At 42.8% G+C, this 144179-nt stretch overlaps 1 long non-coding RNA gene across 1 annotated transcript; it reads right to left on the bottom strand.

The window, feature by feature from the left end:
• Positions 1–62599: 62599 nt before the first annotated feature.
• On the bottom strand, positions 62600–127010 carry LOC148684833 (uncharacterized). Its single transcript, XR_015951462.1, has 3 exons — positions 126860–127010; positions 77223–77327; positions 62600–63219 (listed from the first exon to the last, which is right to left on the bottom strand). It is a non-coding gene; the product is annotated as an uncharacterized LOC148684833 (long non-coding RNA).
• Positions 127011–144179: the final 17169 nt, after the last annotated feature.

Here is a 144179-nt window from a genome sequence, read left to right as displayed (position 1 = left end):
AAGATTTTTTGGCATCTCTCTCTTTCTGTCTGAAATGTTCCAGATGTAGTACAGGAAATTCCAGACAACTGCACCTTAAGAGGAGACTTGTGACTCGTGAAATAGAAATCCATCTATGTCAATGAACAAGACTAATCTCATCCATATTTAAATGATGATATCAACACAACTTTCCTGTTTGGGTGACAAGAGGATCCATCCCCTGAAACACGGACTATTAACCACATCCCATTGGTGAACACACCTGCTGCTTCTGTTTCGATTCCTCGTCTCTCAGACAGATGGTCAGTTTGTCCTTATAGGATAAATAGCCCAAGGAAACTTTGCCAGGATGGAGAGGGGCTGCCTATGAGAAACAATCACAGCTCTTACCAATTCACCCAAGGGCCACAGTCTATTGAACTAGCCAGAAAAATGCAACCAACACATTCCCAAAACATTTAGTTCTTGAAGGAAAATTAAAAGTCTCTTGATGAATGTGCCTACATGTGTAGGGCCCTGTCCTGATGCTGGGCACACTCTCAACTCTATCATTCACATAATGAGGGCAGAGGACTTCAAAGGGGAGACAGTGTTCTAAATATGCCTTACTCTATGTATGTAGGTAGGTGTGTAAGGACCCCTTTTCAGCCATCTGCACTTAATATGCTGACACCAGGAGTGGGGATGTGTGATGCTGGGCACAGGAAACAGAGTTCTGATTAAACCTATGTGTGGAGGCAAAATGAAGGGAAAGGGTTTATGACAACTGTAACTTTGATTCCTAAGTGATCATCTATTGCAGTGACTCCTATATGCTGTGTATGAGAAAACCAGTTGTTTCAGAATCCTTGTCTGTATTCTCACACGCAAGACTAATTTTCAAGAGTTTATACCAATTTGGGGGTTATTTAGAATGAGAAACAACCCTATGTACAGTATTTCCTTGGTGCACACAACCCAAAATGTGGTGACTATTTGGGGTGAATGAACTGTAGGACTGGAACACTGTAAGAAAGCATTCACCTCCATTTTCCTGGTCCATTCCAAATGGAGAAGCCATCTTAGCAATTTTTCAGAAGGGGGGGGGTAATTAAACTGAAATGTTTCAGCGGGGGGCTTTCCTTTAATTGATGAATGTCACCTGTCTCTTTTAATGGTTTGTCTCCCTTTGGGGCAAAGAGAGGTCCTCTCTTGGGACAGCTGTGTGCCTCCCTGGAATGATGTTATGTGGTATCATTCCTGGAAGACATTCTGGGTGCAAAAATGAAAAACAAAAGGTTAAGAGCAGCCAGATGTCCAGGGAGAACTCTCTCTCTCCCCCCCTCTTGTTGCAACAGAGGGAGAGAGATGGGGGTTTGTTTGGGTTTCTTAACACAGCCATAATACATTGGGTAAAAGTAAGCATCCCACCCAAAATTTCAGTTTCATAGTCTACCCACTGAAATAACTAGCATCACCACACAAGCACTATCAGTTTGGGCCAGCTTGGCTAGGCTGAACTGATTCAGCCCACCTCAGCTGGACATAGGCCAAGGTCATCACATGATGGAGGAATCTTCTTGCTTCATCAGGTTCTCAGTTCACAAGTCAACACACTATGCAGGGACAAACGGCAATCCACTTTGCGGTTGGCAGGGTGTTGGACCAAGGAAAATTCACCTAAGCAAGAGGTAAGAAACAGCACCAACACCAGTCACATGTCAGAGAGCAAGATCTGGATGGCTCAGATGAGGCATTCGAGAGGATGTCATGGTATAAAAACACCAGCAGAGCCAATCTGACCACTTCTTGTGAATGGGAGATGCACTGCTTTATTATGAGATAAGGGAAAGGGAAGGTTTAAAACACAGCTAGGTTTTTCTTTCTTTCAACTTGGATCAAAGCTCGTTGGAGGGCAAATGTATCAAAATGCAGCATTTCATAAGAAATGACAGGATAGATATGGTTTGCGACTAACATTGTGTGTGCATAGCTTTCCAAACCAGTTGTGGGAGTGCACTGGATGCAGAATAAATGGGAATGTGTACACAGCCAATTAAATCTTATTTACTATGAACTGTTATCTGTAGCATGCAGTACCAGATCAGCAGTGGTCTAAGATGTCAAAGGAAGTTCAGAATCTCTTTGAACTTTTCAAGGGGGGAAAAAATCACAAAGACATCTAATGCAGATGATTTAGATCAGTGGTGGGAAACTTCTGGCCCATGGGTCTAACGAGGCCTTCCAGGCCTCTGGATTTGACCCACGAGGCCATTTTGCAAACTAGCTAGTTCATATTGAATGGTTTTGAGTATCAAAATAGAAAGGAAATGAGTCCAGTGGGCAATCGAGTCCAAAAAGTACCTATTAGATGAGGATATGACTTGGACTATATTGCCCACATGAGCCATTTCCTTTCTGTTCCTGATACTCAAAATCATCCAACATGAACTAGCTGATATGCTTGAACCACTTCTTTTCTTCTTACCCATTTGGTAAGTAAAGACTGGTGGAAAGGTCATTAAGTTAAAGTGAATGGAGCAAAGTTTTCAGGTGCTGTACCTGGCTGGCTTCAGCATTGAGAATATGCAGGAAATGACATTTGTTATGGGCAGAAGAGTGCAAGCTCTTGCACATTTACTTTGTGATTGTACTGTTCTAACATATGAAATAAAAAGTAAAACACTAAACACATACTGGCAAACCAGCTCTTCCCATAAACATTCCTGTCTGTTCTGTCCAGCTATACTGCATCTGGCAAATCAGACTGGAAATTTCACAAGAATGTCTGTTTCTACTCATTCAAAGAGAACTTTAAAGCAGACTTTGAAGCAACATCTTGGCATTTTGTTATAGGATGTTCCTAAATGTGAGTCAAGTATCACACTCCATCTTATGGCTCTGGCATGGCTTTGTTTTTCTTGCCCTTTCCAGCACAAAGAGTGAGTTCCGTCCTGATTGAGATGTTTTGGGTTTTCACCTCTCTTGGGATTTTTTAATTATTATTTCTGCAAACTTTAGGGTTTTCAGGTGCTGTACACAACAACACATACAAAAATCTCTAAAACCATACACCATACCAACTACCCACACTACAAATACACCACAACACACAAACATACCACACCCACATCTTAAACCCTACCCACTTCTGACCCACAAACGAAAAACACCCTACAAAACTAAACAAAACAACACCTTAATAAACAAACCTCTAAAAAAACCGCCATAAAAAACCCATTAAGCCACATCTATCTATCTATCATCTATCTATCATCTATCTATCTATCTATCTAATGTAACAACTGCATGCGGGAGAGGGGGAATCACAGGGATAAACCGAGGGTGGGGAGAAGACAGTAAAAATCACAGGGATAAGCCGGTGGTGGGGGGAGGAAGAGACAGGAAACGTCATGAATCAGAACAGGGTGGGGAAAATCACACTTCTTAAAATTAAAAACATAAATAAAACTACCAAAACAAACAAATGAAAATGTACAATCATAAGAAGAACAAAAATAAAAATAAAAACCATAAATACAAGCACAAAGTTGAAACATCCGGAAAAGCATATTACATCAAAACACTAACCAAAAACAAGTTATGCAACCATTACCATTCAAAACACAAATGACATCAATACCCCCCCCAAAAAAAAATCCACAGCAAAGTGTGGCCAGGTCAGCTAGTAATGAATAAAATGCTGAATCCACATCATACATAGAGATAGACATGGAGATAGAAATAGAGATAGGTATTGATGTGTGTGTGCATGCCACACATGGGATACATTTCACTGTAGAAATCATATTTTACTTATTATTACATCAGTCCATCTAGTTCAGTATAGTCTGCACTGACTGGCAGCAGTTTTCCAGGGTTACTTGGAGATGCCAGGAATTGAACCTGAGGTGTTCCACATGCAAAACAAATGGTCTACTAAGTTGCAGCCCTTCCCTCTCATTTCATTACACTTTTTCACAATGAAAAGCAGGGCATTGTCTGCAAATTCAGTGTTAGCAACAAAACTCTTTTCAACTGCCACACAGCCGAAACTTTACATAAACTGCATATAGCTCTCTAAGCTCACACATTTAGAAAATTGTGTTCAGCTTCCAAAATAGCAGCACTGATCAGACAAATCCCCTGGTTTCCCATCCACCCTCCTCACCCTTTCTAAAGTATAATTTTCCCCCATGGCTAATTTCTCCTCCGTGGCACATAATGATAATAACTCACAATCTTAATAAAGATAATAGCCTGTGGTATTAATGATGGGAAATGCAATGCATCGACTCTGGCCTTATGTTGATGCAGTCAAGTTTCTCCTCTACAGACAAGGGATAGTAATAGTCATAAAGGGGCCCTCAGATTAAAGATTCCCCCTCTCTCCTTTCCCTCCGTTGTAGTTCAAGAAAGAAAGAAATCTCCAAGCCTGAAAGAAGCCTTCCCATGGTTTGTTTCCTTTCTGGGTATTTTACTGCTTGCTTATTATGAAAAGGGATTTTCTTCCCCCAGCACACGGGCAATAACTTAAAGCAGCTGCAGGAGTCTCCTGAAAACATGACCCATAAAGAGACATTAGAGGAGCCTCGCTTTTCTCCTGGCTACTCCAGTCCATTGTTGTGCCCCAATCATGTACACAAGGTGTATTATGAAGTGATGTTCTTTGGTTGTGCAATAAAAGTAAATTCCCTCAGTGGCTTTCAACACGATCGCTGGACTGGCAGCTCGCCATCTGGAAAACTGACATTTGGTCCCCATGGGACCACGGCACAGCATTGCTCTGATAGCATTAGTAGCAAAAGGAAATGGGGAAAGGGAGCAGTCTGCTTGCCAAGCACACCGAAGAAAGACACCAGGAGTTCTCATGCTCAACAATGTGGAATAGTTCGATATATTTTAACTCAGGGAAGCTCCTGAATGCAATGCAAATTGGGCCTTCGGAAAAGAGTGTTTCTCTGTGTTCCTACATGTATGAGGCTTAGTCGAATTTGGTTATGGAGTGCTTTGTAGGTTAAGAAAGGAACACAAACAGGGGGCCTGCAATTGAAAGATCATAGAATTATAGAACTGAAAGGGACCACAAGGCTTCTCCAGTCCAGCCCCCTGCAATGCAGAAATCTTTTGCCCAACGTGGGGCTTGAACCAACAACCCTGAGATTAAGAATCTCATACTCTACTGAAATGTTCAGTGTGAAGTAAGAGTTTCTGTAAAACCCAGTATCAGTGAAGCTAGTGTCTTGTAAACAAGAGTGCAGCCTGACCACGAAACTGGTAAAAATCAGTTTAGGAAGAACCAAACAGCTGAATGTCAGAGTGAAAAACAACAAAAGATAAGATACAAAGAGGGCTCCATACAAAAAGTACCTTGCAACTTACATGGGGGTGGTGTTCCTGGCCAACATGCATATAAGCAAAGTTGCAAAAAGCTGGCACCTCACTTGCCTGGCTTTGGAAAGCCAGTGAGAAGGCTCTGGGATGCTGCCAGAGCCCTCACACCACCTTCTCAAAGCTGGGTAAGGCTGTGATCGCAACTTTGCACAGGTGTGTGTGTGTGTGGGAGAGTGGGTTTCCTCTGCTCTCCATTTATTTATTTTTCCCCAACCATGTAAAGCTGTTGTAGCATAAGTTGTTGTTGTTCAGTCATTTATTCGTGTCCGACTCTTTGTGACCCCATGGACCAGAGCATGCCAGGCACTCCTGTCTTCCACTGCCTCCCGCAGTTTGGTCAAACTCATGTTCATAGCTTTGAGAACACTGTCCAACCATCTCGTCCTCTGCCGTCCCCTTTTCCTTGTGCCCTCCATCTTTCCCAACATCAGGGTCTTTTCCAGGGAGTCTTCTCATCTCATGAGGTGGCCAAAGTATTGGAGCCTCAGCTTCATGATCTGTCCTTCCAGTGAGCGCTCAGGGCTGATTTCCTTCAGAATGAATAAGTTTGATCTTCTTGCAGTCCATGGGACTCTCAAGAGTCTCCTCCAGCACCATAATTCAAAAGCATCAATTCTTCGGCGATCAGGCTTCTTTATGGTCCAGCTCTCACTTCCATACATCACTACTGGGAAAACCATAGCTTTAACTATACGGACCTTTGTCAGCAAGGTGATGTCTCTGCTTTTTAAGATGCTGTCTAGGTTTGTCATTGCTGTTCTCCCAAGAAGCAGGAGTCTTTTAATTTCGTGACTGCTGTCACCATCTGCAGTGATCATGGAACCCATGATCATGGAACCCATGATCACTGTAAGATAAGCCTAAGATAAGCATAAGTAAGATAGCCTAAGATGTGAGTTATCTGCATAGCAAATAAAAGTGTTTTTTTAAAAAAAAAATGAGTTGAGTGTTTCCAAGGACTGTGGTAGGATAAGAGATGGTGTGGTGATAGGGTGGCAGAAGGTGGTTGGGGAGAGGGTGAAACAACCAATGCAGTGTCTTTTCCCCTATACTGTATAGCATGAGTCATAATGAAAAGCTCTTACAGACTCTTTGGACTCTGTCCTGTAATTCATTATTCAATAAAGTCTGACCACATGGGAACCTGATGTGAGCTTTTATACCAAACCCCCAAGGGAATTCCCCCCCACAAGTGGAAAGTGCAAATGGGTGTACAAGTAACTTGCATGAATGATTCTATGAATGATATTTTTGCACACATTAACCTCCAGTGTGGTGAGTTGCACACAGTTCACATTGGTCTATTTTGTTGCAGCAGATACCCACAAACACCTTCTCCACATTTCACAAGCCACTTGTGCATTCGCTTTCTATAATATAATAATAATCTCTTTGGTCAGAACCCTTTGAGCAGTGCTGGGGAGGTGTGTATCTTGTGTAGTGTATGTTTATATTGTAAGCATTATTAAAATATCCCCATGAGTCAAATGAGATAAGCTGGTGGTTCAGTTTTATTTTCCTAAGATATAAACTTCTCCATAGTGCTTCTGAGGGTTACAACTCCTCCTGTAGAACTAACAAGGTTGACGGCACACTAGAGATTTCCGGTGTGTGTGTGTGTGCTTCAGTTTTCATTTAAAGGCAAACCTACTTACTCCGCACTTTCTGAAACAATATGTGAACTGAAATAGCCATCCTTCAAAATTCACACTTCTCCTAATTTTGTACTGCAGTTCTCACAGCCAAGTAATGTGTACACCAATGCATATATTAGTAAAAAAAAAAACCTACAAAGATACATTATGTCAAGGAAAATTGCTTTGTAAAAATGAATGTATTAGGCCAAATGGCATAAACATTGTATATTAGGAACAAATTGTTCTAAGAATCTGATGAATTTTTATGAGGACTTGAAGAATAATATCACAAACTGATGTGGAAATGTGAAGAACTAAACTTAAGATTGGAAAAAAGAGAGACAGTCACTAAAATTGTCAGATTCATTCCTCCCTCCTACACACATGGCCATTTTTCAGGGCTCCTGCATTTAGCCATTAAGAGAAAGATAAGATATACCCCAATTGTCAAAACATGAAAATATGTTACAAGCATGTGATAGTGTTAGTTTGTTAGTTTGAGACGTTTAACCTTGGGCTTTATCTGAATAAAGCTCCCACAGTAACAAGACATGACACAAGAGGAAAAGGGATTGGGAAGGAGGACAGAGAGAGAAAAGTCAAGCAGTAGTTCTTAGTTACAAAGTTTTTATATGCTGGAAAGGAAACAGTTCAAGGAGAACAGAAGCAGTTCTGGTGGACCCAGGTCCGGCTCTAGGGGTAGTCTCGGTGGTGCGGGGCGCCGGGCCGATCTCCACGCCACGGCGCCAGGGCGCCCGACCGGCTTGAGACGGCCCTGGGTGGACCTGCCCTATTTCCCTTTTCTCCCTTTTCTGTAGCTTGGTGGGATGGCTGCTGTGGAGGGCAGCTGTGGGAGGGAAACATCTTATGAAGCTGGCTTCTCAGTGGAGCTGATAGGGCAGGCACCCCCAAACTGTGGCCCTCCAGATGTTTTGGCCTACAACTCCCATGATCCCTAGCTAGCAGGACCAACGGTCAGGGAAGATGGGAATTGTAGTCCAAAACATCTGGAAAAGTTTGGGAGTGTCTGTGATAGGGTTTCTGCTTTTCATCTTACCCTCTCCAGCAGCCTAATGGGATGTTGAGGAGCTACGGTCATGGTTAGGGGAGCCTGATGGAATTACAAGCAACCGGGAAGAGTTCCTAAATAAGCTGTTAAATAATGTGCTTCCAATCACCCAATACTCAAATAATATGCAAACATGAACATCCCGCCTCCTTCTAGCTTTTCAAGTTATCCCTGCTTTGTAACAATGAAATGTTCGATATACCCTCTGAAGAAGAAAAAAGTAGCAATTCTAATAAGTCTGTCCATGCACTCACATATTTCCCTTTCCTTTTCCCACCTGTCTGCTTATCTGAGGAAGGAAGGATTCTTAACACTCTCAGTAGTTGTGTGAATTAACTTAGATAAAAGGTATTTGGAAGGCCAGCTGATGCTTAAGCATCTTCATTCAGAAGCAAATTCCTCTGAATCTTATATTGGATTGGATGAACAAAAATGTGGCTGCCCAGGTTTTACTATTGAATAGTCAGAACGTCTCATGGCATACCCTCAAACTTTTTCTTACAAAATCTGCCCCCCATGCTACTGCCACTGCCTGCCCAAGCCGCCTCAGCCCCACACTGCCACCCCTTATCCCCCCTCCACTTTATAGCTTTCTCTCTGGCTCCTCCACAGCCACCATGAGAAAGAGTGAAGGAAGCACTTTACCTGCCTCTTTGAAATCAGTGGGCATACACGGAATGTGCTTAACTTTGGGCAGACCATATCCTTCAAATAAAAATAAAAATGCAGTTATACAGCTGCTTGATAAAAGTTTGTTTTCAAACCTGGGTTTCTCCACATTCTTTGCAGAAGTTGAAAATCACATCAGCTTTGGACAGTCATTTCACTTAAGCAATTAGCTTTCATGAACCCATTTCTTTTGCCGGTGTGCTCATGACTTCATGACATTTCATCACTAACGCAGCTGAGGAACAACCCCACCAGAGGAGAACATCGGCACCACACTTGGGAAAGTCAGGAAGAGACATCCTAATGAACACTGCAGGCACCTCTACAACAATCCTGGCCTTCTGCTGTGTCAGTCAGCTCCTACTAACTCCACACCTGCTTTCAGAGACACAATTCTGGCACATCCGTCCTAATCAGATTCCAGATCTACGGCCTTTGCTTCAGTAAACACAAGCTCAAAAACAGGCAAAGTGACAAGGTGAAATTATTGTTACCATAGGGATGCAGCACACCAAAGGAAAAGGTGCAAAGGATGAGACTAATTATATTGGGCTTCGTGGACAGAGACTCTATTGCTATTGCCAGGAGGATAGCAAAGATACATGCTTTACAAAAGAGTGAACTAGCAGTTCTGGAAAACTAGAAAACTTTAAAAAAAAAAAAAAGCTTCCCTCCTTCCATAAAAAGGTAATAACTGGATTAGAACAAGTTGCTAACACATCTCTTCCTGCAATGCTTTTCTGTTGTGAAAACTTTGCATATAGAGGGAGCTCAGGAGCACTGATTTGTACAAGGGGCTTTCATTAGCCCTGGAAAAATAGAAGCTTAGAAGAAATACAAAATAAACAAAATCTATTTAAAGGGAAAGCCTTGAAATAGCTGTGTACTTCCAAAATTACAAGATGAACAGGGATGATGGGGTAAGCTTTCCCATGCCCAAGTTGGACTGCATTCTTAACAAGGTGAATCGCTTTGTGGACTCAGGTGCCAAAAAAATATGCTACATTTTCAAAATAACCACTGCATTTTATTTTATTTCAAAGGAAAAACAAGCTGTCTAGTAGCTTCTTCTGACACCAAGCAGGCAATACGGTTGCATTACATCAGACAGGAAAACTAGGTGTATCCCTCCTCCCAAATGCTTGCTAATTAAAAGGTATGTTTGCTTTTTTTTTTACTATGCACCTCTCAAAATTGTTCCCAAAATTGTTAACAAAAAATGAATATGCACAATTCACAAGGGCACAATTTATTTTATATGCTACTCCACGTGTTGAGTTAGATCCTGCATGATTGCCCTTTCCCCTCCATTTAACAGCAGAAACCTGGCTTAATGGTACAATGTTTCTGCTTTAGAAGCAGGTAGCCTTGTGCTTTTCTTTAATTTTTCACTGGCTTGCTCAGGGTGCCAGGGTATTGTCCATCCTAGCTCTCTATTCAAATTACTGATGGGATGGCCATTGTGCCAGACAGAAGGCTGTTGCTGCACAAGTTGTGCTCCTGCAGGTCTTTCCCTATCCTACACAAATAAGCTTCATTGAGGAATTTCTTACATGGCAGGAACTACTGTTAAAAATAATGATGATGGATCCACTGTCTGAATGACTGTGGCTATATCTTAGTGACATTTTTGCAGTTGTGACCCTGGGATTTCAGTCCCTAAAATGAACCCCATAGCTGTTCACTGCATCCCTATTGGCTTCAGGCTTATCCTTTCAGCAAGGATGAAAGGATGACCCAAGGGCCATGACAAGTTGGTTCTGTAAGAGCTCGCCCGGTTGACTCTTTCCCTCTATAAACACTCTGAAAGGCAAGCCTCTGCAGCAGCTGATTAAATCAGCCACTCATCACCCAACCCTTACAAAAGGGGTTTAGAAGAAAGCGTTTCCTGGTGCGAGATGAAAGCTCACCTCCTGGACAATCCCTGACTTAATCTTGCTTGCTTCTTGCCTTTGAGCATTTCTGTCTCCTTGAAACTTGGTCTTTTCTGAAAAGCTGCCTTCCTATTATTTGAGCACCTGAACCATCCATTATATGAGGCACAGCTCCTGATTTTGACCCTACTCCTGGACAATATAAAGGTAAAGGTAGCCCTGACCATTAGGTCCAGTTGCAGACGACTCTGGGGTTGTGGCGTTCATCTCGCTTTATTCGCCGAGGGAGCAGGCATTTGTCCACAGACAGCTTCCGAGTCATGTGGCCAGCATGACTAAGCCGCTTCTGGCGAACCAGAGCAGCGCACGGAAATGCCGTTTACCTTCCCACTGGAGCGGTACCTATTTATCTACTTGCACTTTGACGTGCTTTTGAACTGCTAGGTGGGCAGGAGCTGGGACAGAACAACAGGAGCTCACCCCGCCGCGGGCATTTGAACCACCAACCTTCAGATCGGCAAACCCTAGGCTCTGTGGTTTAGACTACAGCTCCACCCGTGTCCCTCAATACAATATAGTATGCATTAAAAAGTGGGGAAGAAGAATCTACACTTCCTTCCTAATTCATCTCCCAAAGCAAAGCCCATGCCATGTGTGTGTTGGATTCAGATGTGTCACTTTAAATTTGATCTAAAGTGCATACTTAAAGAATGCATTGAATACAACCCCCCCCCCAAAAAAAATGGAGTAGATACATTGTGCTGTTATGAAGACGTGGACGTTGTTTGAATTAGCATGCTGAGCCTGCCATGTTAATAACAGGCCCTGACCTCATTAGCAGCCACAAATCCTTTTGAATGTATTACTTAGTTGTGAGGGTCTTGTGTCTCCAAAGAAAACAACCACCCACATGAAACATCTGTTTTTAAAACCTTTATAAATAGTTGCATGGTGTGTGTTTTTCCATTTCTGCCTTAACATAAGGACCAAGTGATGTCAAGTGTCTTGGCATTCTTTCCCACCAGGCATTCCCTCCCTATGATCCCATATCTATAGTGCATATTTTAGAGCTGGTTGTCTTGGGCCCTCCTGGTTTGCTGCGTGTGTCTGCATTCTTCATGATAAAAATCAAGGGTAAATTTAGCAGCACAGCACTGTAACCTCATAACTAAACTATTACAACATGCTAGTGCTTCAATCAAATAATTGTGTTATCTTGTTGCTTCCTCCCTTCTCTTCCTTATCTCATTCCCACCCCTGTTCCTTGTAACTGTAATTCATCAGGCCTTCCTGAAATGCTGGCAGTCGGGAATGGGTCCATACCTTCATTTCTGTTCATTATGTTGGCTCGAATATATTTGGACGCAGTAAAAATAACCGTTCCAAATGGCTTCACATTCACAGATGGCATGATCAACTCTTTGGGTGTGCTGTGTGATGGGAAAGAACATGCAAAACTCATGCAAAAGTGGCTGTGATTTCCTACCCACCCTCCCTGCAAAAGAAGAAGATCAAATGGAAATAATCCATTTAGCAAGAGTCATAGAAATCTTTACAGAGGAGGAGGATTCAATTTGACCTTTCTCCGCGAGAGCACGAATTGGGTAAATTTTCCCAGAAATGCACTACATGACTGTTATCTTTGATGCTACTGCACTGGAACACATTCAAGTCAATGAGAGTTATACAAACAGTACTATCAGTTCCCAAGGAACACCATCTATCCTTCAACCTGCACTTCCTCAGCACTGATATCTATCCCACTTTCAGCAAGGATGTGCGGCGCTATTTCCAAAAGTGGCTTGTGTCCCTCCTTTGTATCTGTTGACAGATCTGCGCTCTCCTATTATCTCCAGTCACCAACAGTAGGACCTGTCACTGAAAGGGGCGGGGGTAGGAAGGTTGCAGGTATCTGATCTGCTATCGCGCAGCCCTATTATTTGTCCGATGACAGCGCCTTGTGATAAATGTTTCAGAAATGACATTTGAGATGATGGGGAAGAAAATTCTTAAGTACGAGACTCCGGCTCAAAGTGTCTCCTGAGCCATAATACTGTCAGTCAAACATGGATATTTGCAAAGAAGTTAGAATGAAAAGTACAGAATGGGGGGAGGGGGGAGGGGTGATGGAATCAAATCCATTAGCACACCATGAAAGTCGTAAAAATGCAATGCAAACTCTGTAAAAAATAGTATACTACTACTACAATTACTTCTACTACTAATAATAAATTTATACCCCACCCATCTGGCTGGGTTTTCCCAGCCACTCTAGGTGTCTTCCAGCAGAATATTAAAATACAATGATTCATCAAATATTAAAAGCTTCCCTAAACAGGGCTGCCTTCAGATATCTTCTAAAAGTCTGATAGTTGTTTATTTCTTTGACATCTGATGGAAGGGCATTCCACAGGGCAGATGCGACTACCAAGAAGGCCCACTGCCTGGTTCCCTGTAACATTGCTTCTTGCAGTGAGTAGTAACATTCATAGTTATACAGTGGTACCTCAGGTTACAGATGCTTCAGGTTACATACTCCGCTAACCCAGAAATAGTACATCAGGTTAAGAACTTTGCTTCAATATGAGAATAGAAATCGTGTGGCAGCGGCGCAGCGGCAGCAGGAGGCCCCATTAGCTAAAGTGGTGCCTCAGGTTAAGAACAGTTTCAGGTTAAGAATGGACCTCCAGAACAAATTAAGTTCTTAACCCAAGGAACCACTGTATTTCCAAATAGACCGCATCATTTCCCCAGCCCTTGGGTTTCTCACATTGTCTTTATCAGCCATAGAGGTGAACAGTAGGGGCTGGTGTTTGGAAGCAAGCTGTCAAGCCAACTCCTGCATCACTGGATAGATCATAAGAACATAAGAAAAGTCCACTAGGTCACACCAATGGTCCATCATCATGTTCTCAGAGTAGTCAAGCAGATACCTGTGGGAATCCCAGAAGCCAGAACCAGGCACAAGAAAACTCTCCCCACCTTTGGTTTCAAGCAACTGGTATTCAGAAGAACAGTTCCCTGTGACTGTTGGAGGCACAGTATCACCACCATGGCTAGTAGCCATTGATAGCCTTATCCTCCACAAATTTGTCCAACAGTTGGAGGTAGTATTGCTTCTAAATACCAGTTTCTGAAAACCACAGAATGGGAGTGTGCTCTGGTGCTCAAATCCTGCTTGTGGATTTCCCAAACTGTGAAACTATACAGCTGAATTTCTGCAAGCAAGATCAAACAAAGAGACGATGCTTCAGACTGTTTCCTTTAAAAATGGTTTCAGCTTGAGTCCCCTTTGTACCCAATACATGGTGGAGGCAAGACTGCTGGTTTTTACTGAACCACAGCAAAGGGGAATTGTGCGGCAAGAGGTAGCTCAGTTGGCTAAAGCATGGTGTTGACAACGCCAAGGTTGCATGTTTGACAGCTTAAGGGACAGCTGCATATTACTGCGTTGGAGGAGCTTGGGCTCAGGGTCCCATCCAACTCTATGATTCTGTGAGTAAGCTGTGACAACTCTATTGCTCAGTTCTATCTTTCAGAACTGCAGGAATCCAATCTAAAGAAGTCAGCAAGAAATGTCATAGGGGGCAGAAAAAATGTGGAATGGGGGCAATCCTTGCCTTTATGTAGAGAACAAAACAACAACAAGGTGATGCAGGTTCTTTAGAGAAAATGACATTTAGGGAAAGGGGCAGCATTTTCATTAGATTACAATGAAGACCTTTTTCCTCATAAAATTTCATGGAAACCCTGGATCAAAAACTCATTATGTTCCATCGTTGTTTTCATTTTGGCTTCTTCTTCTTTTTTTGTAAAATGGCTTTTAAAGACAGCCCCCAGCAGCTACAGGCTCCCTTGATGTCTAAAGCCAGCTTAGAGTAATAAAAGAAAATAATTCTCTACACACAGGAAACATAATGAAAATATTTTTTTGTAATGAATGTAGACCGTTGTATTCAAGGCTTTATTTTATCCAGGCTTCTTTTCTTGACCCTGAGGGCAAATGCTCATGACAGCTGGTCTAAAGATACCCACAGGAGCCAGGAAGTGGTTTTTATTGCAGCATTTCACACAACAGCTCTTGATTCTCAAGCTAGGCTGGAAATGGCATAGCTGCTGCTTGGCCTCCTCAAAACTTTTTCCCATTGCAAATTTAGAGTCCATCCATGTTGCAGGATCTTTTTTATCTATTTGCTGACTCCCACTTTGGTCCAAAGCAGATGAGATGTTCAACATGCAATTATCAGCTTTATGAAATGTGTGCTGTTTTTCAGTAAACAGCGGTCATGGGGGTCCCAGTCCACATCAGGAGCATGAAGTAGAGCAAAAGAGGACTTTAGCCCACACTGTGGTCCTGATCCAGATCCCCCCACTACATTATTTGCATCAGGAAGGAGGTTCTGTTGTCATCCAAGAATTGTTTGGCCACTTTAATAAATGCCGCATGATAGTTAAATCCCTTATTGAACAGAGTCCTAAGGATAAAAAGTGATGCTTAATGCAGCAATCCTGTGAAGACTTACATAGGAGTAAGCCCTACTCTCCACAGTGGAAATTACCTTTGTGTAAATGCACATGGGTTTCATAGCTGCCAAGTTATCCCTTTTTTTAAGGGATTTTCCCTAATGCTGAATAGGCTTCCTCGCGAGAAAAGGGAAAACTTGCCAGCTATGATGGGTTTCTGCTGCATTTAACTGAATGCAAAATTTACAGATGGTCACATCCTTATTTTAAAATCTAGCTATTTTTCTGGATTCTGCACTACAATTTTCACTGAGTGCTCGGAGTGAGTCCTAGAATCCTCCTGCCTTTTCTCCAAAGAGTCGTAAGTACTTGCCCTGCTTTGGGAAGAAGAAGGGAGGGCTCTAGGACCCTTTCAGAGCCCTAACACCTCATTCCCAAAGCCCAGCGCCTTAAACCCATAATCACAGTTTTGTGCAGGGGGCAGAAAATAAATTAATGGAGAATGTGTCCTTTGCTTTCCATTCGGAGGAAACTACAGAACAAAGGATAATACTCTTCTCCCTGCCAAATCCTCCCTCCTCCCAAATACAATTAAGAACAAAACAAAACAGTACCTGTGCTGTGATACAATCGCATTTGACTCTTCCCCTTTTCTTTTTTGTAGCTCAAGTTTCATAATGTGCACAATGTTGTTTACATTTTTCATGCAACATCCAGTTTTCATGAAATCAAAGTGTGTTCTTCTGCTTATCAATCTGCAGGGTGTGTGAAGAAATGCACAAAATGCAATGAGGTTATGTGACGGTGACATATCACAGTTCTAGCGATCTGTCTTAAAGGTAAAGGTAAAGGGACCCCTGACCATTAGGTCCAGTCATGACCGACTCTGGGGTTACAGCGCTCATCTCGCGTTATTGGCCGAGGGAGCCAGCGTACAGCTTCCAGGTCATGTAGCCAGCATGACAAAGCTGCTTCTGGCGAACCAGAGCAGCACACGGAAACACCATTTACCTTTCCGCTTGGAGTGGTACCTATTCATTTACTTGCACTTTGACCTGCTTTCGAACTGCTAGGTTGGCAGGAGCTGGGACTGAGCAACGGGAGCTCACCCCGTCTGCAGGGATTCGAACCGCCGACCTTCTGATCAGCAAGTCCTAGGTTCTGTGGTTTAACCCACAGCGCCACATGCGTCTTAGCCACCTGCAATTACATGAAAAACAACAACCACATGCTGTAGTTAAGTACCTGTTGTAAAGATCACACATGATAGTCAACACATACTCACATTAAGAACAAGTCAACATGTGGCTTGTTTCTACAGACTTTGGAGCACATACATTAAAGCAGGGTCAGCCATTCTATTCAAACGTTTTTAAAAGTCTGGAACGGATTAATCCATTTTGCATTACTTTCTATGGGAAAGCGCGCCTTGGTTTAGGAACGCTTTGGTTTTGGAACGGACTTCCAAGACGGATTAAGTTTGAGAACCAAGGTACCACTGCATATGGAAAGGGGCATGGTCACCATCTGATCCCAAACCCAGATGTTGTTGGACTACAACTCTCATCATCCCTGACTAATGGCTAAGATGGTTTAAGCATTGAGGTGGCAGGCCATAATCTGAATGCGTCATCAAGTGTCCACGACCTTTCAGAAAAGAGTCATAGGGGAAGAACAATGTGTTTCATGCAGAAGAATCCAGATTCATTCTCTGCTAAAAGGATTTCAGAAAGCTGTGCTAGTCCTTGGAGAGCTGCTGTCAATCAAATTTATCAGTAATGGGCTAGATGGATGGTGATCTGAATCCGTGCAAGATGGCTTCAGCAATTTAGCTAGTAGGCCACCAAAAGCACTTCAGGGGCATCATTTACAAAGGAGCACTTAACAGGGAACTGATCATTTCAGAATGAAATGCTCAGACACTCCTTCATTATCTCAATATTTGAATCTATGCTCAATAAAAAGGCACCACAGATGTAAATTAAGCCCCCCAAATATTCATGTGAATTGCCCATGAGTTATCCCATAATTAATCTTAAATTTCATCTGCATAAAATCTTTACAAATCAGCTAAACCAGGGAGAACTGATTACTTTCCATGTATGTTTAATCCCCCTGCTGAGGCTGATGCATGATAGGGATTGCTGAGGTATTTGTAACTTTTTTTAAAAAAAAAACACCTCATCTTTTACCAGTTTAAGAACAGTCATTTCTTTATAGAAATCTGCAAATGCATCCAAAAACAATGCAGATAGTAGCTATTAAATAGATGCTTTTATAAATTATCCATTTTCTTACATGCATAAAAACCTCAATTAAAGCAGCATAAATCCTATCAAATTGTATGCTGAAAGCATGCATATATTGTTGGAATTAATGTGATTTTTCTATGTTTGTACCAATAGATGGTGCTAGCAATTGCCATATTTTTCTGTCACTTTAATTTAGGCAGTAAAAGTATTCAGCAATTATTGGAGGATGGGGGGAAGGAACAATCTATTCATGTGACAATTAAAGCAGGAAATGTCATCTTATTGACACTCAACTTTTTTACAGAGTGAAAAGGGTAACAGAGCAGCCAAAAGCTGTTTTGGCTGTTCTAATTTCCCAGAGCCAATGCATAGAATTTGCAAATGAGAGAGGTATCTTTTCCTCCCCTACAACTTATCGTCAAAGATATTCAAATACTTATGCTGTGCTACGTAGTTGTCTGGGAATGAACATTTTTGTCTAGTGAAGATGAGACAGGAAGCAATAAGCAAAGAATGTTTCAAGCACTATTTAAGTTGTAAAACCTTTAAGTCAAAGGGATGGTTTGTGTTATCTATCAACACTAGGGCAGGCATTTGTATACTAAAAACTTATAGTCCAAGATTTCGCTCAGAACTACCGTACAAGTCAACTAGACTCCTAGAGTTGGATGGTCTTTTAGGCCATCCATTCTAACCGCTTGCTTGTTGCACTCCCAAGAGCACCCCCAAGATATGGTGGTCCAGCTTCTTCTTGAAGGCATCTAACAAGGGGACACCCCCCCACACACACACACCTCCTGCCACCAGGTAATCTGTTCCATGAGGTGCTACATTGCTCTCTCTCTACCAGCCTGATAAGAAGATTTCCTCCCTTCCTGTTCTGGACAGTCTCACTTCAAACTGCAGGTTGGGGAGTGACCAACTGAGTGATTCTATCATACTTAAGAACAAAGAAAAACAGTTCTGATACCAAACTATGATATCGGAAAGAAGGTGTTCTCCTAGTCTTTTCCCTGACAAGGTACCGGTAATTGTGCACAGGCAAGTTATTATTTAACTTGAAGAATTTAAGCATCTCAACCTTTTTTGGGCCACGGCACACTTGTTCCGTGAAAAAAATCACGAGGCACACCACCATTAAAAAAGTTTAAAAATTTAACTCTGTGCCGCCCTATATTGACTATAATTATGACTGTAAGAAACACTTGCCAATTGCTGTGTTGGTTGCAATCTCCTGTAATAAGGCTTCACAAGCTGTCCGGCGGGATAGTGTTGTGAATTGGCGGCCGCCAGGCTCGTTTGCACTGAGCTTTGGGAAAGAGGAGGAGAAATATTGCTTTCCGGCGGGCCAGTGGTTTGTATTGGCGGCCGCCAGGCACGTGACAATGCAAATCACCCTTCTCGTTGCCGCACGTCGCGGCACACCAGCCAGCGTGCCGCGGAACAGCGGTTGAGAAACGCTGATTTAGGCTATGTACAGTTTATGCTAGAAACATTTATGCACTTGTTATTTCTGTGCAGTCCATACATAATACAGATCTACTGTGTATTTTTTTGCACCTGAAAAGTGCTTCTTGAGAAACTGTGATCATGGTGGTGGGGGAAGCTTACTGCAGATTGAGTCTGCATTACCCCACAGTGTGTCCATGTGAAAACAGATGTCATCGGTTCTGGCAATGGGGGTGTATCTATAACCTGCCGAATGATGGATGGCCTTATACCAGGATCATAACCACCACGTCTTCATTCATCTGGGATATGTGCAGAGAAGAAAAGGCATGGATAGCTTAAGGAAAGGGAGGGTTTTCAAAAGTATATCAGATAATAATGGATTATTCCATTTTGAGGAAAGCTGTATTTTTGTGATACAAACAGCTTAGTTTGTATGCAACCTTACTCTCTTGCCAGAATAAGGGATATCATTTCATTGGATACCTTCTGTGAAGGTCAGGGAGCTAGATAACAACTTGAATTGTTCAGGAAACAAGGGAATATTTATTTATTTATCTATCTATCTAATTCTTTTAATTTATACATTGCTTGATTGTAAAAAAACAAACAAACTCTAAACAGTTTACAACAATAAAATCAAGAGAGAGAAAAAATACAACAGTACTTTAAAATGTAAAAAAGTTAAAATACTAAAACAGGTTAAAATTACCTCAACTTCCTAAGCATGCAAATAGGTTTTTCTAAATGAATTTTTTTTTTGCTGCTCCAAAAAGTGTATAGTGAAGGTGTCTGCTTGATCTCAATAGGCTGGGGGTTGGACAGAGTTCTTAAACTCCATCTCCTAACTTGCCATGCATGTTAGAACACCACTTTCTCTGCATATATTTTGCTTAGCTTGTCAACTTCAGGTGGTTCTCCAAGGTCTTTGCCCCTAATTCATATAATCATATTCAGACTACAGTGCAGTTCCACCATAGCTTTAGGGAAGACATGGAAGACATGCATATGTTCAAGATCGGGACATTGTAAAATAAATAAATGAGGACTATGTTACAAGTGAGGAGGAAATGGTGACACTCTTGAAAGCATCATTCCACTCGGCCTTCTGATACTGCAGCGACTGCAAACTTGTCCTTTCTTTCAATTGCATCACAAAGCCAAGAAACAAAGAATTAGCTGTACCTAAATTCAATAACCAAAGAAAAAGGTCAGACCAAGAACCTCCTCCTCCTCAGCCTGATGCAGACATTTGCTTCTGAATAAACTGAAGTGTGCAGCAAGTAGCTTTGGCATAATAGGGATTCTGTTTTCCTGTAATTAAAAACAAGTTTTCAGACCAGAATTTCCCCACTCTCTTATCTATTTGTATACCTCTAATTAATGTCAGATAGTTTTCTAAGAATATCAGAAAAGGAAAACAAAGCCTATTCGTGCAAGTATAAAATGAAGGGATTTCTTTAAGGGGGGAGGGATATAAAGGGCTTTCAGAAACTGTTGCTGCTGCTAACTGTAGGTACTAAATACAACTGATAATTCTCTAGAAGATGCAGACATGCTCAAGCAAAAATAGAATTAATGGAGTCATCCATCATCATGATGTTGCTTAACAAGCCATTCCTTGTTTTTCTGAATATTGCCTCTGTGAAACAGTCAGATCTTAATTCATAAACTGCCCTGGAAAAAAATGTACATATATTTTAAAAATACATAAACGTGTTGGGATAATCATAAAGCTGTAAGACTGAAGATTATTTCAAGGCCACAGATAAGAAGGATCTGCCTTAAAACAGCTACTCTCATTAATTTTCTGAATGTGCATTCTTAAGATACATGTCAGGAAGGATGGCAGGAATAAAGCCAATGTAGCTAAACTCTCAAATGTACTTGAATCACTGTCTTCTGGTGGTGTCACCAAATACATCTCATGGAAATAAATAACTCCCCTACTTTAAAGGTGAGTGTGGATCCTTCTGTGGCCATAACACAGCCCATCTACACAACATGAGGGAGGTATTAACAGGTGGTGAGCTTGCAGAAGTTAGAAAAAAACTTACTTTAAAAAAGAAAAAAATCCTGGAGGGACCACTCAGAACAGAATGTACTTAGTGCCCAGGGAATGCTGACTGACTATTGGGGTTTAGGATGAATAGCAGGTGGGGCTGGGGATGGAATGGATTTTCTTGGGGAGGGCAAAGCTGGCAGGCTGGAGCACCTATCAGGAATACTTAACCTTCGTCCTGTTTTCTGGGGTGAGACACTTAACCCAGGGGCACTTTTCATTGTGCAGTTTACACATAAGTAGACGTGGAACCTCAGTTTATGAACACCTCAGTTTACGAATTTTCGGTTTACGAATGCCGCGGACCCATCTGGAACGGATTAATTCACTTTCCATTACTTTCAACGGGAAAGTTCGCTTCAGTTTATGAACAGACTTCTGGAACCAATTACACCCATGCTTCGGGTTAAGTACGCTTCAGGTTGAGTACTCCGCAGACCCGTCTGGAACGAATTAATCCACTTTCCATTACTTTCAATGGGAAAATTCGCTTCAGTTTATGAACACTTCAGTTTATGAACAAACTTCCAGAACCAATTGTTTTCATAAACCGAGGTACCACTGTACAGGATAGTCCCTTTAGGGCATTGCCACAAATTGTCACCTGTACAACATCCTCTAATTTCAGCCAGTTATCACTTATTGTTTTCCTTCTTGAAACAAAAAGCCACCTGCAGCATATTATTTTTTATTAACTTTGCATTAATAAATTTGCATCCGTAGATCTCAGGATCTGATCCAGCAGAAATCTTCTTATCTTTTTATGGCCTGAGAGGACCCAGAGCAGGATGCCATGCTGTCAATATTCCACTTGCAGATTAGATCAGTGTGGCAAGTGCAGTAATGCGTGTGTGGAGGGGAGTTTTATACTCTTATTTACAATGCATAAGAGCATAAATGAAATATAAATGAAGTACATGTAAAGAGAGAGAGAGAGAGAGGAAATAGTGAGACTAAGAAACAAGTCATTAAATTGGGTGGTGGGAAACAATTTTGAGAAATAATTAGTTCCAGAGTTTCAGTCTTTTGCTGAATCTGCTGGTTCTATCGTTCTTTCAAAATCCCTTATCCTTTCTTATTCATGTGTTCTTATTATGACACACACACACACACACACACACACACACACACACACACACACAGGTTTCTCTTCTTATTCCTTTTATTCCTTATTTAATAAGTTGTTTATATTATCAGGTATGGTAAAATGTGAGTGGGGGACCTAATGAGGAGTAGTTGTTAAATTTCTATAGAATATTGAAAAATGTTGAAGTAAGCCACACACAAAAAAATCACATAAAGTCAGGACTTTTCGAATGACATCAAAGAGGGAGGAGTAGCTGCCTGATCTCTGCCGGTCTAAGCCACTCTAGGGAGTAAATGTCATGAAACTTACTGCTGAGCAGACCCATACATCTCAGCTATAAGACCACTAATGCCCATCTACTTTTACCTTTCCTGTGGGGTGGGGCATTGCGATCTGGGGCAGTTTAGAGAAAAGGCAAGCAAGAAAAGCAAGGCTACTGACAGGGGGTGCTTGAATGGCTGTTTGAACAAGGAGGCTGCTTTGCTGGCTTTTTTACATGGCCTGCGATTGATATTATCTTAGAACATAAGAAAAGCCTGCTGGATCACGCCAATGGCCCATCTGTTCCAGCATCCTGTTCTCACAGAAGCCACCCAGAAGCCTATAAGAAGCCCACAAACAAGACTCATGTGCAGCTTGCAGACTTCCCGTAGGTACGAGGCTTAGGACCCTCGTACCTACGGGACCGCCTCTCCCAGTATGCCCCGCAGAGGACATTAAGGTCCACAAATATTAACATACTGGAGATTCCGAGTCACAAGGTGGTTAGACTGGCCTTGACCAGGACCAGGGCCTTCTCAGTACTAGCCCCGACCTGGTGGAACGCTCTCTCTCAGGAGACTAGGGCCCAGCGGGAGTTGTTATCGTTTCGTAGGGCCTGAAAGACAGAGCTGTTCCGCTTGGTCTTTGGACTGACTCAGTCTGACCCCGGTGTTACCCTCCCCTAAGGCTTTATCCTACAGATATTTAAATGAGGTTGCACTTGTAGATTCCTAATTTTAAAATTGAATTTTAACAGTGTATTTAATCTGCATTTTAATTGAATTGTTTCTTTTATGCTTGCTTTGATATTCTTGTTGTTAGCTGCCCTGAGCCCAGTCTTGACTGGGAAGGGCGGGGTATAAATATAATAATAATAATAATAATAATAATAATAATAATAATAATAATAATAATAATAATTCCCACATGTATCAGGTCATCTTTTTATTTTATTTTTTATTAAATTTATATACTGCCCTTCATCCAAAGATCACAGGGCAGTTTGCGACATAAGTGGTTGGCTGTTGTGAGAACAGGATTCTAGCTTGGGTTGACTCGCTTTATATTCTTGAAAGCCTTGTTGTCTGAGCTATCTTGGATGTATTGAAAGATCTGCGCATCAACCTTGGGACCTGTTTGGTACCACCAATCAATGAAGTAAGGCCTCTGCCTAAGTGACCTTGTCTACCCTGTCTGGAGAGGTTTTATAGCTTCCCTGGGCAGCAGTGATTTAGTGCAAAGAAACAGAAAACATTAACTTTCAGGCTACTTTTGAAGCAGGGGCTGGATGGTCATCTGTCATGCATTGTAGGGGTTTGGACTAGCTGGCCATTGGTGTTCTTTCTGATTCTACGATTCTACGAAACTCCCTTTATTTTAAACATTCTGAAACTCTTTCTAAACTGAAATGTGTTTGTGTATGGCTCACTTGTTTCCCAGGGCTTACTTGTTGACAATAAAAGGGCACAGAAGGGAACTTTGCAAACCTTCACTCCAAGCCTCTTTGCTAATTCCACTCCAGGTAATCTGACTGTGGCTTAGAATCGAGGACAAAAATTGAGAGTGAGGGCAAATTGAGGAGCTTATTATATAGTACAAAAATAAGATGCTGTAGAGAGAAGTACAGAGTTGCTGTGATTTACTTAAGGGTATCATATTCACATTGTCATGGATATGCCAATCACAGCACACTGAGAAATCGTTCCATCTGGTAATTCTGCTCTTTATAGTGCCAAAATGAGTTCTTCAGGAGATATCTAGCACAGAAACATGCATTACCATTTCTATAGATAGCACCGGGACAACATTACTTTTTTAACAGCACAAACCTATTATACAGATATGAGATTGTTGAAAATTCAAGGAAGAACCAGGAGGCAGTGGGTTTGGAGGCAAAAGAGTCAGGGAAAAGGTGGGGGGAAATATCAGATGGAGTCCAGGGACAGTAGAAACTGTGTGTTAATGGTGCAAAACTATATGAAGATATGACAAAAACTGAATTTCCTATATTGATTCAAAATAACCAAGCAGATATTTGGCAGCAGGTTCCCCTGGTAGTTTTAAATTCATGACATGCATAGTTTTACATTTTGTTTGTACAACACACAACTAGAAAAATTTGCTATTTTTTTCTTTAACCAGAAGGTACATTCTTGGAATGTAAACATTCCAAAGTACTCTTGTGGATTTCCTGCCCTTCAGGATGAACATCAGTGACTGATAATGTTTCCAATAAAAAAAACCTGCTATTACTGTCTTTTGATCCAACTCCATTTGCCAGCCTTGTCGTGGATATATTATTCATTCCATATCTATATTGCAAGACAGTCTGGAGGACCGGGGTATGTTGAGCCAGATTCAGGTGGATCAGAAGGGAAATTGCCAAGACTGCATATTTTACTGGGAAGTTTCTTCCAAATTCAAACTCTTCTGTTCAAGGAGGGGGGATGTGGCAAATATTTGATCTGGGCATTGGTCAGTGGGAAAAATACACATGAGCAGAATAAAAAGGGCTCCATTTTAGGAGCCACAAGCTTGATTTTACACAAACCATTCAAATCCAGTTATGGGCATGTTAATTGCCTTTAGTAGCAATGATGGGTAAGTGCCAGTAGTAGCAGTAATAGTAATCCTATACTCAAAAATTAAAGAGTGTGGTTCATAACTAATTTAATACAAATTACCTTGATATGAGCTATAATTCCCCATGATAGCAGCTGTATTAATTCAGTTTCAGTCAAACTTCCTTAAACTGAAATCAGTTTGACTATTGCCTTCAAACCAAGTCCTAATAAGAATGCAGATCAATCTGGTTAGTGTGCAAATTTTTTCTACTGGTTTTACACTCTTTTTGCCACAATCCAGTGAAGCTGTTCATCACCATCCACTGTGTGCGCAGTACCTGCTTAAAACACAGCTAGGTTGCTCTTTCTCTCAAGCTGGTTTGAAGGGAAATGGATCAAGCAGCTGCATTTCATAAGAAATGATGGGATAGATATAGGATAGATGTAGATTGTAGCTGTCTTGGGTATGGCGATTCCCAAACTAGCACTGGGAGCACATTGCATGCAGGCCTGTTAAACATTTATCTCCTATATAAAGATTATAGGTAATATATATATATATATATATATATATATGGCTCCCTAAATTATAACTAAGTTATATGTTGCAAATATGATTTCTCTGTTTCACATAAGGTCAGGGATGGGGGACCTCAAGCTGAGGGACCAAATATCCTCCCTCTTTGCGCTTGGGATTCTTCCCAGGCCCCACACCTTCCCCCCAGGTCACATTCCTCACCAGCCCTGCTTCACACTCTCCTTGAGTGTTTTTACCTGCTTGGGATGTCTCCTTGAACTGTGATACTTACATGGATGAAGGAGAGAGAAGGGTATGTGGCTTGGGAGGGTATGTGACCTGGAAAGAGTCTCAAGAGTCAAACACAGAGGTCTAGAGCAGGCACCCCCAAACTTCGGCCCTCCAGATGTTTATGACTACAATTCCCCTCATCCCCGACCACTGGTCCTGTTAGCTAGGGATCATGGGAGTTGTAGGCCAAAACATCTGGAGGGCTGCAGTTTGGGGATGCCTGGTCTAGAGGGTGTGTGCGTGTGTGTGTCTGTCTGTCTCTGTCTGTCTGTCAGCCTGCCTGCCCCCCCTCTCTGTGTGTGTGTAGAAACTAGCCTGTTGGACGAAGGAAAAATTCACATCCATTGCTCCACCCAATTTTGCCTCTGGTTCCGCCCTGGCATGTGACCCTCAGAATGTTGCTGAGTAGGGAATCTGTGAACCTCAGACTGAAAAGGCTTCCCCTCTCTGATGTAGGTTCTCAGATCTGCATGTTGAGAAAAGGTGCAAGTACTAAAATACAGCTCCTTGAGCAATTCTCTCCCCTACTCCAAATTATTCAAATATGGCATGGATCTGCACCCCCCCCCTCTTTTTTACCACATGGATGAATTTTACAAAGGAAATTATACTGTCCTCTGTCCTTTAAAAACAAGATTAAAAGACCCACTATTTCATCACCAGCGACTGCCATTAATTGCTAACGCTGAAAGGGAGCTTGACATATCCCTGGATGGCACATCTGTTAACTGTATGTAGACTGCAATCAGTTAAATAGGTTTCCCAACAAATGGCTTGTCAAAGTCTTGACACAAGAATTACTTAGGTTTGTTGCCAGCCATTCACTTTTCTCTTTTTAACTGCCCATCTTGTGCCTACGCACAAGAATGTGAAATATGGGGGGAGAGAGAGAGAGAGAGAGAGATTTTGCTATTGATCAGAAAGCTTAAGTGAGCAAACGTAAGGGGGGGGGGGAGAGTTTCAGGATCAATCCAAATCGGTTTATTTTCCCCTCACCTATCCCAATCTGGTGAGCAGGGGATTCAATCCTGTGGGGCAGTGGAGGATTCAGTCCTGCTGGGGTCTACTTCTTGCAGGAAACATGCTGGCAAAGCAGACCCCCTACAGCAGTGTATCCCAAACTTACAGCAATCACATACCACTGTTGAGAGTTTCATCTTACTGGTATACCCCTTCTTGGGCAAGGATAATGTGGAGGTAGTTTTAATAATACAGTACTACTTTATCGAAACAAGAGCAAATTCCGCCATGCACCCTTTGAAACCCTTCCATGTACCCCTTAAGGATATGTGTGCCACACTTTGGGAAACATTGCCATACAGTTTTCCCACCTGACACCCCCCCAATTGTCTTGGATCGCTCTTGTCAGCCTGATCTGATCTAGGGCAAACCAAAGCTGCCCCAACCCAACTCAACTCAGCCCAAGCCCAGATTCCCCCAACTCTGTCTGATTTAGTACAGGCTTTGGCTAAATCGTTAGAGCACAAGTGGAGGCAAGTGCCACATTAGAAAGCCAGTACACAGAGAACTACTGATATAACACACACACACACACACACACACACACACACACACACACACACACAACTGCCAACAAACTCCACGTAGATGTGGTCCAGAGTGAGCCAGGAATCTGGACTAAGGAACGATCCAGATCAGAAAGCAACTCAAAAGGTAAGAATGGAAGAAGGCAAGAGTTAGAACCGGGATCAGAGGGCAAACTAGGAGTCAAGACCAAAGAGTAATACCAGGCACAGAAGTGTGTTTAGGTAGACCTTGTGGCTCAAGAAGACAGCTGTCTTATACAGTCATACCTCAGCTCCCAAACGTTCCAGCTCCCTAAAGATCAAAAATTGGAAATTATTGTTCAGGTTTTCAAACATTATTTCAGAAGCCGAACATCCAATGGGGTTTCTGCAGCTTCCTATTGGCTGCAGGAGCTTCCTGCAGCCAATCAGAAGCCGTGCTTTGGAAGTCAAACGTTTCAGAAGTTGAACGAACTTCCGGAACAGAGTCTGTTTGACTTCTGAGGTATGAGTGTTCTCCTCCCTGTTCAGGAGAAGTCAAAGGCAAACCTGAGTGGAACCAGGAACTGAGTGAGCCAATCCAAAACATTCTTCTCTATCTCTTGCATCCAAAATTAACTGGGGAAATCTGCTGGCCATTTCCCAGATCCTAGGATGAAAGCCTGAAGGTTGTGGGTTACTCTATGCCCAAGTAGCTTAAAGGTTTGCAAGCAGTGGGGTAGCAGCACTACCAAAAGGTTATAGCCATTAATGGTGTTTCACCCCCTTACACAGTGCATGTCCATGATAATTGCCTCCCAACCCTGATGTGTAGAGACAGTTCTGTAATAATTAATTCTTAAAGGAACAGTTGGCCAGATGTAATTGATCCAGATACGTATAATCCATTGATGCCACCTGATTGTGGTGTCTGAAAAACACATTATTGCTGCATTCATGATTTCCTCTTTGTACCAGTCCCCCCCCCCTTTGTTGGCGTATATATAAGCAGAGTAGCTATTGCGCAACAAAAAGCGGTTGGAGGAGACTTGCAAAGTATAAATAGGAGTGGATTTAATTAAAGAAAAATAACAACAAAAGTTACACTAATCGTAGTTACATAATTACAGAGACATGACCCATTCAACAACCAGAGGATGAGAGTATCAGAGGAAGAGAGAGAGGGATGAATACTGAGCAAGGTACGCAGACCTCCTCTTATACTGTATGTGATTGCTGACACGCCCCAATCAGTACAACTTGACATCAGCTGCTGTGCTGTCCCACAGCTGCGTAACTAGGCCACTACATCTCTTTCTTTCTTCTAAAGCGATACACAGTACTGTGGAACAATGATTAACCTAGATTGTAAAACACTCAGCACCCCCATGCAGAGGGTTTTATTATTATTATTCCAAAAAAAATTGATCCCAAAAATAGCAGGAGGGCCTGAAGCTTGCATGTACGATAAGTAGAGTGAAGTGGGAGAGAGTGTGCCTTGTGGTGTGAACAGTATGGTTGACTTGTGACCTCTAGAACCTCCTGACAGACAGCAGTGATATGTATTAGGGCCCAGCATACCTAGCTGGAGACTGGAACTATGTTCTGGTTGCCCATCTGAGAAATGAATCCAGTTTTACATCTACAGTGGTACCTCTACTTACGAATAACTCTACTTACGAATGTTTCTACTTACAAATGGAGCTTTGTCCGCCATCTTGGATGCAGTTTAGATAGGTTTTTTTCTACTTACGAATTTTTAGATAGGGTTGATTCTACTTACGAATTTTTTCTCCCAATGCATTCCTAAGGGATTCGACTTACAAATTTTTTCGACTTACGGATGTGCGTTTGGAACGCATTAAATTCGTAAGTAGAGGTACCACTGTAATTAATTTTGGAGCAGATGTGGATGGGAACTTGCAGCAGAACCTGAAAGTGCCAAGGATGCTGAATCCTAACAATGATCTCTCTTCACGCCTTCAGGTCACAGGGTCTGTTAACTATTATTGCTTTAGTTTTCTTGTCGACGTCTGCATCCCAGCTCTGAAATAAGCACAAATGCTGCAGTTTGTGGAGTTTCAGTAGGCACGACCAGGGTAGCAGAGTAGGTGTTTGACACAAACAACATGGTATGTGTTTCTCTCTCTCTTGGGAGCTGGAACAAGTGCACTTCCATCCGTAACTACCATCAAAATATTTCCTGTGATGTATGTTACATCTATTTATAACAGACTTTAGGTGAAACAAGTTTTGATTATAAATGAGGAGCCTCTGATTCCTTGGCAGCTTGGAAGGCATTCAGTCATTCACTCAACCCGTTTAGGTTAATATCATGATGTTTAAAGGATGCATTCCTGATCACTTGAGTTTTGCCACCAAGAGCGACAGAAGCAGTTGCACCCCTAAATTAGCATGGATTTAGTTATCGTAAGCCTTTTAATTTTTATATGCAATTAAACCTGGGGGGTCAGAACTAGGTCACAATTATCTATGAGCCATAAAAATGTCTCTGTGACAAACCTTTGGCTCTTTTCGAACACAAGGGAGCTTTATCATCTTTCTAGAAGGAGGAAACAATAACCCACAAGGGACCGATGGCATTTTATTACTTAGAGAAATATGGCATAAAACTGAACTGATTAAGATCAGCATCATCTACACTTGCCATGAATGCTGATACTACCAATTTTTTACATTCATCACGCCGTTCACATGAATTCTATATATGTATCCTGCTTTATAACAGCAACTGCATAGAACAGAGTAATTAAAAGAACTGCAGAAATGTACCAGTATTCTTCTGCAACATCCCCTCTCCTCCAATTATATTTCTAAGAGGCATGTTGAGGTTTCAGAATTAAAGTCTTTCAACTGCAGGGCCAAGAGGTTATAGGATTGGAATCAGTCACTATAATAGAAACTTGTGGTTAATTCTCAGTGTTATTAATGAAAGACAGACAGAAAGCGGACATCTGCGCTGAAATTCCTGTTTTGCTATAAATTTCAGTAAGCAGTCTTGGGCTCGTGACTATCTCTTAAACTAGTAGGTAGCTGTGTTGGTCTGTCATAGTTGAAACAAAATAAAAAAATTCCTTCCAGTAGCACCTTAGAGACCAACTACCGGTACATTTGTTATTGGTATGAGCTTTTGGTATCTAAAGAAGTGTACATGCACACGAAAGTTCATAGCAATAACAAACTTAGTTGGTCTTTAAGGTGCTATTGGAAGGATTTTTTTATTTTTTTTCAACTACCTCACAGGGGTATTGTGAAGACAGAATGGGTTGTGTATCTTACCTTGATCTTATTGGATAAAGGATGAGAATTATGCAAACAGCAGCAGCAACAACAACAACAACATCGTGGAATCACATACTGAAATCCTATATTTACTATTTACTTTTACTTTAGGTACATTTACACCATGCCTCTCCAGAAAATCAGGTTAAAAATGCCCCCTTATATGGTAGCTGAAAGCCAAACTATTCACTAGATCTGGTCTTTTTTCAGACTTCAAATCAGGTGCAAAGGGGGACAAACTGGATTCCGTTTGTGGTGCCAGAGGAAGTGACTAGCCTCCTCTGCACACAGTCCATTTCCCATTCAACATCTGCCCTTACCCCTTTCAACATTGCTTTCAGCAACAATGTGTCATAAACTGGCTGGACATTGGGGAGGAGGAAGAGGATCCAGGTGACTGAGAAACAGGGGCAAGCTGGGGATGAGGAAGGAGAGGTTTGTGTAGCTAGTACTCAAGGGGCAACAGAGGATGATGAGGGGATGAGGGCCAGTGCACAGGAACATGAGTAGCAGGACCCAGAGCCAGAGGGGCTCCGTCCCCATGATTACGGTCCATCCTGAGCTGTAGGGAACAGCGGTTGAGGCACTCCAGGAAGCAAAGGCAGCCCAGGGCCTGCAGCCCAATTCACTAGCTGGCCATGTGGGGAAGGAGACATGTGATCCTTCAGTTGAAGGAAGTGGAGAGTAGGTGAGGGTCACCTGACTCATCAAGCCCAGATGCTGCAATCAGCAGGTACAGTATAGGAAGGAAGCTGAGCTAAAGTTCTGTGCCTGCTCAACTGTCCATGTTGAAGGACCTTGTCTTGGATATTCCTGGACCTCCATGGGTGTAGACTTTGGGCTTGATGCTGCACTGCATCCTGACTTCAGATTTGGATTAACCCTGAACCTTGTCTCCTGACCTTTGGCCTTTCAACTTTGGATCTTGGACTGGGAACTTGGTGGATGCTGATGGACCCTCAGATTTTGGACTTTGTTCTTGGCACACTGTCTGGCTGCCAGGTAGGCCAGGGGATCAGGACACAGTGGGAGCAGCTGATCCAATTCAAGGTCTTCTTCAGTTGTTGCTTTTAAAATGTCAGTTCAGTCACAGATCTCCCCAATCACATGTAGTTTGGCTCTGAGTCATATGGATTAGCCCCTTCATATTTTTGTGCAAAAACCAGTGGCTATTCTAAGGCAGTCAATCATTCACATATGAGGCTGAGGAATGTGTGTGCTTGTTGGCCCTGCCTCTTCCATAGGCCTGCTACGTGCAGCAGGCAACCTTCTGTATGCATGCATAGTTTATAATCCTGAAAGTGCAAGGCTCTAAATTGTGCAGGGAGCCCACATCTATAGATCAGGTTCTCCGCTTTCTCCCCCAGTGCATGGAATGCAGTGAAGACATGCTACAAGGATGCAATGGAGAGGGTAGGATTTGTGAGTGTGCTCCTTCTTCCCCTCCCATGGCTTCGCATGGCATTCTCCTAAGAATAATGTATATGTTTGCTTATTAATACCCCAACACATCTCCACATGTGCTCTTCCATACCTTCCAAGTGTCCCAATTTTCCAGGGGCAGTCCTGGAATTATGAAAGCCATCCCAGCTTCTGATTTGATCCCATAATATCTCTGTTTCTACCGCTGCCAAGCTCGGGGAGGAGAAGGAGCCGATGCTTGTCCCGAGCAGTTGTGAGGGATCATCTCATGGCCTCTCCTTGGCCACCACTGCCCTCTCCCTTGGGCAGCTGGTGGCAGCAGGTGAGAAGGAGGAGAGGCTGCCACCGCCAAGGCCCAACACCACATGATGTGCCAGTCTCTCTCTCTCTCTCTCTCTCTCTCTCTCTCTCTCTCTCTCTCACACACACACACACACACACACTTTGTGCACCCGTGTCTTATCTTGCCCCTTTCCAAAATGTATTTATTGGTGTTTGTGTTTACTTTTAGTAAATCTACCAAAGAATAACAAAATAAAATCGGGATTAAGGAGTTTTGGTGTGTCCTGTTGGTGTAGTCATGGTGATACTGGCCCATCTTCTGATAGGAAATGCTCTACTGGGGGGGGGGACTCAAACAAAGAATGGGGGGTCAAGGAGTGTCAGTTGGGGGAGTGAGAAATATCCCTATTTTCATCTGAAGAATGTTGGGGGGTATGCACTTCATTCATCCTTTTGTGATGCCATTGTTAGCAACGACCACCCTTGGCTTCCTTGGAGAATTGCGGTTGAGGCAGCACTGAAATAAATCGTCTGAAGCAAGATCCATTCAGTGAAATGTCTGGGTACATGCAGTCATTAAAATCCTCCAGTGGTTCACTGGGGGGAAAGAGGAAGAGAAAGCCGTTGTTCTTTCGTATAAAACCAAAGGGAGTTGAAAAGAATGGTTCTATAATTTTCACCAATAATATTTGCAGTAACCACTTGTATCATTTCTGTGTAACTGACAAAACAAGGGTGGTGCTATTTCTTGGCAGCGCTTTTTCCACTTGGATGGTAATGGTACTATATAAATTCTTGATTGCATTTTCTTGCTTTCTGACATTGTGTTCTGCATTTGCCATTTGTATAGGCACATATATGCAAACAGCTTACTACTAAATTCTGTCTGCTGACTCACCTGGAATCACACCATAATATGTTTGATTGTAGGCTACATTGTGATTTAGAATGGCAGAGGCCCTTAAAACATGCCCCCGTGATCCAGGAATTATTGCAGTTGTTTGAAACTGAAAATAAAGGGGAGGCTGCATAAAAAGAAAAGAGGAAAACATTGGGCAGGTTGGGGGAGAAGAAAAGGACATTCTTTAGCTATATGCAATGCATCCTTCTACAGTGAGAAGTGTAAGGTAAAGGTAAAGGGACCTCTGACTATTAGGTCCAGTCGTGGACGACTCTGGGGCTGTGGCACTCATCTCGCATTATTGGCAGAGGGAGCCGGCGTACAGCTTCTGGGTCATGTGGCCAGCATGACTAAGCCGCTTCTGGCAAACCAGAGCAGCGCACAGAAACGCTGTTTACCTTCCTGCACTGCAGTGTATTTATGCCTGGCCAAGGGATTTTTTGTCACATTTCAACTTCCCTACCATCCTTCCCACCCCCTTTGATTTTTAACTGGATATTTTCTTCTGCCTCCTGTCCCAATTAGCTGTTAAGCTGCCCTATTAGAGATGACGGCTTCAAGCTAGACTCCATAGTTAAATAACTAACTATGCTATGGCAGGGATCCTAAATGCATTTATGAGAATATAAGCCCCACTGAACACAGTGCAGCTTCCATCTCAGTAGACATGCATAGAATGGTGCTGTATGGTTACAGACCTATGCACATTTACTTGAATTTAGTACCGTAGATCTTCCTTCTGAATAAACATTCATAGGTTCTGGGCTGTCATCCTAATTTTCGTGGCTTGTATTTTTCATTTCATTCCGTTTTTCTTACAATCAATGCTCACAGATGGGCACAAAAAAGTCTCATTAGCTTAGCTAGTTGCTATGTGTGCACTTACCTCCTCACTAATAGTTGCTCTAGTGGCAATCATTTTGGATCAATACTGTGATGAACATCTGCTTGAGCTGACATGGGGTCAGCAAAGAGTTTTATTTCAGATGCCATCATAATTATGCATCTTTGGATGTGTACAGCTGAGAAGCTTGCAGATCTGGAGAAACATTGCATCAACCTTTGAGGCTCATAGCATAATCATATTCACAATTTCTACTTTCCCTGCACATCAGCGTAAGAGATATTCACACCATATTCATCCAGTCTCTGTGGCTGATTTATGTTGCATCGAGTTTTAATGGATGTGCTGAAAAGCATAATTGTGTGCACCATTGTGCACTATATTAGTCAAAAAAGAATGATACCGAACATATATAAATTGCAAATGAAACACAATGCCTTGCCATGATGACGAGATGTTCTTCTTCGGTTAGCTCAGCAATAGATACAGGTATTCACAGAGAAACAATCATGGTCAACAAAAGGTAAAGAGGGTGTATTCTTATTCTCTCTTTTGGCACAGCAGCCATGGCTACATTTCTTATCAAAATGGGAAGGCCATATTCCAAAAATAGGAGTTCATGTTATTAGATATTGAGTCTGCAATACTGTTTTCATTCTGAAAATGAGGGAAAAGATCAGTAGAACACTCTCAGTTATATAATATTTCATATGCATACATATGGCCTTTTGACAACTGGATATGATAAGATATTGATGGGCATTTATCCTGTTTCTTTCTAGCTGTATATAACACTGGCCAGCATTTGGACAATTTGAATATTAGTTTCCTAGTTAGTAGTGTCAAGCAAATGATAGTAAAGAACAAAATAAATGGAAAAATAAGATTGATCTGAGAGACACTCAAGGCACTATGAGAGAGCATATAATTAACTACAAGGGAAAGGGCCTTCTAGGTGATGGGACTACACCTGTGTAAGGAAAACATTTTAAACATCACTGGATCTAATAATAATAATAATAATAATAAAATTTTTATTTATACCCCAGCCTCCCCAGTCAAAACTGGGCTCGGGGCAGCTGACACCAGTAAAATTACAATAAGACAGAAAGAAAGAAAATCAATTAGTTAAAATACAGGTTAAAATACAATTTACTTTTAAAATTTTAAATGCAGCCTCATTTTTCAAAAGTCCCAAATCAAAAACCGTAAGGGAGGAAAACATAGGGGTCAGGCTAAGTCCAGGCCAAAGGCCAGACGGAACAGCTCCATCTTGCAGACCCTGCGGAAAGATGTCAAATCCCGCAGGGCCCTAGTCTCCTGTGAGAGAGCATTCCACCAAGTTGGGGCCAATACTGAAAAGGCCAGTTAAGCACAATCTAACCAGCTTATGGCTCGGGATTTCCAACGTGCTGTTATTTGTGGACCTTAAGGTCCTCCGTGGGGCATACCAGGAGAGGCGGTCCCTTAGGTATGAGACTTTATATATATATGGACATTATAGGCTGGTTCTTGATGTGTAGGTGCTATGACAGGTCCCAGGAAAGAGTCTCAGGTAAGCACTTTCCCATGTGCATAATGCCATATGGGGCAGGGGTTGGGTTTTTTTGGGGGGGGGGATTTCTTGATGGAAAAGGCAAGACAATTCTCCCCCTGACCATCTTTCATTTCTACTTTCATTTCAAGGTATTTGTGCAACCCATAGACCACAAAAATGGATGGATGGATGGATGGATGGATGGGGCTGTACAGATAGAAAAGAAATGTATAATTTGGATTACATTATGTTTTACATGCAACAGGAAGCATATCCAATCCCAGTATTCAGTTTCATACACCATCATGTGTGTGATGGTGACAATGTGAGTCAACTTTATGTACATGCAGATTTTAGCGCCTACCACAGAAATTGACATCTGAAGAATCTCAAAGATGGTTGCCATCAGAGTTAAAGGGCACAGAATGAGCTTTGCATGCTGAAAGTCCCCAGCATTTCCCGGATGAGAAAGTAGATGCTATAAAAGTTATCTGCCAGGGTCCATGCAGAGCTATTACGAATCAAAGCAGGTCGGTGCTAGGGGACATGCATCCCTCCAGATTTGTTGGACTCCATTAGCCCCAGCCAGCATGGTTTCCATCTACTTCCATCCCAGCTTGCCTTCCTTTTCTATAGTCTCCTTATTATGCACACACAAACAGCAAAACTATATTAGAAACACCAATTCTGTAAATCAAATATCATTAATTTCCATAATGTGTCCACCTACGGCATTTGCCAAGTGAAATTATTATTATTATTATTATTATTATTATTACTTTTTCTGAACTGAGCACGTACAGCCCAAGTCTGGTATTAATGCAGCTTGAAAGATTACAAACCCATCCAAGCATCTAATCATAGAGTTTCAGATATTCTTCTTATAAGCAAGCTCTGTTCAGAGAACAGAAGTACAAAGGAATAAGGAAAATAAGCTTGCTTACTCTGGTTTTCCAAAAATCACAACAACCCCGAGAAGAACATTTTGTTGGGATTCTGTTCAGAAACTTGATTAAAGCCATAGTTTACAAGCCAGCACTGACCGTATTGTGATGAGTTGGGGTGGGGTGGGGAGTAGGTTGTATGCAAGATCCTTCTAACCCCTTGATCCAGCAAGTGTTAAAAGCTAATCAAGTCTTCTAATCCCGAAAACAGCCAAGCTAGCTTCCTGTGTTGAGGAGATAGCCTGGGTGATGGGCCATTAAGGGAAACAAAGGAAAGGGGATCTGTGTGAGACGGCACATGGGTTTCCCCCCTCCAACTAGTTACAAGGAAAAACCTGAGTTTAGAGTAAAGTTGCAGTGATGCAGGCCACTAGAAAAGCAGGAGAAAGAACAATGTTTGATTTCTTCTTGAATCCAAGGCTGTTGCTCTTGGAGAAACAAGCCTCTTTGGGTGTGTTAATACTTTGAACCCCCTCCGTCATAGGCTCAAGTGGTATATATATATATATATGTGTGTGTAAATAACACTACCGTCTCCACTGTGCCTCATTCCTAAAGGAAACACAAACCCTTGGCAAGCTCCTGGAATCTTGGTCCACACAGTGACTGGGGTGGCATGCAACAGTATTATGTCAGAAAGGCCAGTTTCACTATTGGTCTCATCAGCACAACATAGCCCACATCATTGGCTTTTCCCTAAAGTACTTTCAGTATCTGTGCTTTAAAAAAATATGATCAAGGATGTAAAAAAATGAAAAATCATATTTCATGCTTATGCATTCCAGTACATTACTGTGCAATTCTAACAACTGAAGGAAGTGGAAAGAAAATAGCTTCAAGAAGGTTCAGGGGATAATGAGAAAAGCTATAGAAACTGGCTCTTCTGATAAGCTGAGCTAAGCCTTGAAACATCACATATGATCAACCTCCAAGTAGTTATTATTAACAGGGATGTTGTTTTAAAATAACTATAGGTATATGAGGTTCATTTTGATCATTAAATTCCTAACACAAAATGTTTTTTTAAAAAATACTAATGTACTAAAAATAGAGATTCAGTGGCCATTGTTCAAAAACTGCATGTTTAAGGTCTATAAACTTGATTTCCAGAGCCAAGCATGAACTTAAACTTTAGTAAAGAGGTGCTCTCCAGAGGTTGCTGGTCTGCAACTCCCATTTGCGTACACACATGGAATTAAGACTAAAGAACCAACGTTGGCATAAAGGTCACAATTTATTTGACATCGCTTATTTTATCCACAGAAATCACATCTTTACTTTTAAAACACTCATGTCATTTAAGAGTCATGGCTTCCTCCAAGGAATTATGGGAAGTGTAGGCCTGTGAAATGTCTCCTAATGACATTCAGCACCCAGGACAGTTCCCAGGGTTCTTTAGGCTTGGGTAGTGGATTAACCAAGTGGCTGGAGCCAGTCAGGGGAAAGGTGAACTTGTAAAAACACTCACTCAAGGCTAAGGAACGCAGAGAGGGGATGGGTCAGGAAGGCCTTTCTACATAATCTTAAGGGTAGCTAGGGATTGAAGGATATTTCACTTTCAGTTGCCTCAGTTTCTTACTTTTCAATCTTAAATTCAGTTCTCTACAGTTCTGCAGCAATTTCATGAATTCATGAAAATTCACCATAACTCTAAACTTAAACACATTCTTGTACATAGGTTTGACTGATGAACACTTTTTTTGCAGACAATTTCCCCTAATATAATACATCTTTGTATGTTATTTCCACAATTTCCCCATTTTTATGCACCCTTCCCCTAATATATGCATTTTTTAAACATTGTTGTAGTAGAAAATAATTGTAATAACTACCATAATAAAGCACTGCTATAATTATATATAATTTTCTTAAAATTTTGGTTTCATTCGCCTTTTCCATGCTGAAATGTCAGATCCTGAACGACCATGGCTCCCCCCCCCCGGGTACGCCCCTGGGCAGAGCTGATGGAAGGGGTAGTATTAAAACCAGCCTCTTTGCTGTTGATAGGTTGGGCTTACCCAATTGGCAACAGTTTTCTGCACAGTCAGTCACCCTTCAGATTCTATCACGTTTAACTTGCTTTACCTGGTCTTGCTTAATTTCCCTGGCTGTGTTTGCAGTCAGGAGGCTGAAGCCACTGGTGTAAATAATAAGAGAAAATGTAACATGGTGAGATAAAGAAAAATCCACCAATCAGATGCCCCCTTCTTGATCTGTCATGCTGAAGTGACCGCTTACATACATCTAATGGTATTCTGTTGCCTCAAAGTCACAGAAGTGGAATGTTTACAGTATATGATATTTCCTTGCATTTTTTTTCAAATATATATATATCTTTAAAACCTCAGAAGTTAAATATGCAAACATTATGTAAAAAGAACCACAAATCTCATCAGTTTCCACTCCATTAATTAGAACAAAACTTAGAATGACGATATCATAAACCAAATACTAGAGCTATTAATGAACAGACCTACTGCAACTCTTGCCAGATAAGCCATAAATCTAATTACTGTGTTGTTTTTCTGGCAGATGGCATAGTGTAAAAAGATTTGATTTAAAACTGAAACAGATTGGAGTATGATAGGAAATTCTACAAGCTAGACACATTGTATACATATCAGGAGTCAGATAATGATTGAAACATTTGTCTAGTGTTGAGAAACAATAGCTTATGAGCAGCATAGCAGCCTGTGCATTAGGGCCTCCTTGAGGTGCTGCAGAGCAACAAGGGTATGACATGGAAGAATCCTCTGCTGATGCTACTCCTTAGTCCATGCAGAATGTGTGAATATTAGTGAGGGGAGGGGAGAGACTTCGTCAGGCAAGGCCTCCTTCCACCTGCCTTGCCCCATCCTCTAATCCCTTCTTCTCAATTTGTATTGTATTACTTTATGTACTGTGGCTTGCCGTTGTTTTATTGATTATAGTTTAGAAATTATTTATTGTAACTGTTTTTTAAACTTTTTTAATTTTAAAAGTTAAACTTTATTGAAAAAATAAAAAAACATAAAACATAAAATTTACAAATCATAAATTTACAAATCTTCAAATAATAAGTAAAATTATAAATATACTCTGTTACACAACTCCATTTATTGTAACTGTTGAGTGGATTTCTGTTTAACTTTTATATGTCATTATTATTTAATACTATTCTAATTATTGTTGAATGTTACTTTTTTGAGGTAGGTTGCCTATTTTAAAGTTATGTTATATTATCACATTTTGGTATTGCATTAGATTGTTATAAGATGTACATTTTTTGTTTCTTCAACTTGTAAACTGCCTTGAGACAGTATACAAATTAAAAATGAAGATGATGATGATGACCCTGACTACAATTCAGAGCCAGTGTGCTGTAGCCATTAGAGTTCCACAGATTAACTAGTACTGAAGAGACCCAGGAACAAATCTCCACTTTGCCATGAAACTTGCTGAGTGGCCTTGAATCAGTTATAATCTCTCAGGCTAACCTACATCACAGGAGGGAAGCTGGAGAAATCTGATGGGAATAGGAAAGGGAATTGCCAACGTTTGCTTATTCGTCCCATACCCAGAATGAAAATCCATCCAGCAAACAGGATTTGTATTTTCTGTTGCTTTCAGCCCACAAATGATTACAGTTTTTATCCAGTGCTGGTCCTATTCAGAGTAGAGTTAATGAGCATGACTTAGGTCCATTAATTTCAATGGGTCCAATCAGAGTTGCATTTAGCTGGATCCAATGCTGCATCCCTGCCCTCTGCACGTTGTGTTTCCTTTACATTGGAATGAACAGAGTGGAATAACCTGATGACAATAAAATGTACATAATTTTGCCATTGTGAACATCCAGATTAAAAAATGTAGTCCTTGGCAGAAGTCGAACTGCAGTGGAATAGAAACAGTGCTGCATGTGACATATAGAGGGCAGAATGGAAAACGACCTCTTCTTTTATCCCTACCTCAGTTGCAGAGTGTGGAGTGGAGTGTGGGAATGTTGAGGGTGGCAGGAGAGGATATATTGATTATTAATATCCTTCCTAACTTGCGCTAGCAAGTTTCTTCACTTAGCAGAGTGCATTCCCCTTCTTACGCAGCGGAGAGCTGGTTGGAAACTCGTGTGAGTTTCTTAAGACAATAAGCAATTCAATCTGGCTTGTCCAGATTGAGATATGTTCTAATATTCCTGGTAAGACCCCTTTGAATCCCTCCTAAAAGAATAAAGACACCACAGTCTTATTCATAAGTAACAAAAAGTAGTTTTACTCACGATCAGGCAGAGCACAGTGTGATCCCGAAGGCAGGCTTAGGGCTTAAAGTTACAAACATGTACAAACAGGTTTACCCCATATGGGAGTTAACCTGGGGACTGCTGTGGCAGCCAGCAGTACAGTCCAGGTGATGCAGGAAGCAGACAGGCCAAACAGGAAGGTCGAAAAAGAGAGGTAGCAGTGTGACTTGGCCTTTTACAAGGTCTGGAAAGGTCACGCCCACCTACTAGTCACATGCAAGGAAGGGTGTTCCAGGCCAGGAGGAACAGGAAATTTTGACTGGCTGGACCAACATCCCCTGCATGGCCACTCTAGCAAAGCAGGTAATGTTGTACTTGATTGCTCCCAGTCAATTACATCCCACATGGAGGACTGCCACAGCTGAGTCTTCCCAGCTGCAGCAGCACTGTTGCTCTCCAGGATTGGGAAAGGACAGTGTGATGTGGCTATGAGAGTGAGGGGAAGCAATGCTTTGGCAAATTTGACTATCTACCTGCTACTGCCAACCTGATGCTCTCCCATCGCATCGCATCTTGGTCCCCCGTAAGTGGCAGTTCTGCCACAACCAGGAGCACAATGGTCCGTCTACCCCCCATGAGGTTGTTGTGCAGCAAGCCTGGTCATTGGTCAGAGTTGTACTCAAGCAACATCTGGAGAGCATTAGGGGGCCTGAACAAAATGAAAATGGGATGGGAAGACTTAGTTTCAAAGTGGGAAGGAGCTAGAGCCAGTTTGGCAGTGCAACCCTATGTTGCTGGAAGTCGTATTATGTTCAGCAAGTATGTTAAAAATTGAGGCCTTTGTGAATTGAGGCCTTTCATCATTTCAAGGGCAAAGAAAGCATACATAATTGCCTCAGATGCACCAATTAAAGAAAAAAAGGGGTCACAACCAAGCACCTCGTAAACATCCAGTATCTTTCACATTTTGCTAGAATATAGATTTTTTAAAACACTGTAGTATTGACTTTGTTTTTGTTTTATTCACTGTGTGCCTGAACATCATTCCAAACCAATTTTCTTTTAATAGAACCTCAGCACAGAAGTGTATATTTTCAGTGAAGTTCCTTCCTATCTATTGCATCCAATTACAAAATTGCCCCATTTTGAGACCTTCACAAACAAAGTGTGTGGAGATGGTTACTGATAATTTGAGCTTGCAAAACGCAGCTGAGATTAAGTACTGAAAACAGGCTGAAACACTGTGGTATCAGAGTTAAAGTAAACGTGGGAGCCTATACATGTCTACTCTGAAGTAAGCCAAATTGGATTCAATGGCACTTAATCCTAGGTAAGTGTTTAAAGGATTGCAGTCTACATAGGAGCTCTGACATTGAAATCCCAGCCATGTGTGAAATGCTGGAGGGAGGTAGGCTCAATAATACAGGAGGTATGAATAAAGATCTTAAACCTTTACTTCCCATTAACAATTGCCCCTCAGTGTTGCTATTTGCGGTGTTGGTTCCTATTGTACCAATAGGAGCTTTCCTTCCAAATACAAATAACAGTGAGAAGAGGGGACATTATATGGGGACCATGAAAGGAAGAGAAAGGGATAAATTCTTCCTTCCTATCAGTCCCAAGCCAAATGAGGAGGAAATGGTCAAGGAGATGGAAGAAGTGGGAGCCTTGGGAGGAAGTGACCACATTCTCTTGGCATCCATTATACAGAGGAAAGGGAAAGGTCGGTGTAATTGAGCATACACTCTGAATTTTAAGAAAGCTGATTTTAGAAAACTTAAGGAACTACAAAGTTAGACCCTATGGTCAGAGATACTCATAAACGGGTGCTCATGAGCGAGGTAAGAGTTGTTCAACAGTGGAACAGATTACTTCAGAAAGGGCGGGGAGGTGTGTGGACTCTCCTTCCTTGGAGGTTTTCAAACAGAGGTTGTATGGCCATCTGCCAGAGATTCTTTAGTTTGTGATTCCTGCACAGAATAGATTACCACTGGAATCCCTTCCAGCGCCAAAGTTCTATGAATCTAGGATAATCCCTCCATGGATGGAAACTGCATTTTAAGGATCATACCCATTAAATCGTCATGAAAACATTTAACCACATGTTTAATTTGGCCAGTTTACATGATTGAGCATCCAACTGTCTAGAAAATGTAAATAAGAATGAAATGATTTGGCAAAGTCCCCCCCCCAAAAAATGAATACTTTTAATTGACTGAAAATTCCCCTTACTTAAACTAGGCAGCAGATCTCACATGAATCCTACCATTTTTGGAGTTTATTTGGGAGAGAGATTGCTTAGAGGCTTAATACAAACAGGATATTAAATCAATGAAATATAAATATTCAGCATTAGCCTGAAGAACAGAATGAGGCTATTACTGACATTCCTCTTCTCTTAAGTGCCTATTTATTAAAATAAGTAAATATACTGCTGTGAGCCATCCTGCCGTATTATGTAAACAGTCCTTCTAAGTTTTGGTATGGCCTTGGTGCTTGCTGGGGGCTTTGGGGAATCCAGCTGCAATCCTGCGCCCTCTAACCTGGGAGTAAGGTCCACTGAATTCACTGCAGCTTACTTCTGCATAGACGCATATAGGATTGCACTGCAAACCTATACATATTTCCTGGGAATAAACCCCATTGAACCCAAGAGGGCTTACTTCTGAACAGGTATATACAGGTTTGGGCTGTTAATGAGGAATTGGCTACAGCAATACATGCATTGTTCTAAGTCAGGCATCCCCAAACTCGGCCCTCCAGATGTTTTGGGACTACAGTTCCCATCATCCCTGACCACTGGTCTTGTTAGCTAGGGATGATGGGAGTTGTAGTCCTAAAACATCTGGAGGGCCGAGTTTGGGGATGCCTGTTCTAAGTGTTTAGAATTTTATTAAAAGAAAATAAATCACACATACAAATTACAGCAAGGCACGGGAAGCTGCCTTCTATCAAGTCAGACTGCTGGTTCATCTAGCCAGATATTGTTGACCCTGACAAGCAATGCTGTCCGGGGTGCAGAACCTGTGGCACTCCATATGTTGTTGGAGTCCAGCTTCCATCAGTCCCAGCCAGCAAGGCCCATGTTCAAGGATGGCAGGAGCTGGAGTTCAACAGCATCAATGTCTAGAGTGGCATGGCACCCCAATCCATGGTCTCAACTTGCTTTATGACTGATTCTAATTTGTGGGATGCAAACCTCAGGTTGGTCAGAATCACATTGCACCCTGGGAGCTTTATACAACCTACACCACGGGGATCCCTGCTGCCAAGGGACTGAAGATTTTTACACTGGGATGGGAAATCACTTTGTGTGAACTGAATCTTCTCCTTGATCACAATAGAATTATGAATTAATGTGGATAGGAATTGATTGGGATGTTTCCCGTAGCCATATGTCACCACTGGCATTAAGACTATAGGTGGGCAACCCACTAAATGCTGGTATATGCCAGGATGGTATGCATAGCATATCTGCGCCAGGTTTAAAATCTCTTTCTTAACAGGGCTCATAGTTGGCAGTGCTATGTATACCATACATCCTTAAGAAAGTTTAACTTCTCCCTGTATGCTTTTGTCACGCGAAAGAATCCACCCACATATTAAATTATAGTTTTCTCTTATCTGCTGTTCCTACAGTGCAAGTGAGCTCTAAATTGCTTAACATGTCTACTCAGAACCAAGCCCTACTGAGCTTAATTGTTTTGTTTATTAAATTTATTAAATGCCTGTTTCTTTAAAAAGAGTCGAGGCATTTTACAGCAGGTTAAAATGTGCAAATAAATAAATAAATACAAAACAGTATAAACAGTATCTTAACAGCAGGCAAAACATCAGAAATCCACCATCCCATCCAATGCAACCAGACTTAAGTTCCTGCTGCAGAAGAGAGTATAGGATTGCTGCTATAAAGAGCAAAAGATAAATATACTTCAGAGCTGTGTACTTGCTTTCCTCTCTTTCCTCCACCCGCACATGGGCACTTTCACCCAGCGAGTATTAAACTAGACAGGCTGTGGTGAATGCAATATTAAAAGCTGCTTTAGTTAATCCCGTAACACAACACTGTGGTTTCCTCTCCATGTTTGAGACGAAATTCAATTCCTCCATCAGTCTGAGCAGAAATAGCTAGCTAGAATGGTGTGCTCTGGGGTCTCTCCTGCATGAGCTCCCTTAGAAGGATGCAGAAGTCTTTCTGCCAGTATTGCTACACAACGTGAAGCAGTCACAGAGATATAGAAGGACAAGGACAGGGGCCCTTAAGTTGCTTGTGAAGTGCCATGCAAATAGTAAAGCAGTAGATGAATTTACAGTTAATTTAATAATATCGTTTGTGGGCACCAGTCTCCCCTAAATTCCCGGGTCCAGTAGGTGTTAGAATTTAATCAAGTCTTGGGGAGTTAAATTGGATGCCAGATTCCTAAACCCTGGACCCAGATTCCTGTGTTCAGGCGACTGCCTGGTAGATGGGCCATTAAGAAAACAAATGAAAGGTAAACTCAGAGTTAGTTAGAATACAAAGCCAGAGTTGAGAGTTGGCTGCAATGTGACCTAGGGAGAAAAAGGCTGCAGGGCACTAAAGGCAACAAGCTGAAGAGAGGGCCAGAGCAGAATGTTTGATTTCTGTTTGAATCCAAGGTAATGTCTATGGGAAAAACTATACCCCATTGGGGTGTTAATACTATGAACCACTTCATTGTATGCACAGGTTATATATGTGTGTAAATGAACCATATATCCTAAAAACACCACAGTCTCTGCTGTGCCTCATACCTAAAAGGAAACAAGAGCCCTGGGTAGATGCCTGGAACCCCTGTAATCTTGCACTGCTCAGAGATTGGGGTGGTTTGCAGCAATATAATTATGGTGCTTTAAATGGCAGGTGCTAACATAGTTGGTTTAATGCAGACATAGGCAACCGCGGCCCTCCAGATGTTTTGGGACTACATCATCCCTGACCACTGGTCCTGTTAGCTAGGGATCGTGGGAGTTGTAGTCCCAAAACATCTGGAGGGCCAAGGTTGCCTATGCCTGGTTTAATCCCTCATTCTGTGAAAAGACAACTCTCTTCTAATGTATTGTTATGGCTTTCCTAACTGATTTCTGTAAGGCTATTGACCTGGGGTGCCTGCCCATAAACAATGTCGGCCAGCCAGTTAGACTTGAGAAAATAGTACTGATAACCATGATCTTCTAGTGATGTATTTCCCTGGGACTATGTGATTGTCAGAAGAAATTACTCATCCAGGTTGCCACACCCTCTAGCCAGAGGATAGACAAGGTGTCTCTGAGTGTAAGAAAACAGACTGCATTTTCAGACAGAAAATGAGGCAAACAGAGAGAGTGGGCATTGGGTTCTGTAAGCATTTTGATGAGCAGGCCTAGAACTCAGAGTTAGCATCACCGGATTTAGGCTGTCTATTGGTGTGCTTAAGCTGCACATTGACCTATGTAACCTGTATTTTTGTAAATAAACTAAAGCACTACAAAGCACCAATAGGTCTCCAGTGGCCTCTTCCAAAGGAAACCAAACCTGGGTAATAAGCTTTGTACTTCTGGAATGCCTTACCTTATAGAGCAGCAAGGTAAATGAAATCATTAGAAAAGGTTGTAGGCAATCTACAGGCTCAGCTAAACCAGGTCTTGGGAAGATTTGATGAAAGCTTAAACCTAAATCTTTTTTCCAGAATGGGGAATAACAGGATCCAACCTAGAGTAGGAACAGGTTCAAGCAAGTTAGATTCGCTTCAGCATGGTGGTAATGGGATTGGTAATGGGTAGTGAGAGAAAGAATTATCAACTTTGCAGAATGCAAAATGGGTAGGCAGCCAGAGCATGTGGCCCCAGGGCCAGCAGAAAACTAGTTGTGGCTGTGCCTGGTGGTTCCAACAGAACAGATAGGAAAACAACAAGGGAAGATTAGGATAAGCATTGAGTTGCTGGGGAAAGCTTCCCCTATGCAAGGCTCAGTTAGTAGAATCAGATGGTGGTTAACTGTTTTTAAAAAATTGCTATGTGTCTGCTGTAATCTCAGAATAAGGAAGACAACTCAACTTTTCAGCTAGCTATTATACCAGTGCTTTTAACAGCATCTCAATGTATAGACATTACAAGGCGATCAACTTTACATCCATACTGTGAAATGATTTAGCTACTAATTATGCATTGTTGCTAACCATCTGTTTATAACCTTGTTTGTGCTTGCCTGTCAGAAGCTTCTGATTGTTTCATAGGAAGCTGCCTTATACTGAATAAAGCAGTGAGTCCATCTAGCTCAGTATGGCCTACATGGAGTGATAGTGGCTCTCAAGGATTTCAGACTTTCCAACTGTTATCCAGAAATGCCAGGGATTAAACCTGGGGGCTTTTGCAAGGGCTGCTGGGAAATCAGTCCAAGCAGGGCATAGTTTGGACTGTGTTGGCTACCTTTCTCATAGTCAACTGCCCCGAGATCTTTTGATAAAGGGTGGTATATAAATCAAATAAATACAATAAATTACAGGTGCAATTTGGTACCTTGTGCCACGAAGAGCTTCTTGTCCATTGGGGAATGTTACCAATTATTTACTCACCATGGAAAGCCTTCTATGAGAGAAATGCAATCATGCTAGATTCTTCGAATTTATTTTTCCCCATGTTAAAATATTTCTAAGTTCTCAAATATAGAATAAATGTTCATAAATGTACAAGGCAAACACATATGTAAGTATATAAACCATGTGTCTGAAACAGTACAGGAGAGCAATCCAGAAGCCATTTTGACTCTCCCAAATTAACCTCAAATATTTCTCTGCAAGGAGGAAGGAAATGGAGAAAGCTTTCCAATTGTCTTTGGACTATAGTGAATTACACCTCCCTGAAATTACAGCCTGGCAAGTATCTGTTAAGCTGAGCAAACTATCAATAAGTATAAGAGATTCAGGAACTAAAGTATTTACCATCTCAAAGGAATGGCCAGGCTACCCATAAAATGCAATCAAGTAAGGCATTATCAGGTATCCTGGCAGACAGGAGAGAAGCAACATTCTCAAATTTCTGCTGGAGACCACCTCCTTCTGTGACGTATGTATGATGTTTTGCGGGGGTGGGGTGGTGGTCTTGGGTTACAGGGTGGGCAATTTCAAAAGTCTTTATAGGGGCTTGTGCACCATTGTTCTGGGTCTCTACTACCTCCTCGCAAGTTGGGGAGGGAACTCTATTGCAACAGAATAATAAAGATCTGCCTTGCTTTCTATGGCTCTTGCCTCCATCCATTCATCTCTGACCAATCGTGGACTTAGGGAACTCAGTCTCTTGGAGAGTTGGGCAGCAAAAGCCAACCCCCTTACACTTTCTGGTCTTTAGAAGTGCTAAATGGTTCCCTTCATTTCTATAACTTCATGCTCTTTTATTTTTATTTTCTTACATTTATATATTGTCTTTCTTTCATCATGGAACCCAAGGTGGTATAGAAGTGGTTCCCAGGCACTGCTTAACTTCAGCTAGGTGTTAGCCTCAGGTCCTTCAGACCATGCCCTGGGACCCACAGTCTTGCTCAAGAGCCACAGAGAAATAATGTTTAACATGCATGTGAAGCAGGAATCACTTAACCTAAATTATAATCTATGCACTATTTGATTGACAGCAATTCTTTGGTATGACAACATAGTCGTGGTATGGAAAAATAGGGAAAATGCAATGTTTTCATGGGAAGCAATTCCACTGTCTCATTGAAAAGCCCCTCAATAGTGTGGATCTGGGAGAATGATTCCTCTCTCTCTCTCTCTCTCTCTCTCTCTCTGGTTATTTAGAGTCCCTTATCTGTCTCACAGCTTGCAGATTCCAATTAACTCTTCAGCACACCTTTGATTAAAATAGTAAGCAGCAAGGTGGATTCTCCAGGAAAATGTACATTTAAGGGCCTGAAAGGTAAAGAGAGATAAAGAAAAATGGAAGGAGGGAAAAAATGCATACAAATCTAAATTTTGCCATCCCCAGAAGTGCTACGAAATATTCCTCCTTAGAGAAAGTGGCATTAATCTCAGTATTTTTAGTCCTCCCCTGAAAAAATAGTTTCCTGTATAGAAACATATTGCTTCCCTGATTTCATTGTGGCTTCTGCAGCTCGTCAGACATGAGGATGGAACTGACACTGTCCTGTGTAGCAGTGTGGATGTGCTTCAGAACATGACACAACACTGGTTACAGGCAGCTGTTCTGGGTGAGATAATATGCAGGAACAAGCTGCTAATTCTAATTGAGAAATTAACATGGATTTCCACACACCCTCACCCCCTGTAATAATTAACAACATTTCATCCAAAAGTAGAACTTGGGCAGCAGCAACCAAAATCAGTATGCTCCATTAGAAGCACACACCATCACTCGCTGTTCCGTTCCCTGAACTCCCAAGTACAGCAAATACTCTAATTCAAAGTCATTTTGAAGCCTGAATGTTTTCTGTTTAGAATAATCTTAGGTAAGCCAATGGGGCTTTGAAGTGAACTTTGGTTCAATGCTAATGCAGCCGTTTACATGCAGTTTTTGAGTTCTGTTAGTACAACATTTGCTTTATCATTATCTCTACAATTAGTGATGTGCTCCCTTGGAGATGACTGTGATATGTATATGAATGAAAATGAGTTAAAAGGCATCAGGAAAGCATAAATAAAATTATCCAAGACACTAAAGCCAAATGCAGGGGGGGGGAGCTTGAAGGCCAGTTTGTTCTACTGTGAACTTAAGTTACTATAATATTGGCATCCTTATCTGAATAGTAATATATGAATACTAATATGCATCATTATTATGATTGCCTGAGATGTCAGCATGCAGTCTCCAATCTCACACAGTTGTCTCTTTATTAAGTGGCTGCAGATGTCAGGACTTTGCACCAGAGCGCTGGGAGACCAACCCTGGAGATTCATGGACCATTTCACCTGGCTTGAAACTAGCACTGTGTGTGTTTTGCTTCCTGCTAAACTTTATGTGAATCTTACAACTACTTTCTGGAAAATAGTACAGATGTGGAAATTTGAACCCCCTCATAGAAACTGACATGCATGAAAGTTAATAGGCCATGATGATGTCTCATCCAAACCAAACATGCCACATAATAAAACTTTGCCACTTATAATTAAATGTAGCCATAGCAAGTTTTGGAAAACATAAATGTGGCTGAGAGAGGAAGTTTGTGGTATTATTCTAGACTTGCACAACTTCTTACCCCACCTTCCCAAACACAAGCCAGCAGGAGCAACCCACATTGCAGACTGCTTCATTTCAGCATTGATTTGATTTGCACTGGGAAAATCTGAAGAGTTTGCTGGAAATTGCAAACCCTATGAACTTTGACAGCATAACCATTTCTTCACTACAGGAAAGATCACTGGCATACTGCCTTGGTATGATGTTCCACTGTCTGGATATATGAATAAGATCTACAATAATCTTAACTAATTTAATTTATCTACATCAAGCGGGAATGAGGTCATTTTTCAAGTATTAATGTCCTGTGTGAAGAGCTTAACATTTAACAACTGGGATGTCAAAATATATATTAGTGCTTTATGTCTCCCATCAAATGGACAATTTAAGAAGTTTAACAGCTATTCTTTTGTAAGAACAACTCTGCCCAGTGAATAACCTTCCAAAGTTCAAAATGGACCATCCCTTCTAATCAGCACCTTAAGTGATCATGGAGATGTCTTTTGCAAGGGACAATTTGCAGAGGGCTTCTCCTTAGGAATGCATGGAAGATGTCTTTGAGGTCTTTTTAAAGGAGTAGCATTCACCAGTTATCAAAGCAGAAAGCAATATTTCGGAGCTTTTTTCACTGCTTTTTCCATCACAATGCCATACAGCCGGTTTTTCCCTGACATTTATACCCAAAAACCAAGGGCATGTCAGGAATTTCCCTAATGTATGGCAATCTTATTGAACATATTAAGGGAGTTAGAGAGTGTAGGTTGTCTTCCATTGCCACCACCCGGTCCCCTCTTCTCATCACTGCTTCTGTTACTCTGCAGAAACTATTGTGCGTCAAGGTGGCAGGTTGTGTATCTACACCACTGACTTCAGCTGGCTTATTTTTGAAAAATAGCTCAGTTTGCTGAGCCTGCTTCAGAATCCAATGGGGTGGGGGGAATTGATCCACCCCCAGATGACATAGTTCTCCTTAAACTATATGATTCTGAAATTGCTTTCCTAAGGGGAGGTTATTTGCTAGGAGGTTTGTGCCTGTCATGCGTTGGAAGGAACTGTGTTGAACCATTTCAAATAACCTCTTCCATTCTGGTGCTGGTGCACATGGATGAATTTTATGTCCCATGAAAAGTTTTGTTTCTTTGTTTGTTTTTAAACCAAACCAGTGGAATATACAAGGCTATGGTCTTCAAGTTAACATTAGTCAGCAACACAAACGATATGATTAAAGAGCAACAGAGTCAAAACGCACATGGGGGCATCCCAATCGTGTTTTAAACCTGGACCTGACCAAAACACATATAAAGCGGGGGGTGGGGGTCCAATTTAAGGCACAAACAAGTTCATGGGTGAGCAATTCTGATCCTTTCACCCCATCTTCATATCACTTCCTTACAGCCTTCTACAACATTCCCCCCCAGCCAAGATCTCTTCCATTAACAGAACCTGGTGGATGGAGAGGTTGAATTTGGAGGTAAGTTGTGTGTGTTTGGAGTGGGAATTCTACACTCTTCACTTAAAAGAAGATTCCCCTCCCCTGTACTTTTTGCAGAAAGTACGTTTTGCAGAGCAGAACCAGTTAAAATATACAAGTCTGTTACTATTATATCTAGCCTGGCCTACAAAAAAGAGTTTATGCAGAGCATTACAGTCATAAACAGCCCAAGGGGTGTGTGTGTGTGTGTGTGTGTGTGTGTGTGTGTGTGTGTGTAGAAAGAGAGATTGTTCTACATCTAGATCGAGCTTTCTATCTATCTAAGGATTAGAATATTAAAATGATTATATAAATCCTATTTTAAGAATTAGTTGATGTTTTCCATAGTTGATTCATTTTTGGAGCAAAGGAAAATTTAGCACATCCCCCCCCCCCAGAGATTTCATTATCATCTTTAATGGCATAAAAATCAATAAAGAAATCACATATAATAACAAATGGAATTGCCTCTTGCAAACCTGTCATGGATGAGGAATGCAGAATTACTCGATCATAAATCCATAGAACATAAATACAATTTTCCTCCATCAAAACTTGCAGGGTGATTAGATTATACCATATCATGAGCTAATTATTAGCCCGGTCCTCCATGATTAAAATAAGACTTAAAATATGTTTTTACTGTTAAAGAAAACAAAAACAGAATAAACTCATCTTTTCCTCTTGAAACACACTTGCACAGAGTCCACACCTCCACACTGGAGTGCAATGGAATATAATAAGCTGCTTGCAGAGGTTATGATGACTGATTGAACATTATACATGGTCAGTTGGAGGAAATAGGACAGGAGTGATGGGACCATTGGTTGAGTTCAGTGAAAGGCAGCTTCTATTTGCACATTTAAGCTTTCCTAAATCAAAGGAGACCAAACAAGTGGCTCCCCACTTCCATTCTAAGTGTTTGTTGAACAGTATGGAGTTCATTTTATACAGTAGTTTTCACTATTTGTATTAACTAAGCCAAATATTGTGAAATAGACTATGACACCTGTCTAACTGAATGAAGATAAGGCTAGATAGGTTTTTAATTAATCCAGTTAGCAAAATTATGTGTAAAGTCTTTGAAAAGGGCTCTGAGATCAACATGGATTAAGAGTCTTGCCGCTGTCTCGGAAGTAAAATTCACTAAGCACTAAGATTTGCTGCAAGGCCAATGAATGCTTAGGCTTGGGTATACTCTGTGTTAATGCAGTGTTGAAAACTAAGGCTTGCAACACAAAAAATATATCTCAACAAGTGTCTAGAAATTCAGAGGGACAACCTGTGGCCCATAATCACTTGTGGATGGTGAGAGGCTTCAGAGGCGATGCATTGGTTTCCCTTGGAATGAGGTCACTGAAGGCTTATTGGTGCTTTTTTATATTTGTTTTTGTTTACAAATATGCAGGTTGAGCATTGGTGGAGACCCTCAAAATCCTCTGCTCCCACATCCAGTGAGCCAGCCAAACCATAACTCAGAACTCTCTGTTTCTTCATCATCTTTGGCTCGGGGGGGGGGCTACTTAAAAAAATATCGGTAGGGAAGCCGTGTCCCACATAAGTGATCACATGGCACACACACACACACACACACACACACACACCATTTGAATGGCAATGCCCATTAACTTTGGGGGCATTAATATTTGGGGCAATAATATTTTATTGGGGGGGGGCAAAGGGACCTCACCCCCTAGGGGTTGGCACCTATACATGGGTACATTTGTGTTTTTGAGCAAGTGTTGCGAGCGCCATCTCTTCTGGCTATTTCTCTCTCCTGAATTGTCCTTATATGTTAGCTTTCGTCCAAGACATGCTGTGTTATTTCTTAAGTTGGCTACTTAGCCATTTTCAAAGAGCCTTGAAAGAGACTGAGAAAAAAAAATAACCTTATTTAACTTTTGAATTGAGCACCCTCTACTCAGCATGCATGAAGTGGGGTGAAAAACACTGTTCTCTCTCTCTCTCTCTCTCTCTCTCTCTCTCTCTCTCTCTCTGTGTGTGTGTGTGTGTGTGTGTGTGTAAGTGTGTGTGTTTAGAATAGCATATATACAGGCAACTGTAGGCTATGTCTTACTCTCTTCGAGAGATACAAGATAAAGCTCTTCTTCAAAGTTTTTGAAATTGGGTATTACCTTCCTTCTCACTTGTGCACAATAGCAGGGGTTTTATACTGACAGATAAGCAGAGAGAACGTGAGGAGCTTTATATCTGGGGGGGGGGGGAGAGAGAAAAGACTCTGAGAATAGCAGGTACATTCATGTGAAATGGGGAATGGTGTGTGATTACACTTCCACTAATGTCAAAAAAGCTTTTTGCAAATCTTTCACACACAAAAAGTAGTTAGATAAACATAGCTTCTGTCACCACCCCCGCCACCCCCCTGTTTAATCGGAGATGCTTTCTAATGCACCAACGATTAGCTTCCAAGAAAGAAGATGCTTTCTTTTACATTTAATGTTAATGGCAAATCCTCAGTTAGGAACATTTGGTGCTGATATCGTGCTGTGTCAGTGACAGCCATGAGCGATAAGTGTGCAAATGAGAAAGGGGTAAAGTTGGTGACCAAGTTTGATCGTGACTGTGAGGGACAGGAACTATAGACTACCCCCTCCCATCGTGACAACGAGTTCCTCTCCAAGCACCAGCGGGAGTGGGGAGGGAGATGATTCCAGCGGAGAAACAGGAAGCAGAGGGCAGGGGTCTGACAGGGTCACAGAGCCCCTGCGCCGACCAGGAGAGGAAGGAAGGGAAAGGGAAAGAGGGAGGTCGGAAAGCACGGCCAGGAGACCCATCCCTCCAGTTCCGGAGTTGCGTGTGAAGAAGAGGGGGAGGAGATTGGGGATCCCAAGATTACTTTGTTGGAGGAAAACGCGGGAATCCCCATTCCGGGGTACAAACCCAGACTGAGAACATGTATATTGTATAGCTGCCGCACTGTAAATAGTCTGCACATAATAAAAGCATTAAAAGGCAACATCTTGGCATCGTTACTCTAGAGTAGCCACCAGCGATCCTGTGACAGTGACAATTACAAACAAGCCTGGGGCCCAAATGCTATTGGTGAGCAGCACCAAAGGAAAAATGGGTGAAGCAACCAGCATACATTTTATCTTTGTCCAATAGATTAGGTTGGTTTCTACACACACACCTCTCTCTATCCTCCATCCAGGAAACCAAGAGACAATATTACATTTCAAGAACACATTCCTGCCAGGCCAAAAAAAAAGATTAAGGAGGGTATGAAGTAGTGCTAGAGGAATCAAGGGAGAGTTCTAAGTAGAGATGGACAAATTGGTCAATTTTGGTTTCTCTCAGTTTCTCATTTTTCCCACTCATAAATTCCTACGTAAGTTCATTTCCACATTAGTTTGTGACTTTTAAAACAAACAAATAAACAAAGCCAGGTTCTCGTGAAAATCCACCAGCATTTTAGTGCAAATTCCCTCTAGTCTAATATATACATTGCCACATGCAGTTTTTGCCTAATATACACATTTTTGCAAAGGAATTTTCCCTTTCAGAACACATTTGTGCATGCTGCTTTCACTAATATATAAATTTTACCCACACTTTAACATAATATATGCATTTTTGTATGCATTACTTGGTTTACGAACTACATTGAAAAATTCAGTGTGAATTTCAATGGGTTTGGTTTGCATATTGTTTTGTAAAGGATGGATGAGGTAAGTTCACCTATAAATGCAAAGGGAACTTCTCTTCCATCCCAAGTTCTGAGGACCCCCTGAACTTAAGGTTTCCCACCCTTGGTCAGGACCGACCACTGCCAACAACCCAATTACCTTGAATCCAGATGAAGAGCTCTCATCCCCAGTGAATTCAAAACTAACCTGCCCTGCCCAATACTAGAATGGAAACAACTATGGAAGCAGTGCAGAAGAATACATTCTCACAATAGGAGAATATTTCTGCAGTGCCAAAACTCAATGTGCCATTAAATGGGGGGGGGGTTAAGGTTAAGATGCTGGTGGATTAGAACAATGATAAAGCCAGTACAGTACAAGTATGTTTACTTTTATAATCCTGCTTCATCAATAGAATTTCTGTAGAGCAGAACTAATAACAGTCATATGAGTGTAAATGTTGTGCAGTGTTCACAGTGCCAAACTACATCCAGGTCCAGATTTGTAATAAGCCCTCACTGGGTGACCATCACTCTGTCAAATTTGCCTCACATCGTGGTTGTGAGGGGGGAGGGAGAACCATGTACACTGCTCTGATCTCCTTGGAAGATGAGAAGGATAGAATAGTAAGCATGGAAACATTAGCCTGGCCTGAACATACCTCAGACATTGCTTCTTGTTCTGCAAGTCCGTCCTCTCTCAAAATGTACACTAATATCAGCTCAGAAGACCCTGCTCAGAGTTCCCTGTGCTCAGGGTTATAGATAGGTCACCAACTGAGCCTGCTGTGCCTTTTCTCCAAGGACTTCCCCGTCCACAACCTAAATGACCAAAGCTACAGTTCATCCATTAGTCTCTTGACTTGGTATTACTGGCAACATGATGAAACATTTCCAAATATATTTTGGGTTTTGTTTATGTTCAGAGTTGAATGTTCTGAGCACACACCATACTTCACAATGTGTTGACCCTTTGGAGGACAACAGGACCATAGAGATGGTCCAGTGAGCTTACTGGGGCAAGCGGATGCCAGGGTCCATTAGTCCCAGAAGTCCTATCACTGTTGATACCTGCCTTTTTTCTTTTAATTTCCATTTTTTTCTTTCAGAAATGGTCTGGCACCTTGAAGAGACATGTCAGGAGAGGCGACTCCAGTCACCATTGCTATTTTCCCAGAATGCCTCCTGTTTCCAAAATAAGGCTCAGAGGCATACTGGGAAAATTAAGGTTCGGGTGGTTCTCATTTCAGCACCAGGCTGCCTGCTGCCACCTCTTCCTACTTCTGTCCACAGTTGCTCAGCCTGCTGCACCTTGGTAAACTCATGGAGGAGCTAAGAGGGCATTGATGAGGGGAGGGGCACACAGCTCCAATCCACAGATAAACACTTATTTTCAGAAGTATGAAGCCATAATGAGACACATATGAGGAACCAGTAGTCATTAACTACAAGTTGAAGTCTTGTGTCCATAGGTCACTATCGTCTATGGGAAAACTTGTCTTTCTGGTTCCAAAGTTCTCAAAAGCTCACTCCACAGTAACTCAGAGCAGGGCCTTTACTGTGGCTGCCCCTGTTCGGTGGAACAGACATCCCGTCAAGACACAACATCTGACCATGATCCATACGTTCTGGAAACAATTGAAGGTGGTTTTGTTCCAACAAGCTTTCTCAGCTGGTCTCTGTCATGGGAGTCAGCTTGGTATAGTTTTTATCTGCCCTTGTTTTCTTTGCTGTTTTCATTTTCGTTTTTGTTTTTACATGTTTTTATTGCATTTTGCACATCATCTTGAGATATATATGTGGAAGGCAATAGATGATAGATATATAGATAGTTAAATAGAAAAATGCACCATATGTTTTATTTATTCTCACTTATTTATTTATTTTTGGAATAATTTTAAATGCATGTTTGTTTTTGTTTTAAATAACACTTCTTACTATTTAATTTGACTTGCTTACTGAGTTGAGTCTTTCAAAAGGTGCAGCCTCCTGTTGAGGGCTTTCCCTGACTGCCCCCCCATTGCATACATAGCAAAGAACAGTACACACCTGAACATCATACAATTTCCAGATAATTGTGTAGGTTTCTCAGAATCAGCAGGAGGCAGTCCAGTCAATCATGTTTAATCTCTGGGCTTTCTCAGCAGTTCTCTGCATCTGGCATATCTGGCTCTGTTCCCAGGCAGGTGTAATTTCAAACACTGGGACCAGTGACAGCTTTTCTATGGATACAAATGTCACCGCTTACAGTTCAATACCTCATGCAAGCCTACAAATAGGAATTTATTCCATTAGGAAGGGGACGCTCCCTCTATCCCAGTGAGGGCCAACAGCTACATATGCCTTCCCAAGGTAGATCTGAACTAAGATAGGACTTGCATTCTGATCAGGAGCAACAAATACAATCGGAAGTTTTGATGGCTTCCTTAGCTTGTCTTTCATGGTTGGGCTGATAGGTATGTGTGCAAGATTTGTAGGAACAGTGGGCTTTCCTACATTTTCAACCCAGCAGTTCCCAGATAACCCCAAGACATTTTGCTGATGGAGCTGAAGGACAAGGTGGCTCAGTTTTCATTCTATGCAGAGAACTCAACCATATTGGCTGTTGAGTTTTACTTTAACACTGGTGATGGAACACTGTTCTCCACTAAACCTGAGGGAAGCCAACTAACATAGGGGGTTCAAGGCAGATGGTGGCACACACAATTTTGTCCACCAAAAGAAGGAAATGGCCAAGGGACAAGCCCATGGGACAGCCACCAATATCCTCCCACTTCCCACAATAGCTGCTAGTGCCACCTAAAGCAGCTTTCTCACTCTGCCTAAGGGTAGCACCCACCCTGGACTTGTGCTTAGCACTAGAAGCTGCCACAGGAAGAAAACTTGTCAATAAATTCCTGTTTCCCCTTTGCATGCTCTCTCTTGTATGTGGTTTAGTGGCTCCTATCTAGAGAAGAGTGGATTTCATTCACTCCATTCCTGAATGGTCCCCTGAGTTCATTTTGTTCTCTTTTCCACCTCTCCCAAATTCAGTTTTAACCAGGAAACTTTCTAAGATTGATTCCAGATTTGGAAGGAGCGCCATCTTGAATGGAAACGTCCATCCAAGTAGGACTGGAACCATCGCAAAGTGGTGCCACCCACCGCTAACTCAGACAGCCGCTCCAGTAGAATACCATGGTCAATGGTATTGAAGGCCACTGAGAGGTTGAGGAGATTTAACAAGGACACATTTCTCATGTCTCTCTTCTGACAGAGATCATCATACAGAGCAACCAAAACATAAATCCCAATTGAAATGGATCCAGAATATCAGTTTTCTCGAAAAGCGGCATGTCCAACCGGTCGACCGCGATCTACAGGTAATTCCCCGGATGTTAGCGGTCGATCGCGAGATCCTTATTTATCGCTGGATTAACTGAAGTGGGCAATGACTTTTGGGAAACGTTCCTCTTCCCTCCAATGAGAATGGGTAGATCACTGCCAGTTTTTATATACTGGCAGTGACCCACCACCTTTTAAGACCCACCACCTCCCTCCACCCACCCTGTATGATAAACTTCCAATTGCTTAATCCACATTCTTTCTTATTCTCCATTAGTTACCTTTGCACATTTTAAATCTTTACAGTTCACACCTTTCCTTATCATTCTTATCCCTTTATCTTTTTCTGTTTTGTTCTTATATTAATGACAGAACTCTCCTTAATCTGATAAAATTTCTGGTTTTTCAATATAATTTTTTATTTCTGACTTTTCCTTTGAAACCCTCCTAATATTTTCCATTAATCCTATCAAATTATAATATTCTATTAATTTAGCTAACCATTCTGTTTAGCTAACCCTAAACATCATACCCGTGTTATATGAAGTACAGAGACACAAAATGGTTACATAGCTCTACAAAGATGTCAAATATCCAAGTTCCTTATAGACTGATCTCTCAGCGATTCACTCAGAGGATCTAAAAAAAGACCCACTTGATATCCAAGATGCTGCAAGCCATTTGACCACCTTGTCACAAACCTATTGTAAGTAAACAGCGGAGAAACCAAACTGCATGCTGTAATTGACAACGACCATTACCCACCCTGGCTTAACTTCCCTGCTCATTTTAGTCCTCTGTTAAATGTTAATGTTTGTAAAGCACTTCAGAGGTTAAAAGTGGTGCATAATTGCTGTGTATTATTATTCTCATGCTCCCTTTGATCTTTATAAGGTTATCCAAACTCAGAGCAATTAAGCTTTCGATAAAAATGGCAGGAGCTTTTTCTTTGTAGAAAATGTCAAATCCGTAGTTTTCAATTTCCCATAATCTCTACTGGAAGAGTGAATGCAAAACGAAAAGCAATTGATCAAAAAGCCTTGACACAAAGAACACCTTGACAATGTAAATGAAACCCAGCTTGTTAAAATATATATATTGAAAGGAGAAGATTTGTATACATTTTTTCCCCCATGAAAAAAGACTCTCCTGTCTCTGATTTGAGAAGGGAATTGGAAGATATATTTTTATGGTGTTGGGTAATTGCTGTTTTGAAAACAGTAGTGTTTTTCACGGAGAACTAAGGGGAGGTTGGTAGACCTTTGTTCTTTATTTGGAAGATTTATGTTGCTAACCTTCAGCCAAAGCATGATCTATGAGCATAGAACTTCACTGGAAGAAAACGGAAAATACGCCTTCCTGAATTCTAAAAGATGGAATGCTGGTATAAAAGTATATGCATCTTACTTAAATGATTCCTCAAGAACGAGGCCAAGCTGAATAAAAGACAAGGATATCAAATGATGGACAGCCATGACCCCTGCAGTTAGCTTAGGTGGGAAATGATTGCAACAAGGCATGATTACCTGGAAGTAGGAATGGAGAAGAAATTCATTTTTATTTATTTATTTTTGCCTTTCAAAAGAAACTACCTAATTTGCACTGAAGCTGGCACTTACATCAATTTTGTATTGGCAAAATCCTTGATATTTACAGATGTTCGTGTACATTTGGACTATATCTTAGCAGCTTAAGTATTAACAGATGAACACAGATGGTAGCATAGAGATTCATACTTTGACCCTGGAAGGCATCTATTACTCAATGGTCTGAGGACCTCACTGCTTTGCCTACTTTCATACCTATTTCATATAAGCAACAATATCATGTGGATGTCTAGCTGGACATCTGGAGAGCTTATTTTAACTTTTATGTTTAAGATTCATGTACTGATAGTCACTGTAAACTCATGGTGGTCTACTGTTATCTTTCTTTCTTTCTTTTTTACTACCTTTCTTCTTAATTTGAATTCATCTTCTCTCCCCCCCCCTTTTCCTTTCCTTGTTAAATTTGAAAATTAAAAAATTAGAGAAAATTACACACTGGAACTTATGTATTCTGTACCAGAGTATTGATGCCAAGGGGATACAGTTGTGTTTCTGGTCCAATTTTGGGAGAGTGGTCAGAGGAAGATTTGGAGGGTTAATGCCAAGTGCACCTGACAGACAAGGTATCCAAAACTATCAAAAGAAATAAGTGTTCGGGTCCTGCTTTCTGATAAGGCAGACTAGTAGATTGTCCTTTGAACAAAACTAAATCAATGTGCATTCTGTAGAATAACGCAACAAATGATTGTGACAAGTGTGTTGTAGATGTGCATGACTTTCAAAACGCATAGCAAAACGTACTTATTTTGTTAAATAGAACTAAAAGCATATAAGGTAACAGGTAAAGGTAAAGGACCCCTGGATGGTTAAGTCCAGTCAAAGGTATCTATGGGGTGCTGAGCTCAGCTCGCTTCAGGCCTAGGGAGCCAGCGTTTGTCCATAGAAAGCTTTCCATGTCATGTGTCTGACAAGGACTAAACCGCTACTGGCACATGGAAACACCAATTTATCCACCACAGTGGTACCTATTTATCTACTTGCATTGGTGTGCTTTTGTACTGCTAGGTTGGCTGAAGCTGGGACAGAGAAACGGGAGCTCACCCTGTTGTATGGATTCAAACTGTCTACCTTCTGATCAGCAAACCCAAGAGGCTCAGTGGTTTAGACCAGTGGTCCTCAACATTGGGCCTCCAGATGTTTTTGGCCTACAACTCCCATGATCCCTAGCTAGCAGGACCAGTGGTCAGGGATGATGGGAATTGTAGTCTCAAAACATCTGGGGGCCCAAGGTTGAGGACCACAGGTTTAGACCACAGCACCTCCCACGTCCCCTAAAAATGGCATTTGTCTTCAATCATTAACATTCCCCATTGATTCATTTTACTAGCTTTTAAAAAACTTCTGTTGAGCTCCATGACTCATGCTTATCAGTCCTGTTCTTTTTCTTATTTACTATTGACATACGATTGCCCTATGGCTCATGGAGATTTCACATCTTGTTCTTGCACCTTCTGCTGTATAGATTGACTCAACCCAGAGGCATATGGCTTGTGAGATTTAATGTGTGAAACGCATCTGACCCTGGGCGGGGAAGGGGGGAGACCCTGTACAAATGGGTGCTAATAGACCAGCTTTAGCAATTGCAAGTGAGATCACAGCTCATCAACCTGCATTAGAAATACACAGTATAGTTGTAGGGAGTATGAAATATAAACTTCTTGAGAGACTTTCGTATGAGAAGCACGTCATCCAGGAAAAATATTCTACCACTGTGCAAAATTTCATCCAAATATACCAAGGGGTATGAAGATAGGAGCAGGAGAAAAGCGTTTGGCTGAGGAAGAGGAATTAAAAATTGCAGTGCAGCAGTTCTTGAAGCAGGGGAAATCAAGTTTGCAACAACAGTCTTCAAAAGAATACTAATCCTATCCTTACATTTTACTATGCTGGACATCCTTCCCCACCCCCACCCCGCTTCTGCAAGGACATCATCAAAAACACAGCTCCACTGCATTAATACCAATTTTTTAGCTCAAGAATTTCAATGCATAAAATTGCGACATGGCATATTAGTATTTTTAGCATTTGGTCTGAACCACTGTGGCTATATAATGTTGGAGTGTGTCAGCTATCATTAGCATCAGTTTGTTGACTGACACCTAACAAATCAATTTCAAGCGCTCCTAATGGTAGTCAAAATTACACATGATGATGTAATAAATAGCCCATCGCCTTTGTGTCACTGCTAGGCTAATTTTGGTAGTCAGATTGACCAGTGATTGCAAGTAATGGCCAAGCACAACATTATAAGAAACATGGAATTATCAGGACACTCTCTCTCTCTCCCTCTCCCTCTCTCTCTCTCTCTCTCTTGTAATATCTATTACAAAAACCGTGCAAGATACCACATCATGATATTGTGAATCTCTCCTGCTGTCAGAAGTAAAGAAGAGAATGGGAGAGATAGAGACACAGAAGAATGAAATCACTTTTCAATTTTTGCTTCTGATTTTTACAGTCTTGAACTCAATTCACCACATTTCCACATTAGACTGCAAATTTTTATTTTACAAGTCTTCCCCCTCAAAAAATTGGGGTGCTGCTGCTAGTGTCCACATCCTCTCCACATTTATTCCCTCATGCATTATTTGAACATCAGACTACAGCTTTTCTAACTAGGGCTTAAATGTGAACAAAGAGAGCAAGCAAAGAGAGAACGAATTGTGGTAGATGCCTGTAGCTTTTAATATTGTCTGGTGGTCCTCAGTCAGCTTTCCTTAATCTGGTGCTGTTGAGACTACAACTCCCATTAGTCCCAGCTAGTATGCTCAAAGATGATGAGAGTTGTGAGAGTTATGGTACAGAACATCTGGATTTGTGGCAGATTTACTATTGGCAGGTTTGCTTAGCCTCCCCAGAGAAGTAATAATCTGCAATGCAATAAAAATACCTAATACAAAATAACATATCTATCACACATACACATTACCTTCTTTACTTCTTTAAGAGTTTCATCTGTCTTTTTGATACTCTCTGCTTTCAATGGATACCCTTAGCTTCAGCAGCTTTACCGCCCCACCCCCACCCCCACAAATAAAATCTGTAAAATAATGTGTCCAGGAGGATCAACAGGCTGCTAAACGGTTCACTTATAACCCATAGACCAAAAACCTTGGTATGAGCTCTATTGGCTGATATAATTCCAACAGAGGCACCGAAAGAGTGATCAACTAGGGAGCCATTCTGAAGCAACAGGAAGGATTTTAAAAAAATGTTGTTTTAAGGGCTGGGGCTATTTAAACAGATGCTTGATTGTAAAATCAGCACCACTGCGGTAAAACATACAGCACAAAATGTTGTTTGCAGGCATGTTTGTTAAGACTGCTCTCTCTTACCTCTGGCCATATGGCTGTGTTTGCTCAGGTGGCTCTGCTTCCCTGTAACATCAGCAGACAGTGCTGGAGGCCTCCTGGTTGCCATTCCTCTTCCCGATTCCTCTGGTTACGGAATCCATCAGGAAATTGTCCTGCACAAGGCAACCTGGAAGGCAAAGGAAACTTGGCACAACTTCTGATCAGTTCAATGGGGTTTGCCTAGAAGAACTTCCTTGTGGAAGATGACTATTGCATTTTATTGTCCAAGTATATATATCAAAAGCCTCTTAACACCCTTTTCTGCTTCAAAAAACCATGCAGTCTGTGCTATTTTCTTTATCATTTCCCTATCACATTAGAATATATGATGTTACTATTTTGAAAGTTCTGAAAAGCACACAGATGTGCTTGCAGTTCCTGATTTATATTGGGGAAAGCCCATGTGTCTTCTCTTCATAGAGATTCTCTCTTCCTAAAGTAGCTCCATTTCACAGGTTACAACAACATGAGTAGAAGGCAATAGTGCAAGTGTTCCTATCTGTACTACATACCCTCCAACATTTCTATGATGAAAATAGGGATGTCCCATTCTATAATGATAATTTTGCTATTTCTACCTCAGACATCTTATTGGATTGCCTCAGCCCTCTGGGCAGCTTCCAACATATATAAAAACATAATAAAATATTTTTAAAAAATTTGAAAAAACTTCCTTATACAAGATTGCTTTCAGATGGCTCAGGAGTTGGATAACTCCATACTCTCCAACATTTCTCCAATGAAAATAGGGACATCCTAAGGAACAGCGGGACATTCCAAGATCAAATCAGAAACAAGGAAGGCTTCTCTAAATCTGGGACATCCCTGGAAAATAGGGACACCTGGAGGTTCTGGTACTACTTTCACATGTATCACCTGTGACAAGTCCATTCTGTTCTTTCCTCCTCACACCTCAAAATATGTATTTTCTATTAAAATATGTGTTCACGGGCATATTTTGGTATGTTTAAACAGCAGAAAGCTGAGTCACAACATATGGAGAAGTGTGAACTCTAGGTGGAAAATCCAAGGGGCACTGTTCCAATCATTTCACAAAAGCAGGGATGGGGAACCTCAAGCCAGGAGGCCAAATGATGATGATGATGATTGTGAGGGACAGGGGATATCGCGAAGTCCCTCCCCTCCTGAGTTCAAGCCCATCCCCGAGCACAGGGGAAAGCAGAGAGAGTTCCGATGCCAGTGGGGAAGCAGGAAGTCGGGTCCGAGGCTCAGGCAAGGTAGAGGAGCCAGGGTCCCAGGTGGGACAGGAAGGGGCGAATAAGGGGGGAGACCCATCCCCCCAACTCCGGAATTACGCAGAAAGAGGAGGGGAAAGAGGATGGGTCTGCCAAAGCTTTTGTGTTGGAGAAAGACGCGCCAAAAGCCATTCGGAGGTTCTGAAACCGACTGACCACATCACTCCGTGTAAATAGCAATGACTTCAGCACTGTAAATACGCAGCACCAATAAAAGAATAAAATGCAGAGCTGCGTAGCGTCGTTACTCTGAAGTAGCCCACTCCGGCCACTGTGACAGCAACCTCCGAATCCTTTTTTGGGCTACTTTGGAGTTGCCGGGATGTGCGTGTCAGAGGCGGAGAGATGGCGGCAGATCGCGGAGCAAGCCCAGCAAGAACTGCAGCAGCTGTCGCTGCAGGCGCAGGGGGAATTGAAGGCAGCTAAAGAAGAGACTAAGAAGGTCCAGGACGACCGGCTACAACTTGCGGAACAGGTGAGAGCGCTACAGGAAAGAGAGCAGGAATTAAGGGCGGTGGCGGTAGACCTCCAAAACAAGCTGGATGCAGAGAAAAACAAGGCGGGAGGGGCACCCCAAGTCCAAGTGCTGCCAGGAAGGAGAGCCGGGACCCTAGTAAGCAAGTTCAATGGAGACCCGAGGGAATATCAGGGCTTTGAGACTGAGATTGTGTATGCTCTTGAGCTGCACCACGATGAGTTCCCTGATGATGAGCACCGGGTAGCTTTTATTGTGGAGCACCTTACCGGGGCAGCCAGGGAGTGGCTAAGACCGTTAATCGCAACAAAGAATCCTTGCATGAAGAATGTCAAACTTTTTCTAGAAGGTTTGAAAATGATGTATTCGTCCGATAGTCATATGGACCAGACTAAGGAGGAACTTCATAATTTACGCCAAGGAAATATGACAGTTCGTGCGTATTGGGCGAAATTCACCATGCTGGTGCACAGATTGGGGTGGGAACTAGAGTCACCCCCAATGCAAGCGGCGTTCTACTTGGGGTTGCATGAGGAGGTGAAGGATGAGCTCTCGAGAGGTCCAAAGCCCAGTAATATGGATCAGCTGAGCAAAGCGGCTCTGGCGGTGGGGGTGAGACAGGAATCCCGGTGGAGCGACAAGCAAGCAACGCGCGCAAAGCGGGCTTGGTTCCCACGGTCGCAGGAGAAGCCACTCCCCCAACAACCCTTTCAAGCCACGCCTGGGGCCAGCCAGGACCAGGAACCCATGCAGATTGATAGCGCGCGCGCGCGGGCTTTTCAAACCCCAGCGGCGCCAAGACGCAAGGAGGGAAGGGGTGGGAATTGCTTTCTCTGCAACTCCCCCCAGCATCTCGTCAGAGACTGCCCACATCGCAGGGAGTGGCAAGGAAAGGCGGGAACGGTTGTGCCCTCCCCCACTGACGCAGTACCACAGCAGGGAAACGGGAAAGCCTGGCTGCAGGAGACAAGGGGCAGCAGCCAGGCACAGTCAGCAGACAACAGCCCCAGCCCACCCACCCGCACAGAGAGGAGCAGAGCCAGCCCACCCCTCCCAGAGCAGGAGTGGTTCTAGAAGTGACGCTCACGCTCCCAAATGGCTATCCCCTGACGGTCCTCGCCCTAATTGACAGTGGTGCCTCAGCCAACTTCTTCTCGAGAAACTTTGCAGAAGAGCACCAGATCCAGCTTCTGCAGCTGGATTTTCCTCTGCACGTGGCAACCATTGACGGCAGAGAGCTGCTGGGTGGGGCCATCACTCATCAACCCCCCCCCCATGAGAATGACGGTGGGAAGGCACTCAGAGACACTGGCATTCAACGTCACCACCATCTCAGACCCCCCCCCATCGTCTTGGGCATGAGCTGGCTGGCGCGCCACGACCCCTCCATCAGTTGGCACCAGAGATGCATCACGTTTGGGTCGGACTTTTGTCTGGAACATTGCATGCAGCACCAACCAGGGGAGGGGCCTCCAATAGCCACGGTGGCCACCATGCACGTCAAAGGGGGTGAGGCGATACCCAAGCCGTACTGGGACCTGCAGGAGGTCTTCAGCGAAGCGGAGTCCGACCACCTACCCCCGCACAGGCCTTTTGACTGCCAGATCAACCTGGTGCCAGGGGCAACTATACCCCCAGCCAAGCTGTACGCCATGTCAGACCAGGAACTGGAGGATCTGCGCGCTTTCATCGACAAGAACCTCAAGCGGGGGTTCATCAGAGAAAGCAAGGCAGCAGGGGGCAGCCCGGTCTTCTGGGTGGACAAGAAAGACACGCAACAGCGCCGTCTTGTGGTGGATTTTAGACGGCTGAATTCAGTGACAGAGCCAGTGGCTTTCCCCATGCCCAGAGTGGATGATCTCCTGACAGCGGCACGCAGGGGCAAGATTTTCACCAAGCTAGACCTGAGGGGGGCGTACAACTTGATCAGGATCCGGGAAGGCGATGAATGGAAAACCACGATGTTCACGCCTCTGGGCTCTTTTGAATATCTGGTGATGCCCTTCGGGTTGCAAGGGGGCTCAGCATGCTTCCAGGCCTTCATGCACCACGTCCTGGGGTCCCTCCTCTTCAGGAAATGCTTGGTCTTCCTGGATGACATCCTTATCTATTCCGATGACCCAGTGCAGCATGTGAAAGATGTCAGGGAGGTGTTGCAGCGCCTGAAGGAGAACCACCTGTATGTGAAGCTGGAGAAGTGCAAGTTTCACACCAAGGAGGTGGACTTCCTGGGCTACAAGCTGTCAGACAAGGGGCTGGCGATGGACAAGGACAAGGTGCAGGCCATCCTGGACTGGCACAGCCCCAGGACGCGCAAAGATGCCCAACGCCTACTAGGCTTCGCCAACTTCTACAGGAAGTTCATCAAGAACTTCTCTCGCGTTACGGCTCCCATCACTGACTGCCTGAGAGGCAAGCAGAAGTTCAGGTGGACACCAGAGGCGCAAGCAGCGTTCGAAAGCCTCAAGAGGGTGTTCGCCTCAGACCAGAACCTGTTCCACGTGGTTCAGGACGCGCCCCTACGCGTGGAGACAGATGCTTCTGATAAAGCTGTGGGCGCCATTTTGTTGCAACTGGACGCCAACAGAGAGTGGAGACCCTGTGCCTTCTTCTCCAGGAAGTTGACCCAGCCAGAGCGAAACTACACGGTGTTTGATCGGGAACTTCTTGCGATCCACGCTGCGTTCCGGCACTGGAGACACTTCCTGGTGGGCGCCAAGCACCCCATCCAGGTGTGCACGGACCACAAAAACCTGGAGTTCTGGAGAACTGCCAGGGTGCTCAACCAGCGGCAGATACGGTGGGCAGAGTTCTTCTCGAACTTCAACTTCTCCATACACTACATCCCGGGAGAGCAGAATGTCAGGGCGGATGCCCTCTCCCGCAAGCCAGAGTACATGGAGGAGGAGGCGCCACCGGCACCCAGGCACATTTTCCCCCCGTCAGCATGGTCCTGCGGAGCAGCAGTGGTGAGCGAGGCAGAACTCACAGCACTGACGGCAGCGGATGAATTTGCCAACCGCATCTTCAGAGAACTGAGAGGGGGGGGAGCAGGCAAAAGACTTTGCAGCACGCAGGGGGCTGCTTTTCTACAAGGGTGCACTGTACCTGCCCACCACCCAGCTTAGACGTACGGTCCTCAAGCAGATGCACGACAACCCAACGGCGGGTCATTTTGGGAGGGACAAAACCGCTCACCTAGTCATGAGACACTTCTGGTGGCCAGGGGTGCGGGAAGATGTTCGAGACTATGTACGGGGCTGTGACACCTGCCAGCGGGCAAAGGTGGTCAGAGCAGCGCCAGCAGGATTGCTGGAGCCCTTAGCCACACCACACAGGCCGTGGGAAGTGGTGTCCATGGACTTCATCACAGATCTGCCTTCTTCCAGGGGCAAGACCGCAGTGTTGGTGGTGGTGGACCTCATGTCCAAAATGTGCCACTTTATACCGTGTGCCAGGGCGGTCTCTGCAGAAGAGACAGCCAAACTGTTTGTTGACCACGTATTCCGACTGCATGGATTACCTTTAAGGGTTATTTCGGATCGTGGCCGCCAATTTGTTTCCAGGTTCTGGCGGCGGCTCATGAACCTCCTGCAGGTGGAGGTCAGCTTGTCGACGGCCAGACACCCGCAGACCAATGGACAGGCGGAGAGGGTCAACGCCATTCTGCAGCAGTACCTGAGATGCTACGTCAGCCAGCGGCAAACGGACTGCGTGGATCGCCTGCCACTGGCAGAATTTGCCTACAACAATGCGGTGCACGTCTCCACAGGGGTGTCGCCCTTTAAGGCCAATTACGGGCGCGACCTCAGATCTTTCCCAGAGAGGGAGGGGGAGGAGGAGGAGGAGGGCCCACAGGCTGAGGATTGGGCAGAGGAACTGGAGACGGTGCACCAGCAGCTCAGAGAACACTTGGAGAGAGCCAAGGAAGCGTACAAGAAGGGGGCAGATCGCCACAGGCGACAGGGGGAGGTCATTAGGGTGGGGGACAAAGTTTGGTTGTCCTCGGAGGGCCTTCCCATCAGAGGGAGGTGCAAAAAGCTGGCGCCCAGAAGGTTGGGCCCCTTCACGGTCACGCAACAGGTCAACCCGGTGGCATACAGGCTGGCACTGCCAGAGGACATGAGGGTGCACCCAGTGTTTCATAGATCGCTGCTGTCGCCGTACAGGGAAAGCAGCAGGCTCCGAGGCAGCGAACAAACCCCTGAGGGAGGGGGGGAGAGGGAAGGCAGGGAGCAACTCAATGAGGCCACGGCCATCCTGGACTCAAGGTGGGGGGTGGGGGGCCTGGAGTACCTCATGGCATGGGAGGATGCTCCACCGTCACAGAATGAATGGGTCCCAGCCACTCAGATACAGGAGGAATTCCTGGTAGAAGAATTTCACGCCCTCTTTCCCCATAGACCCAAGCCCTGGCACATGGAAAGGGAGGGGGAGGGGGAGGAAGCACGGGAGAGCAGTTCACCATGGCGCTGGGAAGCGGAGTTTGAGGAACCAGAGGATGAGGTATGGGTGTCACCGAGATCCACCCAGTCAGAGGAAGGAGCAGATTGGCAGAACATTTTTACCCCTACCAGCTCTGACGCCACGGACTTTTTGGGATTCCCGTCCTCCCAGGCGGAAGGGGGGGGCTCGCAGGACTGGGGGGAGGTGTTCACACCAACGGGCTCGGAAAGCACTGAGTTCTTAGGCTTCCAGTCGTCACCGACACCTGGGGGGGACCTGGGGAGGGGTGAAGGAGAGCTTGGGAGGGGGGTGGATGTGAGGGACAGGGGATATCGCGAAGTCCCTCCCCTCCTGAGTTCAAGCCCATCCCCGAGCACAGGGGAAAGCAGAGAGAGTTCCGATGCCAGTGGGGAAGCAGGAAGTCGGGTCCGAGGCTCAGGCAAGGTAGAGGAGCCAGGGTCCCAGGTGGGACAGGAAGGGGCGAATAAGGGGGGGAGACCCATCCCCCCAACTCCGGAATTACGCAGAAAGAGGAGGGGAAAGAGGATGGGTCTGCCAAAGCTTTTGTGTTGGAGAAAGACGCGCCAAAAGCCATTCGGAGGTTCTGAAACCGACTGACCACATCACTCCGTGTAAATAGCAATGACTTCAGCACTGTAAATACGCAGCACCAATAAAAGAATAAAATGCAGAGCTGCGTAGCGTCGTTACTCTGAAGTAGCCCACTCCGGCCACTGTGACAATGATGATGATGATGATGATGATATTTATACCCCAGCCACTATGAGTGGCTTCCACCACATATAAAAAACATAACAAAACATCAAACATTTAAAACTTCCCAATATAGGGATGCCTTCAGATGTATTCTAAAAGTTGTGTAGTTCATACATGGGTATGTCCATAGCAAAAGGAAGAACAAGGAAACAGTGGGGTCACTTAGAGGAGAAGATGGTGAAATGCAAACGGGGGACAGAGAAAGGGCAGAACTCCTCAATGCCTTCTTTGCCTCAGTCTTCTCCAAAAAAGAAAACAAAGCCCTACCTGAAGAATATGGAGCAGATGATTCAGCAGGGGAAACTCAGCCCAGAATAAGTAAGGAGGTAGTACAAGAATACTTGGCTAGTTTAGATGTATTCAAGTCTCCAGGGCCAGATGAACTACATCCAAGAGTATTAAAAGAACTGGCAGAGGTGATTTCAGAACCACTGGCAATAACCTTTGAAAATTCCTGGAGAACAGGCGAAGTTCCAGCAGACTGGAGGAGGGCAAATGTTGTCCCTATCTTCAAAAAGGGGAAAAGAGAGGACCCAAACAATTACCGCCCAGTCAGCCTGACATCAATACCAGGAAAGATTCTAGAGCAGATCATTAAGCAAACAGTCTGTGAGCACCTAGAAAGAAACTCTGTGATCACTAAAAGTCAGCATGGGTTTCTGAAAAATAAGTCATGTCAGACTAATCTGCTCATTTTTTGACAGAATTACAAGCCTGGTAGATGAAGGGAACGCTGTGGATGTAGCCTATCTTGATTTCAGCAAGGCCTTTGACAAGGTGCCCCATGATATTCTTGTAAAGAAGCTGGTAAAATGCGGGCTAGACAATGCTACCATTCAGTGGATTTGTAACTGGCTGACTGACCGAACCCAAAGGGTGCTCATCAATGGCTCCTCCTCATCCTGGAGAGTAGTGACTAGTGGGGTGCCACAGGGTTCTGTCTTGGGCCCAGTCTTATTCAACATCTTTATCAATGACTTGGATGATGGGCTTGAGGGCATCCTGAGCAAGTTTGCAGACGACACCAAATTGGGAGCGGTGGCTAATACCCCAGAGGACAGGATCACACTTCAAAATGACCTTAACAGATTAGACAACTGGGCCAAAGCAAACAAGATGAATTTTAACAAGCAGAAATGTAAGGTACTACACTTGGGCAGAAAAAATGAAAGGCACAAATACAGGATGGGTGACACCTGGCTTGAGAGCAGTACATGTGAAAAGGATCTAGGAGTCTTGGTAGACCACAAACTTGACATGAGTCAGCAGTGTGATGCAGCAGCTAAAAAAGCCAATGCAATTCTGGGCTGCATCAATAGGAGTATAGCATCTAGATCTAGGGAAGTAATAGTACCACTGTATTCCTCTCTGGTCAGACCTCACCTGGAGTACTGTGTCCAGTTCTGGGCACCACAGTTCAAGAAGGATACTGACAAACTGGAACGTGTCCAGATGAGGGCAACCAAGATGGCCAAAGGCCTGGGAACGATGCCTTATGAGGAACGGCTTAGGGAGCTGGGTATGTTTAGCCTGGAGAAGAGAAGGTTAAGGGGTGATATGATAGCCATGTTCAAATATATGAAAGGATGTCATATGGAGGAGGGAGAAAGATTGTTTTCTGCTGCTCCAGAGAAGTGGACACGGAGCAATGTATTCAAACTACAAGGAAGAAGATTCCACCTAAACATTAGGAAGAACTTCCTGACAGTAAGAGCTGTTCAGCAGTGGAATTTGCTACCAAGGAGTGTGGTGGAGTCTCCTTCTTTGGAGGTCTTTAAGCAGAGGCTTGACAGGCATATGTCAAGAATGCTTTGATGGTGTTTCCTGCTTGGCAGGGGGTTGGACTGGATGGCCCTTGTGGTCTCTTCCAACTCTATGATTCTATGATTCCCTCCCAAGCTTCCCTACCAAGCCTTGGCATCTGCTAAAGACGGCCCTGCTCCCGGATTCCTATGCCCCACAAATAACCCAGAGATGCATTTTAAATAAAAGCACACATTCTACTCATGTAAAAACACTGATTCCCGGACCATCCGCGGGCTGGATTTAGAAGGCAATTGGGCCGGATCCGGCCCCCGGGCCTTAGGTTGCCTACCCATGGAATAAACTCTATTAGGCTATATCACAGCTATAGCTAACTGCAGGGCAAACCTTTTAGCTGCTCTCTCCAAATTCAAACCACTTTCCCTTCTTTAACACACACACAGGTTTGCAGAGCACTGGTCTCAGATCTCACTCCCTGCAGATAGATTGCCCATTCAAGAGAACATCCATGGCCATTAATGGAACATTAAGGCTCCTTTGTTAAATCTTGGACTACCCATAGAGGAAATATCAGCCAGTCATTTTTGGCCATTAGCAAGCAATCAACTTAGCAAAGGGTGGTCAGTCAGCATCTGAGCAAACCTTTCCATGTGCTCATGTAAGACTATTGCTACAGTAGTTGCAAACTGTATGTCCCTTAAGTCCTTTTCTCAAGCTTGTCCCTGCCTGAGTCTCCTGTTCATTCAGCGATCTTAAGTTTTTTAGAATTATTAACGACAGCATTTTGTGGGGTCTCTGCTTTCGTTCCCCACCCCTGCATAACAGTGTTGAGATGGTTAATGAAGCTTAACATACTTTCTCAGGAATTCATTTCCTTTGCAACTGTAGACTTTAGCTGCACTCTGTGGTATCTAGAGAAAGGGTAAGCAAAACATTCGATGTCCAATAAAAAAATACCACAGAAACAAAACGAGGCAGATAAGCTTCTGAACAGTATATTTGCAGCTTATCCCAGCATGGCCATTCATAATGCTTTCTCTTATAATGAAGTTGAATGGCTAATATTCCTTTATTTTTTTTAAGCACTTTGAGCTATAAGTCAAGTCTGTATCTGTATTACAAAAACTTAGAATCTTTTTTTTTTACACTTTCATGGTCCTTTCTCATCGCCTGCATAAAAAACAATAGTATGTTTCATGAATTTTATCTTATTCCTAACAAAACTTCACAAAGAGCTTATTTCCAATAGCTTGGATTTCTGGACTCTAAGATTAGAGGGCTCCACATTGGCTATTCCTGTGTTAGATAAGGGGAAATATAACATATTCTGGGCTAGTCCTCACATGATAGAATAAACTCCATCTTCTCCGTGCCTAAACACACAAACAGACCCAGCATTTTTGAAATTTAAAACAGCTGACTGCCACCTTCCAGTTTTTTAAAAAAGAAAGCTACTTTTTAGTAAAATGCCCATATTGAAACCTGCACCACTCCAAAGCTGAGTTAGATGTTGACAGCTTTCATAATGTAAGTCAACGTGATCTCATATGCCATCAAACAGCATAATGTTAGTGTGATCCTAAACAGAAGGAGGCCACACACCATTAGGAAAATAATACAGCATTAGCAAAGCGCAGCGTCGCAAGTCATGACATCTATTTGGCAGGGGATAGTTTTGCACTCAAAAAGACGGTCGTGCTTTGTGTTCGGTGAACTTGTCTGGAAGTGCAAAACACCTAATGGCGAGATTAACCAGTAGCAACACAGCAGCAGTCTGTTTTAATTTAGGTTTGCAGCTAGCTACTGCTATGAAAATTAACAACTCTTAAATGTGTTAAACAATCTTCAGGCTTCTGCAATAAATGAGCAGGCTGGAAGAAGCCATACAGCTTGTGCAATACTGTTGTTGTTAGAGACCAGCCAACTATTTCCCACCCCCTTTGAGATCTTGATCTGATAAATAAACATAGACATGCATAGACTCACGGAGCTAGTTGGACATTAATTCTAGCCTTGGGCTATATTACCACCCATTGGGCATTTCATTTTAGGATCCGGCATAAATGAAAACTGCAGCCTTTAGATTATTTTAAACATAAATGTAAGTAATTGTCTACTCCTAAGCACAACGGGGTGAGCTCCCATTGTTCAGTCCTAGCCCCTGTCAACCTAGCAGTTTGAAAGCACGTCAAAGTGCAAGTAGATAAATAGGTACCACTCTGGTGGGAAGGTAAACGGAATTTCCGTGCGCTGCTCTGGTTTGCCAGAAGCAGCTTAGTCATGCTGGCCACATGACCTGGAAGCTGTATGCTGGCTCCCTCAGCCAATAAAGCAAGATGAGCACCACAACCCCAGAGTTGGTCACGACTAGACCTAATGGTCAGGGTTCCCTTTACCTTTAAGCACAATTAATCAAAACCCACAATCAAGCAAAACCTTTATCAAGAGGACCACCCAAAATTTCTGCAATTGTTGAACAAGCCCTGGAGTTCTCCAGAACCTTCATCAGCAAAGCAGTTGTTGAGGAAAGCTGGCTTGCTGTTGAAGTCATACAGTCTACATTGGCTATAGCCTTAAGGTGGAAAGAAGATAGGGGTGGCATTGAGGGGACACTGTTCCAACTATTAGGAAGTGCTACCACTTGTCTTCCACTGGCTTTTTAACCTAGGCATGGATTACTAACCATGGTAGAAACACTTACTGACACACCTGCACACTGAGGCACACAATCTGCCTGCCTTCAGCGACAATCAAATGTGCCAGTCAGTTGAAACCTTTCCCCAGGGTGTGACTGCTGTCGCCTGCTGGCAGCTCCTAGGAGCCACAGGTGAGAACTGAGTGCAGGGTGGGGACCAAAGGTGGGCAAATTACCCCTGAAGGTGCACAATGTGCCCACACCAGAGGTACAACTCCTTACACCCCTATGGATATGGATATAACTACATAGAGGGGGAAACACAGTAAGAGTAGATGAAATATTTTGGGTGAAATCCAAATGTAGTGTCTGGCTTGCACAATGGACTTCTGCCTGTGTAAGCAGGACTTAGCCTTTTTCTCATTCCCTCTGTGAACCTGCAACATCAACTCTGAGAGGTGGTTACCCTCAGAGCAGATGGGGAGGCTGTAGGGGAGCATGGAGGAAGGGAACTTTGTATCCTGTGCATTATTTTTTATTAAGCAACTTATCATTTTCCCCAAAATAATAAACAAACTAATAACAGAATCATGGAGCTGGAAAGTGCAGTTCCAAACACATTCCCTAAGGAGTACCAGGCCTCTCAGAGGATCTACAGTTCATTGCAACCTATGGATCCAAAGTTTCCAGTGCTTCAACTCTGTCCCACTATGCTCTGTTTTAAGGATATATGCAATCTACTGGGAGAATGGCTGGCAGGATGTTACTACAGGTATCTGCCCAGGTACAGCTGCAGCTTTCACAATGGCAGAGCCCTGCTGCACCACCAGCAGTGCTATTCATAGACTCATAGAATCGTAGTGTTGGAATGGATCTCACAGGTCATCTAGTATAACCCCCTGCAACGCAGGAATCTCAACCAGATCATAAGTGACAGATGGCCATCCAACCTCTGCTTAAAAATCTCCCAGGAAGGCGTGTCCACCACCTTTCGAGGGAGTCTATTCCACTGTCAAACAACAATTGCTGGCAAAACGATCTTCCTTTCTTCCAGAGAAGGCCACCAGAGAGATGTTTGTGCACCATCCTAACCTCCAACCAACAACAATAGAGAGTTAGAATTGCAGCCTTTATCAGAGCGAAGATTCTTCCCCAATGAAATCAGTGGACCTGAATGAGTCCATATACCTTCCTATGCTCTGCGGGTCAGGAAATAGCAGGGGTGAGTTTAATTAAGCAGATAAATGGATAGGTTAAAGAATGGTCACCTTGATATCTGTGTGTAACAGTGACATAAAGGCTTGGTGGCAAGGAGCCTGCTAATATAATATTCATACAACTGAGATTATGCAACAAGTATAGTTTCCCACCCTGCACTAATTGAAATTAACATAACTACTTTCTGCCAATTCCTCCTGAACAGCTGATATTAGCTATCCTGCACTTACTCTTAGACAGCATTTCAAACCTAGACAGCATTTTAAAAAGCAGAGACATCACCTTGCCGACAAAGGTCCGTATAGTTAAAGCTATGGTTTTCTTGTTACAGGTAGGTAGCCGTGTTGGTCTGAGTCGAAGCAAAAATAAAAAAAATCCTTCAGTAGCATCTTAAAGACCAACTAAGTTTTTATTTTGGTATGAGCTTTCGTGTTCATGCACACTTCCTCAGATACTGCTATGGTTTTCTCAGTAGTGATGTATGGAAGTGAGAGCTGGACCATAAAGAAGGCTGATCGCCATACCTGCCAAGTTCCTGCCGGAAAAATAAGGGATCAGCAGACCAGAAGTAGCGCTGCCGCCATTTTGGAACTGGGCGGAGCATGCTCAGAAGCGACTTTCGATGCTGCTCTGCCCAGTTCCAAAATGGCCACAGCACCAGAAATCGCTTCTGCGCATGTCCAGAGACTCCAGACATGCACAGAAGGAGCCTCCCCTGGCTGGTAAGTAAACCGGGGGAAAACAAAAAAAATCTGTTTTTCCAGCTGGGAACAGCTGGGAAAACGGGGGTTTCCCGGGGAATACGGGAGACTTGGCAGCTATGCTGATCGCCGAAGAATTGATGTTTTTGAATTATGGTGCTGGAGGAGACTCTTGAGAGTCCCATGGACTGCAAGAAGATCAAACCTATCCATTCTGAAGGAAATCAGCCCTGAGGCTCCAATACTTTGGCCACCTCATGAGAAGAGAAGACTCCCTGGGAAAGACCCTGATGTTGGGAAAGATTGAGGGCACAAGGAGAAGGGGACGACAGAGGATGAGATGGTTGGACAGTGTTCTCAAAGTTACGAACATGAGTTTGACCAAACTGCGGGAGGCAGTGGAAGACAGGAGTGCCTGGCGTGCTCTGGTCCATGGGGTCACGAAGAGTCGGACACGACTAAATGACTAAACAACAACAACACTTACTCTTAAGCAGGCATTTCATATACCCACAAGCTTCTCCTTCTGAATATTTATGCTTGGTTCTTCAGCATCTAGGAACCTGACATACATTTCAGCTCCTCCTTTGTGGTCATCAAGGTGCCCCAAAGTTAGGTTGCAACTGAGATAAAGTTAGGTTGCAGGTGCCACATTTTGATGGTCTTGTTTGTAGAACCTCTTGTCTGGAAAAAGGTTCTTTTTTATTCATGTTACACATCCCTCATGTTATTCAGATCAAGATAATTTGCACATTTACATCACTTTTAATTACAGCACTTTATGAACGTTTACTAATTAAGCTTCAAAAGACCCCTAAGCCTCACAAATGAGGAATATATAGTCATCATGTCACTCACCATTGAAATGAAAGCCTCTCTGGAGTAGAGTGGAACACAACAGCTGTTTTGAAGCGTACACCAATGCTGCACAACTGTTGAGATGAATTCCATTTCCAGCCGAAACTGTTGGGGAACGTTGTGTAAATAAAATGTAATTACTTGATTTGGAATGTATCCAGGACACCAAGATTAACATCCTGAGACTCACAACTGTTTTCGGAAGTTGGGTTTTACAGGGACTGGGTTTTTGCATTTCACGTGGAAAACAGCAGGCCTAAATCTGTTCTGTGCTGTGTCAGTATAAATCAGGCTGGATTTCTTCTAACACGAGATGATGAGAAGTTCTGTCACTCTCTCTGTACACACACACACACACACACACACACACACACACACACACACACACAGGTTCTATGTGGAGGCTGAATAGCAAGGCAAATGAGTTTGATTTAGAGCTGAAGTGCAATGCTAATAAACTCCCCAATGACCCCTTGCATAGAATTTGCTTTTTTTTATATAGTGCTGCACATTCTGTTGACATTTGCATTGAAATGTCCACCATGATGCCCATTTCCATTTTCTGTTTAGTCACTGCCAGCTCTGTGTGCATGTGAAGTTCAGATCTGTTGCCCCAACATGTCCCACTTGAAAATATATTAAAAAGCACTGACGCAAATACAAGTCCTTGGGGGACCTCCATTGTAAGAACTGTCCATTTATTCCTACTCTGCTTCCTGTTCATTGACCAGATGCCAATTCATAACAGATCTTTTGATTGTAAGCCCTGTGACAAATTCAAAGCGAGTTTAAATGGGAATAGAACTTACATCTTCAGACTTATAGCAAGATGAATTTTCCAGTTTGTTGCAGCTCAAACATTTGACTGTTGTTCTTTTAATTTATTATAATAATCTCCGTAAGATAAATCATTTTTACAGAAGACCTTTTTTTCACAAAGCAACTAGTACTTTGGGGATTTAAAATATGTTTCCACATAAGGTTACTCAAGCTATTTTCACTTGTTTTCCAGCACTTATTTAGCACTTTCAGTTGAACATCAAAGGCACCCAAAATGTGTCACATAGCATGTTACATATTTTCTCTTTTCAGTTATCAAATTCCTGCATGTTACTTTATCAGTATGCTTTTAATTTAAATATGGCATTAAAATTCACAGCTGTTTCAAGTGGAACATAAAGTCAATTGAGAGGACAGATTTGTGGAATTTTGCAGAGAATTTCAAACACTCAGCTGTCATCGTGCCATCCTTTGCACTTGATATAAATAACTTCCCTTTGGTACATAAGCCATTTTTAAAAAGATAGAAGAAAAAATGAAGATGATTGCACCGAAGAAAGCACTGTGTGCTCTTCAGAGTTATATGGGATGTTTTCCAATTGACAATATGGGAATGCTCTGACTCGGGCCAAGGAGTTTGTTGCTATGAGGAAATAAGGAAAGCGTCATTTGATGTTGTTACACTTGGCAGACAAACTCAGGAACAGGGGGTGTTGGGTGCCTTCAAGCGGGTTTCGCTATCAATGGGGAAAGAAAAGTTCCTTCCTTGTTATCTTTCAGTCTTCTATTTGCTTATCAACTTTTCACAAGCACTTCCATAGCTATGAAAGAAATTTCACACGTTCGTATCTCACAGTCAGTATTGCCCATTGGAATCCACATGGACTATGCAGCCCAGTGTTGCTGTGATTTCTCACTCATATGTGCCTGCACATTTGCATACCGTCCAACTTTTTCAGATCCAAAACCGGGACACAGGATATTGCTTCAAGATCACGATCATGATCTTGCCTCAAAGAAGTGCTTTTTCAGGATGAGATCTTGGCAGCACCAAAATATGTGTGTTTTGGGGCACCGTGTGAGATCATGGGCTCCCAAAAAGCACTTTTCGGGGGATGAGAGAGTGGCATGAGAGCACATCACTCAAAATGGCCACTGCAATCTCATGCAAAAAAAATTCCCCAGAATGTCCCTTTCCCCTGGAACATTTGGGGAGTTATGCATTTGTGTCTGGTTAAGGACCTGAGAGAGAGAGAGAGAGAGAGAGAGAGAGAGAGAGAGAGAGAGAGAGAGAGAGAGAGAGAGAGAGAGAATAGGTGTTAGGCCACTCCATAAAGAGGGAAAGAAGGCCCAGTGGTCTGAAATCAAGGAAAGGTCAGGAGCAGCTCACCTGGCAGAGCTGCAATCATGGGTGTACCCAGCGAGGGGCAGGGGGGGCAGCCACCACCCCCCAAAGCAAAAAAAATATTACCGTATTTTACGGACTATAACCCGCACTTTTCCCCTCCAAAAACTGAAGGGAAAAGTCACTGCGGGTTATGGAAATCAGGCTGTTTTTGCCCCCTCTGCGGCTGCAGCCAGCGACAGGAACATGGGAAGGGCAAGAAGCAGCCTGAGCTGGGGGGGGGGCGGACGGGAGCTCCATCCTTCCTTCCATCCTTCCTTCCCCCCTCTTCCTTCCTTCCTTCCTTCTCTCTCTCTCTCTCTCTCTCTCTCTCTCTCTCTCTCTCTCTCTCTCTCCCTCCCTCCCTCCCTCCCTCCCTCCCTCCCTCCCTCCCTTCTCTCTCTCTCCCCTTCCTTCCTTCCTTCCTTCCTTCCTTCCCTCTCTCTTCCCCTCTCCCCCCCCCAGTTTTGATCCTGGGTATGCCCCTGGCTGCAATACCAACTTTTCAGCAACTGTGTCACTGCTGCTTATCCAGAGAGAGAGATGTAATCCAGCAGAGAGGTACAATGTGGGTTCACCAGCAGGAGCTTTGCTGACATGCCTGCACCACACTGACCTCCTCGCCACCTCGCCCCTCCCAGTAAACAGCAGCAACACTCCTGTCAGAAAGCTGGCAGCCACAGTTCCATCCACTGGGGGAGTGACTTTCAGGCTATTGGCCCCAATGAAGAATTTCCAACACAAGTTCTGGATGCCGCACAGAGCCTACAAAAGCTTTCCTACTGTTGATAGTGGCACCCTATCTGGGGGGGTAGTGAGTTGGGGTGAATCCAAACAGGCAAAAATAGTACAATGAGCCACATAATAGCAAAATAAATAAATAAATGGCAGTGCTGCGATGAGCCAAAAGATGTGTAAATCAAATTGGGGATTGAAAATAGGGAAATTAAGGAAGGCTAACATGGGGTGTGGGGGGGGGGGTAACCAATATGTATAAAGTGTGACCTAAATATTTCCCATAGTTTATGTAGTGATATAGTCCTATTGAATGAATACACTTGCAAAACTGCCACTTGGAGTTTTCAAAGTTATGCTTGTATAACATATTTATTATAAATATGAACAGACACAGACAGAGAGACAGACAGACAGACAGACAGACAGACAGACAGACAGACAGAGAAAGAAGGTCTATCCCGGTCACCATCACTGTAAAATCTCTCGGACAGCAAGACAATGTGAGCTCCAGGTGTGAAGCACATTTGAAAACAAGTCTGTATATAAATCAGTGAAGAAAAATAGCATATGGGCTTCACAGGTAACAGACCACAAGAGAGCCCTCTACATAAGGCCTGAATTAATGCCGCTACATGGCTTACGAAGCAGCTCAACTCACAGTCACCAAGCTATCTCACCTCAGGGGAAAGGGATATTGAGGGTTATTGAACATTGCCAATTTTTGCCGTGGATCAGCTTGAAGTTATTTAGCACAGATGTTTCCATAATTGTGACACACTGGGAAAATCCACATGCTCAATAGCCCTCAAACTCACACTTTCATCTGTGCAGCGTGAAGGTCTACAGTTACTACACTCAGTGGCAATATAAAACATCCAGGAATACTGGCTCAAGATCTAGGGAAAGGTTTTTCTTTTCTTTTTTTCCCTCTAGCACCATCTGCTCTCTTATATTCACCTGCATTTTTGTGCTCTTGCATTCATATTCAGCACAGGGAGGCAATGTGTTTTGTGAATGTTGGTAAATATGTGCAGTTAAGGAACCATAACCATTTATTAAGCTCTTGTGGCTGAGGCGTAATATATACAGAAGGGCTGGAACCAATTTCACAAGAGATGTTTAAATCAGATTTAGAGATCCCCACCTCTGTGCCATGAAATTACACTGAGTCACACAATGCACGTTCAAATGTTATCATTTTTGTTTTATACAGTTGCACCCCGACAAGGTTTTCTTGCAGACTGGTACTGATATTCATGTAAGGCAACCCTTGCCAACGTGGTGCCCTCCAAATATTTGAGGCTACGGTTCTCAACAGCCATGTAGCTGGGGATGATGGGAGTTGTACTCCAAGTCATAGAATCATAGAGTCGGAAGTGACCATGAGAGGCATCTAGACCAACATCCTGCAATGCAGGAATATTTTGCCTGATGTGGGGCTCGAATCCATAACCCTGAGATTAAGAGACTCATTCTCTATCAACTGACCCATGACAGAAGCATCTGGAGGACAGCAAATTGGCGAAGGCTGATGTAAAGAAACAACACAGTCTTCAACTTTCCCTCTTCCTGGCTATGGTCATTCCCATTCCCAACCACATGGTGGTAACGATATAGTTTGCAGACTGAAGTCTTCACATGCACTCTGCAGTTATTTTTAATTCAGGCATTTCAAACACAAACCAGTTATTCTGCACCTATTTTCATTGAGAATTAATGGAATGAATTATTTCTAAATTGCTTGAAGGCTATGCTGGCAGAAAAGGAGTATTGATTCCCACTTGTCTTGCACTAGGGAAAGGGGTTCATGGAGAAAGAAGAATTTGGCTGTAGACTTGGCTCTTGTATTGACACGGAAAAACTAAAAAAGAAGAAGAACCAATCTCAAGATGCTGAAGAGTCTAAATACCTGGCACACTTTTGGCCAGAACAGTGGCTTTCCTACAAGAAATGGGACAAACCATGCTTATTTTTTTATAAACCTTTCTAAAAACGTATAAAAACCTAAAAATACAATCTCAAAAGTCACCAATTCATAAAACCATTTTTATCATAATTCTCACAGAAATCCATTATCAATTTATCTTTTTCCAGGCAAAAAATATTGTTTGTGTATGTGCTTTGCCACAAAACATGACATGCCACCAATGCCTAACACTGTTTCAGTGTATCTGAAGAAGTGTGCATGCACACAAAAGCTCATACCAATGAGAAACTTAGTTGGTCTCTAAGGTGCTACTGGAAGAAGAAGAAAAATATTTTGTTTCGACTACACCAGACCAACACGGCTATCTACCTGTAAGTAGAACCACAATACTGTTCACCTTTACCTGGAAATCACTCCCCTTGAACACAGAGGCATTTGCTTCTAAGTGAAGACACATTGGATCAGGCTGTAAATTACAAATGGCTGTTCCAACACTTGTTACAATCAGACCCTTCATTCAATGACAGCACCACTGACTTTGTTTTAGAGTCAGTGAACATTGTGGTATTCCCAAACCGGTATTTCTAATCAAAGGAACCAGCGGCCCTTTCATCAGATACAGCAGTAAATTCTGATGGTAATTGATGAAATCCTTTAATTTCTCTGTCTGAGAGAGAAAAAACATAGCAAAATGGACAACATGCCAGCCCAATGTGCCAAACCAACATGCCAAAATGAGCAACATGGAGTGCACAGGGAGCAACTGAATCTAAAAGTCAACCCAAAGTGTCCAAAATCTGCAGTCAATAGGTTCCCCCCCTCCTCCTCAGGCATTGTCACTCTCCCTAAGTAGCCATCGATTCGTGAAACACAAAGAAGAAGAAATCAACTGAGTGACAGCTTTATGCTCTGCCACAGTAAATTCATGCTGAGATGTTGGGGAGGGGGATCTGCCCTAAAAATATCAATCAAGAGACAGAAGGGAAATGGACACAAGGACACCAGTGTTGACATGCCATTTAGAACAGGGAATTTGCCTTTAAGAGCCATGAAAACAAAATAAGGCCCATGCAGCCAAGGGAAGCATAAAATCTAGGCTAACACACAGCAGGGAAAAGGAAAGAAAGAAAAGAAAACATTTCTTTGTTTGGGTTGGGGGGGGAGACACACACACACACAAGGGATCTCCTTACACCAAGAATTGCTTTGATGATATTAGGGCTCGTCATGAGAACCGGGGTTTATGTTAGAGTAAAGGAGTTAAGACACAACATGTCTTGTATGCCTTATTCCACCCTTCTGAAATCAGTGAAAGCGAGTGAGCCCGCATTAAGTTACTGTTCAGAAAAGTCAAGGAGTAAGGACTCGCCAGGGGTTCCATCTAAGGTTTAAGGACAAAATGGGCAAAGATTATAGATCTAGATATAGATGGGTTGGAGAAGCAGATTTCACAGGCCTGCTTGTGAAACTGCCCCAAATGTGTTTAAATTCATTTGCTATGGTGACTTTTTATTCCTTATAATAATCAGATATGTAAGTGATCATAAGGGATAATCACGCTTTGCTAAAATGGATGGGGCTATCCTTTCCCTAAATGCTGCATTTGGATGTTTGAATAACTAAGCTCCAAAACTAAGAAGTGATGCTGCACTGCAAATCATCCCATGCATTATGACATTCTTACATTTTTATTATATGTGAGGCATTAAGTACATAATGGATTTTTAAGCATCATACCATATCATAAGGAGCTACATCAATAGGGCCCGATGGCATCTGTCATCCAATCATTTAAAATTTTAAATAGATGTGCCATAAAACCCAGAATAATACATTTTAAGAGATAGCTTTCTTTGCACGTATTGACTGTCAAACTTCTAAATCTTTAAATATCTTCTTGATTACAAAATTCAATGCATTCCAGCAAAGCTAAGGTAATTGTTGCACCTTAACCCCCGCTCCTTAACTTATAAGTGTTAGGTGAAAAGTTAGTGGCCATAAGCAATTGATACTCAAATATGTACCGCAGCTGTTAAACAGTTACAAGTGGAGGGAACACTTGTTTTTACAGGGGTGTGGGATGGTTGCTTATCTTTCCCTTTCTGAACATTATTTCCATGTTGTATTTCTCTTGTCTTCTTGTAAAACACAGCTAAAAGTAATGAACACAAAATTTTAATGGTAGCCACTTTCTACTGAAGATGCTGAAACCTCAGAAGATGTTCACTGCAATTATATTATTCAGGCACTTAACTCCTGGTCTATATGCATAGACCAATGGGAAATATTTGAGCATGAAAAATATGAGATGGTAACTTGGAATGTAGATCAATGAAAGACTGAGGGCAAGGGATGAAATATTGGCGCAGACTTAATTCATTAGGAAAGTCTCCAATCTTAACCAACTGATAGAGCCTAAGTGGATTGATCCACTAACTGAACCATTTAAGAATGGAATCAATCTTTCCTCAAAATAGTACAACAGTGATATGTGTGTGTTTTGTTTGTGTGGGTACAGGTGCAGAAGAAATAATTTCAATATTTCTCTCAGTATCTCTATCTTATTATTGTCTAATATTTTCCTGGCAGAGGACTCTGCACTCCAGGGGTGTAAAGATTTTACCTGCAGTGGAATTTCAAGGTTAATTGGATAGTAGAGAATAATTAAGAAATTTTCATATATTCTGTTTATTATGTGAAAATCTCAGTAACAGTGATGTAGTCATGGATCTGGTTGGATCGCACAGCAGATAATTTTGCCACTGATTGAACAAATGAATCAAAATGTACTGAATGTGTCATATTGTTGCCTGCTCATACTGTTATGTTGCCACGTTGGGAAAACTGCTACATAGTTATCATTCCAACCTTTATGAGACATGAATCCAGAGAAGCAGAATTGATCACTGGTACATTCTGAAGGACCACAATGTAAATCCAAAATATTAGTCAAAGGATTTCGAAAGGAAATATTGTTCACAAACTAAAAATGCCCTTAGTTACCAACATCCATCAAAATACTGCTTGATGTAGAAAACATGTATAAAATACCCATGTTGTTGTTTATTTTTTAGCAAGACATCTGCTAGTTTAATCATGTGGTTTTAAAAAAAAAGCCAGAAATGAGAGCTCACAATGAACTACAGCACACAACCTGAGGTACAGGACATTTAAGCTTCAGCAAAATAGCATAGGAGAATTTTGTGACTATACCAGAATGCAACCTTTCTTCTTCAAGTGCAACTTTCTTATTAAATATGGGGGAGCATTAAAAATGTGGTAATATTTGAAGTTAACTCTGCGGCTTAGACACTCACTTACTGTGGCATGGATGTTTGGCAAATCGTTAGTACTACTATTCAATATGCTGGACATTTATTATGAATGCTGTCCATTTCTGTGTAGCTTGGGCATTATGAACTTGGCTTATGTCTAAGTTGCATTCTGTATGCCAGGATAATATTCTATAAAGATTTAATAAGACATAATGAGCAAGTGAAATTTATGAAGCAGGCTTGTTCCCCTCCACCCAACGCTGGGATTTTTATTCCTGCCGGCTCAAAACGCTAACTAAATGGTGATTCATTTTACAATGTCAGAGGTATCTAAGCAAGAGTCATTTATTTAAATCTTTCTGCTCCTAGGGTGACTGTACATGGAAAGCAATGCTTTCTGGTATTTAGTATTTATGAACCTTTGAGAACCATAGCAGTACTAATTTGGCACATCATCTTCTTGTAGTAATTCTTAGAAGACAAGCTGGGAATCCCAACAGCATTCTCTAACACAGGGTCCTTTCTTTGGGTTGGTGAAAAACAGCATCTATGACCCACATTCAGCTAATATGGAATGCAACATTAGTGAGAAATCAAGTATGTAAATCAGGAGTGTGCCAATGTAATTAGGTTTGAATGCACTTCAGTGCTAGCAACCTGTGTTCTGGGAGAACCAAGATGGTTGCATTCCGACGCTCCATTACCTGTCTTAGTATATTTACATGGGCAACCAAGGCTGTTTCCCTTCCCAAACCAGGATGGGAGCCAAATTGGTATGCATCCATACAGTCAGGGATGACATCCCAAATTATAGGGGGCCTAGGGTTGAGATTATATGAATGAGCAAGGTATTGAAGAGGATGAGAGTGAGTTAGACACTGGGTAAAACTGTTCAGAACTGTAGAGTCCAGACTAGATTCTACCCCACTTTCAGGAAGTCCTCACTATTTCCTCCTTAAGGGAAACAAGAAAAAACTTCCCTCCCTCAGAGCAGCATTCACGATCTCAGTGGTCCAAGTTGGAAACCCAGCCTGGTTGATTTCCCTAGCTAGAAAGGACAAGTATGGGCCTAAAACCTCCAAGCACCTTGCTTACATTCTCAGGCTACACAAGAGCCTGTGACAACATACCTAGAGAGTGCTTTAGCCATGTCCACCTCTGATTTTGTAATAACTATGGTATCCAACTCTTCAAAATTATCTAAAAATGTAATGCCAATTGGTCACAGTGGACATCCAAGTGTTCCACAATTGTTCCATTGGGCCTGCATAAAAAGGCCTTCGGCCACTTAAAAAATCTCCACTGGCCAACATGCAGATGCAATGGTGGAAGAGTTTTCTGTGAGCCACATCTCAGCCATAGCAGGCCCTACAACGGAACCTCATCAGTATTTGGTTGCATTTGCCAAAAGTCTTGTGCTATCAGTTGGTCATTTATTTAATTTCCCTCAGCTCCTCAGAATATGAAGCAGCTAACATGATGAAATGGTTAAATTGTGGTCATGTGGGAGTGACCATCTGAATGGCCCAAATCACCCCCATTTTCTAAGCAGAGATCTGGACATTTGCAGGATCATTGGCCTACAAGAAAACCCTCTGAATCCATCAGCTTGTGGTAGTGTACCACTGAAAATGGTGTTTTCAGAGCCACCAGCCCACCATCTGCACATGTAATTACCTTCTGGAATCCATTGGAACATGTTTTGATGTCACCTACCTTAAATAACTCTCCTCAAGGGCACAAAGGAGTACAGAAATACTGCATGTAAGGAAGATTGCAATTATTATTTCCATATGGGGGAATTGTTAAAAGATTGTGGTTTACCATTCAGAGAATTTACAGCTGAGCTGAAGCTTGATCTAGGCAATTCCTCTTCATACTGCAAGTTCAACACACACTACACTACCGCTCTTGGGGAACATCTCAGGACTATCCATTTAGGATTTTCTTTTAGGGCTGAGTGAGTGTGTGAATGATTTATTAGGGTTGAATGGAATGGAAGGATGGTGAAGTTTGAGGGAGCAGAATATCACACATAAAATCTCCCCCTTTTGGTGACAATTTAAGAGATGTACAAACATGATGCAACAATTATCCTGTTCAATGTGGGAGCAGGAACCACTGCCCTAAATTCATTTTAGCTTTGTGATGATAGGTGGGGATTTGACCTTTACACTAGCTACACGATCCCTGATTGGTTGGATCATGCAGCCAACATAAGGAGGAATTCACCAGAATAGCAGCTTAAAAAACAACAACCAGTGAGCAAGAATGAAAAGGAGCAAAAGGATACTCCTGGGGGCGGGAATATTTCAGACAACATTTGGTGTTTGTGTAGAGAATCCCTTTTCTCTTTTCTGCACTGAAAATGTTCACCCACATAAATGTGGCTGAGCCCTAGAATTTATTTTTGATGGAAGAGTGGAAAAGAAGTGAGATAATCATGCAAATGTTGGCTCCATAACTTTATTATACCAGACCTCTGCATTGCATTTTAGAAACTTTTCCAGGGCAAATTATTAACCTTTCTGGCTATCTGAAAAATGAGTTTAATAGCATTTTTCTACCTCAAAGGGATATTGTGTTGCTAAATTAATTAGACTCAGCCAGGATCTTATTTTGCATCTGTAGTAAGAATAGTGCATCAGCTCTAGGGGGTTTCCCTCCTACAAAACACCCCACACACCCCAATAAGAAGAATGGAAGATGAAGAAGAAAATAGCCTCCAAATGCCATGTCCAAATGACCACAATATGGAAACATCCCCTACAAATTATAATACTAGGAATGAAATGAATCATGTTTGGCTTTGTCTGCAGAAATGCAGCTATCCTCGTGTGAATTACATTTTTAAAAGTCACAATTGCATCTGTAAGGCACATAAACATTACTCTTTAGAGGAAGACCATTAGATAAGTATTGATTTATGATCCCAACTATATGTGTTTTGTGTGTGTGAGAGAGAATGGTTTATATGTGGGATTTTATGGGTCACTGTAAATAGCTGTCTCTACCAGTGTGGAAAGATAATAAAAAATGAAAAATGATTTTTAAAATACCTAATTCCATGGAGACTGTAAAAAGGAGTGAAACGTCTTCACCTGTTTGACCTTTAAACTATGTAGATGTTTCATCCTGTGGCATAAAAGCTCTTTGTAATTTAAAAACAGGAAAAGGATGAATGGAGCAAGCTCAGACTTTCTCTCTTCTCTCTCTGCTTCTTTTTTTCAACTCATTGTGGGCAGTTAAAATGAGCTTGCTGGTTTAGTTCAAAATACACCCACTGAGATCAAGACTCTGTCCTGCTGCTAGACTATGAGCAAAAGCAAAATAGGATTAAACTGGATAAAGCACCTTTCTAATTTATTAGCCTCAGACTTCAGGTCTGAGAGTTTAGATGAGAGATCAATGGAACATTGCTCTTATTTTCCCCATTGGTTGCTGGTTTCTTCCACTGTTCCAGTGCAGAATATGATCCATTCCCTCCCTTGCAGAGGTGCATTTCACCTGAACGCTTTCATAACAGCATAGCAAGAAACTGCTGTATCACTCCAGTGGCTTATCCTGTTCTCAGCATCCTGGGCATTTAGAGGAGGGCTAAACAAATACATAGTAATGAATAATTCAATGTTTCTTTTTATCACCATAACAGAATAATGAACTATGGGTTGTAGCCAATGTTACTTCTACTCTCAGTAGACCTGTTGAAAATAAAGGGTCATAGTCCATATGTCCATTAATTTCAATGGCTCTACAACTAACATTAGATAAAACACTACATCCCAACTTTAATCTAGCAGTTTTGCACTGAAGGCACAACGAAATATATGAACTTAATGCATTGTGCTTTCCCTAAAACATGTGTAGCTTGCACATGCACAGAAATTGTAAGAATCCAAATTTTCAATCAAGCAGAAATATATTCTGTGTGTTCCTTTTGAAATCTGTTAAAAGCTGTGACCTCAGGTGATACTAGTAAATAAAATACAAAAAAACCAGCAAAAGACAAAGGCAGCATTTTCAAACTTAGATGATATTTTCCATTCCATTGTTTTACTTTAGGTTACATCTGACGTGTCACATTTGCATCATGGCGTCTCTGAAGACTACAACCAAAGATCTCCTGGCAGAGGGTATGAAGAGATATGCTTTAATCACTGAATCCCTTCTCCGTTGTTAGGAGACAGCAACCCACTCAGTTGTGTGGGTAACAAGGGCCATGATGAGGTTACTCAGGACTTCTGACTCAATGGCAATTGACCCTGTGACTGGAACCAATTTGAGTTTATTGCTCATTTACAGTGTTTTCGTCTGGTCCCAGATGGGCAATTTTCACATTCTGTGATCAGTGGCTGCCCCACTGTAGGTCATGCATGACAGGCGGCACACAGACAGAGTCCACTTTGCATCCTCCTGCTAAGAATTCCACTGTAGCTGCATAGTGCTTAATGCCTGGCTCACAGCATGGGACCATGGCTTGGCAACTTCAAGGGCTATTATCTAGCCTTTTCTCAACAAAACAGAAGCACACTTTTCCTGAGATACAATAGGAACAAAGCAAATCTCCTGCTGCTTTGTTCTGATACTGGTAAGATTGCTGCAGGTAAAAACACAAAAAACACCAGCAAAACTTTATCTGAAATGAAGTCCAAATTAGCTAGGTTACCCATTAACTTCATTCATAATGGTATTCCAGCAATCTTCACACAACCATCACCACTAAAAACAAAAACTACAAGCTTAAGGTCCAACTACGATGACCACAGCAATGCCAGGGCTTACACCAGTATAGTTAGGTAGTTGATATGCTATGCTCAGCAGAGAGTTGTAGCATCTTTGAGGACGAACAGAAACATGGAGCTCCATTTATCAGGGGGAAAAGCAGTTTGGAGAGGAATGGGTTGACTTTTCTAGTTTAGGCCCCTGCAACCATGTAGAGTTGTATAGAGTTCCGTCTTTCTGCTATGCAGATTCTTGTGGCAGCAAGCAAGGTAAATAACACTTCCATCCACTGTTTCTAACTCATGTTCCAGTAATCTGAAAAAGGGGGTGAGCATAATTCCTTGCATAGAGTGGGATAATATCTTGAACTTTATCTGAAACTGTCATTCAGAAATATTGTATATTTAGACAAGATACAAATGAATGCACAAAGTCTCCCTATTTATGAAAACAGAGAAAACTAAGCATGTCCAAGAGCTCTGACAAATGCACAACAAGGAACTCCTGCTTCTCAGTTCTCTTGAACGAGTGGGGTAGATGGCTAGTGCCAAGTAGCCCGGAGGGGTTAGCATTCTCTGTATGTCAGGTGCCAAGAACACTTGATCATCCAGATGTTGTTGGGCTCCCAATCCCATCAGCCTCTAATGGGCAGTGTTGTGGTTCAGCAACATCTGGAGACCCTGCTCATTTCCTCAATGTCCCTTTGAGTGCATTCTATCATTCCGTATCTGTTTCCTTAAAATAAGAGCAAAGCCAAACATGGGCAAGGATGGTGCAAGATGGGAGCATGGCTGAAAGATGAGAGGGCAGCCTTACAGAAAGAAGGTCATGAAGATATGTCTCTCTCATCCCAGATTACAGAACTACGTCACCAAGCAATTTAAGGGGTGGGTAAATCATTTTCTTTACCTGACCACTGGAAGACAGAGGTCAGGTAAATTAGACCAGCGTTTCTCAACCGCTGTTCCGCGGCACACTAGTGTGCCGCGAGACGCTGGCTGGTATGCCGTGACGTGCGGCGACGAGAAGGGCGATTTGCATTGTCATGTGCCTGGCTGACGCCGCCGGGGCGAGGGACGCCGCCGGGGCGAGGGACTGGGGGTGGGGGCTGCTGGCGAGGCGGCGGCTCCTCTCGGGGAGAGCGCCAGAGGGTTGCTGTGGCAGCTACTGCTGCTGCTGCTGCGCTCCAGGGGGATCCGCGCCTTGGTTTGGGTGGCCGTGTGGAACCGAGAGAGGAGACATGGGTGAGTTAGTCCGGGCGGAGGGGAGGAAGGAAGAACCCTCGTGGCGGAGAGACGCGCGAAGTTGGGGCTCCGGGGAAACTTCGACGGGAGTTGGCAACTTCCCGCCCTCAGAGCAGCAGCTTTGCTTCCTGGTGCCTCGCTCGAAGCAGGACAGAGTCGGCTGCAGCCACGAGCGACCCCCCGTCCTGCCTTTCCCCCACGACCGGGGCAGGGGAGAGGCGTGAGGGTGGGGAGGTGTTTTTTTTCTCCAGGAGACATTATTTCTGTAACTGGTTGTCTATGGGCTGCAAGGTTAAAAGGCTCGAAAGAAGGTTGCATTTAAGGAGACCCGCCATGAAATGGAGGACGGGGGTTAGTCACGTCCCTCGAAGTTGTAGAAGTAAATGAAAAGGGGAGGATTTGGGCAGCAGCAGCTCGCTCCGCTTCAGAGATCCAAGAAGCTCTCCTGGCAAAACAACAACCAACGAGTCTCTCTCCCCCCCCCCAGCTGCTCATGCTACCAGAGCCCCACCTTGTGCTTGTTTTGTTTACTTGGGGTTTACTTGTTTACTAGCTCAGGGTGGTCTTTCGCTATATTCGGCAACATAGCCCCTGGCACAATAACAGTGGCTTTGTTATGCTTTAGTTGGTTTTGCAAGGCTCCCCCAATTCCACCACGTTATTGCTGTACAACAAAAACCCGACGAAAACTAAGCAGGACACTTTAATTTAAAGGGCTAAAGGATTCCTGCAGGAAGTTACTGGATATGCACTGACTGGAAATAAGCAGTGTGACCACTCCAAAGTTTTTCCATGTGTATGCAGGATTGGTACTGCTAGCAGAACCGACACACCCACTAGGCAAGATTGCCTCAGGTGGCAGGATCCACAGAGGCAGCAGATCCGGCCTCTATAGTCAATATAGGGCGGCACAGAGTTAAATTTTTTAACTTTTTTAATGGTGGTGTGCCTCGTGATTTTTTTCATGGAACAAGTGTGCCTTGGCCCCAAAAAAGGTTGAGAAACACTGAATTAGACTATCCAATGCTATTTTGTTATTTAAGCAAAATCATTTATTCAGAGAAAGAGGCTCACCTTGGTTGTCCTGTGTTATGGAGGTACACAAAGCTGATTCAGGTAATTCTTATTGACAGCAGAGAGTCATGGCACCTGGAGCTGAGGTGAAGCTGATCAGCTGCAGAGGTGCTGCTGACTGATTGAACTCAGCCAACAGGCCACCTGAGATTCCACTTGAGCACTGACTCTGTTATTTTGTTGTTGGGATGAGGGAGGAAAAGGAGTCTTTCCTTCCTTCTCCATAAAACACTATGTCCAACTTTCTTCTTATGTGACAGTGTATTCTATGAAGAATGAACTCTAGATGGAATCATTGGGGCTGTGTCTTTTTAAAAATAAAGAACAACAACACTGTTGTTGTTTTTAATGGGAAAGGTGTCAAATATTTATCAAGGAAAGAAATCCAGAGGTGAATTTAAACCGACTGAAATACATCAAGTAAATGGGCAAACTTTACCTTGCATTATTGGGATCATTTGTTTCAATAGTAATCGGTTTCAGTCTCGTAAACAAGCTATCTGTAATGGAATGACCTCTGGGAAGCAAAACACACACACACACACATTTCATTCTTTAGTTTCATTCTTTTTCACTCTCTTTCATGACACAAAGTGTTCTCATCCTGTTTTATATCTTTAAAAACCAGGGAACCAGGCAGAGGGCCTTCTCTGTGGTGGCGCCCACCCTGTGGAATGCCCTCCCATCAGATGTCAAAGAGAAAAACAGCTACCAGATTTTTAGAAGACATCTGAAGGCAGCGATGTTTAGGGAGGCTTTTAATGTTTAATAGATTATTTTATTTCATTTTTCTGTTGGAAGCCGCCCAGACTGGCTGGGGAAACCCAGCCAGATGGGCAGGGTATAAATTATTATTATTATTATTTATTTATTTATTTATTAGACAAAGGAAACATCAAAATACACTCAGTGGAATTTGAATTGTTTAATTTATTTCCCCCAGCAATTATGATCTTTACGTTTAAATTTCTGAAGCGTATAAAGAGTTATCATTAAGAGTTCTAGCTCACCATTCAGCAAACCTGACAATTATGGGAACTGCTTTCAGGTGCAGCTCAGAGATTTTTGAACTTAATTCCATGATTTTCATTAAACTGAAAAGCCAGGGTAAATAGGTGTATCTTCTATTCAGGATTTCATAGTAGCTCTATTGTAATGTTTTCGTCTATTGTAATTATTTTTATACGATTTGCTTTTTATTTTGTATCATTCTTTCATGGTTGTGAATGAACATTTCCATTTTTTCACTGTTTGTCACTTATTTTTAATGCAGTTTACACTGACTTTCTTTTTGGTGCAGTTCTGCCTGTCTACCCATATCATAGCTGCCAAGTTTTCCCTTTTCTCGCGAGGAAGCCTATTCAGCATAAGGGAAAATCCCTTAAAAAAAGGGATAACTTGGCAGCTATGACCCATATGCTCACTGGAGCAAATGTATATAGTTTGAATTGAGAACCTTCCCCCACCTCCAACAGAGAACACAGTGCACGAGGAGGGGAGATATAAACCTTATGTCTCCAGCTATGAAGACAATTGCAATACTTGATGTGACTTCAAGCAAAGGTATAGATAGTTTTTGAGAATTGTGTAACAGTAATCATTAAGTGATTAATGGGACCCAGGTGGCGCTGTGGTTAAACCACTGAGCCTAGGGCTTGCTGATCAGAAGGTCGGCGGTTTGAATCCCTGTGACGGGGTGAGCTCCCGTTGCTCGGTCCCAGCTCCTGCCAACCTAGCAGTTCGAAAGCACGTCAAAATGCAAGTAGATAAATAGGAACCGCTACAGCGGGAAGGTAAACGGCGTTTCCATGTGCTGCTCTGGTTTGCCAGAAGCGGCTTTGTCATGCTGGCCACATGACCTGGAAGCTATACGCCGGCTCCCTTGGCCAATAATGCGAGATGAGCGCGCAACCCCAGAGTCGGTCACGACTGGACCTAATGGTCAGGGGTCCCTTTACCTTTTACCTAATCATTAAGTGAGGGGCAGAGTGTGCTTGCTAGGTAGAAGGGTGCTTCTGAGAGCACATAACTGAGGTCTTGTGTAGACTGTGGGGATATTTTTTCCAATATGTTTATTTAGGCATTTGCATTCTACAACAAACAGATCCCTAAGCATCCAGATTCAGCAAACACTATCATACATTAAAAACAATTTTAAAAAATGACCTTAAAAAAACAATAAAAGTATAAATAAATTGATAGCCCAAATTAAATACCCAAGCATCTTTTGATCATCTTTCCAGAAATTATGCACTATCCATGTGCAGAACACATCTAGACATACCTTGGCTCTAGAAGAGTTATATTGTTCTTATGATGTTTAAGTTGATGCATGAACCTTTTCCCAAGGTATCATTTTTAAAAAGATGGTGCATTTACAGAATACAATGCAATATTGATGTTATCAGCCATGTATTAAAACTTGCGATAGTCTGTACTTCTATCATGATGAAATACGTACCATACATTTTCAAGACAGCTTGGAAAAACAAAATATAATCTTTACAATCTTCTGCCAAAATGGATTGAGATGTGAATGTTAATAGGTGCTGCATAATTTCGGGCTATCCAAAACAAATTTGAAATCATTTGTTAAAGATAAATTGGAGTTTTTGGTGTTCAAAAAATTGATCATGCAAATAAAGGCACTGAAGCCTTTAAAGACAGCCTCTTGTGATCTCGACAAGAGATACTCTAACAGTCATAAATTCATCAGGGAGACTGCATCTCTAGCATAAGCCATTTGGTTTTTATAGAGAGCTCATTGTAGACACATTGTTGGCCCATCAATTTTATTTGCTGTGAGTAAAGGAAAGTCTAAACAGAACAAACTAAAGGGAGACTGTGCTTCTGAAAACAGCCTTTACACTGTTTAAATGAAAACATTACTTTACTTCTTGTGGCACAAAACAAATAAAGAAGAACAAAAGTAAACCCAAGAGGGACATCAAGAGATTTTAAAAGTGACCTCTATGGTGACATCTTTTATTTTCAAGGATCAACATATGGTACTTGAATACTTCATGGAATGCTAAGTGGAGGGAAAGGGAGACTGTATATACAGGGGAATGATAAGGAAATAACTCAAGCAAAATACCGACAGTTGTATATCTAGATGAAACCAATTAAAACAAGCATTCATCACTTTGGTCACAAGAATGTGCAGTTTAGATTTAATGCTTGCAGAAGCCACTGATATTTCAACAGATAATAAACAAATCGAAAGGGTGAGCATAATTTTCTGTTTACATTTCAGCACCATGAACAATCACATATGTGATTCTCAATTAAATCTGTCCCACAAAACTATGCATACAGATTCAAACTCTCTCTCATCAAATAAAACAGTCCAAATAAAAATGTCCTGTGCTGCATGATCACAAAAGCTTTCGTGATAGTCAGGAAGTGTGAGTTAGGCAAAGTAAGAATACTTCCATTGGCCTTCTTCTCACTGATGGATGGGAATGTAAACTTTAGAGGATCTTAATGTCTATCTTCATAGGGCAGCAGCTGGTCCTTCAGCTACACAAGTTACAGGCTATTTAGTGATTGGACCCTTCTAATAGTGACAAGAGACAGCACTAAGATAGTAACACAGCACTATATTAGTTAATGAACACTAGCATCCAGGACAAGATGATAGCCTTATAGGGTCAAATCATGTCATTGGTTCAGGAGCTCAGGCATATCATTTTTTATGTTGTTCATTGTCTTTCTGAGATGCTTCTCCTAATATAACTATTATAAATGTGCTGAGGGAGGCATTGCTCCCCTGAGTCATAACATCCTCTCACAGCATCTTAATGGAAGATAACCTCAACATACACTTCTTTGGCAGATAAGAAATCATGTGTAATTATTTCCTCTAAACCTTCCCAGGCATATTTTGAGGACTGGGTTCAGAGCCTTGCCATTCAATTAAAAACCACAACTGGAGACTCTGGTAGGGTTGCAAATTTAATTGTAAACAATGAAGAACATCTAATTAACCCCATTCAGTTTTTGTGCAATAATGGCTACATACGTTGAGCTAGACAGTTAACTCAGTTGGTTAGAGCAATGCCAAGGTTGCAGGTTTGATTCCCATATGGGACAGCTGCATGTTCCTGCATTGCAGGGGGTTGGACCAGATGACCTTCAGGGTCCCTTCCAACTCTACAATTCTATGATTCTATCACTTTTACCTTTCCCCCCTCCTGAATAAAGAATCTACTGTAAAATTGGGAACCCACTGAAGCTAAAGCTGTCCAAAAGAGTGTTCTTCACTCAGGGGATTGAAAAGCTTATATTTCCAGAATATTGTTATTATGATTTATATACTGCTTATCTACACAAAGACCGCCGAAGAGGTGAGAAACAAATTTATATGGCAGAAGATGCAGTAAAAATATGACAAAATCCAATGGATCATCAACCAAACAAACGTTATAAGAGCAACATTGAGGATACGAATAAAAGGAATAAGAGGATACGAATAAAAGGAAGCCTTCCCAAGCATTTGTGGTGGTGTAAGAGATGCTGCTGCTTAGGCTTCTGCCAACTGTGGCAGCTGCTTCATCTTGCCTCATGGGTGGGCCGGCCCTGGCTTTTAGAATAAGCATTTACCACACAAAAGTCAGTTAGTTAGAAGTCCCACTATGGTGACTTTACAAGGTCAAAATCAATGCGAGAATTAGTCCTAAGGTTTATAGATGCTGAAGCAAGATATAGTGATATCGACAAACATAGTTTTGCTAGTTTGAGGATGGAGTTAAATCTTCCCATTTGTTTGGCATACAGTGTTTATGTGATTGTTCAAATTGGCTGTATAACAATAGAAAAGCTATTTCAAATTGGTTCGTGGCCAAACCGAGCTAAAGCCCCATTTAAAGTTCATAAACCAAAATGGCTTTCAGGCATAGCTGCCAAGTTATCCCTTTTTAAAAGGGATTTTCCCTTATGCTGAATAGGCTTCCTCGCGAGAAAAGGGAAAACTTGGCAGCTATGCTTTCAGGGTCAAGTAGGCTTGACTTTTCCTAATCTTTTGGGTGAATCATTAACTAAAGATCAATTCTGTTTCTTTGTTGGAAGCAGCTTGCTCACAAAGGCTGCATTCCCACAGCTATTTATTCCATTTTCACCTTTCCTTACCTGGCTATTTCTGTGTTTTACATGATCTTTCACATGATGTAAAAGCCATTCCTGGAAACCTAGTGGAAGTTTGGTGTTCTTTTTCATATTAACTGCTTCCTTGGGGGGGGGGGTTGTAAACCCTTTGGCAACCCTGTTAACCCAGAAGATCATAGGACAAAATTTGGGGTAGCATCCTGGTTCCCCGCCCCACCATTTAAATTTTAGCACAACATGGCAGTATATCGACCAAGCAGCCACAATTCCATAGTGACACTATGACAAAGGTGCCAGAATTCTAATCAGGAAAACAAAGCTGGGAGGCTTTGATGCATAATACTGTTATTCAAAAGTCAAAATACTGTAGTAAAAATGCCACCTAGGGCACAATCGCTTTGGGCCAGACCTTAGTGGGTGGAATTCAGCATAGCACTAAGCAGATAACCCCATCAGCAGAAGAATTTCTGCTTGTCTGGTGGAAGTATCTGCTCTCTCCTCCCTTTGCATGTTGTTCTAGATGTTCTCCCACCACAACCTCCTGAGTTAGAATGGCGAGAGGGTGCAAAGACAGGGGGGAGCATTCTGAGTGCACTTTAAACCTTTTTACCATATGAATACCCAAGGGGTATTATTTAATATGCTTGAATGCATGGTGCATTTTGTTACCATTCAGAACTGATGCCAAGGGTAGCAGGCCTGCTTAGCACAACATTGCGGGAAAAGATTCTGTTACTTGGTTACCCAAGTTTATCATTCGAATGAGTCATGCTGCCATTTACAATGGTTCGAATATTTCTCGTAAAATGTATAAGAAGTAATTTGCTTGAAGTTTCAAAGAAGCACACACTGATGTTCACAGAGATTCAACAAACTACGCTGATGAAAGAAATCCTGTTTTCTTACATAAAAAGAAGCCTATGGGAGAAAGAGAGGCAGTTTATTTACACAAAATTCAAAGCAATTTTGGCACGCACCGAGGCTGAATATATAGCTCTTGGGTAACTAAAAAAGAGGACTCTGGATTTCTAGATGGAAAAAAATAAAGCAGAATAAGCATAAATTCATTTGACCAGCAGGCCTTTTAGAAAGTATATTTATATTAGTATACATGGGTCAGGTCACCATTTTACAGGAATGAGTACTACCTGCTCTAGACATGGTTGCCTTCTCCCTTAAAAAAAACTTGGAAGCATTCCTACAGCTAGCTTTGTCTCTAGAGGTTCAAGTGGTCTCAATGGCTTGGTGTACTTTTGGCCAAATTTCTTGGTCCATCATGTACCATGTGCCACTAGTAGTCGTGTGAATATTATGGAAATTGCCAATGCTATTTTTCTGAAGACAGAGGTGCCAGAACTCACCATGAACACCTCCCTTGTTCTGTTATAATGGCAGTGGCACCCACCTGAGAAATGCCAGAACTAAATTTTGGTGTATTCTGGCTGAAAAAAAGGCCCTGGACATTGTAAATAGCAGGTGTTGGTGGGAGGATTAACCCTCTCTTCCTTCACCGTGGTCATCACAAAAATCCACACTCCCTGAAAACTGCTATGAGCCTCAGGAGGGAAGTTTCTGTTGTCAGCAATGGAAGCTTTCCTCCTAAGCAGTAGCAGCCAGTAGGAGGGGTGCAAGTGGGGCTGCTTTGCTGACCTGCCTTCCCAGTGCTGCACATCGCTGCTGCTCACCAAAAGAGGGAGAGGCAAGGCAGCAGGAGCCCATCACAGTCCTTGACTTTCCAGTGACTTACCCCTCCCCTTCTCCTTTTCAGTAAGTGGCAGCACTGCACAGCACTGGCAAAGCAGGCCAGTTTACACAGACCCATCCACACTGCCCAACTGCCCAACTACTACTTCCAAGGCTAAGAAAACTCAGTGTGTGTGTGTGTGTGTGTGTGTGTGTGTGTGTGTGTGCAGGGGCATACCCAGGATCAAAACTAGGGGGGACAAGGGAGGGAAGAGAGGGAAGGAAGGAAGGAAGGAAGGAAGGAAGGAAGGAAGGAAGGAAGGAAGGGGTGGGCGAGAGAGAGAGAGAAAGAGAAAGAGAGAGAGAGAGAGAGAGAGAGAGAGAGAGAGAGAGAGAGAGAGAGAGAGAGAGAGAAAGAAAGAAAGAAAGAAAGAAAGAAAGAAAGAAAGAAAGAAAGAAAGAAAGAAAGAAAGCAGGCAGGCAGGCAGGCAAGCAGGAGAGAGAGAGAGAGAGAAGGGAGGGAGGGAGGGAGGGAGGGGGGAGAGAGAGAGAGAGAAGGGAGGGAGGGAGGGGAGAGAGAGAGAGAGAAAGAGAGAGAGAGAAGAAAGAAAGAAAGAAAGAGGGGGAAGGAAGGATGGAAGGAAGGATGGAGCTCTCATCCGCCCTGCCCCCACTCAGGCTGCTCCTTCCCCCTCCCACATTCCTGTTGCTGGGTGTGGAGGGCGCCGCGGAGGGGGCAGAAACAGCCCAATTTTCATAACCCGCCATAGCTGCCAAGTATCCCGTATCCGCCGGGAAAACCCCTTTTTTCTTACCGTTTCCCGGCGGTCTCCCGTTTGGCGGAAAATCCCGGTATTTTCCCTTAAATCGGGATACTTGGCAGCTATGACTGTGGAGGAGAATGCAATTGTTACCTGGCCATTTTTCTGGTGCCGCTTTGCCCTTCTATGGGCACCAGAAAATGGCGCCGCCGGCGCCGGAAGTCACTTTCGCGCATGACCGGAAGTTGTGTGACACGACTTCTGGTGGCGCTTTGCCCTTCTATGGGCATCAGAAAATGGCGGCGCCGGCGCCGGAAGTCGCTTTTACGTGTTTCCGGTCATGCGCGGAAGCGTCACGCAACTTCCGGTCATGTGCGCGCTGCCGATCCCGGATCTTTACGACCCGGACTTGGCAGCTATGTAACCCGCAGTGACTTTTCCCCTTCAGTTTTTGGAGGGAAAAAGTGTGGGTTATGGTCTGTAAAATATGGTTGGTTTTTTTTTTTTTTTGCTTCAGGGGGGCAGCTGCCCCCCACCCCTCACTGGGTACGCCTGTGTGTGTGTGTGTGAGAGAGAGAGAGAGAGAGAGAGATTTGGCAGGAACATAGTGCAGGGGGCCACGTGCCGCAGTCTTGATTGCCACCACTTCCCTCATGGTGCTTTGTAAGTTTGAGAAGGCTCACACATCTACAAGTTTAGCGTTTTGTAAACTGCAACTCAGCTGCCTTGCTCTCCTAAGAAACTCCATCTGTTCTCCCTCGCTTGCCCTGCATACCTGGACTAGCTCGAGGAGCCACCTTGCTTCACCTTCAAATCCTAGCTCAAAAACTGCCTTTTACAGCAAAGCCTTTGTCTTAACCTCTTCGTCCTCATCTCCAGCTGAAGCAAAGCCTGAGCACACCAGACTGCACCTGCTCTTTTACATCCCTGGTTTTGGGGCCTGGGACCTACCTTTATGAAATTCTGATAAAAAGAAGCATATAGACTGATGACACCATAATGATAAAAAATTATTAATACTGGGCCCACTGAAAGGAGGAACACACTGCAGATGTGTCTTTGCTACTCTAATGGTACACTCGCTCGTACACTTTATTGGGTGTTTCTCTCTTTCTCACAGAGTGTGCATCTGACAAGAAAAATATACCTTAAACTTGTTGTTCTGTAGCTTACAGGTGAAGATGGAATCAACTTGAAATATATAGAAGATGCTCTGAAAAGAAAACAATTTCACCAGCACAGGGAAGGGAAAGAATGTTAATAGTCCCTAGAAACATTTGGAACGATAAATAGAGCAGGAGAACAGATAAGGGTAGCTGGGAAAGTGTTTCTATTTTAGAAAAAAAAAGTTGCACATTCTTATCAACCACCCACCACATACTATAATTTAAAAGTTGTTGACTACACAGTATTTCTTTTACAGGCTTAAAACACTGTTGTGTGTTGTCCCAAAAATACCTTGATTAGCAGTTGGCAGTTGAGCCAGGGGAGGGACCCCTGCATTTAGACAGGCAATTTACAAACTCCCCAAAGTCACTCCAAAGAGACAAGGACAAGAGGATTAACAGAGCAATTTTGTCTACTCAGAAGTAGGTGCCACTGAGTTTGATGGATATCCAGGTTAGTGGATATGGGATTGCGTCTTTAGCAAAAAGAAAAGAAAAGAAAAAGGGAGGGTTAACCTTCAGAGGAAAAGGCTGTTGAAACAGTGAACGTGGTCTCCATCGCCAGTGATCTCCTCCGCCCCTTTTAGGTTTTTGATACGGTGTGTCAAATTTAGCCATTTAGGTGGCAGGAGATTTCTCAAGGCATTTGTGTCGTGTGTTCTGCCAGTGCACTTCAGTGAGAAAGTGACAGCTACAGCTGGAGGGAAGATGATGGCTTAATATTGTGTGTGTGCAACACAGAGTTCCCCTTCCCTAATATGAAAACATATTGTATAAAAAGAAAAAGAGGGTGCACGCTTGTACTGCGTAACTGCACTAGGCAACACCCATCCGTCTGGAGCCACATAATCTGATTTGATATAATTAAGAAAAGAAGATCTGGGGATGCGCAGAGTTATTTTAGCAGAGTGACTAAAATACAGAGCTTAAAAACAGTGAGCTTCTCTGGCCAAATCTTGCCTCTGCAGCTAGAGATGGGCGAATCTGTCAATTTCTGTTCCCCCCCCTCTTAAATTCACTTCTTGCTTCCCCCCCCCCCCCGGTTAGGAACAGAAATTGCTGGAACAAGTTCAGAAAAGGGCAAGGAACTTGAGCATGGAGTTGGACCAAGTTCTCCATGAGAAAAAGTTACAGTGTTTGGGGCTTTTTAGTTTAAAAAGGCAAATAAAGGGGAATGTTATTTGGTGGAAGGAGAAGTTCAGCAGAATGGAAAGAGTGCTTCCTGCAACAGACACAGAGCAGGGCAGAAAATGAGTCCTTTTTACACACACACACACACACACACACACACACACACACACACACACACACACACCGTATCTCATGCAACTTTGCGAACAGGATGCTGCACTAGAGAGGGCTTTCAGCTGATCCATCAGGGCTCTTATTATGTTCCTATTTGGGATTGTCCTGCCTCACTGCTCATGATTTTGGTTCTGCTTTTGAATATTAATTTAAAAAGAGAAAGGCAGGAAGTGAGCTCTCCCACTCTCTCCATTTCTTTCTTTGTTTTGTCTGTCTGTCGTCTCTTTTGATTTGTCTGTTCATGTGTAGAATTTTAAGAAGTCATAATATATTATCACTGATTAGACAAAGAAGTTGCAGTGAATGTAGGTCTGTTTGATCAAGCATCTGTACTTTGATCGTCTAGTTAAACATAAAAGAAATCTAGCCTACAATTTACATAACATCATTATAAAAAAAGAAAAGAAATAATCATTGGATGCAGCTAAGGAAAAAGTATCGCTTCTTGTATGAATCTGGCATCTGAAGGTGGCATTAATGGATTATTTCCGCCCATGCGTGACTTTCTTTAACCCCTTTGTCAATGGTCAGTTGTATCAGGAGCTTCCTTCCACAATATTGCTCTTATTACAGTACTGCCAGAGATAGGGACCAACGGGGCTTAGGGATGACAGAGAATTCAGATGAACATGAAAAGGGTAGCAAAAATTGCTGTGGTTTGCATGTTTGTCTGTGGTCAGAGTCAAGAACAGAAACAAGTCAAGCGGATATGATTGGTGTTCATTCACATTGTTGTGGTTTTTTAAAAACTCCACAAATGATATGTAATTAATGACCTTTTTACATTGCTTTGATGTTTCCTTTCTATTGAAATGAGAATCATGTCACTTGCGTAAATAGTTGTGTAATTTATGTATCAATATAAGGTAAAAGACAAAGGTAAAGGACCCGTGGATGGTTAAGTCCAAGCAAAGGCGGCTATGGGGTGCGGCGCTCATCTCGCTTTTCAGGCCAAGGGAGCTGGCGTTTGTTCACAGACAGCTTTCCAGGCCGTGTGGCCAGCATGACTAAACTGCTTCTGGTGCAATGGGACACCATGACAAGTGCCAGAGCGCACGGAAACGCTCTGTATGTAGCTTAAGCTAAATAATAGGGAGACAAATAATGTAGTATTTGATGAAAACTGAACTACAGACTGCAATGGAAATCACAGCCTTCTTACATCCTTAGAGAAGTCATATGCTGTGTACAATTTTTAAAAGATACCAAAGATATAAAATGAAGTAACTACCGGTATGTAAACCTCTTTGAGATAAGGCTGTTAACAAGCTGTAATAGTTTATAAAATATAAATAATACAAACTGTCTTTGACTCGTGGTATTCCTTTTGCAGTCAGACAATGGCCTTTTACAGTGGAAACTCAAGGAATGTCATTGATTAAAAAAAAGAACACATTAAAATCTGGGATGGGAACAACCATTTGCCTGCAATAAAACTTTTGTGAAATGACTAACATTTCATTTTCATGTACTTTCCCCACCACCTCCCCTTTTAGTTTTTACAAAGAGTTTTACAGGAAAGGTCCTAATGAAAATGCAATAAAGAAGAAGCCACTGCTATCTAAAAGATTTCATATGGGGCCAGCTTGTGAGATTAATGTACCCGCCTGCAGCTAATGCATTATTCTCACTAGCATGCCAGAGATGAAGCGTCATGTACGGCAACTCGTATTTTATTGCTTTTAATTTGTATCCCATTTTTGGAGTGAACAGTGAATCAATGTCCCTACTTTAGGCCCTTATGGTTGTGATTCTTCACTAGCACAGTTCCATCTTCAACAGACAAGCCCTATTACATCTCTGAGAGTGAAGGAATGGCTGCTGCAGGAAGGCGTGATGAAAGGTATGCCTTAATGTAAAGAAACCCCCAATTTCCTTGGCCTATTGTAAGTGGGCTTTTGACCCAGAATTCTGGGTTCAGGTTACAGTGAAGGGGAAAGTTCCATTAATTCGTTTCATCTTTCCACCTGTTAGTGTCTGAGGCAAAATGACGTCAAAACCATGATGACTGTGCATAAGTTAAATGAATGGTTGTGTAGTCAACCAGCTTATATACACGCTCTAGTGCTGAGAAGCAGGGCCCTATGTCCTGTTTGTCTAAGCAATGTCTGCCCTTCTGTATCCAGGTCTGCCCTTCTGTATCTAGGTCTTTGGGGGTAAAAATGGTCCTTGGCTTTTGTCTGATGGCCCCTACTTTGATGGAGATTGTGGATGCAGTGTGCTCGTATTATTATTAGTAGTAGTAGTAGTAGTAGTAGTAATTTAGATACTGCTCTTTGCCCAAAGATCCCAGGGTGGTATGCAAGACCAAAAAAACCCCACATAATTTGCATAGCATAATAATAAAAGACAATAAAAGAATCACTGGGGGGAAATCATAACCATCTGGTACGCAGGCTGAGACCCTACCTGCCTGCGGACTGTCTCATCAGAGTGGTGCATGCTCTAGTTATCTCTTGCTTGGACTACTGCAATGCGCTCTACATGGGGCTAACTTTGAAGGTGACCCAGAAACTACAACTAACCCAGAATGCGGTTGCTAGACTGGTGACTGGGAGCGGCCGCTGAGACCACATAACACCGGTCCTGAAAGACCTACATTGGCTCCCAGTATGTTTCCGAGCACAATTCAAAGCATTGGTGCTGACCTTTAAAGCCCTAAATGGCCTCGGTCCAGTATACCTGAAGGAGCGTCTCCACCTCCATCGTTCTGCCCGGATACTGAGGTCCAGTGCCGAGGGCCTTCTGGCGGTTCCTTCACTACGAGAAGCCAAGTTACAGGGAACCAGGCAGAGGGCCTTCTCAGTAGTGGCACCCACCCTGTGGAATGCCCTCCTAACAGAGGTCAAAGAGAACAACAATTACCAGACCTTTAGAAGGCATCTCAAGGCAGCCCTGTTTAGGGAAGCTTTTAATGTTTGATGGATTTCTGTATTTTAATATTTTGTTGGAAGCTGCCCAGAGTTTAATTTATAAATATATTATTATTATTATTATTATTATTATTATTATTATTATTATTATTATTATTATAGCAGGCTCCTCGCATTTAAAAGGCCATAGTTTTTTAATGGTTGAAGGCCATTTTTGGAGCGAACAGTGAATCAGTGGGTTAGTGTATTAGTGGGGGAGGAAATTATTGGGGTCCACGAATCTAATGGAAATCATAGTGGTGCAGTAATAAAACTGCTAGGACATTTGCAAAGCTAAGCAGAGTCTGGCATGGTTTCAAATTGGATGGGAAAGAGTGCATTGTGATTCCTGCATTGGACTAGACACTCAGAGTATCTTCCAAATCTACAATTCTATGATTTTATAATCCGGATGAGGCAAGGTGTCGAATGATTTCCACAAAGAAATGGTTCCTCAGCATTTTTCAGTGACATTTGGATATTGGGAGCAAATGAGCTCCTGTCTTCCTTAACTCACGAGTTTTGGTGATGCCTTTTACTATTTGGTTGGACAGGTGGTTTGTTGGCAAGATTTTGACTCGATTTTACAACCATCTTTACAGCATGCTCTACAAAAGAAAATAACAGTGGATTATTATTTTTTACATTTATACTTCTTCTATAATGGAATTCAATGCAGCATATGCAGAGTTCCCAAACAGCCACCCTAACGCTCTAGACCTGCTTAGCTTCAGCACTGTGGGGGCCTCAGACCATACCCCAGGACCCCATTTATTCTAAAATGCAAATTACAAAGAGCTTCCAAATGAAAACCACCCAGGATAAAGCTATAATACAGATAAGTAAGGAAGCTCCTCTTTTGTTCTAGTGTGGATTATTAATTTTCAGTAAGCTCTGAATTAGAGGTCGTTCCCCAGTGCCTTCCCTGCTATTTCTCAGAGCGGTACTTATTAGGAAAGGCAATTTATCAGATGCTTTCAAAACATGCTGCTCTTGGATTCTGTCTGAAGTAAGGATAATTTGTGAAAAGTACTGCATCTAGGTATGCTGTGTGTATGTGCACACTGAATTGGTCCCACTGGTTGTATTAGAATTTATTCAGAATAGAACTCATAATTACGGTATTTCCTTTCTCTGCAACATTGTTTCTGAGCCCCAAAAGTGTGACATTGTGTGTGTGTGTGTGTGTGTGTGTGTTTGTGTGTGTGTAGAATTCAATTTTATAATTCTTATTCATGTATTCATTCCTGGAAATTGGAAATGAACATTTGCAGTGGAAGTGAGAACTACTGGTAAATATTATGTGTATATCTAGTTCCATCGGTAAATCTTATCTTGCAACCTGAAATGAAATGTCTGCAACTCTGCTATAAGTATCATATGCCTTCCTTGACCATCTTAAGTATATCTGGCGTATACTTAAGTATATCTTAAGTATATCATGGTGCAAAGATCCCTCTGCGCCCCCCCCCCCCATTTTCCACAGTTGGCGACCTTTTTACGGTGCTGCCGGCAGCTTTGCGGGTCTGGAGGAGGCGAGCAGCGGCTGGAGGGCGGCTCCTCTGGCGGGGAAGAGGCAGAGGCTCCGGATGTGGCGCTGCTTCAGCGAGGCGGGTGAGAGTGGTGAGCTGATGCTGGGAGGCGCCTTGCCCAGCCTCCACCTTTTCCCTGGCGCCTGTGCCGCGGTGGTCACTGTAGGTGGAGGCTCCAGGTGTGACGCCGCTTCGGTGTGGCATGGCAGAGGCGGGCTAGGGCAGAGAGCTGATGCCAGAAGGCACCACGTCCAGCCTCTGCCTCTTCCCTGGCGCCCTCCAGAACTTGGCGCCCTGGCACCCTGTGCCATTTGCCTCTATGGGCAAGCCGCCCCTGGTGCCTTCACTGGCACTCCTCTATCTAGCTCAGCATCATCTACAGCGTAGATTCTACATTAACTGCCAGCAGCTATCCAGGGTTTCAAGAAGAAGTTTTTCCCAGCCCTAGGTGGAGATGCTGGGGATTGAACCAGGGACCTTCTGCATGCAAAGCAGATGTTCTGCCACTGAGTTATGGCCCTTCACTACAAAGGTAAAAGGCATGTTTTGTTGATTTATTGGTATATACGGTGAGAAGCACAAACCAAGCCAGTAAGCTGACTGCTGCACTTTGGGCTAGCTCACGGGTGTCAGACCCAAGGCCCGCGGGCCAAATGCGGCCTGCAAGACCTCGCCATGCGGCCCGCGAGACCTCGTCATGTGGCCTAGAGCGCCAGAATGCAGGGGGCGCTGAGCAGCCCGCCCGCCGCCCGCTGCCGCCACTGCCACCGCCGCCGCCGCCCTGTGCTGCCTGGGGCCGACTCCCGCGTCTGCAGGGGGGCGTAGTTGGCCCCCTGCACCAGCCCCTCCCCGCCGCCGCATCATACCCTCTGCCAGCCAATAGGGCTCAGGGGGGCGGAGTCCAGCTGCAGCGGGAGAATTTCTCTTTGCTGGGCTTCCGGCGAGGCATCACGGCGCGCGCCACGGAGCTCCTGAGGGCAGCCAGCGTGTTCGCGCTGCCCAAAGGGCTCCTAAGCCACTGAGACCGCCGCCGCGTGAGTGCCGGGGGTTCCTGTTGGACCCCCCCCCCAGCTGAACAGAGAGAGAGAGAGAGAGAGATCGACCCTACTGCGCAAGTGCCATTCATTTCCATGGGAGTTCGCCCTGCAAAGCCCCCTGAAATGAATGGCGGCGGCAAGAGTGGGTCGTTTCCTGAGCCATTGAGCAAGGTTAGTGGCCGCTGGAGACGCAGGGAGGGAGGGAGGGAGGCTCTCAGAAGCAGCCGGAGCCCACCCGGGCAGATTAACCCTTGGGCTGCTGGGTACCATCAGCTCATTCACCCGCTGCCTTTCTTCCGCTGCTTTCGAGAGAAGTCCGGTTAGGCGGCAAGGCTGGAGTTGCAGGCTGATGCAAAGGAAGGGGCTTGAGGAGCTGGGGACGGGGAAAGAGATCTCTTAGAGATCTCTGCTGGCACCAGAGAGGGATGGCTGGTCGGGCAGTTTCAGCTCACGGAGGATTGTTTTCTGTTTGAGAAGTGGGGAGGCTATTGACAGGGAAGCGAGCGCTCACTTTCCCTTTGGAGAGCTCAACAGCTGCTATCGGGCTGGCAGCGCCTTGAAATCAATTTTAAAGAGAGGGAAAGGGGAGGAGAACAAGCGGGGATGGATGGAAAGAAGGCGGGAGGGAGGGAGGGAAAGAGAGGAGGGAGGGAGGGAGAGAAGGAGGGAGGGAGGGAGGGAGGGGAGGAGGACAAGCCGGGAGCCTCTGAGGGGGAGAGCGAGAGAGCTAGGAGACAACGGGGAGCAGCCGCTTTGCAGCCGGCCTCAAGATCTCACATCTATACACTCTCCGATCGATGGCAAGGAGGGATTATATTTGTCAGCTGCAGTCCTCCCCCACCTTTTCCATTCTAACCCAAGAAGGGAGGGAGCTAATGTCTAAGAGGCATTTCCTCTCGGTTCCAAAAACAAAACAAGAATTAGCCCATTATAAAAGAGGAGAGAAGAACCCCGCAAGCGAGTAAAATCTAGTCAGAAAAGTTTAGAAAAAAGTTAATGCCTTGTGTTTGCCATATGTGTAATAAACAGTGTTTGGCAATATTTGTATGTTTTTTTAAAAAATTACTCTCTGTTACCAAAAATCATTTTTCAATAAATTGTACAATAATTGTACATTTGAATACCTACTTGCCATTATTCTGACTATGTTTTTGCTTTCAGAGCTAGTTATTACTTACATTATTACAAAAAACAGTAATAATTGAATGCAGTGACAATAATTTATAATAATAAAGAGTGGACACATAGTCCTACAGATACAACCGGCCCTTTGAGGGTGAGCAAACTGCTGATGCGGCCCCCCGATGAATTTGAGTTTGACACCCCTGGGCTAGCTGAAGTTTCTGAGCCATCTTCAAAGGCAGCTGTCTGTACAGTTGTTTGCAATAATCCAGTCTGGAAATTGCCAGGTCTTGGAGTACAGTGGCCAAGTCTTCTGTGTTCAAAAAAAGGCCATAGCTGATCGGTGCTGAGTTGAAGCCCCACTGAGATTGGTTGCAGTCTTCCTTTGCAGCACAGTTTGAGTTCAAGCCCTGCAAGAGGGTGAAAGGAGCAAAGGCCACTTTGGGGCCATTTTGCCCCACTCGCCCATCCTTGGGTTAGAGCTTCACTGAGCTATTAGGGTTGCTGAGTGTCACAGGACCAAAAATGTTCTTTTTCTTCTTATCAGTCTTAATTGGTACCTTGGTTGCTGGGGTGTTTTTTTTTTTGCCTTTCCATCTGTGAACTTCTGTTAGGCATTGACAGGCTTTCTAAACTGTGAGTGGTAATGGCCAGGACAGGATCAGCATAGCAAAGGACGGCTCCCTTAAAGGGGCCTGGGAGGAGAATTGGGCATGGCATGCCCAAAGTTCAGGTCTGGCTGAAGTCTCTTATTCTGGTTGCTCAGTTAAACCCTGGATGCTTGGCTTGCAGCGCACCAGGGTTCAAAGTTGAGCTACTACCAGGAAAGTGATTGGGCAGTTCCCAATGCTGACAAAATGTAATTATATCAGCAGGGGCTGAATGAAATGAGTAAAATGATCCTTGCCCTTTTGCCATGCCAAGCCCAATTATATGCTGCTAGCCAATAAAGATATGGCCTGATTACACCCATCACCTGGTCTTGGTTATTTCACCATTCTCAAGGGACCACAAAATGCATGTGCTTGGACAATTAAAGGTAAAGGGTTCACTGACAATTAAGTCCAGTCGCAAACGACTCTGGGGTTGCAGCGCTCATCTTGCTTTACAGGCTGAGGGAGCTGGCATTTGTCTGCAGACAGCTTTCCGGGTCATGTGGCCAGCATGACTATGCCACTTCTGGTGAAACCAGAGCAGTGCACAGAAACACTGTTTACCTTCCCACCAGAGTGGTACCTATTTATCTACTTGCACTGCGTGCTTTCAAACTGCTAGGTTGGCAGGAGCTGGGACCGAACAACGGGAGCTCACCCTGTTGTGGGGTTCGAACCGCTGACCTTTCGATCAGCAAGCCCAAGCAGCACAATGGTTTAACTCACAGCACCACCTGCATCCCTACAATTAGCCAGCACCTAATTCCCATTGAAATCAATGGGACATGTTAGCCTTGCCTAGTCTGATTAATTTCAGTGGAATGTAAGTACAGTGATGTTTCTGTGGATATGGGTCAACATATTTGGTGTTGAATAACAAAAAACATTTGTGAAGGTAATGCTAAACTTCAGATATGAACAGATGGCTTAAAGTGTGATGATTTGATCCTTACATCAAATTTAGGAGGCACAAAGACTTTCCTGGGTTCTCTCCATAGATTCAGAGCTCCTATGCACTAGATGTTTTAATAACATTTCCAAATAAAGCCTTTTAAATGGGTCTGGATGAAAGAAATTGATTCACTGAGGTTTAAAAGGTTGAAGACACAAAAAAGTTAAAGCCTTTTAAAGCAAGAGGATTAAGAAGGCTGCTTGTTGACTCTCTGGAAGATGATGGGGGAAATGATTTTGCACCGTGCTTCATTTGGAATCACAGAGAAAATATAATGAAGCTTTATCAATGCAATGCAGATTCTAAGAATGAATGGAGAAGTTTAAGAAGTAGCTTGTTGACATTAGCAGGCAAAACTAAGAAAGAGCTTTTAGGTGAACAAAACACATTTTATATGCTGTGCTGTGGGTTAAACCACAGAGCCTAGGACTTGCCAATCGGAAGGTCGGCAGTTCGAATCCCCGTGACGGGGTGAGTTCCCGTTGCTCAGTCCTTGCTCCTGCCAACCTGCACCCAAATAATGAGGTGGCTTGAAATAACAGTACTGCATTATTAAAAACTATTATTAATTACATTTCTATCCTGCCTTTTCTCCCAAAGGAGCCCAGGGCAGCAAACAAGAAAATAATATAATAATTTCAAGGTTGCTAGCAACAGCCTTTCAGTCTGCAAATGCCTGGGTGTGCAGGAATGTTTTAAAATTAAAAGCTGAGACAGACACATCTCACCAGGGAGGGTATTCCACTCATAATGGGGAGGGGGATGCATGGAGGCTGAATGCACATCCTGGTGTCAGAGGCTGTAGTATGCAGCAAGGTGCAACCCCAGTCCATCTGTGCCCCTGCCAGCACCAAGGGATAACCCTTCTGGCAAGGGCAGGACTGTTCTTCCTACCTCAAATGACAGGCAAGAGCAGCAGCTGGGCAGTGAGTTCAGCTGTCCTCCATGCACTGCCTACAGTTTGAAAGGGGCATCCATTTAAAGCATGCATGCCTAACAAAGAGGACTCTGAATCACACTGATAATTGCATTTAACAGTGGCAGAAGGGACCAACTCTGCCTTTATTTTGTTTTTAAATTAAGATGTTAAGTGATGACACTCAATTTTTTTAAAGGTAGGGAGCCGTGTTGGTCTGAGGTAGTCGAAACAAAAAAATAAAAAAAATCCTTCCAGTAGCACCTTAGAGACGAACTAAGTTTGTCATAGGTATGAGCTTTCGTGTGTGCATGCACACAAAAGCTCATTCGTATGACAAACTTAGTTGGTCTCTAAGGTGCTACTGGAAGGAATTTTTCAAAAAAAAATTAAAATCACCTATACTGGGCTTGTGCATGAGCAGCTGGTAGTTATGCAAAGAACAAACCTATTTTTGCTCTTTCAAATTACCAAGTTGTGTTTTTATGAAAATGAACTAAAGCATGCAGCCAGCAGTTGGGAATAAGACAGATATACGTATCTTCCTTATTTCACTAGCTTCCAACTCGAAATACCCCCCTTTCTTTTGCATTTGACAAGAACCATGTACATTACATTTGGCTGCTGTTGCAAACACAGGATTTGTCGATTTGTCTGTTCTCTCTACAATAAAGGCCTCGTTACCTGGCAAAAATAAAAATTTGAAAATACAGCTGCTTGGGCAGCCAAGTCAGGGCTGGAATTATTTTTGAGGAAACATGTAGCATGCCAGAGATTCTACAGCTGATTGGTGGTTGGAACATCTGAGGACTGAAAGGGAGGCTACTAACTAGGACTGGTCCACCAAATCCCAAACGCCAAACCAAATCAGGCCAATTTCAGTACACTCAGGATTTGGCCAGAGCAGAGTCACCATTGTACCTTTCCTCTGTTCAAAATGTGAAGAAGCATGGGTGTTAAATCCTGCTATCCAATGAAACTGGGGCATTCCTGAGGGGGCATGTTCAGTGTAAGAGAAGTCAAGCCAGCGCAAACAGGAATTGAATAGGAATTGGGTAGGAGGATCAATTCATTATGGATTTTTGAGGGGGTATATGCTGAGATCTTCTGCAGGCACACTGTAGCCTGTCATGTTTGCGTCCCAAGTCTTAAGTGCTAGCAAATTATATTTCCCATTAATTTTTGTGCTCAAGGCCTATGGCTGGTATGGTTTTCAGACCCAATGAAGACAAAAGAAATAGCTTGCCTCCTTGCCACCTACTCACCACTGCTGCTTGAAAGTAATTTTTAGGGAAAGGAAAAGGGAAAGAAAGGTAGCAGGGACATCTTGGGATGGCCTGAACTTATTTAGGAGCAGAGACTAAATTCAAAGCAATCTTGGCTTAGATTATTAAAAGCATATTTGCATGACAAAGCTCCCAGAAATCCCAAATAACTCACAACTGACACGATATTTTAGGTTTGGGTTTTTGGCATTATTTTGGTCACAACTTTATTCAAAAATACATTTTAATTCTGAGTGTTGGCTTAGGCTTTGGTTAATCCATCTGTCCACTCTAAGGTACAGGACCATTTCCATCTGACCCCCGTTGGGCAGGACCAATTCCATCTGACCCATTTGGGTCAGGACCAGCTCCGACTTACCTAATGGTAGGTAAGTCAAGTAAACACCCCAAGGGATTGGAGGTACTGTTCACAGGCACTCTCCTCCCCCAAGGAATGTTCCCCAAGGCTCGGCTCTGTAATGTCCGCACCATCCTTGCCTATGGCAGGATGAATGGACTAGAGTCCCTGAGCCCCAGGATTCCTTTAATGGAATACTTCTATAAGGAGCAAGTAAGGGGGGTAGGCATTTTTATGCCATGCCCCTCCTATACCAATTTTTAACCAAAGCCTAACAGCCAACCTAACAAGTAGTGACAAATTGCTTGTCAGTAGGCAAAAACCAAATGGCAACAGCCAATCAGCCAAGTGGCAAAATTCCTACTAGGCCCCTGAATACAGGCAACCCCCGTGAACGGGCAAGCAGTGTCAACTAAGCCTAAAGAAACAGCGGTGGGCGGGCAGGTGGGAGATTCGAAGGCTTGCCGAGAGTGAGGGAAAACGAAAGTAACCTGGGCGTTAAATAAAATGGTGCTGTCAATCAAAGTCTGTGGCACGCCCCATGATTCAGCCTAACTACAGCCCACCCCCTCCCAGATTTCTTTTGAGCTCGTCCGCAACCCCTACTACACTTTAGGAGTGTAATGGGCTTTTTCCTGAATATGGCTTATTCACTTCAAGACTACCCAGTTTGCAAACAGTACCTACCAAGAAGTTAACAGGCATCATTTTGAAGCAGGGATATGCAACACAATCAATATATTAATATATATGGAATGATACTTATTCACATAGCTATACCCCACATGCCTCATGATCTGCTTTGCCAAGAGCCTCATAGGGATGCTCAAGCAGCCATATTGATACCCAGCAGCCAGCACCACTCTTCACTCTTGTTAAATTCTTTCTCCTCTCCTTGCTGGGAAGGTTGCTAATATTCTATTTTTCTCCAGATATAGAAACAGGGTCCCTTCTCCCTTGACACTATGATAAGAGAACAGACACCATGTTTGAAGCTGTGGGGAATTTTAATGCAATCCAGCATAAGAAGCAAGATAGGAACACAATTACTGTCACACAGATATGCTCTCTGGGCTGCACCTAGCACTGCATTTTAGTGACACACATTTTTTGAGTTCTATGATCTTTAGATGATACATCAACAACACTTAGACATGAATATGGATGTTGCTTCTGCACATATCAAGTCACATGTACATCTGACTTGCATCTGGTTCTCTGTCACCCCCCAGAAAACTTTCGTTGTTAAGAATTTATTCAATAATTTATAGGAAAAGTGCTATGTAAATATTACGCATCATTGTCAATTACTATTCTTCCCACCTATCGATGACAAACTAAGTCTGCCAGAAACCCACATCCAACCAGAAACTTGAAGATAATAGGGCAGGGGTAGCCAACATAGTGCCCTCCAGAGATTGTTGGAATACAACTCCCATAAGCCACTAATGACATGGCTAAGGGTTATGTTATGTACTGAGCTGAATCATAGAACAATAGGATCCAGAATCAGCAGTCTGATTGGTCCGCAGGAGCCACCCAATCCAACTCCAGGTGGAAGTGAATCCGCAACCTGATTGGCCTGCAGGAGCAGCCAATCAGGCGGCTGGCAGAAGTGAATCCACAACCTGAATGGCCTACAGGAGCAGCCAATCAGGCTGCTGGCAGAAGTCAATCCACAAACTGATTGGCCCACAGGTGTAGTCCTGAAGTAGCCAATCACGCAAAGCCCATTGTGTAAATAATGTATATAAGCAGATGGTTTTGGGGAAAGGGCATTCTTCTCTTCTTCTCCTTGATGACTAAGAGCTGAATAAAGAGCATGAAATTCACTCTCGACTCCGAGTATATTTCAGGTTACCACATTGGTTCTCCATGCTCTGTGGTGCCTCATTTCCAGTCTTCTGGCTGAGAAATAGAGTAGTCCATCTGAGCTGGGGAGGCTCTGTGAAGAAGCTGACCAGCAACACGAGGTCAGAGAAAAAGGGGTCAAGCAACAAGAGAGCTGTTTGGGAGGCAGACACCATTAGAAACTACTACACATTGTTGGGAAAAATCACTAGTGGTGGGCTGGCTATCTTTCAGGAAATGTTCTCACTGAGGAACCCCTGAGAAGCCTCCAACAAAAGACAAGAGTTTCTTATTAGACCACAGTTTGTAAGTCATTGCTTTATGACATGCTTTAATAATTAATTCACCCATGAGCAAAAAGCCCCCCCCCCCAATTTAAAGACGACACCTCCAAATTAGGCAATCACATTTAAACCAAAATACATACCAAGGTCTCGCACCATTAATAGCTTCCAAAAGATGATGATATTCAAATACATTGATAGCTACTGTGTTGATGATGAGAGGCCTGCAGCCAATGCTTAGTTTTCATCCTGCCTCTCTTTGAGCATCTGCCCAGAAGGCTAGCTTGAGGCCTGAACCCATGCATATTTACAGTCATTCTACTGAGACAAGTGGGGTTTTCTTCCATGTGCCCAGGAGCACAGCATCACTCATTCATCTCCACAACTCTCCTGGAAAGGGGGAAAGGATCCCATCCTTGGTATTGTGGCTAGCTTTGCAAATAAGACCATGTCTCATTTCATTTTCATTTACATATTGATTTCACAACAGCAGGGGGGCGGCGGCAAGGCACTTTGGACCCCCCAAAGTTCTTAAGGAGTGGTAACATCATATGCAATGTCACACGTGCCATGCCAGCATGTCATGTGGCGTCAGCCCCCTCAATAGCAGGGACTAGCCAGTGCCTCACTTTCACATCTATATACCGATTATTGCAATCAATAAAACTTCAATGTGGTTTCCAAAAAAAATTTAAACAATAAAAATATCAAAAAAAAATTAAAAAAATCATACAGCAAATATGTAAAACATTCAAAAATAAATAAAATCAGCAGCAAGCTAACCCCAGGTTAAAACACATGACAGCTTCTGCATGTCTCGATAGGCTTGAGAGCCAGTGTGGTGTAGTGGTTAAGAGTGGTAGACTCGTAATCTGGGGAACCAGTTTCACGTCTCCGCTCCTCCACATGCAGCTGCTGGGTGACCTTGGGCTAGTCACACTTCTTTGAAGTCTCTCAGCCCCACTCACCTCACAGAGTGTTTGTTGTGGGGGAGGAAGGGAAAGGAGAATGTTAGCCGCTTTGAGACTCCTTCGGGTAGTGATAAAGCGGGATATCAAATCCAAACTCCTCCAACTCCTCCTCCTCTTCTTCTTCTTCTTCTTGCCTATACAAACGATTTTTCAGTAGGCACCAGAAAATATACCACTTTAACAGTGATGGGATCCCCCCATAAAGAACCCTGGGAATGGTAGTTTGTCCCAGAGCTGCAATTCCCTGCACCCTTAACAAACTACAGTTTCCAAAATTCATTGGGTGGGTGGGGGGAACACAAGACTGTTTTAAGTGCTACAACAGTCCTTTAAGTACAGTGGAACCTCGGTTTATGAACACCTCGGTTTATGAATTTTCAGTTTATGAACGCCGCGGACCCATCTGGAACAGATTAATTCATTTTCCATTACTTTCAATGGGAAAGTTTGCTTCAGTTTATGAACGCTTCGGTTTGTGAACAGACTTCCGGAACCAATTACACTCAGGCTTCAGTTTATGAACGCTTCAGTTTAAGTACTCCGCGGACCCGTCTGGAACGGATTGATCCACTTTCCATTACTTGCAATGGGAAAGTTTGCTTCAATTTATGAACGCTTACTCCGCGGACCGTCTGAAACGGATTAATTCACTTTCTATTACTTTCAATGGGAAAGTTCGCTTCAGTTTATGAACGCTTCAGTTTATGAACAGACTTCCGGAACCAATCGTGTTCATAAACCGAGGTACCACTGTATATGGTGAAGATGTGGCCTAAGTTGCTTGTCATTTACTTTAGTTGCAGCTGCTCTCAAGTGAGAGCAAACCATAAAGTCTTGATGCATAAGAGTGTGCAACAAAGCTTCTCCTCCCTTTGCTTTCTGGAGAGAGCATGAGGTGTGCAAAGGTGGCCATCATGGGTGCAGGCAGGCCTTGCTAAACTGAGTGTGCCCTGCTTCTCTGTAAAGGATCAGGCTGAAATCGAGACTTGCTCTTTTTGGCTCTTGCCACACATACACATATCACACTCCCATTTCAAGTTGCCTCCTATGGAATGAGATGTGCAGTGTTCCCAGCAAAGTTTCTCCGCTACAAGCACAATGCAGCATAAGAGTGCTGTCTGCTCTTGGACTTTTACTTCTGCTTGTGCAGCAGCAAACAACTGGTTAATATTCTGAGTGGAAAAACACTGAAGTTATTAAAAGATTTTCTTATAAGAATTATTCAAAAATGAGATCTATTGTAAAATGTAAGGATTAATTTATTAATCAGAGCTTTCTGAACTCTCGCATTAAGCAGCTTTGTTATGCTAATTCCCTTATAAATGAATAATGGACTTATCCTCCCATTATTGCCTATCATTTAAAAAGACCCCATTTAGAAAATGAAGATGTCCTTTTCGCTTGCAAATTATTATACATTTTAGGGCACAAGTTTGTTTTAAAATGAATACTAGAAAATACTCCCTGCCTGCCTTCCCCATCATTCATATTCATCAATCATTGTTCTAATCAGATTTGTATGATCTTGACCATTTATCAGAGACAAACCTTCTATGCTAATTAAACACAAGAGAAGGAAGAACTGTGTCTCAGCCAATTTCTTTCTGATAAACTCCCTTCAAGTAAAAGGTTGCCTAGGCAGACATGCAATGGTTTGAAAAGATTGACAGCCTGCTCTGTTCCAAAGACTAGCTGTACTGGCATGCAAGAGTATACGATGAAGCATGCTGAAAGCTTCACCACATCATGGTTTGACAGTTATATTAATTAATTAATTAATTCAGTGTTGTTGCTTTTTTGTTTTGTTTTTTAAGCCATGCTTCATCCTGACAGATTCAAGTGTGGTGTACAATAATGGAATGCTATGGCCCCATCTGCACTATACATTTGAAGCAGTATTATAACACTTTAAATCAGGCACCCCCAAACTTCGGCCCTCCAGATGTTTTGGACTACAGTTCCCATCTTCCCCGACCACTGGTCCTATTAGCTAGGGATCATGGGAGTTGTTGGCCAAAACATCTGGAGGGCCGAAGTTTGGAGGTGCCTGATTTAAACAGTCATGGCTTTCCTCAAAGGATCCTGAGAAAGGTTTTTTTTGTTAAGGGTGCTGGGACTTTTCTAGGAAACCCTGTATTTCCTAAATTCCCAGCGTTCCCTGGGACTGAGGGATTGATCATTAAACTAACCTGGAAATCGTACCTCTTTGGAGAGCTGTTAAGTACACTTAAAATGCTGTGGTTGCCAGAATTCTTTGAGGGAACTATGACTAGTGTTCTTGTAAGTAGGAAAGCATGTTAAGTATAATTTTTAATTGACACTAAAATGGAGACTGACAGTGTATATTGCAGAAAAGGTTTAACAAGGGGAAATTCCACTGTATACTATGTTCTCTGCTAGCTAACATGTGAGTGTTTAACCTTAAATCACATGGGAGGCTATTGAAGTACAAATTTGCCATCTTGGAAGTGTGGTGGCTTGGGTCCTTTGTTCCCAGGCTCTGTGGGAGTAAGGATGTAATGAAGCTCTCCAGGAGCACATAGCTTCAGGCTGTAAGGAGAGAGAGAGAGAGAGAGAGAGAGAGAGAGAGAGAGAGAGAGAGAGAGAGAGAGAGAGAGATCTTTTCTTATAGGTCTGTTTGGAATTATATTTTATTTCTAAGATGCTGAGCCTGTGCTGGACAGCACAATATTTTGTATGGAATTATTTGGATGTATCTTTAATGTTTTTGTTCTGTTTTGAAGGAAGTTCTGCAAGTCAAGTTTTGAACAATCTTATGGGTCTAATGGACAATATAGTGAACAGTGTTTCATTTTAAAAGGAGTCAGTTTTTCTGCATCCAGTCACTTCAAGCTGCACGATATTAATATCTGCAGTAAGGCAGCCAGGTGGGGGCTGGCTGAGGATAGTGGAACAAGACCCTATTAGTCTTAATGAACCAGCTTCCACTTCAGCAACACCTGTAAAATTACCTCTGGGCTTGTAACTTGGCTGTTCTACCAAACACAACATTTTTGTCAGCCAGCAGTTCAGCGGGGGAGCAATATATATGGTTGGTGTGATTTGTGCAATTTGACTGCTTGGAAAAGTGCTACCCCACTGTGGGGCATTGTAGCACCTAAGCATACAACCCCTACATGGCAGTTCCAGTTCATGCAGATGACATCTCTGCATGACGGTAGCTCAGTTGTCATTAGCACCCTACTTGTGGTCCTGAAATACACATATGGGAGCCACTGGTAAGGATGAACCACCACCCTGCATGATTTACAGTGGTTTTTCTTAAGCTGAGCATTATATTCTGAACCATTCCCAGTGGATATTGTTCCGATATGTAAAAATAACAAACAAAAACCCTGCAAGAAACCATGTCCCAAAGCATATTGATTCTCTTTCCTATTACCCCCCTCCCCCAGTTCAGTATATCTAAAGATACGTGTAGCTTTATTTATGCATTTTCTGAGTGACAGTTTTGTTTGATTTTGCTTTCCACCTAGCTGTATTTCCACCTGCAGGACTCAGAGCATTGGCACTGTTTGAGTGTCTGACCTCTTTCTGGCTGATGCAGCAGAAAATTGATTTAAGCTGGCAAAGCAATAAAGGCAAACAAAATAAACTCGCATTCTTGGCCTGTTTTGCAAGAATTCAAACTTAACTAGTATTTTACATGGGCTGTTATTTTTAAAAAAAACAAAACAAAAACAAAACTCCGTCTTCTTCTGAGAAATGAAGCAGTAGCAGTTGTCACCGCTTTTCATGATTTCTGTCTTGCAATACTTTAAGCTTAACTGGTATTTTACACTGACCCTTCTTTAAAAAAGCAAAGCTCTGGCTTCTTCTGATAAATGAAACAGCAGCAGTTGTCGCCACTCTTTGTGACTTTTGTCAGAAGAAGTAAAACTACGCTGTGCTTTAATACTCCCAATATTCTCCCCCCCCCCCGACCCACCATTACAAACGATGCCTGACCTGCATTGTATTTCAAGCCTTTCACTCACATAGTTCATCTCATTTTTATTTCTCTCACTGGAGTGAAATCACAGTATTTTAGGGGAGACAAGACAGCATAATTATCATGCTATGAAAACAGTTCATTTGTCGAGACAGAGATGAAAGATGAGATGGACAAACCCGAGGAAAGATTCTCTGCACACATTAGCGGTGTCAGCTGCTAACTGCTATTCCACTCATAAATGAATTTTCAATGGCACTGAGGTTTTTTTTTTATTAAGTAATGCTGTCAAAGGTTTTTTCAGAGTGTGAAAGGTGCTTTTTAAATAAATGTGTTCATTTTGGCCTATCTTTGGGTTGTAAATCAAACACTCTATTTTACTCACTACCTGCTGAAAAGCACCAACTGAAGATGAATCTTCACTTCCCATATGTTTTGTCTACTATCACACTCAACATTTTTAACAAGCAAATCGTGCACTGCAACCTACTGGGTAGGCTGCTGTCCAGGGCCGGCTCTAGGTAGAGTCCCGGTGGTGCACGGCACTAGGGCAACAGCCCGGCATGTGGGGCGCTGCGCGGCAAAGCCACGCGGAAGCCATGCTGTGCGCTGCAAGGGTGCCGGAGCGATCTCCGCCCCTCAGCGCCAAGGCGCCCGACCTGCTCGAGACTGCCCTGCTGCTGTCTGAAAATAATCCCAATGCCTAGCATTAGACTTCAAAACGCAAAATATTTGGGTTCTTAATGCACTTTTTAAAAAAGTTATTAACTTTATTATTCAGAGAGAATATAAGGATTTAAAAAAAAACATAAGAAGAAACCTAATGGATCCGACTAAAGGTCCCCCTAGACCAGGGATGAATAACCTGTGGCCCTTAGCATTCCCATTGGCCCCAGCCATCAGGGGCAGTGTTCAGCGATGAAGGGAGTTGTTGTCCAACAACATCTAGAGCAGGGGTGGTGAACTCCCAAGAGACTGCGATCTACTCACAGAGTTAGTGATCTACCCCCTTTTGGGGGGTTCAGGTCGTTGTTGAGTTTTTTCAGGGAGGAGGTAAAATATTGAGCTTTTTTTAGGGGAGCCACAGTGGTTCAGCTTCTTTGGGGGGAGAGCCAATGATCTACTAGTGATCTACCACAGATGTCCAGTGATCTACTGGTAGATCACGATCTACCTGCTGGACATGCCTGATCTAGAGGATTACAGGTTGTCTTCCCTGTCCAACATCTTGCTTCAAACAGAGGGCAGCCACATACCTCTGGGAAACCTAGAAGCAGGACATAAAGGCAATAGATCTCCATCACTGTTTATCTTATACCAGCTTGGTAAATTTATCCTCCATGAATTTGCCTAATCCTCTTTTAAAGCCATTGTGCCATCACTGCATCACGACAAATTCCATATTTTAAGGCTGAATACACATTACACACTTAAAAAGCATGTCCATCATTCTTTTACTCTATCTGGATTGAAGATTGGGGGGAATGTATCAAAACACAATATTTCATAATGAACTATGGGATAAATATGGACAGTGGCTAACGCTGTGTCTTCAACAGGCCAACTAAAGCAGGTGAGAGCAACCGATGGGCCTAGAACCCTCTTTGAGTTAGGGATTTCCCCTGCATGTATAGACAGGCTCTGAGCGGATTAGACTAATAGTGGGTCCAATGGCGAAGAAGGTGTTTTCTGCACATGGTGTAGAGGGAAGTGAAGGGCAGATGGGGCTCATCAACCTGAGAAGGTAGCTCATCCAGGAGAAGGAACACTTTGATCCTAAACCTCCTGTGCTTTGTGGGATATCTTCAGAAGAAGAAAAGACTAAGGAGTAAACCCTACACAAATCTGGAGCGGAATCACTAAGATTGTTGGATGGCAACTCCTGCAGCCAAGTAGGTGCCAAACATATTGCTCTGCTTTCCTTTGGGCAACATCAGCAAGGCCGAGAGTGGGGTCTTGTCATCTGGGCAGCCCAGGACCTCCACACATACAGAGTTCAGGCTTGTGCCCCGTGGAGGTCACTTCAGTGCTGCTAATGCAACAGTTTGACTTCAACCCTGGAGGCACAATCCATTGTCTTTCAAGATAGACATACCGGTATGTCTGCAGCACAACTACCCTCACTTGCAGTTGGAGTAGACTGGATGCAGAGTAAACAGAAGTGTGTATGCAGCTCTAGACTGTGTTCTGTGAAAGTGTTGGTCCATTTTCCTGCCTTGAATTTCATTGGAAGAACCAAAATTCACAGAATATGGGAGACAGGAAGATAAATTCGCCCCCTTTACCGTCATCACATACTGAGAGCATGCATAGAAAACCATTCAATTCCTTCTGCTTCCTGGTACAGTGGTACCTCTGATTATGGATTTAATTCATTTGGGGGTGCCGTGAGCACCCAAAAAAATGCATAACTAGAGACGCCGCTTCTGCGCACGTGCATGGTGCAATAGAGTGCTTCTGCGCATGCGTGAGCGATGAAACCTGGAAGTATACACTTCCGGGTTTGCCGCAGCCGCAATCCGAAGATTCCATAACCTGGACGGTACGCGACACAAGGTACCACTGTACAGTACCTCTAGTCATGGACTCAATCCATTCCGGGATGCCGTTCACACCCCAAAAAGTCCACAACTAGAGTGCCGCTTCTGCGCACGTGTGCACGGCGAAAGCCAGAAATATACACTTCTGGGTTTGCTGCGTTTGTATCCTGAAAAAATGCAACCAGAGACTGATGAAATAAGAGGTATGACTGTACATGATCCCGGTGCTGCATTTTATTTTATTTTATTTTATTTTATTTTATTTTATTTTATTTTATTTTACAGCAAGAAACTCTGCTCTTCCAAATCCTTACAAACTGTCTCTGGCTGTTGTAGGCTTGTTGTGTACCTTTCTCCCTCTTGATGGTTAGAAAGCTTGTCAAAATCTTTCTGTTCTGCCAGGTTTTTATCTGCTGCTGGTTTTTAAACTGATGCCCTGATGCTGTTTTTACAGCTAGTGTACTGTTATGTTGTTTAGTTAACAAAAGCTGGGGAATTTAGTATGTGTTTTTTATCTTGATTCCTGACTGCGGGATTGAGCCACCTTGATTGTCTAGTTATATGCACACTTTATTTGTGTGTGTGTGTGTGTGTGTGTGTGTGTGTGAGAGAGAGAGAGAGAGAGAGAGAGAGAGAGAGAGAGAGATTATTTACTATATTGCTTGATATTCTTGATGCCCTTCAAAGCCCTCAGAGTACGCCTTGCTGAGGAGATTAGAATACATAACACAGAGGCAGCCACTGCGGTGCCTACCTGTCAGGGGCTGGCTGGCTGATGAAGAGTGGTGGGAGGCTCCTGCCCAAGAGAAGACAAAGACACAGAAGAAGAACACTTAGATCCCAGGTCATGGTGGTGGGATACTGAAGAGGAGTCTGGGGAAGGGTTGAGCGGGGAGGTGCTAGAAGCAGGAGGCTTGAGCCATCAAGGTGGGGTCTGGAGAAGGAGGGCCTTCCAGGACAGGGTTAGAGTCTGAGAGTCCCAGTGTGAGTGCAGATGCAGACAGAGAGGAGTCAGCAGTTGCCCTTGCTACCCAGCAACAGGACAGTTTCCCTCCTGCTGGCTCTCCTCCCTCCATCCTGACACCCCACTCAAGGAGAGTACTGCACATTGCTTGACTAGAAAGGCACAGAGGAGGAGCACAGCCTTTTAATGCAACCTATGCCTGCTTGGGAGTGATCCAGAATGAGAGGCTAGAGAGAAGGACAAACCAGAGGGCTCTACTATGTCATTATTTTCTGTTAATTGCATTTCATGCCTCCTGTGCTTCCCTGTGCCGTTGTTGACCTGGACATGCTTCACAGCTCCTTGACACTTCCAGATGTTTGCTGGACTACGACTCCCATCAACCCCGACTGTGGACTATACTGGCTAGGGCTGATGGGAGTTGCAGTCCAGCAATATCTGCAGGGAACTGCCTTGGTTACCCCTGAGTTAACACTTATGGTAGACCCTTTCTGAGCATCTCAGGAGTGCCACTATCCTTGCAATGAGGTACTACTCTTCTGGAGATACTATTTTAGAAGATGTTCTTCTGCATGGGGCTTGTCTACATGGTTAACTAGTGCAATCTGAAACCTCACAAATCATGACTGCTGTGTGTATACACAAGGCGGTACCGCTATCCACATGGAATCTGCACATGAACACTGGCCATAAATGTGAACCTCTTCATAGTATTTTCAGGATGTTACTAACTCTCAGTTCCTTTATTTTTGCGGGTTCCATGTGATAGTGTTGAAAGTCCAGCCAAGAAAAAAATGTCTTCAACTAGCCAATAAATTTGAATTATGGTGCTGGAGGAGACTCTTGAGAGTCCCATGGACTGCAAGAAGATCAAACCTATCCATTCTTAAGGAAATCAGCCCTGAGTGCTCCCTGGAAGGACAGATCGTGAAGTTGAGGCTCCAATACTTTGGCCACCTCATGAGAAGAGAAGAATCCTTGGAAAAGACCCTGATGTTGGGAAAGATTGAGGGCACTAGGAGAAGGGGACGGCAGAGGACAAGATGGTTGGACAGTGTTCTCGAAGCTACGAACATGAGTTTGACCAAACTGCGGGAGGCAGTGCAAGACAGGAGTGCCTGGAGTGCTATGGTCCATGGGGTCACGAAGAGTCGGACATGACTAAACGACTAAACAACAACAACAAGCCAATAAAACTGAGATGCTAGTTCCTTCTATTCATTCTATTGAATAGCAAGCTTTTGATTTCCAGTTTCAAGCTGTTACTCCTTGCTGTTAAAATGTTAGGTATTTTGTCTTCATGAACACTAAAATTAGGGTATGCCGTGTAGAATCTGCAGAGAAACCATCAGATATTTTTGTAAATACTTCTAATGAAATTCAGTGTTGCAAATATTTTGAAATGGATTCAAACAGATCACCACTAGGTTATGTTACGGCAGATGAAATTCTTTTAATTAAATGGTCTACTGTTGGGATTTGAAAAGTATTAGGAATACGTATCAAGCTTGCCGTAAATAATCCATTGCATGTCTATAGTGTCTCACACCTTTTAAGTGATGAACAAATTAGCTAATTAACACAACAGCCCCTCTAACTCTAGTTTGGTGTGAAAGGCCACAATGAAAGACTCTGCCAACACATAGGCTAAAACCATCAGGCATATGCTTTGTACTGGTGTTAACTAGATGCTAGACAACAGATACCAAGGAAATGAGTGGGAAATTTGCAAGTGAGTGTGGATAACAGAAGCAGCTTAAGCAATAAATGGGTTAGAAAGCAAAATTTCTGCAAAATATTCATTATTGCTCACTGTTCTAGTATAAACCTTCCCACTAGCTGGTTAACCTGTATGGGCACTCTCAGTGGTTATTGTTTTATCCACTTCGACCATTGAACTCACTATTGGTCTCAGGCACTCTATCTGTCAGAACCTGGGGAAGACCCTAACTCACTAAGGCTTTGAGACTCTTGGCTACCCTCACCTGGTTTAGCTTGCCAATCAAAGTCATTCAAGGAGTGTGGCTGCTGTCACATACTGGCAGCTTCTAGGAGCCTCAGGTGAAGAAGAAGAAGAAGAAGAAGAAGAAGAAGAAGAAGAAGAAGAAGAAGAAGAAGAAGAAGAGGAGGAGGAGGAGGAGGAGGAGGAGGAGGAGGAGGAGGAGGAGGAGGAGGAGGAGGAGTTTGGATTTGATATCTCACTTTATCACTAATGCGGCTGGATTTGATATCTCACTTTATCACTCAGCGGTCTAAACCACTGAGCCTAGGGCTTGTCAATCGGAAGGTCGGCGGTTCGAATCCCCGTGACGGGGTGAGCTCCCGTTGCTCGGTCCCAGCTCCTGCCAACCTAGCAGTTCAAAAGCACGTCAAGTGTAAGCAAATAAATATGTGGGAAGGTATACGGCGTTTCCATGCGCTGCTCTGGTTTCGCCATAAGTGGCTTAGTCATGCTGGCCACATGACCCAGAAAAACTGTCTGGGCAAACATTGGCTCCCTCGGCCAGTAAAGCGAGATGAGCGCCGCAACCCCAGAGTCGTTCGCGACTGGACTTAACTCTCAGGGGTCCTTTACCTTTACCTTTTATCACTATCCTAAGGAGTCTCAAAGTGGCTAACATTCTCCTTTCCCTTCCTCCGCCACAACAAACACTCTATGAGGTGAGTGAGGCTGAGAGACTTCAGAAAAATGTGACTAGCCAAGGTCACCCAGCAGCTGCATGTGGAGGAGCAGGGATGTGAACCTGGTTCAGCAGATTACGAGTCTACCACTCTTAACCACTACACCACACTGGTTCTGAGAACTGAGTGCAGGGTGGGGACCAAAGGTGGACAAAAAGAAGGAGCACAACACGTCCCCACCAATTACTGCCCTTCCCCTAACGCCCCATGCACCTTATGTATGCCTTTCATTTCTACTTAAAAATAGGAGGGTAGGTTGCATAACAATGACTAAAAATAAGCACTAGATATTTTGTCCACAATCTACAGAAAAAGGTACTCGATAACTAAAATAAGAAAAAAGTTTGTTTTGTTTCATTTTTAAAAGAACCAAATGGAATGGCAAACATTTATTTGACCTGCTGAAATCATATGCAGCTGGAGACTGCAAGTTATGCTAATAGAATATTCCTTGTAGCTGGAAAGAAGAAAGTGCACTTACCTGACCCCTGGATTTTTACATTTTTCCATTATGTAGATTGACTGTTTTGATGGGCTCAGGTGAATGTTGATATCTGGGTCTCAAGGTGGGAATGAATCTGATTGTCTGTGAATTGGTAGAGAAATGAATATGAGCAATTGCCAGTTACAGTATTGGCACTACATTAGCTACAGATCAAATAAAGCTTTGAAGCAGCTAATCATTTCCAGAGTAGCCATCGAATGACAATATTGACAAAGCTGAAATGCTCAAGATCCAAAAGGAGAAACAGTGAGATAGAAAAGCAATAATAAAAAGGCCTCTCTGATCAGTATCATTTTTTATTGTTCTGCTCAGAGATGAAATGAAATAAACTGTGCAGCAGAACAGGCAAAAGGAAGAGCCACTCATCAGCAAACTCCGGTTCCTTGAAAGGTAAACGGTGTCCAATTTTATAAGAAGATCTTCCACGTTCTTATTATTACCAGCAGCAATGATATATAGGAAGCTTTGATTTTAGCAACCCATGTCTCTATGGTCTCTTACGCAGCACTGGATCGGGCACAAGGGTCCTTGCTCAAGGGGCTGTTACCTCAGTGAACTGTAGAAATGAGGCCACTTAAGCTTGGTTTGAGGAACTTAAATGGATGAAACTGCCGGTCTAAGTGTGCCGGAAAATTGCAGCGCATGCACAATTCTTCACTGTGGCAAATTACGGCTGCATCTCTGGCTTCATGTGTGTGCTTGACACATGCCCACTTAAGGCAAAGCTGGAGAGCTCCAAACTGAGGAAAGACAGAAGTGAGTAGGAGGCTAATAGACAGAAACAGTCTGCAGCTGGCTGCCCAACAGGTTCCAGTGACAAGATAAGCTATGGGGTGCCAGGGGGGCTCTTCACAGGATTGTCTGGGGGGAATGGACTTTACAGGATCCATTCTAGGGGGCAACAGCTGTGTTTCATCTGGGATATAAGGTTTCAGGCAGTCCTGAAGGTACCCTGAACCTAAGTCATTCAGGACTTAGTAAATTAGGACAAGGACCTTCAACCTGGCTCAGAAGTAAGATAATATAATCCTTATTGTCATTGTCCCCTTGCGGGAACAATGAAGTTACTCAGTTACCACATCCACTCAGATAAAGCTCAGATATTCCACAAAATCCAAAATTACTACAAAACACTAATTAATACAATACAATAGAATAGAATACAAATAAAATAAGATGACTTCAAAGTCCAGACTTTTCATTTAAGGCCAAAATTGCTCTAGAGAAGAAACTGTTCTTGAGACGGCTCGTTCTTGCCCGCATTGTTCTATATCTCCGTCCCGATGGTAAGAGCTCAAAGAAACAGTGACCAGGGTGCGTTGGATCTCTTGATATGCCTAGTGCTTTTCTATGGCACCTGGTGGTTTGTTCTAAGGCGGAGAGTGAGCAGCCAATAATGATCTATGCTGTTTTAATAATTCTGCACAGCCCAGTCCTATCCTGAGAAGTACAGCTTCCATACCACACACATAAACCATACGTGAGCACGCTCTGTATGGCACAGTGATAGAAGGTAAGCAGCAGCTTTTGTGGAAGATGGTTTTTCCTTAGAATTCTCAAAAAGTACAGTCTCTGCTGCACCTTCTTCACAAGCCCCCTTGTATTAACACTCCAGGACAGATCCTCCTGTAGCTCAATGCCTAGAAATCTAAATGTTGTTACCCTCTCCACACAGATTCCGTCAATCAAAAGTGGCTGGACCCCGTTCTTCTGTCTCCCAAAGTCCACCACAAGCTCCTTTGTTTTCTTTGTATTTATGAGGAAGTTATTAACTCTGCACCACTCTGTCAGCCGCTCCACCTCATCTCTATTATCCTTATCACATTGTAATGTACAACCAGGCAACCAGTGCAAATGTTTTAAACAGTGGTGTCACATGCTGTTTATATTGTAATCATTTGTATGGTTTAAATAGATTTTATATGTATATAGCTTTACTTCTAACAATGTTTAACTGTTTTAAAATTATTGTTTTTTCTATGTTTTTAGCAGTTCTGTGTAAGCCACCTTGAGTCCCATCAGGGAAAAATGTGGTGTGTGTGTGTGTGTGTACACATGTATATATGTGTGTGTGTGTATCATAATAATGTGCCCTCATAAGCAATCTGACTACACCAGTTGGAGCTTCTGAATCAGGCCCAAGGGCGACTCCAGATAGAACAGATTGGTTTTTAAATCTTTCCTCATCCCCCTTACCTATTTTATGTAACATCTTGCCTGATAAGGAGTTCTGGAAGGTCACATCATTGAGAGCTTTTGGTTGCTCCCAGTAAAGGTATTTTAATGTGTCTCAGATTTTATCAAGGGGGAGGGGAGTGTGTCAACTACCCTAAGTCTGGGAAATACTGACATATTTCCTGAATATGGAATAATGTAATGTAATGGTAATGAATTGCTGTGCACTGGAGCACCTTCCAAGCTTTGTATCTTTCATCACATCCCTTTCTGTGCTCAGTAATCCCTAAACTTACATAATGCAGAGAAAATGGCATTCAAAGTGGTCTTTATGAACATTTTTTTGTGTTTCATGGCTTGAAGATACGAGTTTCTGTCTGCTGTAGAAAATCTCTGTCAACAGAATCTGCTTGATCAAAGCATCCGTTGTCAGTTATTAGTAGAAGGAGTGAAAATCCACCATACTGTGATGATCTTCAGCATTTTTCAGCTTGCCATTTTATTTTATTCCCCACCCCACCCCATTTTTATGCTTTCCAAATTGTAACAATAGTTTAACATTTCAGCTCATGATTTTGTCAGATATCTAGAGGAGAGCAGGGAAAGGAAATGTTTTTCTTTCTCGCCTTTGGAGAATAATTGAGTCTTTTCTCCTGCAACACATTTTGACTTGCTTGCACAGTTCTTCATCAGTCCTGGTCTCCTAACTCCGATTTGTATGAATCATTAGCCATAATAGTTAAATGGGCTTCCATTGAGCCTCTCTGGTGAGTAAAACCACTGTCGTGTGCAGGACAATAGCTAATACATGATAAGGAAAGCTTCCCAATCTACTAAAAAGAGGAAACTAATCCACACATTAATTGTGTAAGGAAATAGCTCCTTGAAGGTATAATTGACAGTATGCAGTGGAATAGCCTTGCATTTTCTTTCCCTTCAGCTAATCCCCAACAGTGTTTCTTATATCCTTCATGAATTCTCTCATTTTAGAGTGAACTGTGTGGTGCTTCCCCTTTGGCATGACCCACCTCCAGAGTTGGAGATGCCCCAAAGGAGTGTTAACTTGGAGTGAGCTGCCATGGCCATACCCAAAGGATTGTGGGACAAGCACTCCATTGAACTTCCAATATGTAGAAGCTCCCTCCTGTGCCAAAAGCAGCAGCAGCAGACGGAGCTCAACAACAACAACAACAACAACAACAACTGACCTTTTCACTCCACTTTGGTCATTTTCAGGTGCAGTTTCTATTCTCACTTATAAATGGAGACTGATCATGAAATTTTCAGCACAGTACTAGTCTGATCTATCAGCAATGCAATGTCTTGCTCATGATTTCTTCTTTCCTTACCTTCTACAATTTCGGGTGTTACAACAACATGCTCGTGTACAACAATATTTCCTTCTCCCTGCCCTCCTCCATATTCCGCAGCTGTATAAGCTTTGCCAGAACCAACAATTCCCTAGACACACTGATGCAGGATCCAAGGATGTCTGTTTGTCCCTGTCAACATGGCTCTTATGGCTCCAAGAGAAATGTGTGGCCTTCTCCAAGTGCTCTGGCTGGGCTGAAACAGGCACCCATGCTCAGTCTGTGATGCTGCCGGCAAGTATCCATGCCCTCATGTCTGGCAGTGGCACTTTGATGAGCATCAATGTTTTGAAGTTCTTCATTTTAGAAATGGCTGCTGTTACTGTTGCTCCTAGTCTTGTTCTCCACTCTGTGCAGATGCTTCATTTGAACAGAACAGGCCTCAGAGGCCAGTTGCCCTTAGGATATGATAGACTGACTGTAACACAAGCAGGAGGGATGGGGTGAGATGGGAAATGTGAAACTAATGGTGACATAGTAAACTCCTGTCAGATCAAAGTTGGCGGGTGGTTGCCCTTAGGAAAAGGATGCATGCTAGCAAATGGTGCGTTTTGCAAAAGTGTTGCTTGAAAAATAGTGTGAAGTAAGCAAGTGTAAAACAGTGCATTTTGCAAATGTGTTGAGTACAAAAAAAATTAGCATGAAGCGAAGAAATGGCAAAATTAGGGATGCTGGATCATTGATACAGGAGGTCTGCTTGAAGACGGAAAATCAGCTATCTTTGCATTCAGCCTTTTCCAGGTGAATGGAAACATAAGCATTAACAACCTAATTCATAGCCATAAATATAGTCCACTTTACATTAGTATACACTTCTTTTTTTCCTTTTTCCTTTTTTGCATATTACCTGGTCAGAGAACTGCATAACAAAATTTAGATAATGTGGTGTTTGAGGGATAGCTGTGTTTTGGTTCACATTCATGCAAATTAGGTAAGTTCATCTTTAGATGTGAACTGACTCAAATTTATCCTCCATTCCTATTCTCGCCATTTCCCCTGTTCTGGGGAGTAACATTCAAGGAAGGTGTGAGCATGCAAACCATCTGGTAAACATTAGGGGCACATGGACCAGCATGGCCCCACCCTGCCTGTTCCACTCCTGACCTTCCAAAGTTGAGAGGGCAAGTGTGAAGGGGATTTCTAACTACATTCAGCTGAATGGGCTGAGAAGGTCCTGCAGTCCTTTACACCAGGCATGTCCAACAGGTAGATCGTGATCTACCGGTAGATCACTGGGTGTCTGTGGTAGATCACTGGCAGATCACTGGCTCCCCCCAAAGAAGCTCAACAACTTTGGCTCCCCTAAAAAAAGCTCACATTTTTGCCCTGCACCCCCTAAAATGTGGCTTTCCTCCTCCCTAAAAGAAGCTCAACAACTGTGACCTGAACCCCTAAAACAGGGCTTTCCTTCATAAAAAAGCTCAACAACTTTGACCTGAACCCCCCAAAAGGAGGTAGATCACCGCCAGTTTTTAACTCTGTGAGTAGATCTCAGTCTCTTGGGAGTTGGCCACCCCTGCTTTCACTCAACCAGGAAAGTCAGGGGTGGCACAGACAGGTCAATGGATGTGCAACCCTACACACTTTGTGCCATTGTGCCTTTCTTTAAAAAATGCCTGAACAGGGGTGTTGCCTTCCTTAATGTTCTGACTAAATAATGATTCTGACTAAACACCAGGAAGAACTTTCTGACACTAAGAGCTGTTCGACAGTGGAACAGACTACCACGAGAAGTGGTGGCCTATCCTTCCTTGGAGGTTTTTAAGCAGACAGTGGATGGCCATCTGTCATGGGTGCTTTAGTTGGGATTCCAACAATGCATTGGGTTGGACTCGGGGTCACTTCCAACTGTACAATTCTATGATTCTAGGAATGGTTTGTGGGTTGTTGTTGTTGTTGTTGTTGTTGTTTGTGGTGACTTCCCAGTAGCTGAAATGTCTTTGGCTGTTATCTCCAATAAAATAAAATAATACAATAAAATAAGATGAAGACTAGTCCTAGTCATTGCCTGTGGGGGCTTTATCTGCTGCTTGCAAACATAATCAAAATTAGGCAGTAGGGAAAACTCCCACACCCTCCCCTCTAATATAATCTATGAGTTGAATAAACAGCCAGTATGCTGACAAAACCTGTTTCTTTCTAACCTTTAAATGCTGATAAGTATTTTATATTCTGAAAAGTATAGAACTACCAAAAGAGATTAAATCAGAAAGAATATAAATAAATGTTCTGTACAGTGTTTTCAGTGTGCTGGGAAATTGGCAAATATACTCGGAGAAATGGTTGCATCAAATGAAAAATGGCATTTGTTAAAAAGGTTCGTGCCACAAAATAAAAGAGGGGAAATGCTGACAACATTAGTCTGAAGCTAAATTTATTATTTCCACAGATATAAGATATACTTCTAGCCCCTTGAGTCTGACCAGTGCTGAACCTTATCAGACATACTAGAGATAGATGAATTACCCCATAAACACACCAGCATTTGTAATCGAAATAAAAATTCCGGACACCTGAACTTTTCTGTATTTACTGGATAGGCTTAACATTAATGCATTGCTTCTTACTTCTAGCACAAATCTCCAGAGCAAATCAGCTTGAAATTAATGGAACTTGTACAAATACTAAAGTTGCTTCAACCCCTTAGCACCCCAATTAATTCTGGCACAGTTTCACCTGCCTTCTACCACTGACCCTCTAGCTTCTTGGCTGGCCCAGCTGTTTTCTACCTCCCAGTCTTGTCCCACAGGTTCCTGTTTTGTTCTATTATGTGAAGCTATTTGATTTCACCTTTTCCACAGAGCAGCTTGGTTCCCGGTAGTCCATCAACTTGTGGTGGTGGCTCACTTCAAATAGTAGTTTCAGTAATGAAGCAATTTGCTGGTCCTTTACTATCCATTATGTGCAGTTGGATTGTTATTCTTCCTGACAGATTCCCCCCATCCCCCACATATTTCTGCACCATTTTGCACTCCCCCCCCCAGTATTGCTTCTCTTGAAAATTGATAGCTAATTTCCCTTAAGAGATGGTGGAGTCTTGGATTCACATTTTACTAGTCACTGGTCATCAAGGTCTTCTATTTTGGGCAATATAGTTTCTGTGCCTCTGACCGCAATCCTATACCCAGTCATAGCTGCCAAGTTTTTGCTTTTCTCGCGAGAAAGCCTATTCAGCATAAGGGAAAATCCCTGTAAAAAAGGGATAACTTGGCAGCTATGTACCCAGTTATTGAGGAATCGCCCCCATGGAAAGTGAAGGAATGCACTGCACATTTATGTATACAAACACTGTAAAAACAGGAACTGTGGGTATATTAAACTTTAAGGAGAGGGGCTCCGAAGTGACCCCTCCCGTCAGGAGAAACGACTCAAGGCTTCTCAAGGAGGTGTGTGTGTGTGTGGCAAACTAAACTCACCCCGCCCCCAAGAGGGACAGCAGCAATTGGGAAGAGGGAGGGAATTGTAAACAGTGAAGCAGAAGTAAATGAAATGCAGAAAAGCACAGGCAGAGATAAACATGTGTTTACCAATGACCAACAATGCAGAGCTCAAGCAACACATGTAGCGTGATAAGAATCCAATGCGCTAATTCAGTCCACAAGCAATAGAATGGAACCTCTTGGTGTAATGTCTCTGATGAAGTAGACCACATTTCTCAAAGAAAGGCAATAAATTTGTTCGTCTTTAAGATGTCATAAGGCTGTTGTTTTCGCTGCAGGAAACTAGCATGACTACTCCTGTGGAAATTAATGAAATAGTAGCAATTAATATTCATTTTAAAATGAAACTGGGTTTTACATCATCCACCTCTATAAATATATGATGGGATGTCGGTATGAGTTGCTAATGCAGTCTGCTATGTATCTTATAGACCTTTCGAATAACAGCCTATGGATATTAACCAAGTCTTCTACATCTATTGATTGAGGTGTTTATAAAATGCTAAATCATTATGTTACCTAACTACCATCAGCATAAATTTATTGGCCTGGCCAGACAATGTTTCTTCATTAAATAAATGTGCATTTTAAATACCACTAGGACCATATTGACATATTTACTGGACTTGAAACACCTATCTTAGATCCAGCATTCTCACTCTCTTTCCACAGCACAATGCATTTGTTTTTGTGAGTAAGGCAGCTTTTCAGAGGAGAGTCACAATTCCTTCTACTGCATTAAATTCACTCCTACTATGTAAAGATATTCATTGCCAAGACTGCCAGTGTCCAGGGGACCTACTTATGCAATCAAATGGCTATTTTGGGGGCGGGGGGGGCAGGTTGTAATCATATTTCCATGAACTACAGTATTCAAAATGTCTGAAAAGTTTCCATCTCTCAGTAAAATGTTGCCTTGAGAGATGGTGAGCACCATTTGCCAGATCTGATTATACTCATTAGGCATCTAGGGTGGTGTATGGTTGGGAAAATATATTTGCAAAGATGGTGCTTCCCAAGTTTAAACCTGCAAGGGAACAGCTGGTTTTTATGTGATGACTTCCTATGCCCTGCTGTGCTGCAGATTTTCCTGCTATGACAGGGCTTGTTATGGTCTGTAAATGAGATGCAACTTGCAACAGGATTCTGTTAATATTATATCTGCAGGAGCAGTGGGGAAGTCCTGGTATTTTGAATTTAGAGACCCATTAAGTGTTGCAAGGATCTGGAATGAGCCATCCTGTTTTGAATTACAGTCTGAAATTCAACAGTGGTAGGTTTTTGTTAGCACTGTGCCATTTCCTCAACAGTAGCTGGCTTTGAATGTATTTATTTTTTAAAACAAATGTTGCTCTATTTTCTAGCCCTTGAATCCCATCTTCCATGTGACCGGTGTCAAATATTTATTTATTTAAAAGATTTCTCAGCTGCCCTTCATCAGAGGATTCCAAGGAGGTGTACAAAAGTGTCAATTAAGCTGTTAACTCAAAGTATACAAACTCACTCAGGCTCACCCCCACCTACTGCTGAAAAGCCACCCTCTCCTTTTGATTCGTGCCAAAACCACTCTACCCCTTCACTTCATCCAAAGCCACACACACCTCCACACACATTACACCTCACGAACCCCCTTCCCCTTACATCTCCACAAACCTCCTTGACCACTGCTGAGGGAAGGCCAAGAAAGAATTCAGGCTTCTTCCTTGAAAAATTCAGTAGCAGCAGTGGGTGTGTGTGAGAGAGAAAGAAAGGGAGAGGTTTTCTCCCATTCATTCTCTTCCCAGAAGCAGAAACATTCTGACAGGAACAGCTGTTTGACAGGGAGGTTTTTAAGCAGGATTTGGATGGCCATCTGTCATGGATGCTTTAGCTGAGATTCCTGCATTGCAGGGGGTTGGACTAGATGACCCTTGGGATCCCTTCCAACTTACGATTCTATGATTCCATGATTCCATGTACTTGATCACAGAGCAGGCAGGTCTTGGCAATGCTAGTATCAAGTCTCAGTCTGGTAATGTTGACTGTTCTTTTCTTTATGGTACCCAACAGTTCCCAATTTTGTTGCTGCTGCTGCTTGTATCCATTGCATAAGGTTCCCCCCACCCCACCCCACCACTTCCATTATGGATTTATCTGTATAATATGCATTGCCAAATATATCCCTTTCCATTTGGACTGAGTGGTATTTGGCTGCTGAATAGAAATGTTTCACATTAGAGAAACGGCTTTCACAAATTGATATTTTTATTTGTGATACATATAATTTTCAATGCTATTGTTTCAGCCAGATATTATTTCTATCTACCACTCAGGACTTTGAAAAATGTCAGTGCTAGCATCAATGTCAACTGATTCCTCACAAAGATGCATAAATATGCAGCAATAATCAATGTGTGCTGCTGTGGCAGAAAACACTCTAACTGGAAAGAAGGTTGCTTATTACGGACATTAACCTTTGGCACCAGTAAAGGTTATAGCTGAGCTGAATCACCAGGGAGGGTTTTCTCTAATGAAGAGTAGAGTGCTCCTTGGAAGGAACATTCACAATACCACTAAATTTAGATTCGTTATCCTGTGACACATTGTAACTAACCTTTTTTCACATAAGGTCCAAACAGCTGAAATGTAATCAAAAGAATAGATTTCCCACCACATACTCTTTAGAAAGAAAATCAGGGTGCAAGCCTGCATGTGCTTACTAGTGAGTAAGACCCTCTGAATACTATGGGAATTCTTTCTGAGTAAGCATGACAGGATTTCACTGTTAACCAGTAAAGTGTTCCTAAGAAAGGAAAGCATTGTGGGTGGCGCTGTGGATCCCCACGACGGACTGAGCTTCCGTTGCTCGGTCCCAGCTCCTGCCAACCTAGCAGTTTGAAAGCACGTCAAAGTCCAAGTAGATAAATAGGTACCACTCCGGTGGGAAGGTAAACAGCGTTTCTTAGTCATGCTGGCCAAATGACCTGGAAAAACTGTCTGCGGACAAATGTCAGCTCCCTCAGCCAGTAAAGCGAGATGAGCGCCGCAACCCCAGAGTTGTTCGTGACTGGACTTAACTGTCAGGGGTCCTTTACCTTTTAAAGAAAGGAAAGCATTGTGGCCTCAAACATGGATCACTGTGGTTGACTTGCATTTGTGAAATATAAGAACAGACTAAGAGGCCTGCTGGATCAGTCCAAAAGCCCATCTAGTCCAATGCTCTGTTCTCACATTATCTTTTAAAGCCAAGTTGGTTGCTATCACTATCTCTTCTTGGATTCAGATTTCATCATATTCATGGGCTCATTGAGTGACTTCTGTGGCAGGTCTCTGTCTCTCACCCTCCCATCTGTAATATCAAACTAATAGTGGCATACTTCATTTGGTGGTTATATGGATCAATTAGATAAGGAAATATTCACCCTGAAGAACAGAGACAGCATAAGCTTTAAATCTAAACAAGAAGTAATTGGTTGCAAAACCAGAGTTAATTCATGTCACATTATTATTATTTTTAATTGGGCTTAATATTAGGTCTTAATAACATTTTTAGAAGATAGGATTTGGCATTTAAATAGGGTCTTAATATTCTTCACAATCCTCATAAATGCTCTACAACTGACTAACCTTTATTAAGTTTGAGCAAATTACCATGACAAAACAGCCATTACATTTGTGAATTGACTTGGGGCATTTGCCATGCTTGTAGGTGTCTTGAACCATTGTTTTAGCAACATGGCAAGACTCCATCTGTTTTTGGAAGCTTGGCAGTGATTGGACAACTGTGGGTTGAACTGCAAGGTAGATGGGTGTCAACTATTCCAAAGAAAGTGTTCTACTCAAGCAACTTTCTTACTACATCAGCCTGATTGACCACCAGAATAGTTAAATGCAATTTAATTTCATAAATTGGGCCTCAGGAAATTTGTGGACTTGCTCTTTGGTGTAGAAATGAAGTTTTGAGGTGACTTTCCATGTTTCAGCTACCTACAGGCTCTTATGTACAATACAGTGGTACCTCGGGTTACAAACGCTTCAGGTTACAAACTCCGCTAACCCTGAAATAGTACCTCAGGTTAAGAACTTTGCTTCAGGATGAGAACAGAAATCATGCTCCGGCAGCGTGGCGGCAGCAGGAGGCCCCATTAGCTAAAGTGGTGCTTCAGGTTAAGAACAGTTTCAGGTTAAGAACGGACCTCTGGAACGAATTAAGTTCTTAACCAGAGGTACCACTGTAAAGGTAGAAAGGGATAGCTTTGCTTGTAAACAACATGCCATTTTTCAAGTTCTCAGATGAAAGCATGTAACGAGTTCAACCAAATGATTTATATATCCATAATGAAGCCAAAACAATTCTTTCAAATTACCAATAGAAAATAATATACTTGGTTACATTGTAAGTGTTGCTCAAAGGTCCATACACTGAATTCTTAAAATTGTTGGAATTTTTGCAGAATCAGAAAGAATGGGCCTGTGTACATGAGAAACTGTCTGCGATACAGAGATTATGGCCGTAATTCTTTGTTGTCTTGCAGAACAAATGAAATGCATTACCGTGCTGTCTGTTTTAGATTATACACACATTTGTTTATTTTGGAACATTCAGAATTTTTTCTCCAAGCATTGACAAATGACTGTTTTTAGCAGACACTCCTTTCTCCGTGCGCACGCAATTCCTTTGTATCTATCAACTAGCTTTTGAGAATGAGTGTGTACATGAAAATTTCACTTGCTTTTAGCTGGTAGCCAACCTAGGTCTTTGGGTTCATTTCACCAGGATATGTGAACTTAAGTGACAATCTCACCAGGAAATGATGTAATGATGTGTAGACACAACTCTCAGCCACAGTACTTTATCAAGCATGTGATTGCTATTTAATCTTTACAGAAAATGTGTGGGATAGGTTGGCTGTGGAAACAGGGAGTCATCTTTCATTATAAGATGTGATATGGCCCTAACTTCATGAAGTTCTACTGTAAGCAAGTCCAGATTGTGAGGCCCTGTCTAAATTACTGAACTAATATTTTAGATTCACATATTCATTATCTTGCACTGCAACTTGCCTAAAAGTTTGGCATGAATTCTTGTGGCACCTCTATTGCTGTGAAGAAAATCATAGGGTCTGAGCTGTCCAGAAATCCCATGTTCCCCTATGCTGAATATGAAAGATTCATTATTATTTTTTGATCCCCATAACTGTGTTTGGCTTTAAAATGGGAATTTCTGACATTGTTAAGGTTTGCCAGGAAGAGGCTGAACTGTCATGAATTGTGCTCTGGGGTTTTGGTAATGAACTTTCCCTGCAGCTCTGCTAAATAGCTCTGCTCCTGTCACAGTGGGCAAAACTCTGTGGGTGAGAACATGGTTTTTGTGATTCACATGAAAGGTGGATACTGTAGTGAGTATGCTTTTGTCTCTGACAAAAAAAGTGAAATGTCAGATTCCTCTTGATTTTTGCTCTTTCTCACAAAGAAAATGAATATAAACATGTTCCCCTGACTCACAGCGCATGAATCAATGTCTTACATGTTCTCTCCGTAATTGACACCACTCTAGCTTTCCAGTGCCCAGAAATTAGCGTAGGGACTTGGGAGCAAAAGGGAGGAGAAGACTATACAATAAGCAACATTCTATGGGAAAGGTCACCGGTGTTAAAATGGCTCTGAGTAATACAAATTGACAACCAAGGAAATAAAGGCGGTCTAAGAAATAAATGTGCTAGAGTAGCCTGGTTTACAAACATTGTTCTAGTGACATGATGGAGCAAGGCTAATGCCTCCTTGGTTGTGTCCCTAATATAGGTCATTCTTAACTAAAATGCAGCAAAAAATGAAAAATAAAAAATTCCTTCCAGTAGCACCTTAGAGACCAACTAAGTTTGTCATAGGTATGAGCTTTCGTGTGCATGCATACTTTTTCAGATACACTGAAACAGAAGTCACCAGACCCTTATGTATAGTCAGAGGGTGGGGAGGGGTATTACTCAGAAGGGTGGTGGGAATGGGTGATTGGCTGATAGGAGTGGTAAAATGCAGCAGTTGGTTCTTGGAGCATATATTTAGATATGTCATCCCCATCAAAAATCACACTAGCTCAGAGCAAGACTATCCCATTTTCAATTTGATAGCAAGAGTCCATTAATACAGTGTGTCATTCTATTCATTCCTAATAGTTCCCCTGTGAACTACTTCCTCTGCCAGGCTATAATACAGAACATCTTGATTCAGGCTGTTGCAGCTTTCGGATGGACATTTGACAGATGCTTACAAAAGCATTTGTGACCAATCTTTTAAAAGGCTGGGATCAGCAATAGCAGCCTTTCCCATCCAGCTGCCCTCCAGATTCTGGCTGGGGCTGATGGGAGTTGTAGTCATCAGAACATAGGAAATTGCATTATACTGATTCAGATCCTGGGTCTGCCTAGCTCAGTATTGTATAGACTGACCACTAGGGCCTCATCCTAGCCTTACCTGGAAGTGTCAAGGATTAAATGTGGGACCTGCATCTAATGCAGATGCCCTGCCACTGTGACGGTCTCTCCTCAAAACAGCTGGAGAGAAGCAGGTTGAGAACAGCTGTCCAAGAGCTTGTGCACACCTATTTACATATTGCTTTAAACAACAGACACCCTAATTCTATGTCACAGCAGGATGCTTTAAAACATCATTTGTGTTCATGCATGTGTATACACACATGCACACCTGCTTTCCCCCTTCCATAAATGAGTTTTTTTAATTTGATAAGTTCAAAAAACATGTTGCCAGTAACACATTTGTTACATCTCAACAAGAAATTTACAATATTAAGCACTCACCTAGAAGGACTCATTATCCTCATAAAAAGTGGTCACCTGTAGCTGAGTGAGGATTTGTACCCATACCCCCACATTTCATCTACTGTGCCACATTGGCCCTCCAGGAAACGAGGTTAGGTGATCAGTGTTCTGCAGACCCACCCAGAAATCAAGGTTAAATCCAAACAATTTTATTGCAATATATCACCATAGCAAATAATGGGACCTTTCCTAGATGGCTGCGCAATGAAATGCTACTATATAAACCAAGCACTCCCAAAGTGCCTATAATACCTGAGAAATATGTTGTTTCACTATAAATCCAGCCTGTTGCCTAGAACAAAAGTTTATGTGGATGCACTCTCAGTTCCTCTGCAAAGGGCTTTGACTTTTAGATCTGCATTGTTCTCCTAACCAGGCTTGCAGTTTGGGGGAGCTCCTGGACATGGCTTTGCTCCTGGATTCTCAGACATGACTGTAACCAGGAGCTCCCTTCCCTAGCTTAGAATGGTTTGCCAAGCACACCCATTTTTCCAGAGGGCAGATCTGGTCATATTAGTTGCAGAAAGGGAGGGGTAGTATTACATGTAAAGAATGTGTACATACCTGCACAGAAATACTTGGATCAGAAAACAGAAGTTCTATTGGAAGCACCTAGGTGAGGATAGGAGAGAGACAAGAAAAAGTACTGATATTGTGGCAGTAGGCTACATATTTGGAATGGCTGAGAAGTGGATTCAGAGGGTACTGATGTACAGGACTCAGAGCCAAGAAAGTGCCCTGACTCTGAGCTTTCATTTTCAAATAAGATGTACCTCTATCACTCCTAGAAAGAAAGTTATGAAACAAAATATGTGATTTACATGGGAGGATCCACATTGGTTGCTGCCTCTTTTTAGGGTTTATAGCCAATGAGAGCAGTCAGAGTTCTGATTGATGAATGAATTATTTGGACACTCTAGGGTCCTAAAGAGCTGGTCCTTTCTCTTCTTTACTGCTCTTTTTCCCCCTACTTCAGTCTCATTTTCTCATCCTTGGAATCACCATAGTTTCTCTTCTCTTTTTCTTAGCAACAAGGACGTACCTTTCCTGTGGTGGGTTTGTGGGAGATCAGTAATCCCACATAGAGTGTATTACAATAGTCCAGTCTTGGGTTTACCCATGCATAACTCACAGTGGCAAGGCTATCCCTTTCCACAGGCAGATGCAGCTATCATACATGTCAAAATGGGTAAAAGTCACCCCTAAGAACTTAGGCTTCTAGTGACAATGACAGATTGAGGAGCACCCCCAAACTGCATACCTGCTCCTTCCACCATACTCAGATTGCCCAACTCAGAGTCCTGGGAACCATTCAACCACAGGGATTTAATCTTGCCATGTGTAGTAGGCAGGGGAACATGAAAGGGCATTTTCCATTGCAGAACCTATGTTATAGAACTCCATGCCCTGGGAGATTAGTCTGTCATTCCCTCATTCCTTGAAGAAGTTTTATTCCAGCAGGCATTTATCCTAGCTGATCTTTCCTGACAATCCTTTGTGGATTGTTGTAATTTTTTCTTCTGCCCCATTTGTTGTTTTTGCACTGTTGATTTTAACATTATTATTTTTTACTGTGTGTAATTTTCACAATAACCATCCTGGACATTTTTCCTAAACTTTAAAAGCAGAATAAGTATCTTCCTTTAAATAGATAAAATATTTTTAAAAATCCAAATTGTGAGTTCAGATTACTCCACAATATGCTAATTCCCATATAAATCAGGAAGCCAGGCTTTCCCTGAGGAGTAATCTAGCTATGTTGGTGTACTAATCTGATCTATAGATTTATTATTCTGTATTTGTTCGGTTTTATCAATATAATTGTATTGTTGACTTTTATGGTGTTAATTTCTATGATTTTTTTTAATGTTGGCAGTACAGGTTTTTCTTTTTTCTTTTTGCAAACAAATAAATAAACTCCCATCCAATCCATTTACTAGGAGAGGTGAAATCATAGTTTTAGCTGGCACCTCTTTTAAGAAGGCTTAAGTTAATCAATAGCTTTGTCTCAGAACCCACCTATGGTAGGGTTGCCATATTTCAAAAAGTGAAACTTTTTGACCAAAGTTGTTGAGCTTTTTTTTAAAAAATGAAGAGATTTTTAAGGGAAATTGCCAAATACGACACTGCCAACGGGCGTTGCTGTACATCTGGATTTTCCCAGACATTTCAGTGATTTTTGCCCAGACACTGCTTCCGAAGGCCGATTGCCGGCTATGTCCAGGAAATTCCAGACGTATGGCAACCCTAATATATGGCAAATTTAAATAACATGGATAACCCTCGTGATTGTGGCATTTAAGAACAGGAGTTGGGGAGTATTCAACCCAGAAAAGCTCTGCCCAAATGTTTTCCTTTCCTTAGGTGAATGTCGGGAGTTCCCCCACTTCTCCTTTCGAAACTACATGTAGGTATGTCAGCTTCTCCGATTTACTTTCATTTATGCAAATAACTACATTTGTGATTAAATGTATGCTTATCTCCTCCTTGTTGCATCAGGTTACAGGATTGGATATGAACCGGGTTTGCATTGATTCATAGCTTTGACCAAAGTTGTTGAGCTTTTTTAAAAAAAATGAAGAGATTTTTAAGGGAAATTGCCAAATACGACACTGCCAACGGGCGTTGCTGTACATCTGGATTTTCCCAGACATTTCAGTGATTTTTGCCCAGACACTGCTTCCGAAGGCCGATTGCCGGCTATGTCCAGGAAATTCCAGACGTATGGCAACCCTAATATATGGCAAATTTAAATAACATGGATAACCCTCGTGATTGTGGCATTTAAGAACAGGAGTTGGGGAGTATTCAACCCAGAAAAGCTCTGCCCAAATGTTTTCCTTTCCTTAGGTGAATGTCGGGAGTTCCCCCACTTCTCCTTTCAAAACTACATGTAGGTACCGTATGTCAGCTTCTCCGATTTACTTTCATTTATGCAAATAACTACATTTGTGATTAAATGTATGCTTATCTCCTCCTTGTTGCATCAGGTTACAGGATTGGATATGAACCGGGTTTGCATTGATTCATAGCTTTGGTTACACTATCATTCCATTTTAAGCTGTAGCAGCAAAACACACACACACACACACACACACACACACTACCCTATGAAATCCATGTGAGATGACAGACTGTGGGCTTTGGGAGAAGGATGAGTAGGATGTGGGAGGCAGCATTCTAGGAAGCTTTGCATTACCAAGAGTGATTCTGATCTGACCTTTTTTGCCTTATTCCCAAGTGTCAAATGCAATACAGGGCTGTCAAGCAGTACTTCCCACAGTTATTAAAGAGGTGGACCATTTCTATCTCTGTCCAAATGTGAGTCCCTCTTGCAATTCTTGTGACAGGCTGTCTCCCTTTCCCCCAGTCTACACAGATACATAGTTAAAAGTTAGTCATGCAGCGACTGCAGTGCTTAACTGTCCACAGAAATGACTTCATCCAAACTTCTGCAGTCTCTTCTTAACATTTTATAAGTGAAGGGGTGGGGCGT

The sequence above is a fragment of the Zootoca vivipara genome, chromosome 8 (assembly GCF_965207765.1).
Source record: "Zootoca vivipara chromosome 8, rZooViv2.hap1.1, whole genome shotgun sequence".
NCBI lineage: Eukaryota > Metazoa > Chordata > Lepidosauria > Squamata > Lacertidae > Zootoca > Zootoca vivipara.
The sequence above is the reverse complement of the archived record's forward strand: the minus strand, read 5'-3'. Positions and strand labels throughout refer to the sequence as shown.